The sequence below is a fragment of the Hippopotamus amphibius genome, chromosome 14 (genome assembly GCF_030028045.1).
Source record: "Hippopotamus amphibius kiboko isolate mHipAmp2 chromosome 14, mHipAmp2.hap2, whole genome shotgun sequence".
NCBI classification, from domain to species: domain Eukaryota; kingdom Metazoa; phylum Chordata; class Mammalia; order Artiodactyla; family Hippopotamidae; genus Hippopotamus; species Hippopotamus amphibius.
Window position 1 is genome coordinate 63,812,088 of NC_080199.1, and position 144,179 is coordinate 63,956,266.

The following is a 144,179-nucleotide window of genomic DNA, read 5'->3' on the forward strand; positions in this document are numbered from 1 at the left end:
GATGGGCCAGGTCTGAGTTTACAGCTGCAGATGAAGTGTTCCTTGGGAACAAAAAAAAAAAAAAAAAAAAAGAAAAGAAAAAAGAAAAGACTAAAGAAAAAGAAACCAACAGATTAGCATCAGCGTGAGTCTGGTGGAGCCAGATGGCTCTCTGTGGAAACGGAGCTTTCCCCGCTTTATTCCAGTAACCCCGACCAGCAGACAGCGAGCGTGCTAAGAGGGGAGAAAAATGATCTCATGCCTCAGCCAGGCACGTGATGCGCCTTCTTTCTCTCACACACAACTCGAGCTGAAGGAAAGCTGGAAAAGAAGAAGGGGTGAAAAAGAGAGGGCGGGGGAGTTCGGGTTGTCGTAAAGAATAAGCTGGTCAGAGCCCAGAGGAGGGTGAGACGCGAGCCCCTGGCCAGGCCCGGGCACTGGACAGCCGGGCTCAGATGCCCACGAAGGGGAGAGCCACGCCAAGGGAGGACTGGGAGGCGGGAGGCGCCCCCGGCACGTCGCTGGCCCCTCCGCCCACGTCCACCACCGTGTCCACAGAGGCTTGGTGTGGAAGAGGCTGGGAGGTGGGTTGAGGAGCCATTGCATGAAGCTCTGCGCTCCCTTGAGGGGAAGGACGGTGGATGGTGTTTTCCGATTCTTACTAGTGAAAATATCCGCCTCTCTCCGTGGGCTGGAGGCCAGAGGGTTTGTAATAGTCCTTGGCCGGCTGGACCAGGTCGGAAGCCGGACCAGCCATCTGTTTGGATCCCGTTCTGCTGTGCCCCTGGCCTGTGCCCTGGGGAAGGGGCTGGAGCCAGACAGGGTAACTGGGGAAAAGGAACCTAACAGGTGGTGGGGGTGGGAGGGGACCTCCAAGGACCTAGAGGCTGGGAGGAGGCTCATCTGGAGTCACTCCGCCTTCCCTGCTGGGTAGAGTATTTGCTGCTCATAAAAGTCTGTTACCTAGAGTGACAGCCAGACCTTGGACGGATGGACCTGGGGCGGACCACCAGATGTGGGTGTCGGCGCACAGCGCTGGTGGAGGCCGGCAGGGTGCAGGCGTCCCACGAGCTGATCCGCCCTCTGAGTGAGTGTGCACACACCCCTGCTTGGCACCAAGGCTCCCGAGGGCTCCAGCCCGGAGAGGTGCGACCCCAGAAGGAATGCTCTCTCGGGAGTGCCAGGGCCTCACAGAGCACGTTGCCAGCCTGGCTCGGTTTCCCCAGGCACCTGATGTTTGTCTCTACCAGTGTTTACTCCAAAGAATAAACAGTAGGCTCCAGGGGGGGATGCCAAATGCAGGATGCAGTCATTCCCTTACAGCTGGAAAAGATTATTTTGATCATAATAAACATGGAACAGAATCCTCTCCATTTTCAACCAGGGCTGGGGCACCTGCTCCGCCATTTCTGGCATCTTCGGGAGAGCTGAGCATTAAACTGGCATATTCCATCAGGGCCAAGGAAGCAAAGCAAGCTGCCAGCTGGGAGCCGGGGCCGCAGGCTTCTGCTTTTCTCCTTCCAAAAACAAAACAAAAAGCCACTACTCTACCAAGCAACCGTTTTGCTCTGCATCTCTCGGGCAGTGCTACCACCTAACAGTGTTCCTAATTTGGGGTTGGCTTCTCTCCCTCACAACTGAGCTGAAGGATTTTGAAAAGAAAGCATACAGGGAAAGTAACAGGAGTCTTGAGCTGGATCATCTTTCCTTGGCCGCACTTTAGCAGGAAGACCACTTAACAGGAGCATAAAAAAAAAAAAATAGCATTCACAGAGGGATTACTAAGTGTCAGTAACTCTTCTAAGCGCTTTGTGTATATGTCACAGAACCCTCATGACACCGCTACGAGGCAAGTCCTCTGATTTTCCCCATTTTACAGAAGGACCAATCAGGCACAGAGATGTTAAGCAACTTTCCCCAACACACACAGCTGCCACCAAATGGTAGAGCCAGGATTCAAACCGGGCTCTACCTGGCTCCAGGGTCCACATGTCCAGGGTATGCTGCCTTTTTTGGTGTTATGTTGACCTTGAACAGCGTGTGTTCTGCTTAGGCTATTCGCCAGCACCAGCAATATGATCTTGGGCTACTGAATCTTTTTGAGTTTGTTTCCTCATCTGTCAATTAGGGACTGGAAACGATGTCTTACTATGGGGTTGTTGCCAAGAGCAGAAGTAACGTGTCATATATGCAAGGCCAGTGCCTGGGATTTGGTCGATGATTTATAAATGTTAGTAGTTACTGTTATTGGAAATATCAAGGGCATCTTTGTGTGCTTGTATTTCACTGTGAGGTCAGTGGGGCAGCTGTCACTAACACCATTTCAGAGGTGGTGAAACTGAGATACCCAGACATCGAGCACTAGGGTCTGGCCAAGAACCCACACCTCTGGAGACTGCATTCAGCCTAATCCTGGCTTGTTCTGGCCCTTCTGAACTATGGGCCACACCACCTATTTCTAGACACAAGACACAGTTGTCATCCAGAAGGACGGCACAGCAAGGAACTCAGCTCTGGTCACCTTCCCTTCCCCTCCTGCTCCGGGGATAGGGTGCCGCCGACAGAGTTAAGTCTGCCCTCCTGGGAATTGCTGAAGACGGTTAACGCCTCTCGGGGCAAGTAAGGTCCTAGCCAGAATGAATCACAGAATCATGTGTGCCCTTCAGATCGTCTTTCTCACGTAGGTTAAAAAAATACGTAGTTTTCACCATCACCAAGTGCAGGTGCTTGCCCACGAGACCACCTCTCTGCCTCCCCTTGCCTCCGACCCCAGGCCTTGGGGAGCGTTTCCAGCACTCGGCACCCCCCAGGTGTCGCCATGCCCACAGCGAGAAGCAGTGGAGGAGCCTTCTGAGTGTGAAGGCAGTCGGCCAGGGGACCTGGCGGCTGGCGGCACTCTGCCTCATTTCCCCATCTTTCCTAACTCTGCCCTTCCGGCGATTTTCACATTTTCTCCTCCATTTTACTTTCAGAAAAATCTCTGGGGGAAGCAGCTTTTGTTCTACCACTTCACGTAATTCCCAGGGCTGGGAATGAAAATGATTTCCTTTCACAACCCCTGGCCGAATGCCTTTCATATCCTGGCTGTGTTCTGGGGTGATTTATAAACTGCGGGGTCTGGGGCTCTTTCCTCCGCCTCCTCCCTCCCATCATCATTTAGAACAAGACATTGCGCGCGACCAGTTCTGAGGTCAGGGTGTCCTCTGAAGTCGGCCACTGGGGCTTTTGCTCCGAGCCAGAGTCAGTGGAACCACCGTGATGAGAGCAGGAGAGCCGTTCATTCCTGTTAGAAGAAAACAGAAGGAGGCCCCAGAGCCTAACGTCTCAACCGCAAGAACAAACAAGACCCAAAGTCTCCAAGTGTCGGGGTTGGCTTTGAACTGAGACTGTGAAAGCACATTTTCCAAACTTGTCAGGATTGTGTTTCATTTCTAGACCTTTATTCTCAAAGGGACGATGAGGAAGAAATGCAGCTTAAGAAGTCTTGAGCTGAGAAATGAAGTTACTTTTCTTTGCCGCCATTAAACGGAGCAGGGGAAAAATTAACCCGAGAGGTTCAGGTTTCCCCGTCACAACAGAGCACAGAACCCAGATGACAGCGTGTCATTAGGAAAGCGATGCGTCTTTGCCTGAGCTGAAGACCGCTGTTCGTCAGCCGCCACCTCCACGGATTCCTGCCCCTCCACTGGACTCCCTTTCGGTACCAATTGATCAGAAGCTGAAACAAGACAGAGGGGTGTGCTGAACAGTCAGGCCTCAGACTGGTCCCCGGTCAGGGGATCTTTCTGAGCCTAGCCATGGGGAACAGAGTGGACACCATGGGCTTACTTTGCTGCCTCCTAAGCAGGAGAACATCTTGACAGCTGAGGCCAGAAAGGTCCATTCAGACCTCTGCCTTGTTGCTATATTACATCTTTCGTCCAACGCTGTGTCATCTTGTTGGTCACTTAACAAATCTTTACTCCTGCATAACTCACAATAGCATTGAGTCTCCAGACCTGCTGCCCTGTGACCCTCTACAAGGTCTGAGCACCAGTGCACACAGGGTTCAGACCCAGTGCTGCAACGGTTCATCACTAACCTCTCTGGGCCTCATTTGTCCTCATCTGAAAAGTGGGGAAATAATGATTATGCCCTCCTCCCAGGGTTGTTGTGATTAAATTAGACGCCTTCTATAAAGTGAGTACACAATGCCCTACACAGAGCACAAACTCAAAGATGCCAATTCTTATTTCTAAGTGTGGGAAGGAGCCCATGGAGGAGGCACTGGAAAAGAACCTGGGTCTGTGAGCCACAGCAAGGAGGGAGGGAGCGGGACTTGGAAGGAATGGAAACAAGGTGGCAGGGTGGAGACACATCTCCTGCTTGCCCTGCACTTTCACTTGGAGATGTCAGCATCAAAGATTTTAAAGTAGTCTATATTCCCACTTCTCTCTCTCTCTCAATCATTGTTCCAGAGACACTCAAGTTCAGAGAGGCTCCTGTATTTGATTTGAGGCCCTGATGTTCTAAAAATCAGGAAATGCAGGTGAGGCTTCGTCTCCAAGTTTCTGTCCCCAAATGAATGAATGACTTCCTTCGCCATTAGGGGCTGTTAGCCCCTGCCTCCCTCCTGAACGTGGATCCGTGATTACCTCTGTTTTAAGATCCTAAAAGCAATGGGTAATTTTCAGCACAGACGGAGGCACGTTCAGTTTGCTAATGGACTGGTCACTAAAGAACATAAGTGACACAAACATGTAGAAAGACATGGGCTACTGGACCCGTCCCCAGTCCCTTCCAGGCTCGGCTCAGGATGAGGTGAGAATCTGGCAGATCTAGAACCATGTCACTGGGGCAGCTCTTGGGTGATGCTTCACACGGAATAGTCAGCTCATGCAGAAGTCAGGGCTAAACCGACAAGGTTCGTTAACCCCTCAGATGTGGCATTTGTATAAGGCATGGCTTTAGGCCAGAGTGGGCCAAGTGGAAATGTCATTAACTACAGGTCCATGTGGGTGTCGTGGCCCATCCCACCCCACCCCCACCCACATGCGAAAGACTGACTCCTGCTCAGCAATATTTTATGCTCTTTGGAAATAAATTATTCCAATATGGGGTGGGATTTGGGGTTTGTTTTTCGCTAATTCTCTACTAGTCTCATTATTCCCAATACCCGTTATCCCTTTCACTTTGAATTAGAGTTTATCGCGGGATTGTTTTTCTTTGAGATGTAAGCCCTATGATAATTTAAAAAGGAATTGAATTTTTCAAAGATGGAAACATTCTGGAAAAATGATAAGGACAGTGTGTCTGAAAAGTCTGAGTTCAGTTTTGTTTTGGCATCCTCACAAATAAAGGAAAAAGGAACTGATTACAGATAGAAATGTAATTTTTTTTTTCCCACTGAGACAGAGTAGTATCTGCCTCCAGCTTGCCCAGCAGCACCTGAAAGGGCTGAATGTTCCCTGTCTAGCATCTCCCTGTGCCTCAGCTTCTCCAGGTGTAACAGGATACTAGACCATACATCGGTCTCCTACTCAACTCATAGAAATTTATAAGAACCCATGAGAGAAAATCTCCACAAAATAGTACTGTGATCACAGAACTTGTTTTGTGTCTTTGTAATTGTACCCAAAGTGGGGGTTACCCTAACAAAAATAAAACCTGAACCAGAATGAGTTGGAGTTGCTTTAAAAAACCAAAAATAAAAAGAGGGAATATAGCAGAGAAAACTGTCTCTTTACCCACCGACCGTCAGGCTCTGTTTCTGATGTGCTCCTGCTTCCAGAGGGCACCAAGGTTTCTTTGTAACCAAGATGAATCATCTATTTTCTGGCTTAACCTCTCACAAAAAATTCTGGAAGTAAAAACACTAGGAAATAATATTTCACAAGTCTCTTCGTCTCCCCTTTATGCAGCACCTTTTCATGTTTTTCTTCTAATTTCTCTTCTCAAAAATTTTTCAACTTAGCTTTTCACTGCTGATTCCCTTCTCTCGCACCAATAGCACAGTTTTCTCTCTTCTAATCCAGCCATGTCTCGCTTTCTCACTCGTGTCTTAGCTGTGGTCTTCCTCCTCCTCCATTTCGACTCCCATTTCCCTTGCACATCTATGAAACTCTCCCCTTTCTCTCCTTGAGTAAAAATACCCTGGTCAACAGTGAGAAAAAGACAACCAGCTAGGACTGATGGCCTATTGAAAGCTGGACAGGCCAAATTTGAATGGACGCTACCTGACAATTCAATCGAGGCTTGGTCTGCAGAGAATCGCAAGACTCTCTTGGAATTTCTACATATATATATTTGACATTTTACCCCACTCCAATTCCGCAATCCAGATGGTGGAAGAATTTCCTTGTTTACTTCAGATAAATTCTCATCCATCATCTTTTGCTCCCAGGAGACCATTGCTCACAGCCCCCGAGGACCATTTATTAGCATCATTTTGCTAGTTTCGTGCTCACTGCACAGCAGCTTTAGGAAATGTAGCATTCTAGTGAATTATGTGTTCTGACTAATGGAGAATTACAATGTACATCTTCCGTGGATTACTAATATCTAGACACCAGGAATAATCTAAATGCCAAAGCTACACTGAACTAGGTTAACCCTTCTTGGAAAATTCAAAGGCAGCTTCAGGACTCACAGAATGTCAGGGTCCTCACATATGTGTTGCGAATGTGCAGAAGTACAAGATAATTGGGGTTTCCATTCGATACAAAGTAAATGTGCCTTTTGGTGTGTAGCACCATTGGAAATAAGCGTACCATTTCGAGTACATTATTTTTTTTTTATAAAATTGGAAATGTGTTTTGAAATGTTTTAAATGTTCAAAGGAAAGAAATTCATGACTTGCCAATTTACCAAACAGTATGTGTGATAATCACAATCCTGCAAGAAAAAGTATATATGTACACACACGTATACCCTCACACACTCAAGTCTGGGAAGATAGGCACCAAAATTTTAACGATAGTCTCTCTGGGTGATGGAATTTCTTCTTTCGGTTTATCTGCGCTTTCTGGTTATAAAAAATAATAATCAAATATTCCTTCTATAACATAAATGAATAAACAACTAATCCGTAGTTGAGCAAACTAACACAGCCCAATAAATAATTAAAAACAGCACAGAAACCCACTTCAGTGTAGATTAAGAATGGATTAAATGAAAAGAGCAGTAGCAAAAGAAATGTTCCCCTGCCTGGAAAACAGCCATCACACAAGCCGTGTTGTCAAATGTGAGCCTGGCGGGGGGAGGGCGCTGCAGAAGTGACAGCGAGGTAGAGTTTGGGAGAATGCTGCTGCCTTGGGGGATGGACGTGGCATTTGGGTCACCACCTGGACGTTACAGGCAGGGCTCCGTGAGTCACGAAGAATATGATTTGAACCATAAACAAGACTAGAAGGCAACCCTCAGAATGGGAAAGAATAGTTGCCTACGCAACAACGGACAAAGGATTAATCTCCAAAATATACAAGCAGCTCAATACCAAAAAAGCAAAGGACCCAATCCACAAATGGGCGGAAGACCTAAATAGACATTTCTCCAAAGCAGACATACAGATGGCCAACAAACACATGAAAAAGATGCTCAACATCACTCATCATCAGAGAAATGCAAGTCAAAGCCACAGTGAGGTATCACCTCACACTGATCAGAATGGCCATCATCACAAAATCTGGAAACAACAAATGTTGGAGAGGGTGTGGAGAAAAGGGAACTCTCCTGCACTGTTGGTGGGAATGTAAGTTGGTACAGTCACTATGGAAAACAGTTTGGAGGTTCCTTAAAAAACTACAAATAGAACTACCATATAATCCAGTAATCCCACTCCTGGGCATATACCCAAAGAAAACCATAATCCGAAAAGAAACTTGTACCATAATGTTTATTGCAGCACTATTTACAATAGCCAGGACATGGAAGCAACCTAAATGCCCATCAACAGATGAATGGATAAAGAAGATGTGGCATATATATACAATGAAATATTACTCAGCTATAAAAAGGGATGAGATGGAGCTATATGTAATGAGGTGGATAGACCTAGAGTCTGTCATACAGAGTGAAGTAAGTCAGAAAGAGAAAGACAAATATTGTATGCTAACTCATATATATGGAATCTAAAAATGGTACCGATGAACTCAGTGACAAGACAAGAACAAGGACGCAGATGCAGAGAATGGACTGGAGAACTCGAGGTTTGGGGGGGCGGGGGGTGAAGGGGAAGCTGAGACGAAGTGAGAGAGTAGCACAGACATATATATACTCCCAACTGTAAAATAGATAACCAGTGCGAAGTTGTTGTATAACAAAGGAAGTTCAACTCGAGGATGGATGATGCCTTAGAGGACTGGGACGGGGAGGGTGGGGGGGAGTTGAGGGAAGGAGGGAATATGGGGATATGTGTATAAAAACAGATGATTGAACTTGGTGTACCCCCCCCCAAAAAAATAAATAAAAAGAAACTACCACAGGAAAAAAAATAAAAGAATATGATTTGGGGTTACAAGAAGGGATTCTTACATTTGCAATTAAAGTAATTCCTTGTCTGCATTTCTACATCTGTTTCTAACCTCCTAGGTAGAATCAGATATGGGAAACCACATCTTGGTTTCACTACTGATTCTCCCTCCTAGGAAAGGGGTTTGAGTAGAGCCTGAAGTCAGATTCTGTCAGGTCTCCCCAGTACCTCACCCTGGTCCTTCCCAGCACAGGGGCCGTTGCTGCCTTTCCGTCCCACCCCACCCGTAACTCCCACCCTGCCCCGCCCCAGCCTTTACTCTGCCCCATGTGTCTGGAGCACCTTCTCTCCTCCTGCTTGGTTCCAGCGGGATTAATTTTCCAATAATCCGACCTGTTCTAGGGGGAGGGCAGGCTGACCACACCATAGTATCCATGGGTGTGAACAGAGAAAAGAGCCATGGATTCTAGAAATACTTGCGGAGGGAGACACCATCAGTGAGAGAATTTTATCCTGGTGATGAAGAGGGTTCAGTGGAATCTCCACACTTGGGGGAGGGATTGCCATTCTAGGATCACCCACCCCCTTGCTTCCTATTTCTGTCAATGGGAAAAGAGGCCAGACCCTGGAGGAACTAGGTCTACAGCTTCCAGAAGCCCCTGCATTCTCCAGGGATCAGAGCAGAGGCCACATCCTTGCTATGCCCATCCCTGCCATCACCTGCACCTTCTCTAAGAGGCTTTCAAGTCCTCAGTGTGTCTGCAGCCTCACCCGTGCTCCCTGTCAGCCCTGTAGCACCCTGCGTGAGGCTGCGGTCCCGACTCCCGTGGGGCTGTCTTCCTGCCTGCTGATCTAAAGCTCCCTGTGCACAGATCAGTCTTATTTTTTTAACCCCTGTTGTACCTCTTACAGTTTTGTGCCAAGACTCATATTTGCTAAGTGAAGGAATTCTCAACAATAGGGTCCCTAAGTGATTAAGCGGTTGGCATACCTGACCTGTCTTCAGCACTTTGCAGCTTTCAGATGATACACAGTCTCTCATACAGTCCTCAAGGTGACCTCACAAAGCAGGCACTCTATCACCATGCTTTTGGGATGAGGAAAAGGAAGTGAAGAGGCTGAGGTTCGTGCCCATAGGGACGCAGCTGGTTACCGGGTGTCGGGACCTGGATGTAGGCTCAGGAATTCTGATGAAGGGCTAATGCTTTTTCCACTGTGACAGTGGTTCCTGAAGCCAGTGGCTCCTCCGAGGTGGTTGACGAACCAGAGTGGAACAAACCCGCTCTGGACCCGCTGAGTCACTCTCGGCGTGAGGCCTGGCCACCTGTATTGTCAACCACAGGTGATTTGGACGCCCCCACGCCCACAGCTCGGACGCTACATCCCGGTCAATGGTACCAAAGCTGACAACCAGTGACTTTAGTAACCTCCTTATTTGTGAAGAGTCCATTTACACCTCCCAGGATCTTCCTTCTAGAGACCATTGCTGGGTTAACAGGTCAACTTCTAGAAAGCCTGAGGTTAAAAATGGCTATGCATTCATCAACCCCAAGTAGAAGAGGTCGGGAGAGTCGGACAGCCATGCTTATGAAGCCCTCAGAAAAGCCGCTGAAAAGCTTTGGAGCCGAGGATAAGGGCCCAGGTCCCTTAGCCTGGCTCCATACCAGCTGGCCCTCAGCTCACTGGACACGTCTGGGAAAGGCACCTGTATTGTTGAGGCTCTGTAAAGCCAGGGGCAAGGACCCTGGCAATTCAGTGACCACAAACCCATCCAAGAATTACCCATGTGGAGTGGGGGGTTTGCACACTGTGGGAAAGTGCTTCCCATCGGGAAGAGCGAGGTAAATGTGGGGGACTCGGCAGGTTCTGCTGCAGGCAGGCTGCTTAAACTCCATCGGCAGAGAGACCCTCAGCACTAAACTCCTCCAGGACAATCCGGAATGGGTGTAAGAAGTCCGCCGAGCTGATTTAACCTGCCGTGAACCCCAGCAATCGGACACCCTGGGCCTGTGATTTATGCGGAAGGGTCACCTCCAGAGAGGAGCCTGGGCCGCCTGCCTCAGCGCCGTATGCGGGTCAGCCTGGAACCCATTATGAAAATCGTCGCGAGAATCAGCTTGGAGACAAGTTGAAGCAAGCTGAAATTTGAAAAACACATTAACAGGGGTCTGAAGAGATGCCAGAAGAGCCTGCCAGCAGGGACAGCTGGAAGGCCAATTTTTTAGTCAATACTGAAAGGTGGTTGCTTAAATATCCGAGTCAAACACACATGATTTCTCTCCGGCTCAATACTCCCGTTTAATTGCACGGGGGAGTCTCTGCACGGACACATCTAACACCCAAATGCAGAGGGGAGTGAAAGAAGAGTGTGTTATTGAAGTGCAAATGAGGTCCTGGGTGCAGCCTGCGGGCCTGGGTCCTGCTAGAGTGTCTCCTGCCCGCGCAGCAGGAGCTGCCTGGGCCTCCTGGCTGGTCACCGAGGCCCCCCCACCCCACCCCACGCCCCCCCCCCACCCCGTAGAGAGGGCTGAGGAATGAGGGTGGACATCACATCTCAACTGCCCTCAGAGAAGGCTCTGCGGCTTGGGGGGCTGTCCAGGCCCTGAGAGAGTCTTCAGGAGCCAGAGTTCTCACAGGGGAGAGGGAGTCGGGGGCCTGGAGCCCCGTCAGAGGGAGATGCAAGCCCCTGGAGAGCCGTCACATGCTTGGCAAGCAGGTGACAGCCTGATGAGGCTGATCGGTGAGGAGAGCCTTGATTGGCATCCTGGCATTGGGAAGCAGGCAGGTGTCTGACGTAGTGAGACCCAGCAGCCAGACCTTCCGGAGGGAATCCAGATAGACGGGTGGTTCCTAATGGGAGCCTTTTCCCGTGATGACACCCACAGGGGGGCCCTGGGGCTGGAGGAGAGGGTCGGGGCAGTCCTCACCTACCTCAGAGCTAAGCAGGACTTTAGCAGATGTAGCTGGGAACCCAGAAGAACTGGGACCTCAACCAGGATGAACTGGAAAAGGCAGGCCCTAGGGCAGGTGACACGAATCCCTCCAGGCAGACTCCTTTGTCTCCTGCCAACCATCAGTGATGAGGAAGAAGCCTGGTGAACTTGAACTCGGGGCACCTGTGGAAGCTGTTAAAGCACTTCCTGATTCAGTAGGTCTGGGTTTGGGTGGCTCACATGAGGCCCACGACCCCAGCTGGCATTTTCCTCAGTTCTCCGAGCCTCCGGCTCACACGGCACAGTTTCCCATTCACCCACAACATGTGAGCTATTTCTTGTTCACACCTCCACTAATCACACCCAACAATCAGAAAGCTGTTCAGGTGGGGCCCGGAGGACCTGACAGAAACATGGCTGGGCCATCGGGAAGCCAAGAAGTCCAGGTGCAGCTGCCTGCGCTTGGGGAAACCATAAAATCGATCTGGTCTGCTCCTGAAGGAGGGCTCCTGTGGACGTGGTCTGCCCCAGACAGACAGACTGAGGAGTGTTACGATGCAAATAGAAGTGATTGTTCTTTTTCCTCTTGAGAGCAAGGAAAACAAAGAGAACATCGAACAGGCCAGAGGAGAAAGATAACCTGGCCTGAAAGAGTTAAACAATCTTGTTTATTCTTTAGCTGTTTCTACTAACAAACACGTGTAGCTAGACTCGTCCTTCACAAAGCCGATTACTCTCTGACTCCATACGAATTACACTTTGTACCTGGCATTTCTTCCCCTGCTACGTTCCTTTGTAGCACTCTTCATCTCAGAAAGAAGGTCATGGGCTGATAACTTCAGGGACACCAGACCCGGTTGCTGTGCTGCCTGACTGCCACCTTTGGCCATGGATATGCAGAAGAAAAGAATGCAAGGTCCTCCCCACCTGAACTCTTACCGTTTACCCGGACTTTGAGCTCCACGTATCAAACCTTCCCCGACTCCCGAGGAGCGGGGGGCACAGTTCTTGAGGCACTAGACTGCTGTGTCTTCCCTCCTGCCTGGCAGAAAAACAAAGCCATCTCCCTCTTCCTCTGAAACCTCTGTCTCCGTATTTCTATTTGGCCTGGGTGCACAGGGTAGCCATTATTACAGCAACAGAAGCAAGTCCTGCTTCTTCCACTTGCTGGTTGTGGGACCTTATATAAATTATATGACCTTTCTGAACTTGGTTTCCTACCTCTCCTTTGAGAATAGTCATGCAACTGATGTATCACATGACTTGTATCAAATACGATCATGTGGGTAAAACGCCCAGCACAACAAATATCAGTTCTCTAGCCTTCCAGTTTCCCCCATCCCCCCAAACTGAGGTGGCCTCAGTTTCCCCTTCTCTTGTCATCGGTGTTAGTTTTTGTCCAGGGAAGCAACAGTTTGAAGAGGTAATGCATCAGATCAGGGGCCCGGTTGAAAAACTTGTCTCTTGAGCTGTTTACGGAGCAGCCGTTGAGGAATACCAACGGCAGAGGTCTCCTCCCCTTGGGCGTCCCCACAGAGACCCAGCGGCTCCTAGCTTGCCCTGCGGGTACTTCACACTCACACTTCTTGTGTGTGGACAGGGAAGCCCAAGGCCAGACCGTCCACAGCTCTGCCCACCTCCACAACCTCATCCCCTCCTGCTCGCTTCCTCTCCCACCCCTCTCTAGACACGCTGGCCTTCTTAGCATCCTTTGAACTTGCCAAGCTTGTGTCTGCCTTAGGGCGCGGCGCTGCCCGGAAGCCCCCACCTGGAGAGCCGAGTGCCTCTTTCTCCTTATGCTTGTTTCAATTTAAATGCTGCTCCCGCCAAGATACCTTCTTGGCCCTCTTCTCCGTCACTCAGTTTTATTTTCTTCTTAACGCTTATCACTACCTGAAATGATATCATTTATTTTGTTACCTGCTGGCTGTCTCCCTCTGCTAAAACCCAAGCTGTGTGAAGGCAGGGACCGCATGCGTTTAGTTCAAGGAACATCACAGATCCCACACAGAGCCTGGCCTCCATCCTCTGCATTCCTGGGGCATCAAGAAACGTTGTTGAACGAATCTATGAATGTTACATTATTCCAAAAAGTAATAGCATTGGGCGACTACTCAGGGCTTGAACACTTTCAGAAACATGTAACTGTAAGAAGGTAGGGGGTGGGGAGGGGAGGAAAACACTTCTGGGTGATGGCGGGAAGTCTGCTCTGAGCTTCTTGTGCTCCAGAATCCAAGATTCCACCTGCACCCAGGTCAGAGCAAGGGAAGTTTTACTCTGTCTCCTCCCACTGGAACTGAACAGAAGGGTCATCCCCTTAACCTCATATTCTGGGGTCAAACTAGAGGGAAGTCTGCAGGCACCGGGGCAGTGCCCAACACCAAGGGTTCAAGGGACACTCGACCTAAGAGATGCTGTCTCTAAAAATAACGTTAGCTGACTCTTTACGTGGATTGTCAAGCTGTTCTAAGTCTTTAGGTGGATTGTCTCATTTGTCTCATGAAATCGTCTCAGCGACCAGAGATGGTTTTTGAAAAATTCCTGGGACGCGATCCTCTGTAACAGACACACTGCTGCTTTGCCTCGAAAGCTTAACTCTACCTGGATCACCGAACCCTAAATGGGGTTTCCGGAAAGGGAGAGGGTAGCAGCGGCTGCACAGAGCCAGAAAGGAGAGGGGGGCGTCGCTGCTGCTACAGTGGTTCGTTCTGCGAGCCCGTCCCTGGTCCTTCAGCACTCCTTTGGCACTGCACACTCAAGACCCCCTGTGTCCGTCCCGAGAAGGGCTCCTGAGGAAGCTGGAGAGCTCACCAGCGCAGTCGAGAGTAAGCACGAATTGAGAGAAACCCCCACGCCCACTGCCTTCAGGGACGAAGCAGAGAAGAGGGTCCCTGGGCCATGCTTTGCGGTGACGTCCCTGCTCTGAGGTGTCTAGGGAGCACCAGGTGGCGGGTAGCTGGTGGGGCGGGGGGCAGGGGGCGCGTCTCCAGCACGTGACTCAGGGCACCATGTCCGGAGAAACTTCATTTTGTGGCTTCATGGGAGCCAATAAGTTTTTCTGCAGGTTCTTTTGGAGGGGGGCAGAGAGGGCCCGTTCAGCATGAGGGACGCCTTGGGACGCTTGGTGTGGGAAGGTGGGTACGTGGAGGGGACCCTTAAAAAAAAAAAGCTGACTCAAAACACAGACAGCAACCGCCAGAAGCATCCTGCCCCGGGGCCCCAAACTCCACCTGAGCTGCCCCTCGCTGGCCCTTTCCCAGCCCCCAGCAGCCGGGCCTCTGAGCCCCCCGCAGCACTGGGAGTCTCTGTAACCGTCTGGGGTACTCACCACGGGCTGTGTCACCCTTGGGGAGCAGCTGCCAGCTGTCTGCGTACCTCAGGACGGCCAGAGTTCTGCTGTCTCGACTTCCCTGAGCACTTCCTTCTGCAAAAACAGCATGAGGGGAAGGCCTGTGAGCAGCTCTTTCTTCCATGCCTCTGAAGGCAGCAGCTCCGGGGGGGTCTCCCCCGCGGGGCCCGGGGTGGGGGTGGGGGCGTGGCACGAGGACGCTGCCCAGGCCGCTCCCCCACTGCACGCTGGAATCACCTCACGTTCAACCCCTCAGCCTCCCTCCCGGCCTCCTGGAGTCACCCACAGAGCCCGCGTGTGTCCCCTGGAGGTGACCCCAGGGAAGAGGCAGCTTGGGGGGAGCACTGGTGCGCATGGCATTGTTTCTCTTCCCCTTCTCCATGTCCGGCTCTGCAAAGCTGATCTGGCCGCTTGGGGGAGAGTCCCGTGGGCCCTGGAGTTTCAGGGGTCACAGTCTCCAGCCCCGTGGACGCTGCGGGAGCAGTGTCAGCACAGGGTCTCCCCTGAGGGATCCCGGCCTTTCTTGCTCCTGCTGGAGCCGTATCCCGGTGGGGACGTGGCAGGGGCATGGCAGACATCCCCTTCCCCAGAGACTGACAGCCAAGGCTCAACGTCGGAAATCCTAGGCTGATGGGGAAAAGGTGAGGGAAATACAGAGAAGCATGAAAATTTTAAAAAAAGAGGTGTAGATCCCCACTTGTGGGTTCCACACACAGGGTTGTGTTTCTCTGCACAGAGATAGCTGGCCAAGGGCTCAGGCTGGGGGGCTGGTATCTGTCCACCCAGAGGAAAGGTGACTTTCCTCTATTATAACCTACCCCCAAAGAGTGTTTTTTCCAATTTTGCACCATGCACTGTTTGGAGTCTGGTAGGGGCTGTCCCCTCCCCTCTTTTCACATCCTCTCTCTCTCTCTTTCTCAGGGTCCATCTTGAGATCGTTAACCAAGGCACTCTTACTTATTTCTGTTTTGTTTTGTTTCCAAATCAGAACTGAACATGGTTAGATTCTACTGACCCAGGTCATATTCTAGAATCCTGTTTCTCAAATTTCCAGTTTGAGAGCCCCCCGCGGGGGGACATGGGAGGAAGTGGTCTCGGGTTTGAGCTAGACACACCTAGTGTGTTTATCCTGTACAGCCGACCGTCTTGTGGGGAGGACCTTCTGGTGAGCAGGACAGGTGATGTCAGTGGGTAAGGCACCCAGAGCCTAGAAATTCAGAAACTCTTATGAGGGTGGCTCCTGGTCTTTATTAGCCAAAGCTATTTCTACCTTTTAATTTAGATCTTTCTATCTCAAGTGTCTGCAGCAATAAAATGTGGCCAAAACCAATCACAGCTCACAGGCATACTAATATGAGCTGGTATTAGAATGACAGCGCCACCAAAACCATTTATAAAGGTTTCAAATGTCCATCTCTTCATTGGTCTAGCCCCACTTTTAAAAGCAGTGACCATAAGTCATGTGTCCCAAAGAGACATCCGGCATAAATTAGCTACGCGAACGAGGAACGTCTGGATTTAGTGGTTTTTCTCCGCAGGTCCCAGGAGCAGCTCAAGATCAGCTCCTGTCAGAATGAATCCATTCCCTTCACCAGTTTGCTTCAGAGGTTCGGGAAGGTTTGCCTTCTGCTACTGGGTCTCCCCTTCAGGTCAGCATTTCCAGTACTAACCAGGGCGGCTGTTAAGGAACCCCGACCGTTGAGGGGACCGGCTCCTCCTTGCAGCTGAAGGAGGCTTCCTTGGTGGATTCCAGCAGCTGCCTTTTTTTTTTTTTTTTTTTTTTTGATTACCATGAGCCAAATGGTGATCCCTGGGCTGGCTTAGCACTGGGTTGTTTTAACCTAAACTCACTCTGCTGTCATTCCTAGAGCCGGGTGAGTCACAGATTTGGTCTTTTTTCCCAGTTTTGGAAGCCAACAGACAATGAGGAAGGTGGAAGTTTCCAGTGTGTGAAGAAAGCCTGTTTGGAGCCTCCCCCGAGGCTGGGGAGCAGAAATCCTCCCCCAGCCGCAGGAGAGGCTGAGGGAAAAGCCCCTTTCTTAGGGAAGAACCTTGAAAACGAATGTGTGAGGGACCATCAGCTGAGTCCACCAGCCTAAAGGAACATCCTAACATCCAGGATGCAAGGGAAGAGCGTTCAGGGCAAACAGGGAGCACGGATCCTCCCCGGCTGTTACAGAATGGAAGATCGCAGAGTGGGGATGGGTGGGGATGGTACCCACTGTGGCCCTCAACCCCAAGGACCTCACTAAACACAGCTGAAGTTGTTCGTGGGGGGAAAATCAGCACAAATGACGAGGCTTCTCTTTTTCCCTTACCCTCGGGATCAGGCTGAATTTGAGGTCTCCCCATGATCTCATCCTCTGAGGCATTCAAGTTCCGGATCAGAAAGTATGTAGTCATTTTCCCTTTCCCTTTCACTTCGATTTCACCCCTCTCAATTATTTCAAACCCTTGATTTTCCAGGGCTCTGCATAGAGAAAAGAAAAAATGCCCCAGATATCAAAGATCGCAGGTCTGTAACTTGTGAGTCGGCTGCAGTGGGAAAGGTGATGTGAGAGGAGGAGCCTGGGATCCAAGAAGAAGAGCACAGGGAGGGGCCCTCGCAAAGGAGCAGCGTTGCGGGGTAACTACGAACCGTGGACTTGTTTATGTATTCACTGGCCACTGAGAGATGTTGGAGACAAGCCACAGATCAGTGAAGACCAGCAACGTTTCAGATTCATGGTCAGCCGCCTCAGCCCGGGCTCAGCACTCGTCAACCTTCCCTTGTCCTTGGCCAGTTTCGTGGAGATTTCGGACCTGCACCACGCTCCTCACATTGCCGCGTTCAGCACCCGCCCTTCTCACAGCTGCTGACCATGCCTCCTACTGCGTGAGCTGATCCGTCCACAAATCCACAACCCGTAGAGCGGAGACCCTGCACCTTCTCATCCCGCTGACCACACCCAACCTGTCCCTCAGAGGATGTCTTGCTCAAGGGCGCTCCACCCATGCCCCCTCCTTCCTCAACGCCTGGCCCCCTCTTCCCTTATCTTCAGCCCCCTCTCCAGTTGGCTCCTCCCCTCCACCTACCAGCATGCGAAGGTCTCTTCCATCCTAAATAGAAGTAAAAACCTTCTCACCTGATTATCTTCTACTTTAATCCCATACAAACGCTCTCTTCATTTTATTCTTCCACCCACAATCCAATGTCTACCCCCCCGCCCTCCCATTCTACCACATCCACTTCTGATAATGTCCCCAAACCTCCGGTGAATATTTTTCACTCCTTGTCACTATATTTGACATTTTTGTTCAATTCTTCCTCCATAAAAATATCCACGAGGGTTCTTCTCATCTTGAATTCTCTATTTCTCCCACCTCTTCCATGAGTCCCTCTTCCTCCATCTGCCACTTAAATGTCAATTCTTTCCACTGTTGTTCTCACACTGCGTCCCTCCCCAAGTGATCTCATCAACCACCACGTAGAGGTGGTTTAATTATCACCTTTGTGTTATTATTCCAAGTCTAGATCCCCAACCAACAACTTGACTGCAAATCTCACCCATTCATACAGTGGCATCTCTCCCTAAATGCTCCCCAGTTCCTTAGAATTCAACACTTCCAAGCTTGAACTCATCGTCTGCCCCTCTGAACTGGAATCCCTCTCCCTTGTCCCATCTCAGATGATGAGATTCAGGCCCTAGTCACTTGTGACCGGAGGCCAGTGATGAACCTTTCTACGGTGACTTTTTTTTTCTCATCTGTAGATGAGAACAATAACAGTATATCTTCATAGAGTTGTTCTTGCAATGGTAAATGGACTAAAATGGGTTGACAAACTTAGAAGAGAATGTGGCCTTTTCCAAGTTCTCAGCAAACCATAAGTATTGTTTCATGCATATCTTGACCACTGTACTTATCACACTTTATTATCTGTGAATATTTCTTCTCCCACTAGACCAAGGGTAAGCAAATTTTCTTTGGTAAAAGACCACATAGGAAATATTTTTAGCTTTGGGGGCCACAGTCGCTGTCACAACGACTCAGCTCTGCTGCTGTATCAATAGCATGAATGCAGCCATGGATAATATGGAAATAAAGATCCTGGCTGTGTTTCAATAAAATTTTATTTGTAAAAACAAGCAGCAGCTGAGATATAGCCTGTGGGTATAGTTTGCCAGTTCCTGAACTGGGCCATATCCTTCTTGAGAGCAAAAACTATTTTGTAGTAGAGGCTCAACAATATTAACTGTCTGCCACAGTGTCCTCTGTAAGCGTGTCATGTAAAGAAAAACACAGGCTTCCTCCACTACCCCACCCAGTGCCTGCTAGGCACTGTGTACCTTCTGGAAGAAAAAGGGACAAAGAGAGGCATGAATAAGTGAATAGTTACCTGTAGGCCGTGGGGCTGAGATGCACTTTGTTGGGAAGCCCGTGACTTTCCATCCTAGAGGCTGTGTTCACAGTGTCACCAAACAAGCAGTACCGTGGCATCTTGTCCCCCACGACACCTGCCAAGACTGGTCCCGTGTGGATCCCCACTCTGATCTGCATCAAGAGAACCTCACTGAAAAGGGACCATCAAAGACTCTTGCTTTTATTTTTAAATTGAGGTATAATTTACATAAAATAAGACATTTTTTATTTAAAAGTTTAAAGTATTTAGCACCACAAATTTGGCAAATATCCCCATAGCTACCAACCAAAATAAAATAAAGACTAGCTCCATCACCTTTGCAAAATTATCTTGTGCCTCCTTCCAGTTAAGTTCCATCCCTCCTTGCAGAGGTCACCACTTTCTTATTTTTTCTCCCAAAGACGAATTTGCCTGTTCTCCAACTTCACATAAATTCTGTTCTGTATCAGGCTCCATTTATCCAAATCAGTGTTTTTGAGATTCACCCATACTGTTACATATGTCAGTAGTTCATTCTTTTATTTCTAAATACTATTTTATTGTAAGAATATATCACAATTTATTTGTCCCGTCTTCTCTTCATGAACATTTAGGTTATTTCCCATTTGGAGCTGTTATGAACATTCTTGTACAGACCTTTTTGTGGACATACATTTTTCATTTTCCTCAGGAAAATACCTGGAAGTGGAATTCCTGGATCACAAGGCAGATGTATACATGTATTACAAATATTTTTCCCATTCTGTGATTTTCTGTAATAAGCAGAAATTTTTAATTTTGATGAATGTACTAGTTTGCTAGGGCTAACAAAACACCACAGACTGAGTGGTTTAAACAACAGAAATTTACTTTCTCACAGTTCTGGGGTCTGGAAGTCCAAGATCAAGGTGTTGGCAGGTTTGTTTTCTCCTGAGGTCTCGCTCCGTGGCTTGCTGACGGCCGCCTTCTTGCTGTGTCCCCACATGGCCTTTTCTCTGTGCACACACATCCTTGGGGTGTCTCTTCATGCATCTAAATTTCTCTTCTCATAAGGACACCAGTTAGATTGGATTAGAGCCCACCCTAACAACCTGATTTTGACTTGTTCACCTCTTTAAAGGCCCTATCTCCCAATACAGTCACATTTTGAGGCACTGGGGGTTAAAGCTCAGCATAAGAATTTCAAAAGGAACACAATTTGGCCTAGAACAACCACTTTTTTTCTTTCATAGTTATTGCTTTTTGAAGCACTAAGAAATCATCCCTTACTTCAAAGTCATGAAGCTCTTCTCCATATTTCCTTCAAGAAGATTTGTGGTTCTAGCATTTATGTTTAGGTCTGTAATATATATCACATTAATTTTTATTAATGGAGTGAAGTAGGATTGAGGTTCATGTTTCTTCCCATATGTATATTCAATTGTAACAGACCCACTTCTTAAGAAGAGATGCCTTCTCCACTCAATTGATCTGGTACCTTGGTCAAAAATCCATTGTCCTTAAATATGTAGTCAATTACTGGGCACTATATACTGTACTAATGATCTATTTGTCTATACTTTTGCCAATTCCATTGTCTTTATTACTAGCTTTAAAATGTCTTGAAATTAGGTAGTGTAAGTTCTCCAATTTTGTTATTTTTCAAGATTTAAAACTAAAGAGTCTGTTTTTATTTTCCAATTTTTTATCCTTAGTATATAGAAATTCAACTAATTTTTGTACTGCTCTTATATCCCATCATCTTGGTAAACTTACTAGATCTAGTAGTTTGCTGCAGTTTGTGTAGGATTTTCTAGGTGCACCATTATTTGATCTATGAATAACGATAATTTTTTTTCTTCCAATACTTACATCTTATTTTTCTTTTTCTTGCCTTACTGCACTGGGGTGGGGCTTTTGGTATATTTGACTAGAAGTGCTTGTCTTTATATTAATCCAGTTTGGGTTTCTTTAGCTCTTGAATCTGTGGGTTGATATCCTTCATCAGTATTGGGAAATTCTCAACCATTTTCTCTTCAAATATTTCTTCGGACCCATTCTCACTCCATTCACCTTTCCAGGACACCAGTGCACATATGGTAGCCCATTTGATATTATCCTACATATCTAGGATTCCACTTTTTTCACCCTGTTTTCTTCTTTATGTTTCAGTTTGAATAATTTCTATTGCGCTGTCTTCAAAAATCCCTGATCCTCTCCTTTACTGTGTTTAGTCTTTTAAGCCCATAAATTGAATTCTTCTGATTTCTGACATCATGGTTTTAATGTCCAAGGGATGGATAGATAAGTAGTGTGTGTGTTTCTCATCAGTTCAAATGTGTTGTTCCCCTTTTCCAGTAGCTTCTTTAAAATATTTATCAAAGTTATTTCAAAGACTGTCTGATAATTCCAACATCTGGCCGTCTCTGGATCTGCTTCTATTGACTACTTCCTCTCTTGGCTACACACCACACCACCATTTTCTTGTTTCTTCTTACATCTCATATTTTTAACAACTTAATTGTATAAAAGTACAGTGGAGACTGAAGTAGGTAATATTTACCCCTCAGAAAAGTTTATACCCCTTCTTCTGGCAGACTGCTAAAGTGGAGACTGAGTGAATTGAATCTGTATTTTAGTTAAGTCTGGGTTTTCTCCAGATCTGTTGCTAGATTCCAAGCAGCACTGGTTTCAGATGTTAGGAAGGCTGAATCAGGACTTTCTCTCCAGCAGGACATAGAATCTGAGCACCACCAAGGCTCTGAGGACTTCCTTATACTAACCAGCCAAGCTTCCAGCTTTTTTAATTGTGGGAGATCTCTTACTGCTTTACATCCCAGTGGTGAGGTTTTTGGGTGTCTCCTTGTTCTTTAGTCCCACCCTGACTCTCTGCACCTTGGCAGATTTCTCTCTACCATTCTTCTCTGCCCCCAGACTTCAAAGGGTCATTGTAGTGTACTAGGTGAGGGCCAAGTGTACCTCAGAGCAATTTGTCTTAGTCCTCTTACTCTAACATTACCCTTCCATAGGCCACTGCCTTGCATTTGGGGAAGGCTCACACACCTCTGGAACTGGTGATCTCTCTCAGGTCTCCTCCCCTATCCCTAGCCTTTGACCAAACAAACCTATGCATTTGGTGAAGACCTGTGGGGGAAAGTTGATAAATGGGTGCAGACTCTGTGGCTAGAACTTATCAAAGACAGGCTCTTTAGGATTCTAACCCATCATTCCAGCTCCAAGGTGGCCCTTAAAAGTTCACTAAACTTGAGACTGGTTTCTTCTCACCCTCACCTCTGGTAGATTACTTCTCCTGCTGCTCTGTAGGGATGAATGCAATGATGGGTGTCCTCCTCGAAAAGGTTTGCCACTTTATGGAATTTGGTTCATTTATATTTCTTTGCTATGTGATTTGTTTTTAAACTACTAGTATGGAAACAGAATTCTCTTTTAGCTTTCTATATCCCAATCAGACTTGATTTTCTTTTCCCTAAAATAAGATTATAAATTCCTTTAGGGAAAAGTCTGCCATACATTTCTCTGAATCCTTCAAAGCACCTAGCACTCAAGCATAGTGTGACCTCAGCAAATGTGTATTAAAGGCTTTACGAATGAAAGAATAAAAGATCTCAATGAGTATTATTTGAAAACTGTTCAAGTAACAGCACAATTCTCTTAAGAGAGAGGATGTTTCCAGCCCTCTTCCCTACTTCCTTAAATAAACCCTCATGATATACAATTTCTGGTGGATATTTAATGATGCTCTTAATTATGTCCCTATTCTTATCTTAGAATTGATAACATCTTTTCCTGTTTTTTCTTGGTAAATCCACTATGCAAGTTTCCAGGAATTCATTGTTTAATTTCATTCTTATTGGTGTAGTACTATTATCTCTGTTGCCACACCTCTTTCACAGACAGACACCCATATTCTCTATTTACGCAACAGTATATTTTCAGTTATTCTTCAGTGGCTTACATTAGAATTCTTTAACTGAAACACTTATCTCCTATCCGACCTTCTTATCTCTTCTCCCTCATTACCACCCATTTTGATTTTTTATTAATCACATTGGGAGGTTTATACAACAGCTGTATCTGTGTGTTTGCACTGGGCCGGTATCATGGTACATTTTCAGAATCTCCTACATAGGGATTATCATTTGCAAAATTCCTACTCCATCTTATCATTGGCTTTATTTATTTTTAGTTGGCTGTTTATTTTGCAGACAGGAGCAGAAAAGGGATCTAGATTTTAAAGGACAGAGATACTGCTTTAAGGCACCTCAGGGCAGTTAGGATCAGCAGAGCAGACAGAAGACATTTACTTTTCATCACCAAATGTGTCCAACTTTTATAGTGCGAACAAACTTCCGTACTTGGAAGAGTGGCTTCCTGTGTTCCTGTGAGAAAGGCGAGCAGATGTCTCGTTCATGGCCACGTGGCGAAGGGAAAGCTATTCTGAATATCTTACCGCTCCACGATGTCTGGCCTGCTGGCTGGAGGCACTTTCACACCTCAGCCTGAGTTCTGAACCTGTCAGACGGCATGTTGGATACACAATTTCCCTAAGCAAAGAAAAGTTGGCTGTTTAATAAACCTGAACCACTTGTTGAAATGCTCAGACAAAAAAGGCAGGAATTAGAAATGAGCTGGCTTCCTGCGGATCAAGCCATACAAAGTCAGTGAGGAGATGTGCTTGGCGCTGTCCTCAGTCATGGACAAAGGAAGGCTATGTGAACCACGTCACAATCTCCAGCTCCGCAGCCTCTTCTCAAATTCGAGAGAACATCCTGACTAATATATCTCTATTACTTCGTCACATATGCAAGAGAAGAGTTGGGAGAAATGACCCATTTTAATTACCGTCACATACCCAGTGACTATCTGAGCAGACTAATAAACAGAATTCTAATTTCTGTGTGTGAGGTGGTTGGTATTAAGCAAAGAACACAGTTGCTCTCTACCTGGATGGGTTCTCCAGTCACAGGATTCATCACTTCTTTTGCAGAAATTCTCATCCCCAAGGCAAAGTTAGCTATTCTTTGAGCGTGACTTCCAATAGGCACCGGTACACCCCCAACCACCATATAAGCATCTCCTATTGTTTCCACCTGTAGGGGGGGTAGGGGATGAGGGAGGATTTAGAGGGTTTTCTTTTTTTTCCTTAAAGAACTTTTACTGAGATACAATTGACATACAATACACTGCATATATTTAAAGTGTACAATTTGATTTTTTTTTCTTATTAGTAATGTATATATGGCAATCACAATCTCCCAATTCATTCCCCTCCAATCCCCCCCCCCCCACTTTCCCCACTTGGTGTCCATATGTTTGTTCTCTACATCTGTGTTTAGAGGGTTTTCTTAACACACTAAGTATAACACTAAATATTTTTGTCATTTTCCATATATCGACAGAAGGACCATATTAAAACTGGTGGTTATTTTCTAGGGGCGTGAGGAGCGTGAGGAGGGAGAGGAGAAGAAAAATGACTCAGGAAACAGCCATGAGGCAGCCAAAAGGGCTTTCTGCTTTTGGTGGAGACAAGTCCCAGAGAAGACAAAGCTCCAGGGGTCATCATATGATGCTGTATATTAGATCCACATTATTTAGGTTAGACTTGCTGTTGAAATGGAGGAGTAGTATTCTCTGGGAACACAGTATGCCCCTCAAAGGCAATCTTAGCATTGGGAAGTATAAAAGGATTTTTTAAAAATTAAAATCCTAAAATACCTCCAATTCCTTTTTAGTTCTTCCTCCCAACCCCACTTCCTCCCATCCACACCAAACCCCAGACCAGTGAGGGGGAGAGGAGGACCCACCACCAGGTACATGCCCTGCCTAGGCACACAGGGACATGCACCCCAGAGCACCACACACTTACTTTGTAGACCTCGTGGACGCTGGTTAACCTGTCGAACTTGGAGTACATTGAATTCAGCATATTCACTATCTGGATAGGTTCACAGGCAGCACAGATGTTTGTAAATGTCACCACATCGCTGAACAGAACTGTGCAGGTTTTAAATTCTCCTGCAACATAAACCGGGTGTCAATGATAGCCAAGGATGGAGAATAACAATTGTACTCATTCTGCATTCAAGTGCCCTTTGGGAACCAAATCTGACTGTGCCTTGGAGAAAAGGAGTCAGAGGCCCATCACCATTCACCATCCACCCACCAGACATTTATTGTCTGTTATGAGCTGGTCATCATGCTGGAGAATCATATACTATGAAGCAGACGGGGTCCCTGCCCATAAGGAGCTCCTAGTCTAGCGAGGAGACAGAATGCAAACAAACAATAAGATGTGCAGAGCGCCGGGGGATGACAGGATGGATTGGGTGGGCACTGGTTTACAGACAAGCCCCTGGGAGGTGGGCCAAGGCAGGGCCTGAACTATGGGGGACTCGAAGGGGAGATTATTACCAGAAGTATACCTGCCCCGCCTCAGCAGGCACAACCTCGTCATGTACCCCCATGTTCTAGGGACAACACCCTGCAGTATTGACCTTCGTGGTGCCTCACCTTGGCTCTTGCTGTGCCTTTCTCCTGAAATGCCTTTCCTTTCTTGTTTCGCTGAAATTCAGCCTCAAGGCCCAGCTCAAGTGGCACAGCCTTCACACCCACACCCATCCCTGTCTCTTTCTCTTCTGACATTTATAGATTATTAATTTCCATGTTATTTAAGTTTCCACAGTAACTTAAGTGGTGGAAAAAGTATGAATTTTGGAGTTAAATGGTCTTCTGATTGGTTTCCAGCTCGTTTACTCATAAAGGAGGGAATCTGCTCAGCTGTTATGGCTAATAACACCTCCCTCACAGAAATGTTCAGAAAACAAAATGAGAAAGCATCCATAAAATGTCTAACAGGGATCCTGGCACAATAATTTCTCCTTAACCCCCATCAATGTATTCTGTATGTATCTGTCAAACCCACAAGATTATGAGTGTCTTTGGGTCCCCAGGACCCAGGACAGCACCCTGGCAGGTTCTCCTGCTTGTCTGGTGAATGAACACTCACTGGTGACAAATGGAAAGTGAGTCTGGAGTAAAGGTGGCATTCTTCCTCGAGAAACAGCTTGTTCTCCCAGAATGGTCCTTAGGGGAACCCCATGATTTATTTAATGTGTGAGTATATCATCTTCAGTTGTAGTGAAGAACCCTATCCATGGTCACTGTATGATTTTTATTATTCTCAATGTAGAGAAAAGAAAACTAGGCTATGCAGTTTAAGTACTTAGACCAAGACCACCTTGCTAACAAGTAATCAAGCCAGAATCCAAGCCCAGTTCCGTCTGGTTTCAGAGCCGGTGCCCCTAACCACCAAGGCGCACTGAGGCGGGAAGGGCGCGCCTCACCTGCGGCCACCTTTCTGCCCTCCTTCAGCTGGTTGGCCACGTGCTCAGGCAGCATGGCGTACAGCAAAGTCTCCGTTTTCTTCTTTTCGACAGCCAGGTGCTTGGAGAGGACCCTCAGCTCCTCCTTCTTCCTCTCCAGCTGGTTGGACAGCTCAATCTCCGCCAGGCGCTGCTGGTTCAGGAGGATGAGGTCCCTGGTGGTGTCGTGCGGGGCGATGTCGGAAAGGTGCATCTGGCACTCCTCCAGCTCGTGCAGGCTGCGGAGCTTGGGGGAGCACACGTACATCACGCACCGCAAGGACTCCATCCAGATCATCTGGCCTTCCCCCCACGGAGAGAAACGGGGAAACACAGCACGTCACCCGCAGGGGATGGCACAGCGCACCAGACCGCCACCCGCACAACACGCCCTTCTCTCCACGGCGCAGTCCCACTCCTTTCCTTTTAGCCAAAAGTCACGAAACTTATCAGTACTTTCTGTCTCCACGAGCTCCTCTCCCCCTCTCTCCGCAACGGCTCCCTCGGCGCTGCTTTTTTACCGTAAGGTGACTCCCATCCATGGCCTCCAAACGACCTGCCCCAGCACACATCTGTCATCTTTTGCTCACTTGGCTCTTCCGCTGTTTGAGGGTGCCAAGGGAACCCTCCTTCCTGGAATCTCCATTCTGGGGACTTCCCTGACACTTTCCCTCAGAGGTCCCCCACCTCTTGCAGTTTCTCCTTTGGGACTTGCATTCATTCCTTAGATGCTGCGGTTGTCTTTTCATATTCCCCACCTGCAGCCCCTACCGTGCTGACGGTGAATCTGAATTTACAGAGAAACCTTGCTTCCTGGACTCGAGATGCTGATCACTACTAACAATAGGTGTTTATCGTCTTATGATGAAAGCAGTAGACACTGACTGCAGAAAATGAAAACAGTGGGAGAAAATAATAAAAATCACCCATAATCACATCACAGATGATTATGGTTAATATTGGAGGGTGTTATCTTTTTACTACCAAAAAAATGGGATTATCAGCCATCTTCTTTTTATAATCTCAATTTTTCACTTAAATTATATAATAGGTATTCTTCCGTAGCATCAAATATGGATAGGTATTATTTTTCGCTGGGTGCATTGATTATAAACTTAAACAATATGCTAACATTGATTATATTATGTCTATTTTATCATTCCATAAACAACACTGTGCAATGAACAAGTTTGAGGTACATCGTTGTGCATAATTGCGGCTGTTTTGTTAAAGGATATATTCTTAGACAAAAATCTGCTCATTTTTAAGATTTTTGATACATATTGCCAAATTGCCCTCTATATTGTGACAATTTACACTCCAAGCAATGATTTTTTAAAATTATTGTATTACTGTTAGGTATTTATACATGGATGTCTGCAACTGAACTCACCTTCAATCCCCACTGCTAATCTTCTCTTTTTTCTTACTTCTTTTATCAGAGACATTTTTATTTCCTACCATGAGCCAGGCACACTCTTTTAGGTGTGGAAGAGGGTACAGCAGAGACTCAAACTGACAAAGCTGCCCTCAAGGTGTTTACAGCGTATCTTTTCTTAATCACACATTTATAACCCAATTACCTAAGCAAGAAAGCTAATAATTACCCCAATAGTCTCTCTTTCTCAACCTCTACACCCAGTCACCAATTTCTGCATTAAAGCTGTTCCCCCATTATCACCCCAGAGCCACTGCCTGACTGCATTCAGCACTCAAAGCTTCTCACTTGCTCTCCAGGGGCAGCCTCCCTCTGGCCTCCCAGACTCCAACTTCTCAACACTCTGGTCCATCCTTCACATGGCTCCAGAGTGAAGATTCTAAATCTCAAATCTGATCATGGTAGACATTTAAGAATGTTTCCAACTATACGATTGAGCTCAAGTCCTCATCTCACCAGCCTTCTCTCCCCTCACTCACTCTACGACTCACTCAGGGCTCCCAGAACATTTCATTTTCCTCTTGGATGTCTCTATGGCTCTGCCTGTGTTTATGCCTAGAATACCTAATAGTCAGTACAATAGAAAGCTCAAAATATGTGCCCCCTTATATCATATACAAAAATTAACTCAAAATGGATTAAAGACCAAATGTAAGAGCTAAAACTATAAAACTATTAGAAGAAAACATAGGAGAAAAGCTTCATGACATTGGATTTGGCAATACTTTCTGGGATGTGACACCAAACCACAGGCAACAAAAGGAAAAATAGGTGAATTGGACCACATAAAAAGTAAAAAAAGCTTCTGTGCATCAAATGACACAATCAACAGAATGAAAAGGCAACCCACAGGGTGGGAGAAAATATTTGCAAATCATAAAGGGTTAATATCCAGAATATATGAACTCCTACAACACAACAATAAAAAACCAATCCGATTTAAAAACGGACAAATAATTTGAATAGACATTTCTCCAAAGAAGATATACAAATGGCCAATAAGCACATGAAAAATGCTCAACATCACTAATCATTAGGGAAATGCACTGTGAGATACCATGTCATACCCATTAAGATACCTATTATAAAAAAACAAAAGCAAAAACAAACAATAGCAGTGAATAACAAGTGTCCATGAGGATGTGGAAAAATTGGAACTTGTGAACTACTGATGGGAATATGAAATGGTGCAGCAGCTATGGAAAATAGCATGGCCGTTCCTCAATAAATTAAAAATAGAGTTACCATATGATCCAGCAATTCCACTTTTGGATATATACTAAAAGGAATTGAAAGTAGGGACTTGATGAAACATTTGTACACCCATGTTCATAGCCGCATTATTCATCATTCAAAAAGTAGAAGCAACCCAACTATCCATGGACAGATAAATTGATAAGCAAAATGTAGTCTCTACATGTGGGAATAATACAATAATTCAGCCTTAAAAAGGAAGGAAATTCTGACACCTGCTACAACATGGATGAAACTTGAAGGCATTATGCTAAGTGAAAAAGACAGTCACAATAGGACAAATACTATATGATTCCACTTATATGAGGCACATAATTTAGTCAAATTCATAGAGACAGAAAGTAGAGTTGTGGTTGCCAGGTGCAGGGGGAGGAGAAAATGAGGAGTTGGTATTTAAAGGAGTTTCAATTCTGCAAGATGATAAAGTTCTGGAGATGGATGGTGGTGATGGTTACATAACACTGTGAATGTACTTACCACTACCCAGCTGTACACTCAAAAATTGTTAAAATGGTAAACTTTGTGTTATGTTATGTTCACCGCAATTGAAACAAAACCAAAAACAAAATGTGCGCCCTATTAATAGTAGGTCAGATGATCACGTTGCTATATAAAGGACAGACCATTTCATGAGTACAAATACTACACCTGCATCCTAAACACTTTGGTAACAGAGACCAGAATTTTATAGTTATATATAAATATAATTAGAGTTCATTTATGTCTAAATTAGACATGGTTTAGGAAATGAAATGTATTGTTAACTATAGATTAACCCAAATGGGAAAAAAATATACTGCTTTCAATGTAGTTCCCCACTTTTGATCCAACTTTTTTGAGGAAATTAGAAAACTCCTTCCCCTTCTGTCTGGTCTCCCAGAGCAGAGAGCAACGGGGAGGAGCGCGTTACTACCTCGGAGTTTGAGTGCGGGCTGACTTCTCCACGCTGCAGGCATCATCTCCCTTCGCGCTTTCAGGACAAATTGGCTGTTGATAAATCTGCAGATGCTGGAAATGTTGAAGGTAACCTGGGGATGGACGATGGAGAAGTACTCATCTAATCGAATCTTCTGGGTTTGGAGTCCTGGGATGTACTTCTGAATGTTCACTCCAGCTTGTCTGACTCGCAGCTATCCACAGAGACACATGTGAGACCGTGGAAGAGATGGCAACCTGTGTGTAAACTTTCCCCTAGAAATAGCATCTGCCCATGCTTTGCAACTCGCTAGGGAGAAAGGGGCCAGTAATGGAATAAATACCATGAAAGTATTTTAAAAAGCAAATCTGCAGCTAATCTCTGAAAGAGCAAAGAGTAATAGCATGGGAGTGCCCAAAAGCACAGCTTTTCTCTGACTAACAAGAAAGTGGTTAAAGCTGTTAATGGGGGACTTCCCTGGGGGTCCAGTGGTTAGGACTCTGAGCTTCCACTGCAGGGGGCACCGGTTCCATCCCTGTTTGAGGAACTAAAAAAAAAAAGCTATCAAGGGGGATAACAGGTCTTCCCTTGCTTTAGTCCTGTCTTTCTGTCTTTGTCTCTGTCTCTTTGAAATTAACTAATAAACTAGAAAATTCTGTAGCTTGGACCTGAAGCCCAGGTCTGGGTGAAGGTAGGAATCCATCATGGAGTTGGGGAGACGCCTTTCACTGCCATCTCTAGGGAACACACGGAAGGAAAAAACAAAACGAGCACCCTTTACGTAAAAAGTCCAATGCTAGCCCAGGTTATCCAGGAATAGTTTAATTTCACTCTGTCAGGTTGTAAAAACCAACCTAGCCTTATGGAATAAGTGTCATTAAATTTTCTGTTTCTATGCCTAAAACTTAAAAAGAAAGTTTTAAAAGTAGATCAGAATCTTGTGTTACTAGTAATAAAAATAATAATATCCTCATGGCATTGGGAGAAAAGCCACATTACAGAGCTTTATAATTCCCTAGTGGTTTCATATAGGGGTGTTTGATTTCCTTAGATCATAAATTCTCTGCAGTCAGAGATGGCCCTCAAGTGAATAAACATAGAACCTGTATCCAGCATCCACTGGTAGGTGATGATTTGACATATAAATGCATTCACATAAATATCAGAGGAAATCAAAATGGCTGTAGGCATTTCAACTGATAATTTTGGGGCCAAATTTATTTTGCCTAATTGCCCTTTAAATGAGTGCATAATCAATTCAATTTGATCAATCAATTTTATCCAAGAAAACTGGTCATGACACTTAAATGGTCACTGTCTGCCGGACCTCCCCCAGAACAGTGGCGTGAGTGGGCTCAGGCCTCTCCTCCACCTTCAAGGTGCAGAAAGAGAAGCTGGGTGGAATTGAGCCATCCACGGTGGCCGCAAGGACGGGGAGTGGTCACACTCAGAATCCCACCCTGCCATTGCCTCTGTGTTCTTTTGTTTCTTGGTGCAGTGGTTTCAGTGTCATCTCCTTTTTCTTTAATAGTGAACTTGCTCGTACACTCGCTAGTTCTAACCCCTTGGCACTACTCCCTTCCGTGTCTATCAGGAAGATGCTGCCTTCTGGTTTCTGGAGGATGCTACCATGAAAATGAAGGCAGTGGTCCTGCCAGGCTAAATCCTAGCCTCCCAAACCCTGGCTACTCCTCATGGGCTTGAAAGTCCCCCCGAGCCGTAAAAGACTACACAACTTACTCCCCTCCCAGCTTATCCCGGATTCAAGAGGAAAAGGGCCTCTTACTGATTCATCAAATACCACGTGGAAGGGAAAAGCATTGCAGAATGTCTTCGCTTCAATCCAGAGCCGCTCAGGATAAATCGGTTCAAAGGTGTCCCTGAGATGCCCTGGACGGAGAAAAAGAATCCCATTCACAGGTAGCTCAGGCCACCAACCCAAGAGAGTATCTCAAATGTTTCCTGGGCAAAGCACAGTCCCACTGCTCAGCACGAGTTCCCTCAGCGTCTCCAGATGGCCACAGCAATTCGGCTTCCAAATTAAAACAAACAGAAAACTTGCTACCAGGTTGAGAAGCCCCCCCACCCCCTGCCAAGTTTCTGCCCGCCACTCAAGGGTTCCTGGGCCAATTGAGTGTGTCTCGCCATGAAAACAGGGCCGGCATTGAAACGCTGACAGCCAGACAATGAGCTCGCAGAGCAGAGCGTGTGCGCCCGGCCCACGTCAGGGACATTTGCCATGGAGCTTTGGAGACTGACAGTTTTGGGTGGCACATGAAAATTTAACCAACAGCCCTATTTGGCAGGGGGTAGAGATTCGAAATGGAGCCTTTTTGATATGAAAATCTCCTAGACAAAGGTTGTCAACCGCATGTTTGACTCGCTTGCCATGGCTTGAGGGACTCAAAATGCAGTCCTTTGAGCCCTGCAGACCTTCTCCCAGATGCATGTCATCACGACCCATGGGGCACGACCAGGCGTCTCCAGCTCTCTGCTGCCAGTGGGCTGGAGCCCCTGCTCTGACTCGGATCTTAGGCGCTGACCATGAGACCAGCTCAGTGCCAACGGGGGCAACTTTGAAAGCCTAATGCCTTCATTTTGCAGGTGGAAGATGGAGGACTTAGGTTGCCCAGGGAGACAGCCAGAAAATCTGCTATCCTGGCTCTCGATCCAGTGTCCTTCGCACTCCAGGACACCCTGATTCTTATCTACAGACTTCCAGGCCAGAAATGCACCCTAGTCCCGAAGTCCTGAGTTGCTGTGGAAAACAGCGTCCTTGATAATATGTCAGCACTCATCCTCCTCCTTTTCAGCACAGTCACCAACGGGGGCTGAGTCTGATCCCCCCTCGGGCAACTCCCCTGATCATAGGCGAGACTGTGCCTCCGAGTCACCCCCTGCACAAATAAAAGGGGCAAAGGAAGGCAAGTGAGAGTCTGATGTTTTAAAGTTAGAAACCACGCCTGCCAGATCCAAGCTCTGCAGAAATCAGTGGCCTCCTGATAATAGAGGACTGTGCCCATCTGCGTGCAGGAAGCAATCATTCTGCTCTGACAGCCAAGGTCGGGAGAAGAGCCTACTCACCTTTTCCAAACATGACTATGCTTCTCACAACTTCCCAGCGGGACTTTTTCACAGGACAAACAGAGACCCTCAAATACTTCTCTTTCATCCTAAGGAAAGCTGCCTCCAGGGCCTGCAGATGGCAGGGAGAGAAGCATACAGCTCTGGTCATGTGACTGGTCATGTGACAGGAGATGCAGGAGCCCCGTTTGCTATGATGGGGCCAGAGGAAGAGTGAGGCCACAGGAGGTCAGATTCAGCAAGACTTCATCAGCCCCAAGACTGTTATCCAATTACTCCTCATGCTGTTTCTCTACCAAAGGCAGCAAGACCTTTTTACAAAATCTCAAGCGGTGCGGTGCTGGCAGGAAAATCACACAGGAACTTCTCTTCCTGTGGTTTTGCAGTGAACAGACCCTGGTGGGGGGGGGGCGGTCTTAGAATACTCTAAGATTTTGCAGTGAACAGACCCTGGGGCAGTGGGGGGGGGGGGGTGTCTTTGAATTCTCTAAGATGTAAACATTGTGTGCTCCAGGAATTGCAGACTTCTCTGAATATTCGTATGAGCTCTGTGGACACAGAGAGCCGTGCACCTCATAGATGTGGTGCCTAAACAGATAACAGTCATGCCGCAAGCTGCAACTGGGGCAGCCGAACAGGCCCATGAGTTGACTCCAGACCCCCGACTGGCCCCAGCTATGGAAGAGGGCACTCAGGGCTTGAAAGGTCAATTTACACCCATGAGAATTGCAAAATAAGCCCCCGGATCCAAATTTCAAGGTCTTTACATTGGTATTTTTTTAATAGCTAAAAACATTCCAGGCTAAGGCCCCAGAGAGCCTCCCACTTTTTTATCCAAATGACCTTAACCCAGCAGTTCTCAACCGATGGTGGCTTTGTCCCCTGCCTTGGGGACACTTGGCAATGCCTGGAGACATTTTTGATGGCCACAACCTGGGATGGCGGGGTCAGCTGGGTGCTACTAGCATCTAGTGAGTAGACTGGGGACGCTGCTAAACATGCACAGGACAGCCCATCATAACAAAGATTATCTGGTCCAAAATGTAAACAGTGCTGAGACCGAGAAACCCTGCCCGAAATCCACAATTAGGAGGTCTAGTTGATTCTGTTCTTTGCATAGACCATTCCAAGACTGGCTGCTCCACCAGGAGAAACTGTGCTTTCTGAAGACACAGCACACTGGTACCTCTTGGTCTCTCTGGCTGTCCTGAGTGTCTTGTGATCCCTTTGGCTTTGCCCTTCTCACCTGTCTGTGCGACTTCTGCACAATCAGAAACACAACGTGCTCCTTCTTCCCTGTCCTCTCCTCCTCTTGATTCACGTCAAGGATATCCATGGTCACGTCAATGTTGAAGAAGTCTTTGGCCACAGACTCAATGATACCTGCAGCAGAAGCACACCTATTGGTGAGGGATGGCTGAAGGCAGTTGTGTCAACAAAAATCATAAAATAATCAAGTTATATAACTTTTGATAAATATTCCAGAGTTCACCAAGTCCAGGCCCTGCAGCAAGGCAGGCAGCATATGACAGATAAATAAATTAAAAAACAATAACTTAAAGACAGAGATTTATGTGACTGGATACTAAATATATCCCTACTACTCTGATTTCTAGTTTAGCATCTATTCATTCGTATTTTTCCAGGAAGGCATTCAACTCAAACAAATTCTGGAGAAAATGTAAGCAAAATTCAATTGTAAAAGCATCAAGGAACATGTTTTTAAAAGTGTTCCTCTGGGGATCTATGCCAGAGTTCTAGTATAAAACATGGGGGAAATGCATGAAGGTATCCATCACAGCACTGTTTGCAATAGAAAAAGAGCAGTATCAACTAAAAGCTCAACAATAGGGGACTCATTAATTACTCCGTGAAATATGATTCAGGCCTTGAGGACCATGGTTTTAAAGACTGTGAAAACATAAAAGGATCCTTTTTCTATAACTTTTTATGACTACATAAAAAATACAAAATAATATGCAGAATTATCAAAACTATGTATAAAAACTCACATAATGAAACTGCTGAAATAATGAAAATCATTCCTTCTTTTGGTACTTGGAAACTTATTTTAAGGCTCAACTTTGGGAGTCATGGTCAAGAGAACAAAGAGTCAGACTACACGAGATGTGGAACTTTAACTTCCGATCCACAGCCGGCTGTTACTCATCCTTGGGGATTTATGGGGAAAGACATCCTTACTCCGGAGACCTCATAGCTCTGGGTCTGGTTAAGCCATCCCCATACCTGGTACAATGTGGCACAGACCGCTTCTATCCGAGTAGTAATGGAGAAGCATCTTCCCGTCTGCTCCTCTCTCCACACGAAATGATGGTGCCTTCATCTCCTAATTAGAAGACACAACACATTTTTTCCAGTGGATACAAGTTGTCTAAATTATGTTTTGAGACTTTGTGAAACAATAGTACTTACTCATTACACCAGGCAGAACTGTATCCCCAAACCCCCTCCAATCACATAAAAATAAACCCTGGTTTCAGTCCCTAAAAGTCAGGAATTTCATATCATACCTAATCACATAACCACCTCTATATGCAAGCATCAGCTCTATTGTAAAGAGGAGAAAACTGAGGCTCAGGGAAGTTAAGGTCAGATTCACTGTAGAACAACATTTTGACCTCCAAATGAGCCTTTCTGCCATGCCATGGTGCCTCTACCTACACGCCAAAAGGTGGCTGGCTGCCGTGCTCGGCCTGTGACCAAGTGGCCATGAGCATCTTCACTGTGAAAGATCAGGGGCTTGGAGGAATTGGCAAGTGGAGAAAAGTTCATCTCTTGTTCTGAAAGAATAATGCCATCTGTGGTATAAAGTTGCACATCTGGAAAATTAAGGATACATCAGAAGAGATCATCTTTCTCCAGGAATAAATGTTAACATCCAAGTATACGTACCACCTCATGGTGGATTATGTCAGGACATAAGGATAAAGGCTTTGCCTGGCAGAATCCCTGCAAGAAACAATTTTCTCTCCCATTTGATTAGTAAGCAGCTCAGCACCCTGGCTCACAGCTTTCGGTCTGAGTGAGGGAGGAGATTAAGGAAGTGGATTCCTTCTGAGAATATTTGTTCTCTTCCAAAGTGGTTGGGGGTGGGGGTGGGGGGCTGGTCAGGGAAAGGAGTAGGGAGGAGGCAGGGAGGGAGTTTCTCCCAAGTATTTATCTTTCCAAAAGCATATACAAAGAGAAAGTATGTATTTGTGTGTTTACATTTGGACTGAGTCTAAAGAAGATTTGAGGCAGCACATATAAAAAGCATATGACAAAACAGAAAATTAAAAGTTATTTCAAAAAATCATATCCAAAGCCTACATAGTGAAAACAAAACAGCGGAGTACAAAAGGGCTGAAATTAAAATCCACAAGCTTTTGCTACCATTTCCACCCTCACTTCTCACCCTAGCCTAGGCCACTTCCTACACATACTTCTTGAAGTTTGTGTTTTTAATCTTCTGGTCAATGTCTCCAACTCTCTAAATAATAAGATTATACTTTTATTTCTTTTAATTGAAATGGGTTTTATAAAAGTGGAGAATCAGAGCAGTGGGAAAATAATGAGAAGGCCAGAGCATGATCTTTGGAGGCAGACACACCTGGGGTTGGGTCTTAGCTCAGCCACCACAACCTGGCAATTTGGGACAGTTACTTGACCTTTCTGGACCTCAGTTTTCTCATCTGTATAATAGGAAAAATAAGAGTACCTAATCTTAGGGGTAAGAGAATAATTCAATGTTTATGCATTACGTAGCCCAACATGTCTCATAATTGGCATTCAAATGAGAGTTAGCTAAAAAATAACAAGGTTAAAGGCACCGTTAAAACCAGAAACCAGAAATGTAAGGTACTGACAAATTACTAGAGACAGACATAAAGGAAAAGTCAGCTTTATCTTATCGTATTTTTGCCTAAAAAGATAATCTATAACTTTTTTCGCAGTAGAAAGCACTGTGCAACTACCAGGTATTATTGCATGTATTTTATTTCAGCTTATAAATTTTAACATTTATATATTTTATTTATCTCATTATGTGCAAAATGTCCTCACTGACCCCAGAGGAGTTCCAGTCTATGTCTTCTCTAGCACTGCTTTAGCAAATGAAGGAATGACTATCAGAGGAAGGGTAGCAGGAGTAGGTATAAAAACAACGGACCTGGGATTTCAGAACCTCCATTCCTTTCATCTTTATTCCTAAAAATGACAGTAATATGGTGAGAACAATATCTGGAACATAAAAGATATTCCATAATATTTTTATTTAATGAATAAAAGGATATTCTTCTCCAGAACTGTGACTTAAAATATTAGCCCAATTTTCACATGAAAGATGCTACATTTAAAATACTATGGAAAATCATTTATGGGTCTTAATTGTATTTCTTTCCATACTAATTGTAGTGCTTTAGTGAAGAAATTTAAAAGGAAGTTGCCATATGAATTATTGTAGTTTTAAAACTGGCCATACAGAAAAGAGAGTAAAAAAACATAATGGAAGGAAGTTATTAATTATAGAATGCCTTTTCTGGACTGATTACAATGCTAGAGACTTTTACATGTTATCTCTTGTAATCCATACATCACTATGGAGCACATCTTTTTTCCTATTTATTCCTTTTTATTTCTCTGTGTGTCCAATGCCTAAAAAGCACTTGGCACATAGTAGGTACTCAATACATATTTATTAAATAAGTGAAAAAATTGAAGACCAGAGAGGGCAAGTAACTTGCCCAAGATGACACAGCTAGGAAGTTGCAGAGCTGGTCAGACAGCATGGTAGGCTCATGTGATTCCATAGCCAGGGCTCTCTCCACTCCCTCTCTTCCTGAGTAGTTCATATGATAACAACAGGACAGATGCTACTTGAAGTCAATTAAGTCTCCAAGCCTCTTATTCCTTTCCTGAAAATGGAGAAAATAACCGTTTTCCCATTTAACACCTATGAGGGTACATTGTGGTTGATGAGGCAATTTCACATCCATAATCCCACTTTCTACTCATGACAACCCGTTAAGGGTAGTTATGAGCATTCAAAATAGAAATGGTGAAGAACGAGCCTAGAAAACTCTAAAGGGCTCTACAAACAAATATGAACCATTTTATATGAAATGCCACTTTGCCTTTTCAATAAAGCATTTTCTTTTGTCAAAAAGAAAAGGGAGTCTGGCCATTTAAATTTCCAATGATCTCTACAAACAAGAAAACCGAGGACTGAACTCCAGAAGGACAGATCCCAGTAGGGAAATTAGTTTAGCACCTCAGGCAGTCCCGACGCGGGTTAATCAGAGTTGGATGGTTTCCGATTCCGACTCTTGGCCCTGTCAAGTCTTTCCTTCTAATACATGAATAAATGAATCTGGCTGCACAAGTTATTTATCAGCTCCTTCCAGGCCAGGAAACCTGAGGAGAGATTTTGCAAATCCACTGAAACCTGCCTGGCTCCCAGCCTTTGTTCCTGTTGTGATCAATCTTCTGGATTCCGTGTCAACCCCCAGTAGCTGCCATCAGAATAGGCCATCCCCCAGCACAAAGCTGACCTCTCCAGCTTGCCCTTCTTTGATCGTTGCCAGCCAGTTTATAAAGTGGCCAACAGGTTTTCATTTTCCATTCCTTCCCCCAGAGAATTCAGCCCACCGATGCCACGTACCAAGGTATTCCACAGGCCCCTGGCAACTGCACACTCTTGGGGGAGATGGTGAGATGGCCCAGAACTGCTAGAGGCACCTGCTTCCTCTCAGGGCCACCAGGATCAGACCCAGATAAGCTTACCTGATAAGAGAGGGCCAGGTAACTGTGGAGGGCATCTAGGTTTTCAATAAACTCCGTGAGATTTCCTCCCAGTGTCCGTAACATCCTGTCATAGCCAGACATCTTGCAGAATTTAAAGAAGTATTCCCCAAAGAGTTTCAGAATGGCTTCCATGGAGACACCTGTGGAACCCAAAATAAAAGCACCGGCCAGGCGTTTATTCTCATTTGCACAGTCTTCATTAGCCTCCAGAGGGTTGCCTCCTCGGCTGTGTGATACGTTCCTGAATTCTCTCTATAGCTTCCCTTTCCTCCTCAGTAAATGCCAATAATACCATCGATGTCACGGGGCCACCGTGAGAAGCTCCACGCAGCCCTGGCATCTAGTAGGTGCTCATTAAATTGGTGAGTCCCCCAGTCATACCCTGGTCTTGGCTCCCATGGCAGAAATTTCTCTAGAATCCAGAAGGGTGTTCAAAGCCGTCAGATTCCTGTGACAATCTCTCCTGCCACCTTTAGATATCGTTGAACCACTCTGGTCATTCAGTGGACTAAAAAGCTACGTTTGAGAAATAATTAATACTGCAACTAAACAACAATACCAACAAATTCATATCATATCGACTGATCCAAAGGAGGATGTCAAATGTTTGTGGCAGCTTCCCCTTTCTCTCTCATCTCCTCAGCATCCTAGTCTCCTTCTCAGGGGTGGTTTTTGCATCACATCCTCCAAAGATTTCTCTGACTATCCCATGTGACACTGACTTCTCTCTTCCTAAGTGTGGCGTTTTGCCTTTCTCCCTAACTGTATGATAATTCTGAAGGGCACTGACCTCACACTACATGTTTTCTGAGCTGGACACAAAGTGGATGCTTGATAAATCCTTGGGGGTAGATTTGTGGCGTGAGGGGGACTGTTGCCCCATCTGCTCTGCTGGACTAGACCATGTGCCATTGTTTGCTTTATGGAGGGGCAGTGAGTGTTTTTAAAGAATATTTTATAGTTCCTGCAACACTCATTAATCAGTGCTATTTTACTCAGTGCTTGCCAAAACCTTGTAAGAGAGATCATCATATTAACATGTCCCCTTTTTCTCAGGTGAGCCCACAAAGGCTGAGAGTCATCTATGTGAATTAACCCAAATCACCTACAGTGGTAGAGGCTCTAATTCTAAATGTGGTGCTTTCTGTGTCATATCCCACAGCCTCTGGAGCAGCAGTTAGAGAGACAAGGGGTCTCCCCCAAGGTAGGGGCTGCTTATGGGTTTTCATTATTGATACAGAAGCCAGTACATCCACTCACTGTGAGAGAACACTCTCTGATTTAGGGTGGTGTGGCAAATCACGATTGATCCTGAGGGCTGGGAGAAAGTCTGTAGTACCAAGACTGATGGGAGACCTGCCTGATCCACCAGAATCCTTGGCTGGACTGGTGAAGGGTCTATGACGCTCTGCCTGGGTCTGGAATTCACCACAAGTGGCTTTCCAGGTCTCTTGCACTATTCAGGACCAGTCCTTACGGGAGTGGCAAGGGATCCAAGGAGGTCTGGGCACTTTGCAGCCTCTACTTGCTTCCTAAGATGGTCTGAGCAGCAGCCTCCCTACAGCGCATTGTCCACAGCCAGACTATCGGACAGATAATTGTCCTGGAATCTGAGCAGAACAGAGTCCTCCCTGAGTTGCTCTGGTCTCATCAGAGATGAATTATTTACACGTCCCCAAAAAGGATTAGCTAGCTCCTCTGAACCCAGACAAAGCTTGGGACCGTAGGGTGGGAGGTGGTACATGGCTTATGTTCATTGCCTCTGCCAGGTTCTCTGCTTGTGGGTCCATCCCTAGCTGGATGCAGGTGGGTTTGTCTATAACAGCAATCAAGAGCCACCTGCTAACCCCCAAGGGAACGAAATAATAGATTCCACTCCTGTCTTTTTCAATGCTGATGAGCCCCTGGGAAGAGAACTCCTGCAAAGTACATGGACATGTGTAGAATTGTTCCTTCCTCTGTCCTCCTTCCACCCCTCCTTTCCTGCTAAATCTAGCTTGTTCAAGCTGAGAAAATAAACAGCTGTGTTGCACATCCCCTGGGCTGCAGTTCTGAGCAGGTGCATCCTGTAACCTGCCAGGAAAGCACAATCCCAGAGGCCTCCCCATCCCAGGGATCTCTCTCAGGAGGACTGGGCTGTCTGCAAGCCACACGCAGTTGTATTAAAGTGGCAGCGGCAGCCTTGTGTAGAAAAACTGTCTGCGTGATTTTTAGGTCTGTAAACATACACAAGTCCATGAAGTTGCTTGTTGCGGACACTGGTTATTTTGTTTCTGGGCACCCAGCTCTTCTCATGGGAAAGGACATCTGGCTGAGCAGCTGACTGTTCCTTGAACAAGCATCTTGGGGTTGGGTGTGGTCTTTTCCATCCATGGGTTTGGGGTTTCCTCTAGGACTTGTAGTTGAGAATACTTGTCAACATTCTCAGAGGACAGGTGTCACTTTTCAAAACCAACCCCTGGATTGTGTAGTTGCAGAGTTTCCCCTCAGTGAACTTAGGATTCCACAAGTTTTCTAAGTCACAGGGGGTCAGGAACACATAGGAAATGACAAGAAAATGCAAGAGAGGATGAAACACAAGTCGTAGAAGCCTTAGCATAGGAGAGTCTATATTATGCTTAGTATTCTATCATTTGGGTAGCAAATAAGGGGAAATAAGGAAATATGCATCTCTGTGCTTATTTGTGCAAAATAAACACCAGAGACTACTGAGATTCGTTATCTACGGGGCACTGGGAATGGGTGGGAATGGGTAGAAATATTAGAATGGTTGTGGAGTGTTTGTGTGCAGGGGTGGGGCACTTTGAGCATAAATTTTTGCAAGTTCTGGTTTGCAGAATCATGTTAATGATTCATATGTTCAAAATAAAGAAAATAAGATCAATAAGGAAAGGGAAAACTAAGATGGAATACAAACAGAAACATAATTAACAAAACAGTATTTCCACAGAACAGTTCTGAGTAATCTAATTGCCCTGGAAAAAAAATAACCCAGTAAAATTTGAACATAGTATTTAGACTTTCTCCTTAGGCTAAAGACAAAACGGACTTTAAACAAATATTTGACTGTAGTGAGTAGGCTTCCTTCCCACAGCAGTGTGGGTCAGCTGTTCTGAAGTGGCTTTCTGAACACTCGAGGATGAAACCTGCAAGTAAGTATGTGGAAGATGATGGGAACCAGGTTTCTCATTGTGTGAGAAAGAAGAAGAGTAGGATGAAGCCTGTGGCATAGATTAGGAAATCTACCCTAAGAAGACCGCAAAACCCATCACAGTTTCAGACAGATGGAAAGAAAAGAAAGAAAAAGGAAGAGAGGGAGGGAGGGAAGAAGGGAGGAGGGAGGAAGACAGATAGGTGGATGATGTGTGCGTGTGCGTGTGTGTGCGTGTGTGCGTGTGTGCATGTGTGTGTGTGTGTGTTCAGGCTTCCTTGGAGAAATGTCAGATTTCAGGGCTGGGGCAGGAAATGAAGAGTTTATAACATCTCGTCATGCCAGAAAGTAAAAGAAGCGATCAAAGAATGATGGGGACATGTCAAAAGGACACAAGGACCAGCTTGGAAGGGCTCTCACCGGCTAGATCTTGGAGAATTTCAGCATCAAAATAATGAAAGTAAAGGATTATAACCTACAAAAAAAATGAGTCAAGAGTTCACAATGGGATGGATGAATAGATAGATAGGTGATAGATATAGATAGATGATAGATAGGTAGATAGATGATAGATATAGATAGATAAATAGATGATAGATAGATGATAGGGAAAATTCTTCCTTACAGTAGAAATTCAACTAATAAATATAAAAGGAATGCTATGCTTAGAAAAATCACCATTTGGCCACTCTCCTAATTATTAATTCAGATAAGACCAATGAACACTAAAATCGAGGAAGGAGGAGTCTGAGAAGCAACAAGAAATACACACAGTCTGAAAGTGCCTTCTCACAAGGTACTAATTTCAAAGGGAAAAAATAATAACTTTGGAGAAACCCGGCAGATTCCATGTTAACCAAGTGATCAAAGTTAACACCAATAATGGGACAAATCGACATAAGATGCCTCCTGATACGATGAACTGGGAAGGACAAAACATCACTCTGTGGTCTTTCCACCAAGAAAGCATAGCCTGAATTGAATCACGAGAAGATATCAGATAATCCTGAATTGAGGGGCATGCTACAAAATAGCTGACCAGAACTTTCCGAAGATGTCAATGTTATAAGACATAAAGAAAGACTTAGGGACTGTTCCAGACCACCAAAAGCCAAAGAAATGTGACAACTGACATGAGCCAGGGTTTTCTTCTATCCTACAGGACATTATTGGGAAAGTTGGAAAAATCTCGATCAAATCTGTAAATTAGATAATAGCACCATATCAATGTTCATTTCCTGAGTTTGATAGTTGTACTGTAGTCACGTAAGACAACTTTTAAGGAAAAAGAGACATCATTTTCTTAACATACCAACGATTCAGGAAAAAGTATAGATATAGATATAGAGGGAAGGATAGAGCCAACATGGTAAAATGTTAACATTTGGGGAATATGGATGAAGTCTATGGCAATTCTTTGTACTATTCTTACAAACCTTCTGTGAGTTTGAAATTATGTCAAAGTAAAAAAGGTTTTCCTGATTGTCCTGAAAAGACCTTAGGAAATCTAATATAAGAAGACCACAGTTATCCACAGCCAGCTGAGATACAGCTGGATCCTGGGCCTCTGTAATATTCTGAATTTTGCTAGGTATAATCAGGGTATTATGATTATGCTTTAAAATGTCTTTATCTTGCTGAAAAGTCACACTGAAATATTTATGGGTACAATTATGGGAAACCTGAGACTCCCTTTAAGGCATTCCAGCAAAAACAAAACCAGAAAAAAGGGTGGAGGAACCAGAGAGATGAAACGAGATTGGAAAAGTGGGAATAATGATTGAAGCTGGGTGAAGGGCATGTGGGTTTGTTGTACAATTCTCTGGACTTCTGTGTATGTGTGAAAAAAATCTATTAAAAAGTGGTTTGTTTGTTTTTTTTATAATAGAAGACTTCTTTGATGGCCGGAAAATAACTGCCACAAAATGTCTCTGCTTGGCCTCCCAGGAGAACTGTAGAGCCTTCTAGGAAGCTTTTCAACTGGAATGAGGTATAAACTCAAACTTTCTGACTTAAGCTTAGCTCTTTAGCATCAGCAGCAACTGTTTACTTTTTGCTGGGCGACAGCTCAAGGGACTGGAAAGAGCAGAGGCAGGCTGTGCAGGACAGTGGAGGGGGTTCAACTGCTAAGGCTCAGTAAGGGTCCCAGAGCCACCACCGCCCACGCTGGGCCTTCTGGGCAAAGGGCTGCTCAGGGCTGGACTGCTCACGACCGCTGCCTACCTCCCATCACCCAGAAACAGGCAACAAGAGCTATTTCTCATGGTGACCCACCTGAAGTACCCAGAAAAGCATGTGCTCTTCCACAAGTCAGGGAAGTGATTGCCACACATTTTCGAGAGTTTTCCATTGAAAATGGGTATTTTTCCCCCAAAGCCTTAGTTTCCAAAGGAATAAGCTTCAGGTATCTGGAAAGAACCATTGTCTAACATACTCTCCTTCTCAAATAATATATCGCTTCAGCCAGGCACAAGATAACCAGTGGGTAAACCTTCTGTGAGTAGATAGAGGCCTTTAAGAAAAGGAGAGGGGGACTTCCCTGGTCATTCAGTCGTTAAGACTCCAGGCTTCCACTGCAGAGGGGCAAGGGTTTGATCCCTGGTCAGGGAACTGAGATCCCACATGCCACACAGAGGGACCAAAAAAAAAAAAAAAAAAAAGGAGAGGAACAGCTGCCCGTGTTGGTACCATAGATTGCAAGAAGGAAACGGACTCTAGGAACTTCCTATGTGGCTCAGTGGTTAAGAATCCAGCTGCCAATGCAGGGGACATGGGTTCGATCCCTGCGCCAGGAAGGTACCACATGCCGTGGAGCAACTAAGCCTGTGTGCCACAACTATTGAGCCTGTGATCTAGAGCCCATGAGCCACGACTATTGAGCCCATGTGCTGCAACTACTGAAGCCCATGTGCCTAGAGCCTGTGCTCCGCAACAAGAGAAGCCACCACAGTGAGGAGCCTGCGCACCGCAGTGAAGAGTAGCCCCTGCTCACTGCAACTAGAGAAAGCCTGTGTGCAGCAACAAAGACCCAAACATAGCCAATAAAAAATAATTAAATAAAGAAATATAAAAACCAAACAAACAAAAAAAAGAAGGAAACAGACTCTAAATTGGGAGAGTTGGGTTCCAGGGGCAGCTATATGTTTACCAGGCAACAGAGACAAAGGAGCTGGGAAATGGATGCAGGCAGCCCAGGTGGGTGGCCCTCTGCAACCAGGGTGCAATTTCACTCACGCCTGGTATAAGCTGCCAGCTTCCCAGTGAGCTTTGGAGCAGAGAGGTCAGCCCAAGCAGGGGTCCACTGGGTGGGCTCAGTGGTCCTGCTTTGCTGGACTTCATCTTTAGCATAACCGTCCGCGGTAGGTGCTGTAGGTACCAGTGATGTTTACCGATGGGGAATTTGCCCCAGGTTACCTTATTAGGAGACAATACAGCCAGGGGGGCTCCCCCAGGGCTGTCTGATTCCCAAGCCCTCATCAGAGATCTCACGTTCACCCAGCCAACTACTCCTCCCCCCCACGGGCTGCAGTGCTGGCCTCGGAGTCAGGACACCTGAGTTCCAGCCCCATTTTTGGCTGGTTGCAGGGTCTGGTTTGCTTATCCCACCTCAGAGGCTCCCGGTAAAGATCAGATATGATAAAGCCTGATTGCAGGACTTTGTAAAATGTTATGTTGTTCCTCTTCTTTTTGCAGAGGTAGGTGCAGAGAAGGCTTGCTGGAATTTGCTGATGGCTAACTGCTGAAATGCGTTTCACTACTAGTTTCTTAGTGAGTGAAGGCTAGACGGGCACAGCTGTGCCAAATAGCTGTTGTGTGTTGTTTTGCATTTTGTCACTTCAGATCACTAATAACCCACTTACACACTAAGTAGGCGCTTATTCAGATACAGAACAATTCTTATGCAAGGCTCAACCTGCCATCTGGTCCCATCCTGAATTATGCTAATTAGAAAGCACAGAGCTATGCAGTGGCAGAGTGGTCTGGAAAAGTCCCAACAATTGCTTAAAGGTAGAGAAATGGCATTCTGGAGCCCACTTGGAAGGCAAAGCACTAACTAGTGGTAACAGAGCATGCTTTTTCTTTGTCTAAGGGAAGAGTGTGTCTCAATTGATGAGTGTCTTAATAAACAGTGAAATGCCCTTCCTGCAGACTTCTCTCCTCCGGCAGGGCCTTGCTCTCTCTGATTCATGGGAGATAGATGTTAGATATAGATACGTAGAAGATAGACGATAGATAGATAGATAGATGATAGATAGATAGGTGATGATAAATAGGTAGGTAGGTAGATAGATAGGTGATAGATAGATATAGATAGATAGATGATAGATATAGATATAGATAGATGATAGATAAATAGATAATAGACAGATAGATATACAGCCAGGACACTTACCTAGGTCTATCTGATTCCAAAGCCTTTGCTAGAGACCTAGTATCCACCCAGTCAATCTCTATATCTGTATTTATATATTTATATCTATATCTATATATCTATATGTACATCTATATCTATACCTATATCTATATCTATCTATAGCTAATCTATCAATAAATAGATGTAGAGAGAGAGCAACCACACAACCCATGCTTCCCAGGGCCATCCTGATTCCAGGTCTCATGCACGTGTTTACTCAGATTTGAATCTCAAATTTTTATTTGAAAAATGCGCTTACCATACTTATACACCCTTTCGGGGATAGGCCAACAGGTGTTACTGAGAGAAACAAGAAGAACCCACCCTTCTGATTTTCAAAGCTAGACAGAGAGAAATCACAGCAATAGACTTTGGCCTTTGGTAGAAAGGCCATGTGAGTCCGACCACACATTGGTCTATAAACTTGTTGCTGCCTCCGAATGTATTGGTTGGCTTGCAACCGCGAATGCACGGGGGCAGGTATGTGACGGAATCTCTCTGCTAAAGGTACCACTACACCACATGGTGTCCACAATCACACATAGTTACAAAATGGCCTGGGCATGAAATTAGATGTGTGTAGTATCGCTTTCTGGACATACACAAGCTTATTAGGATTCCTGTTCTGGTCTGTTAGGGCTGCCTTAAAAACATACTAGAGACTGTGGGTGTCCTAAACAACAGAGATTTATTTTTTTCACAGTTCTGGAGGCTAGAAGTTCAAGATTAAGGTGCCAGTATGGTGGGGTTCTAGTGAGAGCTCTCCTCCTGGCTTCTCCCTCTGTTTTGACAGTGTGTGTGTGTGTGTGTGTGTGTGTGTGTGTGTGTGTGTGTGTGTGTGTGTGTGTGGTGTGTGTAGGGAGAGAGGCAGAGACAGACAGACAGACAGACAGACATAGAGAACGAGCTCTCTCTGGTGTCTCTCCTATAAGGGCACTAAATGCCATCACAAGAGTCCCATGGTCACAACCTCATCTAAACCTAATTATCTCCCCAAAGGCCCCACCTGCAAATACCATCACATTGAGGGGTTAGGGCTTCAACATAGTAGTTCTGCAGTAAAAAGAGATTTTAAAAATCTTCAAAAATATCTGTTTCTGATAGACCCATTCTCCAGATTATGAGATGACTCAACTTTTCCTGTAAAGGGCAAATAGTAAATATTTTCAGTCTTGCAGGTCATGTGGTCTGTGGGGTAGTTCGTGTTAGAAAAAAGAGGGGGTGCGCCTGCGTGCTTTGAAAAAACATATTCAACATCATAGTCACATATTTAAAAATACTAAAAAGCAATGTTTAGGAAAAGGAACGCTCAAAATCTCTTTGGCAGATGTGTTCAATGAGAAGACGGAGAGGCAGCACCTGGGGCGGGCGTGTTGCTGCGCCTTGGACAGGAAGGCTGCTTCTAAGGAGCAGAGCTGAGTCTGGAAGCTGGGTCCTCGGGCTCCCAGCCCAGGGGCGGCCCAGCGCCCACCCCGGGGTCAGACTCCTGCAGGAAATCCTCACTCCGCCTGCCTTTTGACAGCCCCAAGCCTCCCATAAACCTCCCCTGGCATCAGCTGTGGGGCTGACAAAGGGGTCTGGGAGGCCCCCCGACAGGCAGGACAGGGTAGGTGCGGGGTTTAGGGGTGGCACTGGTCTGCTCTCTCTAGACACTCCCACTGTGAGCCCCTTTGGAGAGGGGGGTGGGCGGGGGGATGCCCAGCTGTGACCACGGGGAGGCCACAAGAGCCCTGACTGCCGACCGCCTGCATCCTCTCTCAAAGGGTCACTGTCAAGGGAGGCTGGGCATTGGTCGTGGGAGGTGTCCGGAGATATGGCTGATCTTGGAGCCCAGATTCAAGGATCTGAAGGATCCAATGGACATTTCGCACCCTGCACCTTATTTCCAGTGTCAGAAACAACCTTATCAAGTTCTGTTAGGAGATGCAGGTGACAAGTGACTAGGAGCTAACAAACATATGATGGGACCCGTTGGTGCCCTGGATTCCTCCTCCCTCCAATCCCCATCGTCCTGCCAGCCCTCATTGGCACCTCTGGCCCCTGCTTGGCTCAGACAAACAGCCTGATGAGCCAGGGCAGCAGGTAGCCCAGAGTGGCGGGGGCAGCAGGTGACCACCCCTGGCTGGGGCGGGTCTGCTCACCACACACCTCAGCTCCCTGAGCCTCAAAGACTCCCCCTGAGGCTTTGCAGACCCTCCCGGCTCCTCCCAGATGCAGATGCCCGGAAGGTTTTGTGCATCAAGGAGACGTGAGAAAGAGACACAGATGTCAGTCAAATCACCATGTGAAAATCCAGGGAAGAGCCCTCTTTTCTATCGTATCCAGGTGCATGAGGTTAAGTCTGGTGTATTTGTTTATTTTGTAATCAGAGATTTCTTCTGAGATTCAAAGAAGGAGAAATAAATACAAGCCTCACCCAACACAGGCACATGGCACACCACTGCCGCATTCTGGAGGAGCCCCCTGTCCCTGGCGGGCTGCCTAGGTGTGTTCTCAAGCACACCTGCTGGGCTGGTTATGCTGTGCCTGGTAGGGCTGGCTTTAACATGTAACCGCCTCAGGAAGAGGTCCCGAGGACAGCAGGCCAGTTGGCTGGGCCCTCAGAGGCACCATGAAACCAGCTAGAAACCGCACCCTTGCCTCCTGACCCTCTGGGGGCTGCACAGGAACCAGCTTGAAGGCTCTGAGCTCCCGGGCCTCACCCACATTTCCAACAATTCTGCCCCAGTGTCTCAGGTGTCAGGTGCGGATGCTGACCCGGTGTCCACCTGCAATAATTCCTAAACGCCATCTTAGCATGACGCAAAGCCACACTGCCTGTTGAGGAACGGACAAGGGAAATTTTACTGGGACTTAAAGAGGGATGTTATCAAAGAGCCTGGAAGTGCTGGGGGGCTTCCTCTGCTTCTTGCATGCAGCCCCTAGAAGCTAGGGCAGGGGAGACCGCCTGCCTCTCTTCCTCTCCAGCCCAAGCTCATTGTGTGCTCAGTGCAGGTGAGAAAGAAGGATAAAGAAAAAGAGGGTGGGCCAGGTTAGTGACCCCCCCCAAAATCTATGTCCACCTGGAACCTCCAAATGTCACCTTCTTTGGAAGTGGGGTCTTTGCAGATATAACTAGTTAAATGAAGATGAGCCCATATTGGATGAGGATGGGTCCCCAATCCAGTGATGTGTCCTTATAAGAAGGTGTGTGAAGACACACCGGGAAGAAGGCCACGTGACGATGAAGGCTGAGATTGGAGTGATGCAGCTACAAGCCCAGGGCAGCTGGCAGCCAGCAGAAGCTAGGAGAGAGGCATGGGGACCTGTCCTCCCTCAGAGCCTCCAGAAAGAATTAACTCTGCTGACAGCTTGATCTTGGACTTCTGGCTCCCACAACTATGGGAGAATAAACTTCTGTTGTTTGAAGCCACCCAATTTGTGGTACTTTGGTATGGCAACCCTAGGAAATTAATACAAAGGGAAGGAAGGGAGGAAATTATTTTTGAGAACTTATCATATACCAGGTACCACATTTGGTATATTCCACATACATTACCTCACTTAATCCTCAAAACAACTCTGAAGGGTAGATCTTGTAATTATTCTCATTTGAACAGTGAGAAAACTATGACTGAATGAGTAAGTTGTCCTGGGTCCTTAAACTAGAAATGATAGAGCAAACTTCTCTCTGTCCTGCAGCTCTACCCCTTAGAGCCTGGGGAGTGAGAAAGTTAATGTAATAAACCATCCCTTGCTGACAGATCTGTTCTGGGAGTACGTGTGCCTTGTAAGCGGGACCATCCACATGTGGTCCCCCCAATTATGACCGTGTCAATTGTATTCTAATGTCTGGGCAGGTGGGAAGATGTCCCACGGCAGAGCAGATGAGGGAGAAGGGCCCTCGGCACCCCACAAAGCATGCTATGTCCATTTCCAGATAAACACGATGGGATTCTCAGTGCTGCTCCTCCTAACACCCAAAAGTCATCGTGACAATCTATTTCAAAGGTATAACAACATCTGTCAGGGCCAACACCAAGGCCAAATTTGACAGTGGTGTTGTACATGGTGAAACTCAGCGTTGCTCAAAATTTTTGTCCATAAGAGACCTAAGGTTACTCAAGCGGAAAGGTTGGGTTACCAGATTAGGGTGGGTCTGAAATCCACTATGACTGCAGTCCTTATGGGAAGAGGGAAATTTGGACACAGAGACATAGACACACAAGGGAAAGGTGGTCATATGAAGATGGAAGCAGAGGTTGGAGTTATGATGTCACAAGGAACACTTGGGATCACCAGTCCCTATGACTCCCTAGAGACTTCAGAGGGAGCACAGCCCTGCTGGCAACTTGATTTCACACTTCTGGCCCTTGAACTAGGATAGAATAGAATCCCATTGTTTTAAACCACCCAGGCTGCAGGACAGTTGATCCTCATTATTTGTAGATTATCTGTATTTGCAAATTTACCTACTCCCTAAAGCGTACTTGTAACCCCCAAATCAACACTCACAGAGATTTTGTGGTCATTTGTGGACGTGTACAGAGCAGGGGCAAAAATTGAGTCACCCAACGTGCGTGTTTCTGGCTAAGGTCACAGGAGGCAATGCTCTGCGTTCTGCACCCGGTTCTCAGACTATAAACAGGTACCCCCTTAGCAATCTATTTAGTGCTACATTTTTGCATTTTTGTTGTTTCTGTTGGTTCTGCTGTTTAAAATGCTCCAAAGCGTGGTGTGGAAGTACTGTCCAGTGTCCTCAGCACCGGAAGGCTGTGATGTGACTTACAGAGAAAATGCATGCCTTAGATAAGCTTCATTCAAGCATGAGTTACCATGCTGTTGGCCATGAGTTCCATGTGAATGAATCAACAATACATATGGAAAAAGGTGTCTTTAAACCAGAAGCACACACAGAGTAAGGTTATGTATTTATGAATTATGAAAATGAAAATGGTTGTGGCCAGAGGCTCTCAGGAATCTAACCCTATCTTTTCTATGGAAGCAATGGCTCAGTATTTGCTAATTCAGTGTTTGCAAACTTTATAGACCAGAGCTACCATGAGTAATAAGAACTGATCATACTTTGCTATGGCAGCCCCAGGAAACCAAAAAGGCCCTATTCCGACTTACCGAGCACCTTGCAGGCCTCTTTGATAAGCTTAATGGTGATGACGTCATCATACACTGTGTAAGTCATGAAGGCATCTTGCACTTCTGCAGAAGCTCTGAAAGATAAATCAAAGTGCAATGGAAACCCAGTAACTGGAGCTTTGCCCCAGGAACATATCCACCAACTCAGCAAGATATAGCAAGAACACTGCTGAGCATAAGGAATGAGAAGCATTGGTATGTTTGGGTATCAGCTCTCCAAAGACACCCTCCCTGACCCCAGTTTGAGCCAAGAGCTCCCTTCTCAAGTACCCACACACAGTAGGCTATGTGTTTCACCAACTTCTATCAAGAATATTGGTCTCACCCTCTAGACTGGGATCCTTGATCATGACTTATTGTGACACCTTTGAAGCGCCTGCAAATGGCACTATGCTTGGCACGTGTTAAGAACCTAATACATGGTAGTGAACTTGGAACTCAGTAGTCATGGAGCCTAGTTCTCAGAAGCAGGTAGAGCAGCTCATGGTTTTGCACTGTGCTTGGCTGGGTAGTAGGAGTTACTGCGGGACTTTGGTCTCGCAACAGCTAACCGGACTTGGTGAAGAGAGCCTTAACCTGGGAGTCAGAAAGCTTGCACTCTTGGCTTGGCTCTTGTGTGAATCACTAGAGTGTAGTTAGTAATTCAGTCAATTTAGGGGGAAGGAGGCAGGTCAGGGAATGCTTCCCTGAGAAACGGAGCTTTCATTGAAACTGAGGAATGGGTAGGCAAAGAGGAGCATTCTGGACAGAGAGTAGGCTTTGAGGCAGCAGAGAGCATGTTTGAAGAATTGAGAAGAGTACAGAACGTTTGAGCTTATCCCAGAACACATCATAGAGTCTTGGAATTGGGAGAGATGAGAAATTTCCTAATTATCTAATTTCCCACCCTATACAACTCAGTTTCTTCCTAACAAGGATCTCATTCCCCAGCAAGGCAATACATTCCAGCACAGACTGCTCTCTCTGATAGAAGGCTCTGTCTTAAGTTGAGCTGAAACCTACTTCTGAGCACTATTAATAACTTCTATTTGTTGAGCATCTTGCTTTCGGCCACAGATGACAGATTATTTCTAATCGTCCCCTTGTACCACTGAGGAAACTGATGCTCAGAGAGGTTAGTGTCTCACCAGCGTCAGCCGGTTGACAAATGAAGGATCTGGGCTCTGAGCTCTGAAGCCCATGTAGCTTCTGCCTTTTGCTGCTGCAACTGGCCTCAGTTCTGCCCTTTGGGGAAAGGCAGACTGGACGGGTCCCACCTCCAGATATCTAGCCCTCTGTACTTGAAGATCCTTACTTTAAATGTTCTGGGCTAAACAGTCCTTTATCTTTCCAGAATTCATCTTCTTCACTGCAAAATGGGGTAATGAGACCTGTCCCACATTTCTGACAGGCGTGTGGGTGAGAATAACATAGGATGAACAAAGGGAAAGAGCTTGGAGAAAACGAGATGCACCATCTCAGGTGCCCGGAGGAGCTGCAACAGTACTGAGGACATGAAGGTGGTCTGGAAAACCGGGGGGCAGGAGACTGTCCCAGGCCCATCCTGACACACATTATCTCTATGAGCCTCGTTTTCCTTATCTGTAAAATAAAGGTGGTGGTCAGTGAAATCGGTGCTCCTCAACCTTTTTTTCAATCCATGTTCCTCCTCTTCACACACACACACTCACTGGGGATCTCAGACAGCCCCGGGGACCCTGTCCCCACAGTCACACATCACTGAACTAGAAGCTCCCTCAGTTTCCCTTCGTTTGTAAGTTTTCCTGCTCAGCCCCATGTCTGTACAGTGGTCCCTAAGCATCAGCAGATGCAGCTCTTCTGAGAAGCTGGATTTGGGGCCCTGGGCAGATGGGGGATCTAAACCACCACCTCTCCCTTAAGCGGGGTGCTCTCTGCCACATGGCCATCACCCTCCACCTGCACCCCGGGGCCTGTGGGCCTTTGTGAAAACATGTGCCCTGCTTCTGTGTCTATGTGCAAAATAGAAACGTGATGGGCAAGACCCATATATAAACTTGACCTGTGGCCATCATTTTTTCCGAAGGCCCTGGAAGGATTATGTCATCTCTGGGACCCTTGGAAGTGGAACAAACTCTGTGGCATCCCCAAGCCTTTGGTGGGACCACCCATTCATCCCTGGCTAGGTCTGGCAGCCTCTTCTTTCCTGTAGGCTGAGCTCATAGCACTTTAGTGTCAAAGATGGATGTGGTTTGTATATATGCTGCATGTTTCTGGAATGCCAGATATGCCCATGACCTTGCGCCTAACACTTCCCACGGAATCGGAGCACACTTGCATACAGAGTCATTCGAATCGCTTTAGTGGAACAATAAGTTCACCAAGAATTAAAAAAATAAATAAGCCAATGGATAGCTTTCTAATGAGATGGCAAAGCCTCTGGTAAGAAGAAGAGAAGGAGAGAAAAATAGCTATCAGAAAACACGTTAAAGAGATTGGGGACTGGAAAATCCATGAATGCGGGAAACGAAGTAAGAGGTCAATGTTTCCAACTCAAAAAAAGAGAATATTTCATGTAACATGAGAAATGCCAGCCACGTAGGTGGTCACGTAGACATATATTCAGGAGATCCGGCAAGTCAATATTGAACTAAAATAGCCAGCCATTAAATGTACGTTCCTCTTTAGTTGGTTCCAGTTAGTGATACCCAAAATATCTGGGCAGGAAACCAGGGCCAGGCTGCCTGTTCCAGGACAACTTGGGGAGCAAAATAAATGTACAGATTCCTGGGCCCTGGAGGTGGTGTCTGGAAAATCATATTTTTTTAAACCACTTGTCTCTGATGACTCTCCAGGCTTGGACACCACTGCTCAGAAACACTTTCTAGGATTCAATCTGGCAAGGCGAAGGATTACAAATTATAGATCTTACATTGTTCGACTTGACTAAACTGATGTAATGGTTTCTAAGAGTCTGCTGTGAGCTGTAAAGCCCACAGGAAAAATAAATAGCACTTTGTAGCAAGTTTCAGGCCAAGAAAATGGGATTGATTCTAATGCATGGGAAATTGTTCCTTCAAGAGCTCCCTTATGGCAGGTGGGGAATTCATATAGCAAATTCGTGTTACCATGTGACCCAAGGTACAGCTAGGGAAGGGGAGGCTCTGAGAATGGGGGCGGGGAGGGAGGTGTCCTGGCATCATGGCCATCTGGTATTTGGAAGAAGCACCGGCCTGTCACCCAGCCAGTCCCCCAGCTGGTGTCCACAGCTCCCCAGGCTTTCATGACAAGTCCAGGCTTCCTGGGTTGACTCGGTCCTCCGTGACTCAACCCCTGGACCACCCCCCTTCGCTCCTCCAGACTCTTCCCTCCCCCTTCCTCCCGCTACTCAGGCCGAGCCCGTTCTTCCTCCCTCCCTTCCCACAGACTCTCCCTCCGTGGGAAGGGCCCTCACTCCCTCTTATCTGGCTAACTCCTGTTCCTCCTTCCCAGCTCAGCCTGAGACTCGCCCACCCTGGTGGCTGTGAGCGGCAGTCAGATGCAGGCGTCCCTCCTCGGAGCCCAGAGCCTCCCCGTGGTCACCTGTCCTAACACTGGGTGCATGTGGAGGTTTGGATTTACCTGTCCACGTGCTCCCTGGACCACAGAGTCCCAAAGGGCAGGGAAATGTCATTTGACTTCCTACCTTCAACACCCGCTATTGTACCCGGCACACAACAGGACCCGATGGATATTTAGAACAGAGTTGAGGAGATGAGCGACACCTAACTGGACGGAGGCTCACACATTCACTGCGTGTGAGTCAGGAGGCCTGGGAGCGAATCCCGGTTCTGCCACGACACAGCTGGGTAACTCGGAACAAGTCTCACTGGGCCTCTGTATTTCTTCATCTTTACAATGACAGTATGGGGTTAAGTCAATGTTTCCATGGAGATTTTGAGGTCCATCCCTCCCCTCCCCTGCCCTCCACTCTCCACAGCCAACACCTGACGTGATTCACTGAGAAAGACTCTGATGCTTCAACCAGCAGTTCTCAAACAGCGTTCCATGGAACACGAGTGGGTCCCTAAGATGCTTTTAGGGGTCCATGAGGTCAAAACGATTTTCATAATAAAATCAAGACATTATTTGCCCTTTTCACAGGTTGCTATTTGCACTAATGGTACAAAAGCATTGGTGGGTAAACTAATGGTGCCTTCACATAATCAACAGTGGCATTCATCTCTCCTAAGTAGTCACGGCCATACATTCATGGTTTAAAAAAGAAAAAGAGAAAAGGCCAGCTTTCCTTCAGATCACCTGTTATGACGCAGTAAAAAAAATATCAGTTTTATTAAATCTTGGCCTTGAGTACACATCTTCTGATCATTCTGCGTGACAAAGTGAGAAGCACAGGTCCCCACAGAAGTGTATACAGAAGTGTAGAGGGTCATCTCAGGGCAAAGCACGTCCACAATTGTTTTTGTGAGCTGAATTAGCCATGTTTTTCACAGAACATCATTTCTACTTGAAAGAACCACTGACAGACAAATAACAGTTACTCAGACTTGGATATTTGGCAGACATTTTCTTAAAAAAAAAAAAAGAACAAAGTTAGCTTGTCATTTCAAGGAAAATAACTGACAGAATTTGTTGCCGATGATCAAACTCATGCTTTCAAGTGAAAATTGGAATTCTGGAAAACTTACATCTGCTACTGTGAGCTCATTAGCTCCCCAATTCTAAGAGGCTTTGGTGAGATGGCCGTGATATTGACAAATGTGATTTTGATGTTGTATAATGTACTGTATCATGTCAGCATTCATAAGCTCTGCATAACTCAGGCAGCCAGTATTTTCCAAATGACTAATGCATGACAGCTCAAGACGATGGTAAATATTTATTTCAGAGAGTAACACAGGCCACGGGACTTTCACATAATGGAGTACAGAAAAGGCCATTGGTGTGGTTTCACACTCTGTATTGTAACTGATCTTTGAGAAACGACCACTTGTGGAGCTTTGATGGGGTTTAAACAAATCTCCACAATTATCTAAAAAAAAAAGCATTAAAGTACTTCGTCCTATGTTTTCTTCATATGCTTCCACCAAAACCACAGATCACAACAAACAGGGTATGGAAGAGAATATCCAACTATCTTTTAGCAATTCAAATGTTAAAGTGATTTGCAAAAATCTGAAAAGAGTGACATTTCACTTTTCTCCCTAATTTTCTTTTTTGAATAATGCAGTTATTTTTCATAAACATAATGTTATTTATGCTGACATATAATAGGTTTATTATTGTTATTTTTAGATCAGTTAATAAATGGCTATTTTTTAAAGTTCCTCAGTTTAAGTTTCTAATATGGTAAATGCCAATGAATGAACAAAAGTTCTTAGGGTTTTCAATAATTTTTATGAGTAAAAAGACTACCTAAGACCAAAATGTTTTAGAATTTCCCATTTACACCCAGAGTGAATCAGATTTAACTTTGGAAGCCAATGAGGCTGAAGCTTCTGGGAAGGACTCAACCCTGCCCAGCCTCCTCTACCTTGGGGCCATCCCCAGCCTGGAGGGGGGAACACCGTGTGCCCTGATGGTGGTCCTGGGTCCTGTGGGAGGGACTGCTGGCCACCCAGCCCCCAAGGCCACCTCCCCTGGAAGACTCAACAAGCATCCTGACCTGACTATGACCCCAAAAAAGGGCATCCAAAGGAAAGACCACAATTCCTGAACTGCGGACCACCTCATCACAGAGGACTTGATAGAAGGTGGGGGGAGGGGGGGAGACAGGTAGAGATCAAGGGCTGGCATTCTCCTGGGACTTGTCACCAGGAAAGAAGCAAGCCTTTGTAAGAAACTGCTGAGGAAGTTATAGATGTACAGAGAGAAATTTGTCTAAGCTATCAATAAAAATAAAATACAATAAAAACAATTTTCAGCCAGCCATGTCAGTGGAATATTCACTGTATCCTCTTTATGGAAAATGATCTTCTCAAATCATTGTCACATGAACTGGCAAACCAAAAGCAGCCAACGATGTGGGTAAAAATATTCCAAAAGTGGGTCAGTAGTTCATTAATGATAGTAATAATATATAAACATTACCTTTGGGGCCTTTGACGTGTTATGTCAGCTTTTCATTTTTTTCTTATTCTAAATAAGTACTCACTTCTGTAACTAAATTTTTCCTTGTAATTTTATATTCTTTTTGTAAAGGAGGTGCTTCAAATTATAGAGGCTTCAAGACTTATAATATCTATTTTCACCCCTGCTAAATTTATCTTCTATATCTTCCCACCGAACAAAAATATTTCTCAAGTTTTACTTTCAATGGTCTTTACGAGAAAAACAATTTCTATTATATAATATCATAATATTAGATATGTATTTTTAAATTTTCCAAGCCCTTGAATATTCTGATATGATCTTTGGGGAATAAGTCCCCCAGTTGCGATATCCTAACCAAACTGATTTCTCAGGGCCCTTCTAGTTCTGATGACCTAAGATTTCAGACAGCCAGACAGACCAGCAAACACATTCATGGCCAGAAATGGAGGACGAGTTATAAAAGTTAAAAAATAGAAACTCTCGTCTTTTGACTATTTTTAAACTAGACTTTATTTACAGGAAAAGTAGGGAACTTGGAAGGAGTGGTTCCTGGGCCCCTAAGGAAGGGGTGAGAGGCGTGGAAAGTCAGTGGAACAGAGGAAGTAAAGGAGAAGGCTCACAAATGGGAGCCGTCCTGATTGTTTCTGACTCAGATAGTTTTTCAGTGTATTTGAAGGGATGCTTTTCAAGCTGTCAGAAGGCGAAGAGCATTTCTTAGTAAGAATAAATTCCAGGAATGTATAGGCAGGGAACCTTGAACTTTTTAGGTCATACAGCTCTTGGAGATTCTGACGAATACCATGCACCCTCTGCCCAGAAAATACACATAGACACACGTACACATTTTCATAGGTGATTTCAGAGGTCCTCAGACCCTCCCAAGCCCATTCAAAAACTTTTGGTTAAGAAGCCCTGACCCTGAGAGAAGCCATGTAACCCCACCCTCCTCTCCCTAAGTGGATTGGCTTGGGCTTGGTAGTCATCGCCCATCTACCATTCATTTATCCACCTCCCCTTCATACACGCATAAATCATCCCTTCTCCACGCATTGTTTACATAGTGGAGGAGACACGCCAATTATGGTGGCTGTACTTATAACCTCTTCCTAGGGACCCTCCCCTCCAAAGTACACCTGATTGGGCTTGGTGTGGGCACCTGACCAAAGCTGGCCCATCAGATCCTGCCTCGGAGTATCTGGAATTGAGACACTGAGAAGCTGAGTCAATCAGATGATGGTGACCTCTTGAATCAAAGGGGCATATAGAAAAGTTTGCAAGAAATAGAAATTAAGAGACTTGCAGAGAGAGCCAAGAGAAGAGAGTGAATATGAAGAGAGACACAGAAATGGAGCAAGTCCTTCTGATTTTCTATTTCCTCTGAAGTCTCTCTGTACTTCCTGCAATGGAACTGTGTGAGTCCCCTGAAACCTTCAACTAACTCCTTTAAACTTCAGCTCACATAGTGAATCACTGATCCTTGCAAGCAAAATCCTGGGCTAAGTTCTGCAACCAAAGTGCCAGACAATTCACCTATGTTAGTCATCTCAATCCTCATAAGTGCATAAGTGAGTCCCATTCTTATCCCCATTCACAAGTGAGGACACTGAGGCTCAGGGATCTTGGTCACTCGCTGCAATTAGAATAAAATTTCAACTCCTTTCTATCTCCTAGTCACCTATAGGCTGATCCTTAGTGACTTCTCCCCTTTCATCTTCTACCAGACTCTCACTTCAGTCCCATTGAATTTCCTTCTGGGTCTCAAATTCACCAAACTCAGTCTGACCTCAGGACCTTTGCACTTGCTGTTCTCTTTGCCTGGAACACATGAACCTCCCTGTCTCAAAGCTGGCTCCTTCCTGCCTTTCAGCTCAAATATTACCTTTGCAGAGAAGCCTTTTCTGATCACTTCAGGGAAACTGGCATCTTCTCTCCCTGGTCACTATCAAGTACCCTCTACTTTTATAGCACTTAGCACAACTTGAAAGATTTTCATTTATTTATTTTTTATTTACTTGTTTATAGTCTGCCACCCCATGCTGGAGTACACATTCCCAGAGAACAGAGCCCTCATCCATTTCCTTCATCACTGTTCCCAGGGCCGGGAATTCTGGTTGGCACATACTGGGAGCTAAATAAATACTTGTTGAGTAAATAAACTTGCCCAAGTCAAACAACTAGTAAAAGATCCAGGCAAACAGTAAAAGTTTATCTGACTCCAGGGGCCTTACTCCTCTCAATCTATTAGTTGCTTCTCACTGTTAAGTCTTGATGAAGTTTTTAGCCAGGAGGTTATAAAAGAATGGTTCATAATGAGAAATCTATAAATCTAGGGTATATGAGAGGGAAATAAACAATGCAGACAAAGGAGGAGAAACATCTGTTTCTGATTATTTTACATAAAATAAAATTTATGTCATAAAGTCTGGAGACATACTTCATTTTACCTAATTGTTTCTTCTTAAAATTTGTGTAGGAATTGATGGGGTTTTCTTTTTTTTAGCTAAAATTCTATTTTAAAAGCACCAGGGAACTTGTTATTTAAATGTAGCCTGAAGGAGATCTTTGCACATAAATAATCTTGCCTTAATTTGCGTTTTATAAGTTGAGTTTTCTGCACTACAGGGTTGTTTTTTTTTTTTCAGTGAGTTCTAATATGATGCAATTTTTGTAGCTGGTTGAGCTTGTTAGGTAGGCTTTTTGCTTTTGGTTTAAAGATGAATTTCCAATGTGATCACATAGGTGTCTAGTGATCTATATACAAACACATCCTTTGAGACTCAATTAAGCAGAAAATGGGTACTTCAAGATTAAAGAGGTGAAATCTAGTGACACAAACTCAGGACATAGCCCTGCTGGGTTCTCTGTCCCTGGACATGTTCCTCTGATTCCCTGGCACCTTTCTGCACCCCTTATTCAAGTGTCCTGATCACCTTGGGATACTGTGGATACCAGGGCTGGCTGGCTGTTTGTTTGGGGATGATGTGAGAAGTTCCTTCTGGGGCAGGAAGAGAAAATATACCATTTTCAGTGAGGTCACACCAAAGATCCAAAATGGAAAAAGCTTCTTCCATCTACTTACATATGGGAAGCTGGATTTGCAAACATACATTGAATATCTCAACGAATCAAGGTCCTCATAGCTGGTGATGCTACACCCACTCCACAAGTAGGGGAAGAAAAGAAGCCGCCTCTCAATAAGGTGACTCAGCTGCCTGTCATAGGCAGACAACACCTTGTTGTTTTACCTCCACTGATGTCTAATTGCTCCAGCTATTTCTCGTTATTTTCACTGATTTCCAGAGGCCTGGCCTCTCTCCTGGTCAGAACAGACTATTCTGGGCCACCAGCCCAGATGGTACAAGACTCATCAGTCAAAAATCAATCAACAAAAACCTATCCTTCCCTCCCTCTCTTGGGCTGTCACTGGTGTTTATGGGCGTCCTCCAGGCAGGTCTGGACAATGGCTGTCAGGGAGATGGGTCCAAAAAGAGGAGCAGAGGCCACACCATCTACCAAATGATGCTAATTTTAGGAGCCACGTCTCCTCTGGGCAAAGCGGACATCCTACAGGAACATCTGCCTCTTCAAGATGGAAGCCAGGGTTATCTGACAAGCAGCAAAGTGGTACCTATTAATGCCAAACATAATCTAATCCCAGAGCTGCAGCTGGATATAGGTGGGGGAATGACACTTACTGGGTACCTACTATGTACTTTGAGGTACCCTAGGACAGCCTAGAACACAGGGTCTTCGCCTTTCCTCAATGAGGAAACCGAGCATCAGAGAGGTGAAATGACCTGTTCCAAGCAGCAGAGCCAGGACTCAAGTCCAGTCCAGTGGGATGCAAACCCTACCGCCCCTCGCCCTCTCCCCTACCTGCCAGGGCACCAGCATCTGGGAAACAGTGAGCTTCGGCTTCAGTCACACACCGTACATTTGTTCAGTGCTCGCCACTGACCAAGCATTTTTTTTCTGTGTCTTGTTTGTATTATCTCATTCAACATGTGAAACAACCCCTACGAGGTTACCTCCTTTTATTATTTTTTTTATATTGAAACACCCAGGTCACATCTGGGTGTATCTGGGCTTCAACTCCAAGCGTTGTGGCTCCAGGGCTCCTGCTGAAACCGACCTTGATGTCCCAGGGACATGCAGCTGTACCTGGTGACTTCTGAGGGTGCAAATCCCCCATTCCCCAAGTTGGTTCCCACCCACCGTACCCGGCAATGTCCACCCTACGGCCTCTGCACTCACCACCTCTCCTCCTTCTCTCGTCCTAAGACTGACGGCACCCTGGTGGGGGCAGCTACCCCCTGGCAGGCAGAGGGGTCTGGGTTGTGGCGGATCTACTCCTGTCCGGTTTGCGGCAGAGCAAATGATGCCAGTTTCCCATCTGCCATGGGCCTTTGGCACTAGTCCCTATGCTTGAGGTGTATAGGCAATGTTTCTACAGATTACAAAACCATCCAGGCCAAGTGGCTTATTTGATTCGTTAATCCTCCAGTGCTTTTCGCAGAACCAGGCATCCTACAGGAGCTCAGGAAATCCAAGTTTAAAAGAATGCCCCTCGCTTTTCACCCAGACACTCGGTATGGAAGTTCCTTGTGTTGCCAGTCACTCTTCCTTCCTCTAGGCAGTGAGGCCTGTTAGAAAGAGGAGCCTTTGCAATCACAGGCCTGGGTTCGAGTCCCAACCCTGGTACTTAACCTTGTGGCCTTCAGCAAGCTTCCTTCTGGGTAAAACGAGACAGAAACCTGCCTTGCAGTGTTCTTATTGGGCTTCATAAGATCATTACGGAAGGGGTCTGGCCCAAAGCAAGCGCTTAATCTAAGACTGTTCTTTTCCTTCCCCTTCTTACTGTGTTCACCCTTTACAATGTAATAGCCATTAAAAAACATAGTCTCAGAGTCTTCAAATGCTTCTGTTCCCAAGGCAGCATAGGGGGCTGAAAAGGAGCACTTCAAGATGCTGATATTGCATCCCGGCCCTGTTGTCCACTTGCTGTGCAGTCTTGGGCAAGTCCGCTAACCTCTCTGGGCCTTAGTTTTCTCACCTGTAAAAACGAGGAGCTCTGGGCTGGCTGATCTTTCAAGCACCCGCTAATTCAAGCATTCCCTGATCAATTACACAGCGTTCCTCCCTGAAATACTTGGAACTGAGTAGTCTTTGCCTATAGGGGCCACAGCTCCTTTTTCCCACCCAAGCTTGCATCACACTAAGCGAATTACCCCAGGGATGCTGTGGGAGTGGCCTGGGCTACCTTTCCCTAGACGAGGGGGTCAGGGCACACTCGGGTGAACAGGGGCTGCCGTGACGTGGGCAGAGGGCCCAAGGCTGTGGGGCTCACCTGGCTCCTCCTCAAATTCAGTTTCCTGCTTACAAGTCTCCTGAACTCTCAGCTCTAATGATTTCACGTGTAAAATACGGGTGGGGTGAGGAAAGTTTGCCCTAAGCATTCTGAATTGTTTTTACATTTCAATAGCAATGAAAAAATACAGGTATTAGAAAAAAAAGTCAGTCATCCAGCATTTTATCTTTCTAATTCAATGACTATGAATAATTATTTTGGTCTTTCTCTTTTTTCATTTGTGTAGTTTACTCAGTGGCTATGTGAGTTGGTGCCTTGTTTAGGGAGGTTTTTTTTTTGTTTATTTGTTGCTTTTTTTACTTACATTGTAAAATTTTACAGGTTGCTTCATGACCTTTGCAATCGTTGGAATAATGGTGCATGTTTTTCTACCCTTCCATTTGTTTGTTGGTTTGTTTTTGAACATGTAAAGAATTTTTTCTCTTATTATTTACAAATGTAAGGCTGTGTTACAAATACACGCACACACACACACATATATATGTTGTATATAAGTATGTGTGTTTCTAAGGGAATCAATTCTCAAGAATGAAATTATTACTTCAAAAGATTTCATCAGTTTCATAGTTTTGGTACATGTTGTCAGACTGCTTTCCAAAAGGGCTGCATTAATTTAACATGCCATCGGCAATTACCCATTTTGCTGCATCTTAACCAGAATGGGTTATTATCATTTAAATTTTTTGAAGATTTAACAGGCAAAGCAGTGCCTAATTGTTTCCATTTGCATGTCTTTGATTAACTAAGGAAGCTAATCATTTTTCCATATTTTCCAGTTCCTCCCTCTTCATAGGACCAGGAGATTTCTGAAACCCCTTCCACCCCATCCCCTAACATTTCAAGGCTGGGAGCCTCCAAGAAAGCAGAGGGACAGCGTAAGATTACATGAATCAGACCAGAGACTCTATGGAGATGTAAATAACAGTGTCAAGGGTTTAACAGAGGGAGGCAGAGAGGAAATCTATAACAGTTAGCTAAAGAAAATCTAAGGAGGGATTCTGGCTAAACTTAAAAGGGGTATCCGCTCTTCTGTGGGATTTTGGCAGCTCCATTTCTGTGCCATGGAAATAATGAAGTTGCTTTCTCTTCTGTGATTAAAAAGAGCAAATAAGAACTATTCACAAAATAAAAGGTAACATGATATTGGTATTATTCACATGAGAGCCCTGCTTTAAGGCTGGTCTGGGGAACCGAGACAGAAACCTTCCTTACAGACAGATGTGCTATATCAGGCTTCTTCTGTATTTGCTTGGTGTGGCCAAGGAATCTGAACTGATCTCCCTAGTAACAACTCATTGGTTTAATCAAAAAGGTCAGTGAAAACCTTGTAACCTTCAAAACACTGGAGCTCACCAATTGTACCAGAGGGTTTTCATTTTTCCTTTAATATACTTACTTCAGTTTTTCCCATGTCTCGTCACCAAATTTCTCTATCACAAGAGATTGCAGACAGGTGTTGATGAATCCATACTAGAGCAGAAAACAAAGGAGAAATATGGACAGCGAAGCATGGAACCCCCAGTTGCAGACCTCTGAAGGGTCGCTTTTAGGAAACGTGCAAGGGCATCCTCACGGGGAAAGGAATCATACCTTTTCCCTGTCTCTCGTGAGTTTACTGTGCTCATTCCCAACTTAGAGAAAAGTCATTGCCATAGAGAAAACATGTGAGCTAAATTTGAAATCGGATTAGAACTAGAAGAGGTGCATTGTAACCACCTCTGAAATAGGAAAGCCTTTGGTTAGAGCAAAGAGTTCAGAAACACAACGGTGGCAAAGGGAATGTCCAGAGGGACGAGGACTGGCACTCACCTCCGGCAATGTCAAAAAGGCAGTGAAAGGACAGTTCTCTTTTCTTTATAAAAATGAATCTTGGGATGGGTGTGATTGTGGAGGAAGACACAAAAAGTGAGGAAAATAAAGGGAGACAGACACCAACAAGAGCAAGCACTGGAATTAACCAGAAGAATTTTCTACTGGGTTTGCTTTCATCTGTGATCTTCCTTCCTTCTTCCTTCAGATTTAAAAAAATGTATATTTTTTTAATTAAAAAAGAGGGCCCATGACTGCCTCTGCTGAGTGATGGGGAGTGCAACCCACACAGGCCTCCCCACGGTCCGCAACACGGGCTCCTAACCAGGGGGCTTGCGCACGAGTGGATTCTGTTTAAAAGCACCAAGGGGGCTCAGCTTTAAAAAGATATCTTTGTAGAGTGAAGAATCCCCTCCTGTCTCACACATATCAGCCTCAAGCTTTATCTTGTAAGTTTGGATTTTCATCTAGGGGGGATGTCTCTTCCTGCCACCAGGAAAGAGAGGGCTCTAAACCCCAGCAGCTCTTTTCTGGGAACAGAACGTATGTCCTGCTTGGCTGTGTCTCCAGCTCCCCTTCGATGCAGCCTTGTCCCCTTTCTTCATCTTTTCCTGGCTCTCCCTGCCCCACCGTGTGTGACCCAGTTGCAAGACCACACCCTGGCCTGGCATTCAAAGCACCCTCTAGAACTGTCTTAATTTATGTTCCAGTATTGCCTATTCCTATGGGCTTAGGCTCAACCCAATTGCCTCCCGCCCTTCCCCGAACAGACGGCACTTCTCTGATCATCTTTTCCCCCTTTTGTTCAGTCACCGTGGCAAGTCTTGGCTCCTTTGCCATCTTGTCTCTAAGACAGTTCCTTCTGCCTGCACTGGACACTGGCTGACCTTCCCTGTGTCCCAGGCTCACCCCTCGACCCCTCTGTGTCGTCACCGTGGGATTGTCTTGTTAAAATATCACATGTGCACACACACACACATTTCCTATCTATCTGTCTATCATCTATCTATCTATCATCAACACACACCATATACACACACAACACATAAAATGTAGGTATTATATGTATATATATTTTCCCCTCTCCTTTGCTCCTTGGGATCAGGAAGTAGATATAATGTATCTATATTTCAACTAAAGTGCCAAGACAGTCCCTGACACATAAGAAGTATTTAATAGATACTTATTGACTAAATAAGTACTGAATTGAAGCCTCAAGTCTGATCTCAGGAATATTGTTAAATATCTTTTAAAGGCATTTAAAATCACTGCAACATTAACAAAGACAGCAACTGTTCATCCCAGGAAGCCTAGCAAAAAGAATGCCGAGTCCAATGAAAACATCATGCCTAAGCCTCCCAGTGTGTGACAAAGGAATCCAGGCACAGGGGAATCCAGCCGTCAGCTGCTGGGTTATAACCCCATGGGGTAACGTAACTTGGTTTGATGACAGGGTCCGTCCAGTACTTGACATTCAGTGGCCCCCGAAGCTGGCGGCATAACAAATCACTGGGGGCCCTGAGCGTATAGTTCGGAGAGCATCCGCCTGACCCTCTGCTGATTATAAATATGCCTCTCTCCTGCGCACTGAAATCAGGGGACTTCCTCTGTCCCCAGAGAGAGCAAAAAAAAAAGGCTGGTCCTGCATGATTTGTCCAATGTATGTCTTAGGTCTTTTGTGTTTTCTTCTCACATACCAGGTTCCAGGGATTTTCCCTAAGACACACTCCTTATACATTGGAGGGCCTAAGTGAAATGGGTAAGGATGAAAAACAGCACCCCAGTTCTCTACTACATGGGAACTAGCTCTGATAAACAAGTTCTGTCATCAAGCAGGTAGGCACTCTCATTGGCTGGTGGCATCCACATCTTTCGGGGGCTACTTGAGTAGTAGCCATGTCACCTCTGAGAAGCATCAGTGTTCAAAAGAAGCAATTTGTTTCTTTTTATTTAAAGTCCAAAGAGGTTGAGGTTCTGCTAAATCTCCTGGGCGATGACTTTGCACAGCCCACATCCATTCCTGCTAACTGTGCCTCCATCGGTTGGCTGGGGGATGGGGTGCTATAAAGTGACACAGCCGGAGACAAGGGGTGTGGCTTACAGAAAATAGCTTGGGCTCTGGAGCCAGAGGGGTTTCTGTCTCTGTGTCCTACGGCTGTGTGGCTTTGGATAAATTACCTAACCTCTCTGAATCCAATCTATTCACAAGGTAAGTTGGAAATCGGAGTGCTTCCTCTTTTGGAGGGCTGCCATTGGGGTTATAGAGTAATAGGTCTGGAGCCAGACTGCAGGGGTTGATTGCTCATTCCTTGTCTTACCAGCTGTTTGACCCCAGCCCTTCACCAAACTTTACTGGTCTTTAGTTGTTTCGTATGGAAAATAGGGATGAGAATGGTCCCCTCCTCACAGGGTTGTAGTAAGGATTAAACAGGATAGTAGGTAAGAGGCACTTGGCACTTCGCAAGCGCTCAGGAAAGGACAGTCTGTCTTCTCAGGTAATAAGCGTTATGACTAACAGCTGCTGGACAGATGGGAGCTGAGGGGAAGGCAGGGCAGAGAATGCTGAGAGCTGCTTACCATGTCGCGGCTGCTGCGTCTTCAGGCCCAGTGATCGCGACTGTCCTGGTGCCCCCAGAGTTCAGGAGAATCCAGGGCATCTGTGGAAGCCTGTCTTGTAGAGGTCGGGTGCCCCCACCCACACCTCGGGGAAATCAGAGCTGATCCCCAGCCTCCAGGCCAGGCGCAAGGGTGGGGCCCTTATTCTCTGAGGGAGTAAAAAGTAAGGCGGCCCCCGCACCCTGGGTGAGCGCACGAGACCTGCTGCCAGGCTCCCGCACGCACAACCGCAAGGCTGACCCTGAACTTCTCCCCTAGGGGCCCGGCAGACGCCAAAGCTGCAGCCTTCTGCCAGCTGGAGCCGAGCACCAGGGAGGTGGCCCCCACTGATCGCTGCCCTCGGTGGGAGAAGGCTTGGAGGACGAGCTCATCCTGATCACGCCGGACCCTGGGGCTCATGGTCGCTTCCCACTCAATCTTGCTGCAAATTCAGAAACTCACTTTCCTTCCTCCCTGGTCAATTCCTCCTCAGCGAGGTCAGCACTGACTCTCTATGAAGCCTCGTTCCCGGATTGGCTGAAGTGGGAGGTCAGGATTCCTGAACCACCCTGAGGTTTTTGCAGTCATTCCTCCTCTCATTGGTCAGATTGTTGGTCACCTACCTGGTGAGGCCACCATGATGGTGAGCAGCGGGGGGGTTGGTTGGGGCTGCGCTCTCAGGTGGCCAGTCATGGCCTCAGCGCATGCCCAGAACCTGAACTTGACTTTGAGGATGCCCCTCCGGGATCCTGCTGGAAGACTGCCTCCTGGATGAGATTGCCCACTGAGAGGTCTTTTTAGTTCTTCTTTAATTAAACCTCCTTGGATGTGGTCCAGGGAAGGCTTGCCTTGACCTGAACTTGACTCTATAGTGTTATAATGTGAAATTCCATGGTGCCTTAAAGCTTTATCCCCCTCAACCCCCTGCATTGTTGCTCCATTTCAGGCTTGGGTAGCCTATGTGCTAGAGGTCTATTTCCTGAGTATTGTGATCAGAGGCAAGAAAACCAGGCACTAACCATGTCAGTGAATGTTGCCTGCAGCAGTTCCAACAGACATGCCAGCTTCGATGTCAAACCAAGAGTAAAAATAAACAATTATAATAAAATCAAGGAGTTAGGTAAGCCCTCCAGGCTGCCAGTGCTCTGTGAAGGTACAGGACAGTCAGCCCATGGTCAAGGCAGCATCTCGTGAACCCAGTAATGCCAGAGACAGAGCCACTCCCCTGAAATGAATTCCCAGGCATCCGATATGCCCTCCTTAAAGTACAAAGCACCTTAATCTTTGTAACCTCAACACCCAACATTTACAGTAAAATTCCAAACAATGCTGAAAGAGCTCTCCCTTCTCACTGTGCACCCCATCACCACTTTCCCTCCGCCCTCGGATCCCTCTCCCATCTTGCCTGCCCTGCTCCTGCATCTCCCCTTAGAAAGCCCTCCTTGCCTTCCCATCCATGAAGCCTTTTTGGCTCCCTTGTCTGTTTCCCTCCTGTCTTACTTGCACTACCCTCTCCCCAGAGAGACCTAATACTCAGAGGGGCTGGTGCTTGAGTAAGCTCCCTCTTCTTCCTTTCTGAAACAGAGACTGTGCTTATTCTCCAAAGCTGGCATCTCTATGGGCTTTTCCTATGTGGAAGGAACATGTGGTCAGGAGGAGGAAAAAAAGGCTCTGGAATAGGTGATTTCCATAATTATGCTTCCCAAGCCTTTGCCACCATTCAGCTGACAGTCTTCTTTCTTCCCCGCCAAGTGGGCTTGCCCCAGCTTGATCTTATGCACCCCCCCTCAAACCCAGCCCCCACCCCTGCTTTTTCAAACCCACCAGCACTCTCACATTTCATAATAAGTAAATGGTTAAAGAAAAAGAATCTCCATTTTCTTTCTCATGCAGCAGATGGCAGGTCTTAGGAACTTGGTGGAAATGAGGCTTTCTGATTTTCTAATAAATTTCAGCATCTCACACAAAAAGCACAAGCTCATTTTGATTCTGATGTTAAGTACCATATGGCATATCACTCTCGAGCTGCGGCGGCTTCATCCGCAGTGTAACAAGGAAGGGGCGATCTTTCCTAGAACAACGAGATGGAGCTGGTCGGGACCAATTGGACGCCTCGGTGAATACCATTTGATAATACTATCGAATATGACAGTGAAGCAATTATCTCTCTTTTATGGTATGTGTTAATCTTCGCTGCCCGTTTTCCTAATTACAACCGCCACCCAAAGGACTACTTTCTGTAAATACTCGGTAAACATCTGAAAAGACATAGGCCGTGTGAGCACCAAGACAAACGTCCTTGGATTTTGAAACTGTCTGGAAAACTGTTGGCTGACGTTTTATGTGTTTTTCCACCGCGTAGGCTGGCTGGTGAGAACTTGCAGTACGTGGAAGCTCCCTCTCTTCCATGACATAAGGGGCCTCCTGCCCCTACCGTCACCGTGGTTCTAAGAGCCGCTTCTCACTGCTTCCTCTGTTGACCTTTGGTGTGCAGTTCCATGAACTCTGACAAATGTCTACATCCGTGTCACTCACACACTGATAAGAAGCTAGAACATCTCCATCATGACAGAAAGCTCCCTCGTGCCCCTTCCCAGCCAGCCTCACCACCCCCAACCCCTGCTCTTCTGAGAACCCTCTCCATAGATTAGTTTTGCTTGCTCTTGAACTTCGTATGAATTGAATCACAGAGCATGTTTCTCTTCTGTGTCTGGATTCTTAACGCTTAACTTGTGTTTGATGCATTGAGGTGTTCAAACCTCATTCCCCACATTAAGCATAAGTCTGTAAACATGCAGCCTCCTTGGATACATAATCAATGGTGTGTAATGAGATCCTACAAGACACCTGCTCATCTCTGTGGTCTGTGTCCAATGTGCGGTGAGAAACACAAACCTTTCCTTTTTCATATGACAAGCAGCCGGGGGTGTGGGTCGGGGTGGAGTGTGAGCTAACAGAGGGAGGTTCCTGGGGTAAACCTCTGTCGATCGAAGAAAGAAATGAGAAGGAAAGTGCGAGGAAAGAGGATCTGGGAAGAAAACTTTCTCTGATAAAATAGAACCACTATCTGGTTTTATGTGCTTGTTGAATCCCTGGGACCGTAGCAGCCGCATTCTTAGTGGGGACCGCCAGTCCACCTCCAGCTCCCTCCTAGGGCCGAATGCAGCAGGACGACAAAGTAGGATGTGGGCAAACTCCTGGGCTCCCAGAGCCCCTTCTGATCAAAAATATCACCCCCTCCCACGGGCCTGCCCCAGGCAACTGAAATTCTCACCGCTTTTGGCTACAGCTTTGAAAACTCTGCCAAAAGGAAAATAGTATCTGTTCTTTGGCCTAATGAGATCAGCGAGTATTCACCAGGCTTGCTAAGAGGGAGTGAGACAGAGAATAGAGAAACTCTGATGTGTGTACATCAGAGAGATAAGTCTCAATGCCAGTTCCAGGCATCGAGTATCCTCTCGGAGAGGCGAGCTCTGCAGGAGACAGCAAAGGGGGCCCTGGACCCACAGGAGATGAGAGTTCAGCTTTACTCAGAGAACAGGTGGTACCGTGCCAGCCTTGATCTCGACCTGGCATGGGACTAATATCTCGCTCAAAGAAGGCTTTAGTTAGAAATGGCTTGGCTACAGGCATACTGTGATACATAGATTTCTTTCGGGCATATTTTCGTATTTGGAACCCTAATCCATGGAAACAACAGGGTCCCCTACTAGTAAGAATGCTTAGGAAAAAATTTCCAGAAGACAAAGCAGCTTATTTTCTAAACGTTCATAGTAAGAGCTTGTTGCACTCTTATGCTAGCTGTGATAATAACAGCTCACTTCCACCAAGTCTCACTGTGGACTTGGCACAAGGCACTGAAGGATGAACCACTTGAAACTGCTACTCTTGTGGGTCAAAGACTGTTGGATATTGGCACTTCCATTTGATTCCACTTACTATTAATGCATCCTTGCCACGATCCTATAAAGTAGGACAGAGACTTTTCCTTAGTTATTGAACCCATCTCACCCACACTCCCTAACAGCCCCTTGCTTGCTCGCAATGGTATCTGTGTTGTTCTGAGAAAGGACACACCTCCTCCACCCTCCGTTTGAATTTCAAACTTTCCGGGACACGGAAAAAGAGAAGAAGCAGAATTGTTAGGCGTGAAGCGCCACTGTGTGGCCAAATGACCACATAACATCAGGCCGCTGTGTAATTAATTCCTCCATCAAAGGGAAGGCCACCGCTTTGTGGCTTTGAATGCCCCAAATCCTGATCAGGTGGAGGAACACAGCCCAGAGGACTGGAATCAGGTTTGCGTCCACTCTCCAGGACCCATTAATCATGGAAAAATGATTCAGTCTACCCCAACTGGCCGATCTTCAGGGTGGTAGTCCCGGAACTGCAAAGTGGATACACATTTGCCTTTGCACGTTACGTAGAGAAACCAGGCAAGACTGGCGATGAGGAGGCAAACAATGGCTTGGCCCTCCTCTTAAGGCTCTGTAAAGACCAAATTCAGCAACCTTCAAATCCAACCTAATCTATACTTTCATTAATTCTGGGAAAGGCTGCAAATGCATCAGGTGATCAAGGGGCCACATGTAGAGACGGCATGGCAACAAGGGATTCTCACATTGTAATCAATCTAACATATATATTAATATATTTCGAGAGCCCATAATAACATTGGTTGCACTATTTACTGGGTGCTTGCTAAGTGCCAGACACTGAGCTGAACGCTCTACATGAATTACAGTGTTAGATGCTCTTAACACCCCATGAAATGGACACTCGTGCAATACCTCCGGCCTTCGCGTGGGCGCCTTCCTTTCCTTTTCCTGTGCGTCCCTTGTCTTCGCTTAATCCTCACTCACGGGTCTCTGTTCAAGCATCACCTTCTCTGAGAGGCTTTCCTGACTAAGCGCCCCCTCCTGCCCCTCCACTCCCTAGTGCTTTCTCTGTTTTACTTCACCATTATCTGACACTTTATTATACGTAGATATATATACATATAATATACAATTGTTTATTGGCTGTACACCTCTCCTCCTGAATGCATAGACTCTGAAGGCTGGGATCTCGTCCTGCTGTTCTGCTCTCAGGGCCTGGAAGAGTTCCGGGCACGTGTGGGTGCTCAGTAATACCTGAGGAATAAATTAATGACGTCTTTGAATTCCCTCAAACGCGCCTTGCTCCCTCCACCTTGAATTTGCCCATGACATTTCCTCATCCTGAATCTCTCTCTGCAGCCCCATCCCTTTAGGTACCGACGCCTCGTGTTCCCCTACAGATCTCAGCTCCTTGTCACTTCATTCATTTATGCAAACTGTCAATCAGTCGTTCAATCAACAAACACTTGGTGTGCGCACCGTTCTCAGTGCTGGGGCTAGAACACTAACAGAATAGACCACACGACTGCCCTTCTGGGCTCACGGTCTAATGGGGTGTAGTCGTGTGTGTGTGTAAGTGTGTGTAGGTGCTCACGTGTTAGATCACGGTACACGCAGTGCGGCCAGCTTACGCACGGTGGAGATTAAGAGCAGTGATGGTTGAGATAGGGTGGTCTGGTAGGCCTCTCTGAGGAGGTGACACTCAAGTGTTTGAGTGTGACAAATGAAGCCACTCGGGATTTAGAAAGTCCTCGCTAGCCGCCCTGCCCTGACTAGCTCAGATCCCCCTCTTACAAGTTCCCCAGGACCCTGAGGGCCTCCCGTACAGCACTTGCCACGGCTCACATGAAGTGCTGTAATCCTCAGACTCCCGTCTGTCTCTCCCAGCAGCCTGAAAGCTCCGTGAGAGGCTCTGTCTATATGATTTCCCCAGACGAAGGACTGGGACATGGTACATGCTCACAGTCTTTGTCAGATGACAAGTAAGCAGATAAACCATCACAGACAATTCCCCGGAGAGGATGTCCAGCGGGCTTCGGCATCCTCTGTTGCCTGTGAGGTCAACCATAATGGCCACGTGAACTGATTTACAAAGTAGGTCTGCCCAAACCCTCCCCTCACGGCCACCACACACCTCCTGTTGCCCAGACCCAGGGCACTGGTGGAGAACTAGGGGGTCCAGGGCACCCCGTGTTTGATGCCTGGAACAGCTGGAAGCAGGTATCACCTGAGGGTGCACGTGAGCCACGTGGGGACCCTGGGCAGGATCCACCACAAAAGTTAGATCTGGGGCTTCAGAGCCTGTTCCAGAGGACTTGGGAAGCTTCGATTGGTTTCATCCAATAACATTTCAGGGTCCAGCCTCGGGGCTCCCCCCACCCCCCGCAACTATACTGCCTCTTCTGAGGGCTCTGCTCTCCCTTCTTCAGCTCAAGATGGGATAACAATTTTTTTTTAACCTTTTTTAAATTGAACTATAGTTGAGTTACAATATTGTGTTAATTTCAGGTGTACAGAATAGCGATTCAATTACATATATATTTTCAGGTTATTTTCTGTTACAGGTTATTACAATTTAACCCTTGTTGCTTATCTATTTTACTGTGTAGTCGTTGGTATCTGTTACTCTCATACTCCTAATTTATCCCTCCCCCCTTTCCCCTTTGGTAACCTTGTTTGTTTTCTATGCTGTGAGTCGGTTTCTGTTTTGTACGTAGATTGACTTGTATTATTTTTTAGATTCCACATATAAGTGATATCATATAATATTTGTCTCTGCCTTACTTCACTAAGCATGATACTCTGTAGGTTGTTGCTACAAATGGCAATATTTCATTCTTCTTTATGGCTGAGTCGTATTCCATTGTATATGCACACCCCATCCTCTTAAGCCAATCATCTGTTGACGGGCACTGGGGTTGTTGCCGTGTCTTAGCTATTGCAAACGGTGCTGCTGTGAGCACGCGGGCACATCTCTCTTTTCAAATTAGAGTTTTCTGAGTGCTTGATTCTTGATCCCCATTTGATCAACTCTACACGCCTCTTTTGACTTCCCCCAAGCTATCCAATCTAACTTTCCATGCCTGCTCTATAGAAATCTTGCCCCTCGGTCAAGGGTATCCCCTTACTGTCTACTTTCTGTGACCGTCCTGATGACTGTCCTTTGCACGCCGTTCCCCCCACCCTGGAATGCCAGCCTTCCCCAGCGCTCAGTGAAGCAGTAGGGGCTCAGCACTGTTTTATCTGAGTGTGTCCTATCGTTCCTCTTTTGAATGCCAATTGCCCAAGGGCAGAAAGTGGGGCTTATGTTATTTGGCTTGGTGCATAGCAGTTGCTTGATCAAGACTTGATAAATAGAATGAAGGCAAACGTTGGTCTTGACCAGCAGTGATGTCTATATAGAACTGTTACCAGTTCCTCATCCTTACAGGGTTGAAGTGCTATGTTTTTCTGCTTGGGAAATTTGTACAATTCAGCCTTCCTGAAATAGGAACCTGTCAGACAGGACAGAATTTCACTTTAACAAAATGACAGGGTAGCTGCTAGAACCACAGGAATTTGGAAATGTAAGCTAAGTCAGAGTTTGCCATAGATATTGCCCTGTTATAATCAAGCTTAAAAGAAAGTTGGGCCAAATTAATAAGATGAGCCAGAACATCTTGTGATACTATGTGTAGCAGGCTGAATAATAGCCTCCCAAAGACGTCTCCATCCTAATCCTCAGGACCTGCGAGTATTACCTCACTGGGCAAAAGAGACTTTGCAGATCTGATGAAGTTAAGGGTCTGGCGATGGGGAGGGGATCGTGGATTATCCAGGTGGGAGTGACGTAAACACAAAGGTCCTTATGAGAGGGAAGCAGGAAATCAGAGTGAGTAGTTGGAGACGTGACGACAGAAGCAAAAGGGTTGGGGTGATGCGAGGAAGGGGTCACAGCCAAGGGATGCAGGCAGCCTCTGGAAGCAGAAAAAGGCAAGGATGTGGATTCTTCCCTCAAAACCTCCAGAAGGAACCGACTTCGCCACACCTTGATTTATCTCAGTGAGAAGGATTTTGGTTCTTCTGACCTCCAGACTGTAAGAGAATACACTGGTGGTGTTTTAAGCCCCTAAGTTTGTACTAATACGTTACAGCAGCAACAGGAAACTAATGCACCATGCAAAGGCCATCAGTGATGAGGGGACTGCGGTTTCCTGTTAGAACCACTCTGGGTGCTAGGAGTAAGTACCGGGAAGCTCTGTCCTGGCAGCCATGTTCTCAGTTGCCTAGCAACCAACCAACCAGCTGGATGTATATGATTCAAACTAAAGGCTCCCATGTCTCTTCCTCCACAGAGGAGAGGACATTTTGGGGTGGGAGCTAGAAATAAGGGCTAAAGAACAAGCCAGATGCCTGGGACTCACATTCTTCATTTGTACATTCTGTCTAGGGATAGGTAGATTTTCATAGATCAAAACAGAGACAGTCCTGGGAAAGCTAGGGCCACTAACATTGTACCCCAACAATGAGCTGATTGAATAACTAGTCAATTCAAGGGGGAAAAAAGAATCAATCACATCAGCTGATTTTACTGAAATGACTTTTATTGTCTCAAGTGTTATTGATTTCAATAACATGTGATGGCAGATGCCATCTCAGGATCTCCCAGGCAGAGTCCAGATCCTGGGGTTTATTACCAATTTCAAAGACCTAAAATCATCCCCAAGACAAGCCAGTCTTATGTTTCTGAATCATGGAACTTTTCAGGTAGTCTGTGTATAGTCTCATTAAAGACAAAAAAATATACAAAACATGAAGCAAAAGAGAAAAGCACAGCTTCATGTCACATAAGCAATAAATGCTAAAAAAAAAAAAAAAAAAATTCAAGACTCCAAACATCCTATATGTCCTGCTGTTTATTTCTTCTTATCTATACAAGCACAATATATATGAGTACAATATCTTCACCACACAATGTCAGGGTTGATCTATGATAAACTGTAGTTTGATAAAAAGTAGAGTAAAGGGACCTTTATTCTGAGTCTGTCCTGAGCAGTGAACTCTCATTTGTGGGGCTTCAAAACAAGGCCACGTTTCGGGGAAAAGAAAGATAAACGGTGATGTAACTTGGTGTGCATTAATTCAGTTTATAAAACAAATCTGCCAAACATTTATTCTTCAGTCAAGCTTCTGGCGCTAGTGGGCTTAGTATGAACAACGAAAAGAAAGAAGACTCCCAAACACTGACATTGGCACTCAACAAATAATAAAGGCAAGGATTAAAACATTGCCAATATATTTTCAATCTAAAAATGTGTTGATATAAAGTTCCTTGCCCCGCCCCCCCCCCATGTTTTCATCTTTCAACACACAAACCTCTAAGTCATGAAGTCTCAAAGTATAGACCCCAGACCAGCAGAATCAGCATCACCTGGGAACTTTTTAAAAAAAATTTATTTAAGCCAGAAAAAAAGAAAATTTAAGAATGTCACATAATTATTAGGGTTTTTTTTTTTCCTCACAGGAGTTACAAATACTTAGATTCAGAGAGTCAGGTCCACATAAATAAAAGCTTCTTTCTAAAAACACCTGAATGATAAGAACATCATCACATGAGCTTGGCAGTTCTCAGAGGGACCTTAGCCTAAAGCAACCTTGGCTTAATTTGGATTATTGGTTTTTCCTAGTCTGTCTTCCTCCCTTGTCACCATTAACACTCCTGCACTGCTCCCCCACCCCCTCATCCAGGTGACTTCTTTTTTTTACAAAAAAAAAAAAAAAGCCATAAGACATAGGTGAGGATAGGCAAAGTGCATGTAGTCTCCTAACTGGTGGTTCTCAACCTTGAGTGGTCAAACTACATGCAAACGTGCAAAAAGTACATGAGAAGTGCAGAGAATATGTTAAATATGTAATTCTGATTCAGACAGTTATGGAAATCAGAAATCCCTTCTACTTCAAAAGGTTCTGATTGTCCTCGTAGGTGGGGGAAATGAGGGACGCAGCCTTCATACAATGGCTGCATGGGTATCTGTTAGGATTTGGGGGGTGAGAATTAGGAAAAAAATATCACTCCATCTCCTTCCTTCCTTCCCCAGCCAACTGTCCGTAGGAAGCAGAGCTGAGTTTTGGGGTTGGGGGAGATAGCGTGGTCCCCAGGCAGGGCCCTGACACACCTCTTCCCCCATCCCACTGCCAGGCGCTGGCCTCATCTGCAGCCTAACCCAGCAGAAGTTTCCAGAACACTGTGAAAAGGGTTAGGGTGGAAAAAAGCTGTTTCCTGAACTGCATTCTGCACAAAAGAAGGCAATCTCAGTACACGACCATAGGGTTTCTGAGCCCTATGGAGCGAGGAGCTGCTTCTTTGAAAACTTTGGCCCAGAAATCCACGATGGGCACATTTCCTGGTTTCCTGTACCAAGTGGGATGCTGGCAGCCACCTGGACAGATTTATGCGGAGCCAGGGACAGGCCAGGGGAGGCCGGGAGTGAGCCTGGACCTTCCGTTCCTTTTGCTCTTGAAGAACAGCAGGGCTGTAATGACCGGCCAGCCCATCCATGCAGGGAAAGCCAGGCTCCAGAAGTCCCCTAAGGCAGGCCCTCCGGAAAGCCGTGGGGGTGTTTGGCACTGGCCAGGCACCAGCAGGCAGAATGCTCATGGGCCTGACTGTGACAATTTCCATTTTTAACGCTACCAGACACCTCCTTCTGTGCTGAAAGCAGACACCTTCTGGGGCACCCAGCCTGAGCCAGGGTGCAGGGCCAAGGTCGTCAGGGCACCGTCCGCTCCCAGAGTCGCTCCCGAAGCAGCCACTGCCCTCTGGGGTTCTCTGCCTCGTAGTGGTCCTCCCCTGGGGAGGCCAGGGTCTCCGGTGCAAAGAGCTCCAAGCCCCAGTCTGTGTCTTCTCCTGAGAAGTTGAAGAGGATCTGTCTGGAGCTCCCCAGGCTGGAAGGGGGGAATGAGGCAGAGGGTTTAAGTTTGGCTTGGCCGGCCACACAGAGAAAGGATGCTCTGATTTACCATCCTGATGGAGACCATCAGATGCACCCCTAGTGCTGGGCCTCGTGGGGGACACAGCAGTATCGTCATGGGGGCTGCGGGTGGACTTCAGCTGGACCTCAGCCTGGCCTTGGAGGGGAAGGATGCGTGATGAGGGCTGAGTCCTGGTTTTAATATGTTCCGTATGCAGTCCATTATTATGGGAAGAAAATGCCATTTAGAAAACCTCTGAATCCATCAGAGTTGGATGGTTCTTATAGAAACAAAGGAAGACAGGTGGGCAAGCCTAGACAGGACCTTGTGTGGTGAGAGGCAAGCTCCCTGCAGTGTGGGCTGGGGTGGCCAGAGCAAGAGTTCACACACTTCTCTGAAGGAGTAAGGATTTGGGGTTTATGGTGGTGAATCATCTTGGGAGAGGAGGATCTGTTGGGAGAGAGGCCAGAGGTGGTGGCAGGAGGACCAGGAGGGGCCCGGCCAGCGAGATGTTCTCCATCTGAGCCTGGCAATACCTTTCTACAGCAAGGCCATCTGACTGGCTCAGTGTTGCCTCTCTCATGGTGCTATGCTCTCCTCAATCCCAAAGTCTCATTAAAAATCTGCAGCACACAGTGTATCACTGGCACTTGGGGGAAACAGCGAAAGAGGATGGACAAAGCACGAGGGCTAAATGGGCCAGAAAGAAAGGGAGGCAGATCCAGAGCTCAAGGGACAGTTAGCAGCGGGGACAGCGGTGAACCAAGCTAGAACATGAATACAGACTATCAAAAAAAAAAAAAAACCACAAAAAACACCCATTTTTAAACTAAGCCCTCCCTTGCCCCAAATACACAAGAATAATTTTTCCAAGCAGGATGGGGGGTCAGGGCATCTAAGAAGCACCCCAAGAGTCTGGTGCACATGAGAGCATCTTGGTTATGCTACATGACCCAAGCACTCACTCTTTTTTGCAGGCTCTGGGCTTAAATTTCAAAGTGCTGAAGGCCCCTTCCACAGCCTTGGGCAAGTAAATGGGGTGCCTCTCGAGCCTCCTCTGAGTGCCAATGGTCCTGCGCTCCGTGCTCCTCCGGAACTGGCCGGCTGTCACGTGCCCGGTGTGCCCAGCGACATCCTCGGAGCCCCGGCGGGGCGCCCGCAGGATCCAGTTGGAGTGCAGGCTGTGCTCCCGGGAGCTGGTGGCCACTGGAAGAGCGAAGCAGGGCCTCCAGGAAAGGAGGAGTCACCATGGGGAGGGGAGAGCAGATGCCCACAGAGAGGGCATCCGCTGAGAACTCACAATACATACATACATGAAACAGGGAATTCTTGGGAAGCCCCAGAGGGCCAAATAAAGGGGGTGATTCAACTCTGCAATTATGGTTTGGGGAGACAATGGACTAGCGTGTGTCCATCAAAGATAAGCACGTAGATCTATGTTTACTGACTTGGAAAGATGCCCGTGATGTATTGTAAATTGTTAAGTGAAAAGAGTGGATGAAAAAATAGCAAAGATCTTATTTTTGTTTAAAAAGAATAATAAAGTGAGTCTGTGTGTTTAAAACCTTTTTGAAAGGACATACACCAAAACATTAACAATGATTGTTACCTGTGGGTGGTAGAATTACAGGCCAAATTCTTTACTTTCTTCCTTATACTTTGGTGTGTTGTTGGATTCATTTGATTTACAGTAAACATATGTTACTGTTGTTATCAGAGAAAAAACATGAAGTCATTTTCATTAAAAAGTTGTAACTGTGAGGATGACACGTCTGTCCTCAGTAGATTTCATTGTCCTTTCCCCAACATCCTGGATTCACAGGGTACAGTAAGCTTGGGGAGTGGGAATCTATTTCCATGAAATTCCACAGAACCCAGTGAGAAGTGAAATCTCACAGATGCATGTCCAGCAGGGCTAGAAAACCAACAACACACCACAAGAATGTAGTCTTTGAGCATTAAATAAAATACTCAAGAATTATTCAGTATTGGTACCAAAAGCTGTTTCCTTGATAACCAGGGGCCAGTAACCTCTAAATTAAATCATCAATTACACCATGAGGGGCAAGTTCAAAGACTAAAGAAACTGATGGTTGAGTAATGGAATTTAAAAGTGCGCTCAATTCATGAATGTGGGTATTTGCTCTCCATCAGGAGACACCCAGCGATACACCTTGGCAAGGAGAAAAGCATCACCCTCAGCCCTCACCGCACTCTCTCTCCAGCAATCCAGACTGAGCTTGAGCAAGCACCCTGGCCCTCTCCTGCCCTACACATCCTCACAGAGCAGTGTGGGCCCCGTGAGGACCCCGTGAGGGGGAGGGACGCAAAAGGGTGACAAAGTGGGTGAAAGGTCAGAGTCGGTCCAGCAGACAGTGCTGCCCCAGGCCAAGCTAGCTCAGGTAGGGTCACCGGCCCGATTTTTAAATACAAGTTGTCTATTCCCTTTCCTTCTTCTTTTTTCAATTCTGGTAAAAGACACATCACATAGAACTTACCATCTTAGCCATCTTGTGGTGTACAGTTCCATAGTGTTGAGTATATTCACATCACTGTGTGACAGATCTCCAGAACTTTTTCATCTTGCAAAACTGAAACTCTATACCCATTTAACACTCCCATCTCATCCCTTTCTTTAACTGTTGCCATATTGCTTTCCAACCTGGAGCCTTACAAAACTCCACCCCACCTCAGCAGTGGAAAATGGACCACAGGGAAGGAGTTTGTGTTCAGATATGTCCCTGAGGATTGAAGGGGTAGCTTGGTGGCAGCAGCAGGGACAACCAAAGCCAGGGCCCCAACGAGCAGAGCGAGCTCAGGGCCAGGCTCTGGCTTGCAGATGTGAGTTTCCCTTTAATCAGAGAAAGTCCCCTCCAGAGACCCCACCCCAGCCACCTCCTGCCACCGGAGAGGGCACTCACCATCGAAGTCCACATCTTCGTTCTGCGGGTCGACCTCAGCAGCCCGCGGCCGCTTCTCCGTATCAAGCTCTGCGATGATGGAGTCAAAGAAGGCGATGGCCTCTGCCACATCCGCGCTGAACTGCGAGTACTTCTTGGGCGTTGCTTTCTGCTAGAGGTGAAGGGCAGAGGAGAGGAGGCAGAGCTGTCTGAGCCAGCCTCGGATTGCACGTGCACACAGGTGACACAGAAAAGGACGTGTTGCTGAAACTAGGCATATGTGAAGCTACGAATTTGCACGTAAATGTGAATAAGTGCCCTTGAAAGGAAGGTAGCTACTCCAGATCTGCAATTGCTGTAGGTCAATGGATTTTCAGTTATCTCAAGGAGGGGGAGTGAAAGGGTGAGTAGATCTGCCTCTGTCTTGGCCAGGGACGGTTATCGACCATTGGGCAGAATAATTTGTCTTTCTTTGGCCTGTTCCCTGCAGATAAACCCAATTAGGAGCTTGTACAGTTCCTTAGGTAGGCGATGAGACGCTCACAGCAGGAAAGAGGGGACGAGATATGTTGAAAATAAAATACTCCAGATGGGTTGTCAGTACCTAAAGTGGCCAAATTTGGATTCAATCGTGGAATAAATTGGAGACAAATTGGTATCATTATTTGAACAGTGTAAGGAATAATAGTGGGCTGGCCAAAAAGTTTGTTCGGGTTTTTCCATAATATATTTAAAGTAGTTTCTTAAAAAACCTACTGAAGGCCTAACTCGGTTCCAGGTTCTGTCCTGACTCATTCCCCTTCATGATGTTATCATCACCATCATCTTCACAACAGCCCATAGTCAATCACCAGTAATCGGCATCATGGAAGTTCAAGCACCATGGTGGACTTCCCTGGAGAACTCATGATATAGGCACAGAATCAGTATGTAAACTAATAAAATGCTCCCTGAAGAATTTAGGAAATGAGAGAACTCAGGGAGAGAAAAGAACGACAATATGTGTTAACCTGGGGTATTTGGACGAAATATAGCATTCTTTTATTTTGTGTGTGTGCAATTTGAAAGTGGGATGGTATTAAAAATGAAAGTGATTTAATTACAGATTTGTGTGTTAGGAAACTAAAGGATGACATCTTTATATATGCATAAGATTTTCATAAAATGTATGCATTTTGTACCCCTGGGAAACAGTTGTACCACTAGGAAGCCACGTGGCTTGCGGGACCTCAGTTCCCCGACCAGGGATCGAACCCGTGCCCCTAGAAGTGGAAGCACAGAGTCCTAACCACTGGACCACCAGGAAATTCCCAGGAAACATTTTTAAATTAGGGATTTTTTCCTTTTATATTTGTAAGGAGCATTCTTGGAGAAAAAAGTTGGAGAACTACAACACATACTGAACATTTCCTGTTAAAAGTGGAAAACTATTCACATGCAGTTATCCTGCCCCCTTCAAAGAGCCCACTAAAATGAAAGCGAGGGAGGGGCAGGAGTTGAAATCCAATGACAAAGAGAACAAGAGAGAGGTCATCAGTGATAGAGATTTCCAAGAGCTCCTGGCAAATGCAAAGCAGTTGAAGAGAGGGAACTGATGTAACAGAGCAGATGGAAGGGCCTCCCAGGGAACCATGGGTGGGGGAAGCAGCTCGGAAGCAGGACAGTTTGACCCTCAGAGCCAGAAATGCTCCAGACTTGACAACACCAGGTACACCAAGGGTTGGGATGAAAGACTACGGGGCCGGTTGAAAGTCTGTAAGAGCACAGAAGGCGGAGACACCAGCATCCTTCCCACAGGCAGATGACAGGAAGGCTCATATCTGGAGGCGGGTCCATACTCTTTTATCCTCCCTGTGTTTTCTCTTGCTGTCCCTCTGCCTTGAATGCCTTATCTGACCGACTCCTATCCAACCATCAAGATGTGGCTGAGACAGCTCTTTCCCCAGGAAGACTACCCTCTCCTGGGCTGTTTCCGTCCTCCAGGCTCCGTGGTCCTCAGTACCTAATCTAAATCTTTGACTACACATATCCATTTTAGAGATTTCTTGTGACGTGGAAGAGAGAGAAACAAAGAATTGAGAAAGCCACACGATCTGGACTGAGCCCCAAAGGAAGGGTGAATATCATTTAATAGGAATGGAAGGTCTGTAGGTTTTCCCATCTCAAAAACCAACTCCACGTGGAAGGGATATCGCTAAGTCTCTAGTAGCAACTGGCATCAGTGTTTGGCTGAATGCAAGAGTCTCAGCCTTGCTCGTGGGCACCATATCCTTTTCCTTCTGGGTCACCCTACAATTTGATCTAAGCTGTTCATTCCTTAGTGTCCCCAGGAAGTAGACTTTGGCCAGAAGCTCAGAGCAGCCTGGATCAGTTACTTTCATTTATTAAAAGGCTTAAAAGAGAGTCAACTTTGGTGTCTTAACTATGAAAGGCTAAGGAGACAGCAATGAGCATGCCGGCAGTAGCTAGGTTAACACAAGCCCTTGACTGTAGCCTCTTGTGAATCTCCCCAATCTCAAGAATTATGCTCCGAGGATAACATTTACCAAATAAAAAAATAAACAAATTATCAGCATACACATCGCCACCTCAGCCACTATACTCTCTGTCCATCAAAACTAGTGGACAGAATCCCTTTCGGCTACACCCTTGTTGCTTATTCCAAACATTCAAGCATGTTTCCTGCTTGCCAAATTTCAAGTTTGGGGATTCAAGACGCCCCCCCGCCCACACACACCTCACCCTTTCTGCTGTGCTGAGCAGTGACTGCTTTCCTGGGCTCACCACAGACACTGACACATAAGCTCCTTGGCCAGCACTTAAGGGTCTGCTCTTTGGGGTCTCGTATCCGGGGCTCTGCTGGACCATTCAGTACATTATCAGCATTATAAAGCTTGTTTCTGTTAAAAGAGCTTTTGCATCCTGGCGTAGCTGGAGAGTGAGACTTTGGTGACATTTTTTGTGGCTGACCCTCAGGTACCCATGACCATCCCCAAAAAGAGCTTTCCCAAAATTACCTTCACCAGTTCCCCCCAAACCCTTTGTGGAATGAGGGAGGAACCTAAATAAATGAAAATGAATAAACAATTGTTTTCCTTCCTTCCTTAGCTCTGCTTCCTTCCCTGCAAATGAAAGCACCACCCCTTGAAGGAATCTGAGGACGCGGTCAGGAGGAATAATGGTTACGACTCCCCCTCATCCCTGTCCTGGTTCTCACAGTGGAGCCCAGTCCCAGCTGGATGCTGGACCCTCCTGGGTTGCGGTTAAAGAATCTCTGCACTGGCCCTTTCCCAGATCAATTACTTCAGATAATCAGGTGATCCTAACACACAGCAGTTGAGACCCTCTGCTCTCTAAGGACCTGGGCATGGGGGAGGGAGCAGGACGGCCCACGTTCCCCACCTTGGGGTCTGGTGTAGGATGAAAACCTTAAATACCAGTCTCATGCCCTGAATTTGCAAGATCAGACAGGAGTGTCTCCATGAAGGCAAGGACACAAGGGATAGGACACAAGTTATTGATAAAAGAGAACAAAGTGCCTGTCCCTGTGTATGTCCCAGCACGCAGAGACCAGGTAAAGGACCTCACCCACCCTCTGCCCCTATCCCCTTACTAGCTACAGCTACGAGGGCGTCCCACTCAGAGGCATGCACCCAACATCTACCTTTCCCACCCGGTCCCCAAACGTCACCTAGATCACCTCCTGGGGTGGGGGTGGGGCACATTTCCTCTGCTTGTATTCATGCAATTTTGTTTGCCTCCTGGGTTTAATGTTTGGAATTCATCTCTGCTAGTCTTCATTTTGGCTAGACATCAAGTTTTTTGTTTCTCTCGCCATCATTTCTTGTTGAAAATATAAGCAAATGTATATTAACCCACTCCTTGAAAAAAACAAAGGGTAGCATGCAATATCCACCTGTGAATGGCTTGTTTCACTCAGCGTATCCCAAGGATAACTTTACAGCAGTAAATAGAAATCCTCCTCTTCCCTTTGAAGAGCTTTGCAGTTCTCCACTGTACAGACACATTGTAGGAACAAACTACAGTCCCCTATTGTTAGATCTTTGGGTTGTTTGCCATCTTTTGCTGTTACAATTAGTGCTTACACATACATACAGCATTTTGCATTTTGCTAATAATACACTAATACAGGCTTCTAATTGTGAATATTCAGCTTGACATGCGTATGCTTTACAGAGAGAATGGTAAGAAGCATCGAGTGATCTGGCAGGTCAGTTAAGTAAGATTTCATTAACAAAGCTTCTATTGTACCTTATAAAGTATACTTTAAATGTGTCCAAATGAATTTTGTGATGATTTTTCTGAGTACCAATGAAACCGCGGGTAATCTGTGGGTAATCACCAGTGAAATCCATTTTGCCTGTAACCTGTCTTCACGCATCAAGGTTGTTTTAATTGTTGCTACAAAAGACTTGCATATCCTCCAAGAAGCATGGAGCCTCAACAAGATGTTTGTCCTAGTTGTTTTCCGGAAACTTGGCATCACCTGCATCTAGTTGGAGCGGAGCCAGTTAAGGCTGCTAGGACCACTGACCCTCCAACCCAGCATGCGCGAGTGTCCTTGAGGTGACCTTTTGAGGTCAGAGGGCTGAGAACTCCACCCTCATATTAGGCCAAGTTCCTACGTTTTTTGAATGTGCAGAGGCCTGTAGCCTACTTACACCTGCACAGAATGTCAATTACCCCCACCATTTCCTTATTTCCAATCACCTTTCCCCATGCTCCCCACGCCCCAGACTGCCCTGCTGCTTGATTCTCTACCCCATAAATCCCTGCGCCCCTTGCCTTCAGGGAGACAAATCTGAGGCCTCTTTGCCCGGTTGCCTCTCTTTGCTGCAAAGCTCGGTGTCTCAGCGTTTTGGCTTGCTGAGCATCAGGGAAATGAGCCTGGTTGGGCCACAAATCTATACAGGCTTCAAGATATCTATATGCTCTGAAAAATGAATCTCCATCCTATTGCTTTTCTCTAAAAGATTTTCAAAATTAGCTGCTTTTCATCTTTCCCCACACTCCCCACGCCTGCTTCTTTATCCCATAAATCCCTGAGCCCCTTGCCTTCCGGGAGGCGTGTTTGAGTTTGTTCTCAGGTCTCCTGGTTTGGCTGCCTTGTGAATAAACCCTCTCTTTGCTGCAAACCTTGGCGTCTCAGCGTTCGGGCTTGCCTGTGAAACAGGCAAACAGGCTAACCTATGAGTCCAGGCTCCCTGGGCCTTTTCAAGTCCTAGTTGAAGTTCAGGCCGATTCTGGCTTTTCCTGCCTTTCCCTGCCTTTCCCTCAGCTTCCACGGGCCTTTCTGGCCTCTACCCCGATATTCTCTTGGTCTCCAGCCGAGACCACTAGCACAAAAGCTGTGTCAGCCGAAACTCAGGCTCAGGCTAATATCACAGAAAATCTACTTTTCAAATCGGTGGTTGCACAAAATGGAACTTCCGTCATCAGCACCCCTGGGTGAGACCCCTAATGGCCCACCCTCTCTGAACTCAGAACTCTAAAAGTGGACTGCTTTCCTCCCAATTTTGACATTTTCCCTAGCCCAGAATTTTTAGCTACTTCTTTGGAAAAGTTGCATGTCATGCAGGCTGCTTCCTGTGGCCCCTGCTCAGGCCTGGGTTTCACAGGGCTCGTGTTCCTTCGCCAGCAGCCCCAGGGGAAGGCGCTTTCTCCGAAGGCATCTGTATTGCGTTACCGACTCCACTCAAGTTTGCCTTTCACATTTAACCTTTGGTGGCCTTAAGGTTATCATTTTCCAGGCCTCCGGGTCCCACTCCCCTCACAACAGGCCTAGGTCTCAGATTACTTTCCCCAGATGGAACCCCTGCGTCTATCCAAACTGAACTCCGCTGTATTTCTCATTTTAATTTTTAAATCCCCCAAGGCAGTTTCTTTTTCTGCATTTCATATCAACTCCCATCCTGCCTGGTTTCACCTGCCCTTTGGGCACTTGAGCTTCTCCAGTCTGTTTACTTTCTTCTGGGATCTGTCAGTATTTGTCTGCAAGAGATCTGGATGCTACAAAATGAACTTCCGGTTGTAAACAGCAAATATTTTGTCAGAAGTTAGGGTAGAGGGACGTTCTAAACCCACCCAAAGCCAAGAGGACCACCACTAAACATCTAGCCTCCTCCTCCCCTCTCCTTCCTGGCACCCGCCCCCTTACCTCCTCAGAGGGCCGGCTCCCATGGCACCTCCTCTCTGAAGCTTTCACTCACTGCCGCAGACAGACCCACACACATCTGTCCTATGCTCATGTTCTATCTTGTGTGGACAGCATCGTTGTAGTATACCCTCAGAGCCCCACACTAGGCCTGTGATCCTTAACCTCTTCCATGAAATAGCTTTGGCAAGTAACACTCACAGATAAGACTGTCTTTGGATAGACACTCACTGCCAGCCACTACCTACATGAGACAGGCTGTAGTACATACTCAACTCTCAAAATTCTTGTGGTAATTCTACCTGTTTCTTTTCCAACACACCAGTGTGGTTCAGGCAAAAGGCTGAGAGTTGCAGCTTCAGATTATGGGCAGCATCGGGGCTGTCTTTCCATCTATGAATGTGAAATACCTCTTTCAGTGCCTGATGGAGTAATTTGTTGAATGAATGAATGTATGCTATATACACACCATTTTCTAATGTTTATATTCTCCAATCAGTCTGCATGTTGCTAATGTATACTTCTGGATTTAACTTGGCAAGTTTTGAGAACTCTGTACTCCTTATTTTTATGGAGTGCTGATAATACTGCCTTGAGCTAATAACACCTGGAAATCAAAATATCAATACATTGTGATAAAATTTCCAGGATCAAATGGGGAACTGGTCTGGATTGGAGAGATCGCTTTCCCTTGGCTCATTCAGCTGGACAAAATGAAATGCAAAACAGCTCAAATTTATCCACAAGCAATTTAATTTCCTCAAAAGAAGCTCTTCAGATGAACTCGATGATGAGTGATGCCTTAGAGGGCCAGGACAGGGAAGGTGGGAGGGAGTCGCGGGAGGGAAGGGATATGGGGATATATGTATAAATACAGCTGAGTCACTTTGGTGTACCTCAAAAACTGGTACAAGAGTGTAAAGCAATTATATTCCAATAAAGAGCTTAAAAAAAAAAAAGAAGACGCTCTTCAGAATAAACCTTAAAGCTCTAATACATCCTCTTTGCTTCTGCCATCCTTGGAATGGCTATTTAAGAACAAGTGCAAAATTATACTTATCCCTTTTATATTACAATACCTAAGGGAATGTGTACCCATCATTGAACAGAGGTTTGTGATAAAGAGAATGGGAGTTAAAAAAAAAAACAGAACTGTAGATCTGAGAAACAAACAACTTGGAAAAAGGTATAATCACTGAAATTTAAATACATATGTAAATATACCCACACTCCAATTTTCAATAGATAAGCTAATGGTAGACTTGTCAGAGCTGAAGAAAATAAATAGTCATGTAGACAATAGAGCTGAGAAAATCAGCCCAAAGAGATAAAAAGAAGGGCCGAAGTTTGTCACAAACTGTAGTGTAACTAGACTTGGGAATTGCCTCTCATAGCTAAACATTGGTCATTTTGGAAGCATCGCTGCACGTCTTCTGTCTTTGGTATTAGAGGTTGCAGACTCACAGTCTGAGAGGCTTAGTCTTTCTTCTCCAGCTTTATAATCTTAAGGCCATTATTTCCTTTTTTTAGTACCTGGTAACTCCCACCCTTAAATGTCAACTAAATGATCATTTCACGTTAGCAAAACCCTAAGTGAAAGTTTTTTGCTGACACTTCTCAGACTGTTTGAAGCCCAACTAATAGAACTGAACTAATATCCTGAAACACAGTATAAAAATCTTCACACACAAGTGAAACATCAAAATCCAATGAGAGAAGGGATGGATTTGTCAATAAATGGGGTTGAAACTTTGCTATTTGGCAAAATTTCAAATTGGAGTCTCACATCCCACTACATGTAAAAATAAAGTGCTAACAAATAAGAGGGTTGGGTTTTTTTAAATGGAACTATAAAAAAAGGAGAAAAATGGCAAATATGCAACTGACTTGAGACATAGAAGGACTTTCTAAGCATAAATCAAAGAAGTATCAAAGACAAAAACTAACATATTTGACTACATGAAAATCAATAGTATTTGTAACAATAAAATTGTACTGTCAAGTAAAATGAAAAGATACATAACTTTGAGAAAATATTTTTAACCCATGCGGCAATATGCTCACATCCTTTATATGAGGAGTCCATATAAATAAAAATATTTAATACAGCCAAAAAATGTATAAAGACAAGAACGGGCAATCCATTAAACAAGACATGCAGATTGGTTTGATAAAAAGCATCATTCTTTGTTTGGGCAATAATCCAAAAAAAGTACATAAAATAATTCAGTTCATCTATTAAATCAGTAAACTTTGAAAATTAATGACACTAGTTGGTGCTGATAAAATGCAATAAGAAGGGCTTTCTAACTCACTGTTGAAAGTATAAATTATAAAATACTTCTGTTAAAGAATATGTAGAACTTTGAAAGTGAATGACCTTTAACCTTTGACCCATTAGTCACACTTTTAGGAATCACTGCTAAAAAATGCCTTGTAGACAGAGTAAAATGGATTTAGAATGTTTAACAAGTGTTTAAAGTGCTGTGAGTTGTTAAATTTTTTGCCGTTAAATCGTTAGTTTTCAAAAACTAGTTAATGAGATAGAAAAGAACACACAATATAAAAAAAGTATATGGTATGAGCCAAATTTAGTAAATTTATACATATACATAATTAGGGTTGCCAAATTAGCAAATAAAAATACAGAATGGCAGCTAAATTTCAATTTTACATAAACAATGAATAAATTTTTAGTATAAATGTCTACCAAATATTGTATGGACATAATCATACTAAAAAAAATCCATTGTTTATCTGAAATCCAAATTTAAATAGGCATCCTTTATTTTATCTGGCAACCCTAATATACATACCTGCAACTATACAAGAGACAAATGATTGAAAGAAAATACACTTAAACATTTTATAGTGATTCTCTCTGGATGATAGGGTTCTAGGTTATTTTTATTTTCTTCCTTATACTTTTCTGTGTTTTATAAATTTTATTTAGTGAGCCAATATAAGTTAATAATCAGAAAAAAATATTCACTTAAGAAAGTGTCCTGATGGTAATTTCTGATCCATTACACACAGGCTGTTTTCATTATTAGGATATCATTCCATATGAATATACCCAAACTATATTCTAGTCCATTAGAAAACAACATAATTTCCCACTTACTGAAAACTACAGATCTATTTTCCAGATCTTCCATCAAACTTTTTGTTTTCTTACTATATGCCTCGAGCTGCACTACAAGTTGGAGACATTAACAAAAAGATAAATAAGACACGGTGCCCCCACTCAGTGAGCTTATGGCCAGTAGCAGACACAGCAAATGAACAGACAATTATGGTGCTGTGTGCTGAGCACTGGGTGCTGGGTGCTGAGATAAAGGTCAGACCCAGGGAAGGGGGAAATCTACTGCCTTAGACTGTGGACATGAGAAATGGCGTCCTGGGGCAGTGCTTTCTCTGCTGTCTTAAAAGGCAAGAAGTTAGCCAGGTGGGTGGGGTGTGGTGGAGAGGAAAAGAGGGAGGAGGAAGGACTGTATTGTTTCTAGGCTGCGCAAACAGCACGCCTAGAAGATAGATTGGGGAATATAATTACCCGTCTGTGGTCTGACTGAGAGGGGCTACAGGAATTGGATGCTCTATTATTGATCTTTATTTTGCTGTCTGCCATCTTCTGGGGAGCCCTGCCAAGCATAATAGAATATTCTTTGCAGCTCATACTGAATGTTCACTGCCCTTCAACTCTGCCAGCCAGATACAGGCCAAGTGATAGAGATCTCCAGTAACTGATGCTCACAGAAAACCTGCATTTTAATATCACTGTGTTTACAAAATGTTCCCCCAACAGATCTAAAAAATAATTCCCAGTGGTATAGAACAGATCCAGAACCTGCTTCCCATTGCATATGCAGTTTATATGTGGATGATTTGGAAATCTTCTTAGATGAATTGGATTCAGATCTTTCTACCATAGAGGAGGAAAAAAATCTATTTGCTGTTGACATGGTCTTATTTCATGAACCAGGATTGAATGGCCAATGATAGAAAATTGATTCTGAAAGCTAACTATTATCAGAACAAAACTACTTTAAACAAAAATCAATCACTTTTGGCAGGCATTCTCCAGAATTCCACTGGTTCTGTCTAAATCATTCTTGTAGCAAGTGAATTTCTTTAGTTGAGGCAGGTGGGAGGGGGGTGCATTTTGCAGCTGGTTCAACCAGGCAGATATATCGGGAGTCGAAGCTGCTCAGAACTAGATGATCCAAAGGAGAATTAATGAAATTTCTTCTGGCTGTGGTGGGTGACCAGGAACCCTGGCTTTGCAAAATGTCATCCCAAACCTTCAGGACAGAGTTCCTTGGGGGCACTGCAGCCAACCCCAAAATGTCTCCCAGCAGCACAGACACTGGGGTCCACCCTGGTTCACTTAGGTGGCTCACTTCTCACGGAGGGATGCTGGTTTTTACCTGTTTATCTGGCCCTAAAAGTGTGGGGAACTATCCTTAGAATCCCAAATACTGATGAGCACTCTGGACAAAGAGCATAATCTCAAACTTTTCCTCCTTACCTCCCATCAAAACCCAAGCTCATGGACCATTAAAAGGAAGGAAGTTCTGACACAGGCTACAACACAGATGAACCTTGAAAATGTTATGCTAAGAGAAAGAATCCAGTCACAGAAGGACAAATACTGTATGATTCCAATTATATGAGGTTCCTAGAACAGGCAAATTCATAGAGACAGAAAGTAGAATACAGGGTACCAGAAGTGGGGGGAAGGGAAAATGGGGAGTCACTGTTTTCTGCCTAGGATGATGAAAAAGTTCTGGGAGTGGAGAGTGGTGAGCTACAGAACATTGTCCTTAAGGTCAGTGAACTGTACACTTAAAAATGGTTCAAATGGTAAATTTTAAATTTTACAAGTATTTTACTTAAAGAGGCATTTATATTTTAAGAAACAAAACATTCTCCTGATTCCTAAATGAAGTATTTTTAGAGCCTCTGTGACCTCTTAAGGAATTCATTTTCTAGTGTTTTACTAATATACTTTTGAAAAGTGTTCTAAAAGTGTATTAATTAGGGCTTAATAGACTTTTGGATGAATTGTTATGGGTTTATATAAATGATCATTTGGAAGCGCTCACAGAAAGCTCTGATGTGAAGAACTCCGATTATTGTCTAGCAATAAGCGATTTGAAAAGTGTCCAGAATTATGCATTTTTCTTTCAAAGAAATGTATATAATATCAAAGAAAAGCATTTAATTTCTTAATTCATTACCCATAATCTGGGGACACTTAAAAGCATTCATTTAAGGTACTATGAAGTGCCAGGGTGAAAATGGTAAATTCTATATTACGTTTATTTTACCACCAAAAAAAAAAAAAAGTCAAGCAGATAGAAGTGGTGTTTGTGAAGAGGAGTGAAAAGAGAGAAATGAAACAATCCAGAGCCCCCACCCCCAACCCCAGCAGCATGAAGAAATTACTATGGGAACAAGCTGAGGGGAGAAACCCAGCAAGCCTGAGGCCAGCCATGTCCCAGACGAGACCCCAAAGCAGGTTGCAGGAGAGCAATTTGCTTTCCAAGATGCTGGGATGAGGGAGAAAATATTGATAGCACGAAACACAGCAGGACAGCTCTTTGACTTCTCACAGGCTTTTTTCTGAGTGTGTGCCACATCTTCAGAGGACTTTCACAAAGATCTTAGGAAGGGTGTGTGGTCCCTCCGTGCCTCTGGCATCTGAATCCTCCGCTGGATCCAGGAGGGACCTGCAGGAGTTACGTAGCCAGGAGCCAGTCCCTAGGCCCTCACTAGGATGCAGGCAGTGTGCACCCTTGGTTGTCACTTCAGGGGCTCTGAGAAATGGCCTCCAGAAATCTGCGTAATAGGTTACTGCCTGGCTTTCCCACGAGAGTCATCACCCTTTTCTCCTAGAGAAAACTACACTTAGTGAAATAAGTTGAAGAAAAACAAATACTATATGCTATCACTTATATGTGGAATCCAAAAAATAATACAAATGAGTGGATTATATGCTAAACAGAAACAGACTCACAGATATAGAAGACAAACTTGTGGTTACCAAAGGGAAGAGGGAAGAAGAGAGGGACAAATTAGGGATATGGGATTAACAGATACCAACTACTATATATAAAACAGATAAGCAACAAGGATTTACTATATAGCACAGGGAATTATACTCATTATCTTGTGATAACCTATAATGGAATATAATATGGAAAAATACTGAATCACTGTGCTGTACACCTGAAACTAACACAATATTGTAAATCAACTATACTTCAACGAAAAACAAACAAAAAACCTCTCTCCTGGTTACATTACGGTAAAAGGCATCTCCTGAGGAAATCCACACTCTGCATGCTGCCTGGGCCCTCTTCACAGCCATCCCTACGGGGCCAGAGCTGCTGTGCTGCCTCTAACCCCTCCCTCTGTCTTCAGATGCGGAACTAGGAAGGCAGCTGGGAGGAAGAGCACTAGGTTCTGCCAGAGAGGACTCTATTTTGCAGGAAAATGTAGTGCCAGGTGGGAATCTAACCAGAGCTAAGAACCCCAGGATACTCAAGCTGGAAGGGAGTCCAGAAGCCAAGGCAACCCCTCTGTTGCTGAAGGTAGCCCTGAAGGACAGGTGGCTGGCCCACGCATCCACAGCTGGCTAGCCTCAGGGTCAGTACTGGGACCTAGGAGAAGGACACTTTTTATCGACCCCAACACTGCCCTACTTTTGGAGTTAAAATGGTTATTTAACCTGCTCCTACCTAGGATAAAATGCAGATAGTTGAAACCAGTTGGGTAAGGCCAAGCCCTAGAGATCTGATAACAGGCCAGTGGGTCATTCAGTATAAATGGGACTTGCAGGCCTGCAGGACACTCCGGGGAGGCAGCCAGCATGGGGGGTGGGGGGGGACACACAGGCATGCTCTGAACACCTTACAGCCCAGTCATCAGGAGAACAGTTGATAGGAATTTAAAACAGCCTCAGACTTCAGACATTTTTTTTTTTAATTGAGGAAACGAAGGAATAAGTAAATTGGGGGTCTTACCAAAATCAAGTCCCTGAGCATCAGCTTGCTCTTTTGCAATACAGGGGGACTTTCTTCCCTCTTCTCTTCTGGCATTATTGGAATCATCTCAAAGAAAAGTAATGTGTACAAACACTGTGATAAGCTACGAGATAAATGCAAGTTCTTTCTTTTACTCATTTCCTGCTTGGGCTGCCTGGGCTGGAAGCCTCCAGTGCCCAGCAAAGCTGTCATTCCATCTAACTTTGAGTCACAGACACTCTGCGAGGCTGTGCCCAACTCCCCCAAATACCTGGGCTCTTGGAAAAGACAGAGCAAATCCTCCCACTGTTCACTTTTCAGTGGGAATTTTAGATGTGACTGTAATAAAAAAAAAAAAAAAACAACAAAAACTTGTTGGGAAGGATGTGCTCTCACCCAAATGCCATACAAGCGTTCTCCCACCCAGGAAGTGCGCAGTAAGTGACAGACGTGCGCAAACCGTCTGCCTGACACCAAGCCCTCAGCACAGGCTGCTCTGTGGGTGCCAGAGACTGCTCCTTTCCGTGGTCTCCAGGTGAAAACTCACCTGGGACCAGTCACCCTTCCCAGGCTGGGGAGATGGCAAGTGGAGAGTCTCTGAGGTCGATGGAGCTCTTGCCCAGAATGTGTAGATCAATGAAGCTGTGCGTGAACGAGCCAGGGTTCCAACCCGCGTCAGAGCCTCTCGGAAAAACACTCTTGTCAGTTGCACCTCTCGGAGGCACTTACCTTTATTTCTTTGGAGGCGGACTTCTTTCCTCCCCGGGAGGATTTCGAGGAGGTGGAGGAGATGCCCGGGTCGCGGCTGGGGTTCAGGTCACTGAGGCTGCTCAGATACTTTTTGCGCAAAGCCAGCAGCTCCTGTAAGTACTGCAGGCAGTCTTGGGTGCGCGAGTACATCCACGCCCGGTCCCCCTCGTGCTGCAGGTAGTACAGGCTGGTGTCCATGCTGCCGGCGCTTTTGTATTTCTTTAAGGACTCGCTGAACTTCTCCCCATGGTCCCCGACCACGTACATGGAGCTGCTGCGAATCAGCCTCACCGCGGGGCTGACGCCGTCGTAGTAGGGACTCTCCGCCACCTCCGCCTTCCTCTGCGGGCCGGAGTGGAAGATGGAGTGGAGCTTCCGGAGCATGGTGCTGGGTTTCTCTCTGTGGGCGCCTTCCAGCTGCCTGCGCTGCGCCACTCGATCTAGCTGGGGGCCCGGGAGCCGACGTGCGGGCCTCCCGCCATCTGCCTTCCCCGAGGCCTCTGATTCCTGGAATCCCAGAGAGTGTGGGCTCGGTCAGGCGGGAGACCTGGGCATCTCTCATGGGGGGCACCTTTACATCCAATAACCAAGATGCCATAAACCACCTGAGGACGTGAGGGAGTGCACTGTGAGCTTAAAAGCAAGCTCCCTGGCTGGCTCTACGCACCATTTGGGGGCACATACCTTCCGCGCTGTTCCATCGAAGGCCCCAGCTGGATGGGGAATGCTCGACGTTGCGCTTCCTCCTCCTCTATTTTCTTTCCTTTTCCTTTTTCATTTCTGAACGTGGTCTCACTCAGTTTGACTGGATCTTGGGCCTCGGCTGAGCTGGCCCTGGTCCTGAACTCCTCGTCTCCAAAATGAAATTCTGCTTTGCAGAGACACCACTAAGCCAAAAATAGCGTGTTGCTTGAAGTAAGATCCAGTCCCCGGAGATGGGCGCGGGTGGACACAGCCAGGGCCTTTGGCAGGAGGCTCTCAGATGGCCGATAAGCTGGGTTCTGAGTAGCATCAGAGCGTCCGGGAGGCGCCTCACCCTTCGGTAACGAGACCTCGCCGCCGTTACCGGATAGCAGCCCATTGTGGAGACCGGAGGATTCAGATATCGGACCGCAACTTTCTGCACAAAAGCCTCCATGAGCTGAGGGCGGCCACATATATGGGGTAGATCTCATTCTTCTCTTGAGCACATTTTCATTTAAACAGACTCGTTATAATCAGACACGAACTAATTTTTCAAGAGCATCGCTGGAGTACATTAGCATCTCAGGGATGTTCCCTCTAGAATTCTTCCCAGGCAAATGCTACACATCATTGTTGAATTCATTTTTCTACACAGTCTATTTCTCTCCCAAACCTGAGAGAGCTGAAGCCTGATCATCTCCAGCACGGGCATTTTCTTAAGCTGAGATGGGTGTCAGAGGAAACTATGAGCCCCCAGAAATTGTAGTAAAATGTTTTGAAATTTATGTACTATCATGGTTAATGTTTGCTGGGGGTTTTGTTTTTTCCTTTTTGAGAAAGAAGTTGTTCATGGTTTTATCAGATGTTCAAAGAGATCTGTGATACAAAAAAATTTTTAATGTTTATATCCTGCTCTAGAAAAATAACTGTGCCTTTTAAAATGTAACTGTAAAAGGACATTATAAATGTATTCTTCTTGAATGCATCCTCTGCATGTGACATTCTCCCAGGCACTCTGGTGAGATGGTCCCGAATACATAGACCCATTTATGCTTTACATCTGCAGGGTGCTCTAGGACTGATGAAGCAGTTCCACAGATGTTCATTTATTGAATCCTTCTGGCTTCCTTGAAAGAGAAGCATCATTTAAACCATCATCATCATTGGTCCTCAATTCACAAATGAGAAGCTGAGCCTGGAGAGGTTAAGAGACTTAGCTAAGATCTAATTGGCCGAGTGAGACACTAGTCCTCAGACCCAGCACTCCAGCTTCGAGCCTGGTATGTTGGTCTCACTGCCCCTTGGTGCCAGAGGCCATAAAGTCACACACCCCGAGGTCTCCTGGGGGCGTCTCTATCCAGCTCATTTCTCTGGCTTCACACAGTATTAAAGCACCCAGGATGGATGGGAGCTGATAGAATTTCTTCTCTGAGGAATCCAGGGTCTGTGACCACACAGCCTTGCTCGGTAGCTTGAGCCAGTGAGCTTATGGTGATACTTATTCCACATGGATTGAGGAAAAGTTTAAATAGATAAAAAATGAAGTCTAACCTCCACCACATCCAGAATGTCACAAGAACCTAGCCTCTACCTCCATGTATATTCTCCTCCTCTCTACCCATACCTCCCAGGTAGATTCTTCCTGAGGGCCAGACTTAGGAGGAAAATTGAGGGAAAATCCTAGCGACATCACTTGCTGAGCACTTCTTGAATACTAAGGGGCGGGGTGGAAGCGGCAGCCGCGACCCAGCCAGCTGACTCTCCCACCTCCTGTCCCAGACCAGCCCCTGAAGCCACCCTCTTACTGGACTTCCCACTGAGGGGGCCAAGGGGAGGGAGTGCTCTCTCCCTGCAAAAGTGCTTGTCATCTCTGCTCAAGAAAATTCATCCCAAGTGGCAACTGCTTTTATACCACATTAGATTTTCTTATGGCCTCACTAGAAAGAATGAGTGGAAAATTGCCCTGTGATCTTATAAAGTGTGTTGCGAGGATACTGCAAATGCCCATCAAATCCCAAATTAGGCACCATGGACTTGACTCTTCCTTTGCATCATGGAGAACACTAGGCAAGCACCTAGGCAGGGAAGAGGGAAGGGCCTGCATCCTCGCCCGGAGCCAACCCCTCCACACCAGCCCTGCTGTGGACCAGGAAAGAGCCTGCAGCTCTTAGAGACCAAACTTGCTCTTTGGGTAGCTAGCAAGAGCCTGAAAGCTTGACCAGGACCCCAGACTCAGTGTAAGGTGAATCGGTATAATAAAATCATGCTTTATTCCAGAATTTCTCACACCAGAAGGGCAGAATCCCAGGACAGGGCAGAGCAGTCTAGAGGATCTGCTCTGTAGCAGTGCTGGGAGACGGCAGCTGTGGGCAGGAAGCGTGGAGAAGGGTGATCGAGCTTCTGTCTGCTGCCAGGTGAGCCTCATCTGTGCTGCTGGAGCTGCAGTGATGCTCACGGCCTGGTGGGCAGGGCAGGGGGACAGGAAAGGATTCGAGCATAGGCCTCACTCAGATTGGGGTTTGAGGACCAGGTCCACCTCCTACCAGTGTGGGGAAGTTACTTAAACTCTGGGCTTCAGTGCTCTCATCTTCACAGGTAGACATTACCTAATTCATGGAGTTGTCATGATTAAAGGAGGTAATACAGACGAGCACTGAACAGGTCATATTTGCTCAAGCAAAAGTAGCCATTATTACCTTTATAATAATATACAAATATTATGACTACTACTTCTATTTTGCAGCTCCCATTTGTCAAACTGTTGTCCCATGGCAAATATTCTGCATTCAGGCTTCTCATCCTTCAGTGTTTGTAGATGTCAAAGGCTCAGATGGACCAGCCTTAATAACAATGAGCTTAGAAATCACTAGTGTAGCCCTGAATAATGCTGAGCTTCCCTGAGAGGCTAGCTGTCCTGAGCTGCCCACCTGCTGAGAGGGCACAAGGCCAGGCATTCCATCTCCTACCTAATCCCTTCCCTCCCCTTGTGGGGGGGAGGGGGGTTGGGGGGTTGGGAGGGGGCGACTTCTTGACTATTGATGAGGTATAACCAGGGATGCTTCCAGTGGGATGCACATCAAGGTAGTTGCTCCTTCAGCCCTGCCAGGCTGCAACTGCGATTTCAGCAGTCAAAGAAAATCTGTTACTCACCCCATGTCTAGAAATCCCCTTGGCTGTGTCCCTGACAGGAAAGTGACTCTGAATGGGCATTTCCCAGGAGACAGACTTAAAAAAAGAAGTGGAGAGGAGGCACAAAGGGGGAGGGGATGTAGAGGAAGAAGGGAGAAGCTGAGAAAAGGAAGAGATCGAATCATCTGTGCTGAATATTTAATGGAGGGTAAGATTACAAAGTTCGACAACGTATATCCCATGTCATGCTCGTCCATTTGCACAGCCTACTGGAACATTCTGCTTTCTGGTTGTGCTGTGAATTGTGAGGAAAAGAATTTCCCCAGGAGACCAGCTTCTCCGGCTCAGATGCAGTGCCCTGTGCTTCTGGACCTCTATTCAATGGTGCACAGCCCTCCCAGGCAGGGCCACTCGTGTGCCCCTGGGCTTGGCTCTCCATGTATGGAGACAGAAACAGAATAACAACAGATGGCTTTGCAGCCCCTTCTTACTTTAACATGCTTGGAAATCCTTAAAAAGTGCACCTGTAAGTAAACATCAGCTCCTCTGAGGTTTGCAAGACTAAAAGCATCCTGAAGCCTGAGGACACGGAGGGTTGGTGGCTGCACTTGTGTCCTCCCCTGGAAGGCACAGCCCCAGTTTGGGAACTGCTATTGATGGAAGGCAGAATGGGCATGTCTGAGGGTGGGGGTAGAGGGGCTTTGCTGGGCTAAGACCACAGGTGAGTAATGAGAGACTGGGTTGGAGAAAGTTGGAGTGGGGAGTGAAGGTGGCATCAGGCAGTTAAAGGAGGTTGGGAGGACCGGTCAACAACTTTGGATTCGATTCAACTGAATATTCTTTGTCAGAGGCATCTTCACGTGATTTAGAAAGACTGCCCTCTCTAGACCAGGCAAGTAGTCCTCACTGGCTTCCTTGGCAGGGTCCCCTGGTGCAGTGCACTACCCATATAACTGTACATGACAACCCTGGTTAAGAACTTAGAGCAGAAGATGGTGTGGCAAATGGGATTGTGAGAAAATTCCATTTAGAAACCTTAAATAGGAGCTCTGTGGGATTTAGGGAAATTTAGTGCTTCATTTATGTTGCTATGTATAAGCCATGCCAACCCAGCAATTATTTTATTTGTTCACAATTCTGCAATTTAGCTGGACTTGTGATGGGCATGTCGGTGGTATAGGCTGGGGCTGGACTCAGCCAGGGAGCTGGGACACACAGCCTCTCCTTCTCCACGTGGTCCGTCCAGCGGGGTAGCCAGAATTCTGCCATCGCTGCTCAGGGCTTCCAATAATGCAAAGGCAGAAATTGCCAAGCTTTAAGGCTTAAGATGGGAAAGAGCACCATGTTCTTAATTCTACTGATTAAGTCAAATCACAGGACAAGCTCAGATTAAGGGGAGGGGACTCCAAAGGGTATGAGTACCAGAAGGCACTGTTCATCAGGGCCACCAGTGTACTAGACTGCCACAGTCTGTTGGGGAGCTATGGTGACCAGCCAGGTAGAAGGATGAGGACCTCATTGGGGGGCAGCCAGTGAATACTTTCTCTTCTTAAGAATAATCCCCAAATCATTTGTATTTGACTTGGGGTGTATTACATATCCCAATCAGTTTATCTTACTAAGTACATTCAGCTAAGATTAATGGCAAAGTAGATTACATTAGCCAAAATCAAGCATCATAAATCACTATAGGAATAGGTCTCATTTTTTGCAAAATATAAAAGGAATGTGGATAATTAGGAGTGAATTATATAATGCTTGGAAAGATAAATTTAGGCACACGTTTTATTCTTAATTATTTTCATGGTGACATACGGCACATATATCAGGACTCAGAAAAAAGATAGTCTTCTCACGAAGGCTTGTGTTTCTTTATCCAACACACATGACTAGCAACAGAAAAATTGGGTGTGATTTTCCAAAGCCCAAGTGGAAGGCTAAGCCTGACAGTGCTTTGGGGGTTGGAGTGGGATGAAATATGTGCCTGTCCAGTTTTTTCCATCTTCTCCTGTACCTCACCTCCTTCTACCGTCTTCCTTCCCCACACTCGCCTCTTTCCTCTCATTTTTCCTTCTTCCCTTTTGTTTCCAGTTGGAGGGTATTATTCTAGAGTATCAGTTTGGCTTCCATCACAGAGGTAAAATGTCCCCATTTCCTTCTCTCCTGTGTATCATGTGGAGGAAGGTAACCTGACAGATGCCTCTGCTCCATGTGACCATTCAGGGACCCAGGTTCCTCCCATCTTGTCACTCCTCATCCCCCAGGATTGTCGCTCCTGTCTGCATTGGTGAAGATGACTCAGGGAGTAAGATGTCTTTGTTTTCGCCAACAGAAAAGTGGGAAAGAAAAGGATGTGCACATCTTTTCACTTTTATTCACCTCCCATCGACCAGAATTTGCTCCCGTGGCTGGCTGTAGCTGCACAGGAAGCTGAGCCATGTGGTTCTTCACTCAGTGGACTTGCATCCAGCTCCAACTTCTATTGTTACAGCAGCTGTAGGGGGACACCCAGTAATCTCTGTGTGAATGGCTTGGTTTCATTCACGGTGTTAGGAAAGGAGAAGAGAACATGAAGAAGAAAATTTCTCCTTCCAGGACTTGAGTAGAGAAGTAGAGAGAAAAACTACTTTCCAGGTTTTGGCAGGAAGATGAAAGAATTTCTGATTTTTGCTTCCCCGACAAGGAACTGGCCTCTAACTGCCTCTCCTGCAATGACCCTGCAGAGGAAGCCAGGAGAGCATGCAGGAGCACGCCCCCATGCTTCCTCGCTGCTCCCTACCTCCTCCCATCCCAGGAGTGATTGCTTCCTGGGGCTCCCAGAGTTAGGCCAGCAGGCATTCACTGTTAGATGAGCCTCGGTGATTCTCTCCTAGAAGCAGCAAGGAGCCAAGACAAGGACAAAACACTGCAGCTGCCCTAATGGAGCATTCAAGGTGGTGATTCAAGGCAGCCTTTGTGATGTGCGTGCATTGATTAGAAGTGGGGACCCTCTCCTTAAGGCAGCAGCAGTAACTCAGAAAATAATTAGGTGACCATATATCTAGTTTGGCTATCACTTGTCTCTGGCATAATATAAATAGCACCCAGTGGAGAGAGTCTTGTAGCCTCTGTAAAACCACTGCAGAGCCTAGGGTACCAGAGCTGCTGTTGGCAGCCCTTTGATTCTCAGGCCCAAACATAGCACATGTCCCACAACTCCCACGTGTGGAGGGCAGAGCCTCCAGCCATCAAGGGGCAGGTGAAGCAGTTCTCAGGGCCATTTCCATCAGTAGCCTTGGTGCGCACTGGGAGAGGATTGTCAGACGGGAATTAAGTGCCCTTCACTCAACCTGCTGAATTACTCCATTCACGGGTGAGGTCAACAGGTGCAAAATGCTCAAAAAGAATCTAAATGAATGATTCAACCATTTTGTTGTCATCCAAAATCTAAATTGCTTGCCCTAGCACAGCACAGCCAGAAACGAACTCTCTGCTGCTGCCGTGGTGTGTGCAGTCGGAGGGAAACAGCCGAAAGCTGGAAACAACCCAAACGTCCATCAACAGATACTGGAAAGACAAAATGGTACATAAATGCAATGGAATATTATTAAATTTAAAAAGAAATGATCTGACACGTGTTACAACATGGATGAGCACAGAGGACACTATGCTAAGTGAGATAAGCCTGTCACAAAAAGACAAATATTGTAGGCTTCCACTTATGTGAAGTACCTAAAATAGCCAAATTCGGAGTGACAGAAAGTAGGATGATGGTGGCCAGGGGTTGGGGGAAAGGGAACCAGGAGTTTGTGTTTAATGGGTACCAAGTTCCTATTTGGGAAGATGAAAATGTTCTCGGGATGGTGGTGATGGTTGAACAGCAATGTGAATGTGCTTAATGTCACAGACTGTACACTCGGAAGTGGTTACAACAGTAAATTTTATGTATATTTTACTTTTCACATTTTAAAAATAGATTCTCAAGGCTCTCTTGGGGGAAATACTGATTCGGAGAGATTGGGGAATCTGGAAATTTTATTTTCTTGAGAGGCCTCTCAGAAGATTATTATCATCAGGCAAGTTTAGGAAACACTGCTGCTTCATCATGAGATACCAGATGGAAGGCATCCACGTCCACACTTGACGGACAGCTGCTCAATAAATGCTCGCTCTGTCATCATAGCTAGTATTACTAACAATGTAAATGGTTTCGTGTGAAAATTACAATAATTATCATAGTTAACATTTGCCAGCACTGACTAGGTATGCTGGGCTTTTACATGTGTTATCTCATTTATTCCTCACAACCTTACCTATTAGGTAAGATTATTATCCGCATGGTAGAGATAAGGATATTTTGGAACAGGCAGTTTAGTAATGTGCCCAACATTCTGAATCCATTACATGATGGAGCTGAGATTTGGACCCCAGAGGCCAGGTTACCAGCAACTAGGATATTCGTGAAATGATAAGTTACAGGAGGGTGGGAATTTTGTCTCTCCTGCTCATGGTTTGAGCCACACTGGCACATAGTAGGTGCTCAATAAATGTGTTGAATGAATAATTCAACCTTTTTTTTTTGTCATCCAAAGTCACTCTCTGAGTATTTGTCCAAGGAGAACAGTCTTGAGGCCAGTAGAATTTTTTTTTTTTTTTTATTTGGGGGTGAGACGCCGAGCTCCTAGGTCTGATGTCCTGTTTCCACCATCCCAAAGTCCCCTTTCATTTCTCTCTGATTTAAGCAACCCTGAAAAATCACCAGACATGGATGGAGACTGAAAGTCAGGGTTCTACTTTCAGATCTGTCAATGATTTCTCTGTGACCTTGGGAAGGCCTTTGGTCCTTTCAATAAAATGCCAAACATAACACACTCTGTTCTCTCCCACCCTGTAGAGGGAAGTTTTAAGGATTCCTGTGCCTCACAGGCTGTGGCAGTTGGTAGCTGAGCTCAGGGTTGAGGGTGAGATAAGAAGTCACCCACATGCTCGCAAAAGGGTCCAGAAATGTCCTGAGGGACACAGTGAAGGATTCAGGCAAATCCAGAGCCCTGACACCTTGAACGGTGCAATGGGAAGAATGGGATTATTCCAAATTGCATACCTCCCCAGGGATCTAGCATATTTAAATTAAGATAACATTTATCACTTGTTGGTAAAGACTTTGAGAAAAATTCTACCTAGTGTTTTGAGGGTGGGAAAATTGAAGGGGGAAAAAAAAGATACTCTAATACCCTATTAGTAAAGGTACACATTGGAATAACTTTTTATCAGGGTAGTTTAGAAATTCACATAAAAATCCTTAAAGTTGTGCATTCACTTTGCAGGCTTTGTTCTGAAGTCCGTGGTGTCCCCTGCTGTACCTTCTTCACTGATCAGTTCTCTTTGCTCTGTCTCCACCTGAGGTGAATGATCAGCCAGTGTATCAGGCAACCCAGGTGAGAATCCCTCTCCCTCCTTCCGAACGCTCGTGGGCTCCTTACACAGATTTTGCCCTCAATCACATTGCAAGTCCATCAAGGGTTGGCTGGGGTCTTCTGTTAGAAGACAGAAGTTCCATCTAAACAGGTTTCCCATGGTGAAAGGTGCATCATTCTGAACCCTTCCAGAGCAAGTTACACGCTTCCCTTCTGTTCTCACTTCACGGACCAAAGCGAATTGCACCTTTTCTAAGCCGCGGAGCAAGTATAATCCTAGCATGTTCCTGGAGGAGAGCTGGACCACTTGTGAGCAGCTGAATAACTTCTGTGCATCCTCACGGTTTGTTCATACCTCCAGCCTCCCCTTTTAGTACAATGGGAGAAAGCATCAGTTCTCCTACACAGTTAAAGTTGTCTCCAGCCCCTAACTCAGCGCCTGGCACGTAGAAAGTATGGCTGTTAATCGAATGAATGAATGAATAACTTGTCTCACATGATGAGGAAGTAAATCTAGGAATTCAGGGGTTTTAGGCTTGTGTTGTGCTGTCGGTTGTCAACTTTGTGACACCACTGTCACTTCTTAGTGGGCCTTCCTTTCCTGGAATCCCCTTCCTTGTATGGTCCAGGCTTAGTTTTTCAATGGGAGGAAGTTGCCCAAGCTTAGGTGGATGTGAGGCGATGCCCTGGGGGCCCAGCCAGACACAAGGTTCACAGTGGTTTCTAGGCTTCTTGGCACCAGATTTGGTGGGCGATTTCCCAGAGATTCTTGAGAACGATAGCAGTTTCCCACCAAACTCTAGAGAAGCACCCACTTAGGGGTTTCAGGCTGCCCTTCCAGCTCTTTCCATGACCTCCCAGCTGCTTACAGTCCCCCAATTTCTTTTCACTTCATGTAAACCCTAATCCCTATATTCAAGCTCTGTTCCTCTGAATAGGGCCTTCCTTTCTTTTTCCTAAGAATTAAATGGGAATTTTTCCTTTTAATCATACTCCAGAGAAACCTGTTACTTTTGCTCATAGGAAAACCCTCGATGTAGGTTTGCTATTTTTTTCCTCCTCAAGTCCTGGCCGGAAAGGGGATGAAGAATTGCCTCGGACTCTGAAGAGGGCCTGCTAGTGACAGCCTCTCTCCGGGGCAGAGGTGCCAGTCTTCTTTGTGACAAGTAAATTAGGAACAGGTGTAGCTAGAGGCAGTCAGTCTTTCAAGGTTTACAAGAAGATGGGCAAACGTGCCAGGGACCTGTCCATCCTAACCTATAATTGTATTATCTTCCGACTAAATGCTCAGCTCCCCGGCCTGCCCCTTCCAACAAAGCACGTTATTTGCCTCTGCTTGGAAACGGAGGAAAACTGCTACTCTGCATTAAATATTGATGCCTGGTTGCATTGAGGTACCCCGGGCAGAGATTGCACTGTTCAAGAATGCATATTTCACCTCCAAACCCTTTAACTCGCTTGGAGTGGGAAATGGCTGGCTATCCAACGCTGTAACTCAAAGAGCTGATGGAGAGGCGCCTCGCACCTCTGCCACAGGGCTGGGTGGATTAAGCGATTACTGGAAGTGAATATTGAAAAATGTCCAGATTCAGCAGGATTCTCGGTGCTCGTGTGCAATTAGGTCACCTCGGCTGCCGGCACTGAACCCCACCCCGCACTATCTACATACAGCCTTCGGGCTTATCTTTTAAATCAATCAACAAATATTTACTGGAGGCTACTCGGTACTCATCAGTGTCCTAGGCTCCATGGGGGTTTTCCGGTGGCTGCTCCTTCTCAGTCTCCTTCATAATTTCCTCTTCCTCTGTCAGTCATTAAATAAACACAACCACAGCACGACTAGCTAATATTTACCGAGCTCTTAAAAGGTCGTGATGTGGTTTCTTTCATTCAGCTGAGCATGCAAGTCTTAAAACTTCCACCAGAGGACAGCACCTGCACACATTCACCCCCAGCTCTGGGCAGTGTGGACCGCAAAGCAAGAATGATTCACGCTGATGTAATCAAGGTGAGCTTAAATTGCACGGAAAGGAAACCTGTTCGAACTGTGTCCAAATTTCATGTCTGTGCCTGTGTGTGTATGTGTATGAATGTATGGAGCTACACACATATATTTACACCTTATAAATTGCAGTAAAGGCATAGTCACTCTTGAGCATCTACCATATGCCAGAAATTGTGCTTCTTGCTTTAATTTTTTTCTTTTAATAAGGAATAACTTGTACCCAGTACTTTACATGAAGACCAAATGCCAACAAAATGCATTTGTCTTAACACATAAATAAGCATTTCCCTCTAATCTTATTGACCCCCCCTTAATTGGCCTATAAAACATCTTTTCTGTTAAAAATAGCATTTAAAAATAGAGTAATTGCATTCAGGGAAAAAACCCTACTTTAATAATCTGGTGATGAGAGGGGGATGCAGGAAAGAATATTCAAACTATTTATTGAAGTTAAGGCATTTCTGAATTGAGCTATAAATTTAAAAAACATTAGCTTCTGATCCATTTGTTAAAATTTCCACCTGCGCCCAGGATTCTGTGATGCTTTATTTGTAAACAGCAATATATTTGCACATTGGTGGGGGGGGGGGCGGTATGCAAAAAGGAAGCCCTTCAAAAGGTCTAAAATAGAGACATGTGAGAGTGTTGGCTTCATTTTCCTGGCCTGGGAAGTGGCCTCCAGGGTACAGAGGGCCAGGGAGGAGAGGAAGGGATTGCCAAGGGAGTTCTGGCCCAAGACTGGGTTTGGTGGTTGCTGGGGTTTTTGATAGACAAAGAGCAAGGCCAGATCGTTGTTGCAAAGAGGAATCTGGTTCGGGTGAAGTGCTAGGTGCCTGGGGGATTTTACAAGATGAGAGGGGAAGGGAAAAGGAGAGGGCAGGGAAATTGTAGACATCTCTTGAAGGAATGACAACCAACAGCTACAGAGTTCTACCCACGTGCCAGGCATCGGTCTAGGCAATGCATTGACTCATTCGATCCTGATGACAGCAGTGAGGTAGATCGGAACTCCTTAAAATGCCACCAGAGGCCTCCAGGATTTGGCCTCCACCTGCTTTTCCAGCCTGGTAACTCAGGCAGGAAACCACCCACCTTCCGTCCTGGCCCTTGGCCCCCAGGGCAGCGAGAGCTGATGAAGTGATGGGGAGTGGGGTGGGCCGGAAGGGGATGTCAGCCCCAGGTCCACACTGGCTACTTCTCCACAGTAAAACGCAGGCTGAGCCGGCTCCTCCGGGCCTGCGAGGGAGGGGGAGGGAAAGCGCTGCTGGCCTCGCCCACCTCCCGCCTCCACCCGTCAAAGGTCCCCCCCACCCCCTCCGCCGACTGTCCTTCAGAAGCTGGATTCCTTTTCCAAGCGCAGGGACTGCATCCCGGGCTGCAAGAGACGGGGACAGCGCATCCCTGGCGGCGTGCATCTCCTCCACCTCTGGCATCGGGCATCGGGACCGTGGACCCTGGAGGCTGACGGTGCAAGCTGCCCGACTTAGGCTGAGAGCAACTGAGAGTCTGGAGAGAGCCTGGAGGGAGAGTGGGTCTCATTCATACCTCCGCGGCAGCCTCAGCCTCCTCCTCATTTGCAAACCTCCAAGCTGTCCTTCCTAGAATCCTTCCCTCTCTGCTTGGCAAGATCCTCAGGGGTGTGGGGAGCATCTGCCTAAATTTCCCTCCCCAGCCAAGCCTAGGTCAGTTCACTGCCTCTCACTCCTTTCATTCTATAGCATGTCAGGATCTAACAAAAACATAAGAACTACTCATACATTTAAAACAGAGGGACTTTAACACAGGGAACTGGTTACCCATTTGATGGAAGAGTCAAGAAGGCAAGCACGCGACTCCAGGGCAAACCAGAGATGAGCTTTAGTGGAGATGCCTCCACTCCCAGGCTGGAGGGATGGAGAGGCCTGGGCCAGGGTCACCGGACAAGCTGGAGGAGCTGTGGCCCCCGGCAAACATCCAGCTTCTCCTCAACCTACCCAGTGGTCTCCCAAGGCTCCCACTGGCCCACCCCAGATGGCAGTGTCAACCCCCACCCTACAACCAGTTCACACCCCTGGGCACTTTTCTTCCATCTCCTGTGATCCTCACAACCACCCTGGGGTGCATTATTTTCCTTCTACTGATGGGGAGACATAGATAACACTGCATCCCTCTCCCAAATAAGAGGCGAGGTGAACCCAGATGAATTTAGACCCAGAGCTCGAGCTGGGTGTGTGCTCCAGGGAATCCAGCTGCTTGCCACTCATCTTTGTACTCGCGGACCCAGAACCCTGGACTCGATAAATAGTTACTGAACTAATCAGATTCTGAGTCATTAGGTCCTGGGAGTAAAGGATTTGGTCAGTTCTCTTTCTAAGAGCTGTCAAATAAAGCACAACAGTGAAACGCTGCTTCCCAGAGGGGCAGCCTGCTGCAGACGCTGGTGATAGAGCAGGTTACAGGGCTTCACCCTTGGCTGTTTGACAAGCTCCCCAAGTGAGCCTGAGGCATCCTAGAGTTGGTACCCACTAGGGAAGAGGACCACCTAGAGGGGAAAGGGCTCACAGAGACAGACCTCCCCACGGGCCCTGGGGGAGGGACGATGGTGCCGGGGGGTGTGAGCCCAGGGGCCAAGAGCCAGCCAGCCATGCTGCACTGCATTCATGCTGTCTTCCTTCACCCGGAAAACACGAACAAGCACCCACTGTCTAGTTCCTTGCTGCTTCTACTCCTCCTTTGAGGGCTGCCTGGTGGCAAGGGGACCCCTCAGGGACCAGGTGAGATGGCTGGAGGGGAAGCGGGGTGGCGTGGGGGCAACGGGAGTCAGGCACCAGGCCCCATAAGAGAGGAGAGATGTGTGTGTGTCCGTGTGCATGTAATACAGCCATTTACATGTGTGACCCTTGGTTATCCTGAAAACTAAAGGGAGTGCATGTGAAAATTAAATCCATCATGCAAGCTATTTAATAATAAATCATAAATGGTATATATGTTTATACAGATTAATGAAGCAAAAGTATGTCCTGTGCTAAACGTCTAAGCAGTGTCCCATCAGTAATAACTGAAATTTTATTATTTATTACTATTTATTTCTTTAGGCTGCGCTGGGTCTTTGTTGTGGCGCGCAGGCTCTCCGTTGCGGTGTGTGGGCTTAGTTGGGGCATGTGGGATCTTAGTTCCCTGACCAGGGATGGAACCCGGGCCCCCTGCCTTGGGAGCGCGGAGTCTCAACCACTGGACCACCAGGGAAGTCCCATTACTGAAGTTTTAGGTCCTCAGCAAAGGAATCAAAGCCTGAACAGCCCTCTGGGATGTGGGGAACTTGCAGCTTCCCTGGATGCTCAGCAGGTCACTTGCAGGCTGCACGCGTGAGTCCCAGGGTCCTGCCACTCCTGAACAGGGCTGGGACCAGGCCACCAGGAGCACAGACTGTGTCTAGGCCTCACCTCACTAGTGGGAGGGGAAGAGGACAGACGCTCCTGAGGCTTGTATGTCCCCTGGGTACCCTGGGCTGGCCTCTCTGTCCCTCTCTGTCTCCTGCTTCTCGGTGCTCTTGGACAGAAGGACACCCAACCAACCAAGCACAAAAGGAGGGGTGGGCTCCTCTCTCCCTCCTCCCACCTTCCCTTCCCCCTCCTTCCCTACTTTCATCCTTTCTTTCATATTAGTATTTTAAAATAGCATAAATATTTTTGTCTGATGACAAAGGTAACATATAATCATTATGGAAACTCTAGAAAATTTGGAAAAGCACGACAGGGAAATATACCATCAGTGTCTGCTCCTGTGTTCTGGCCCGTCTGCGCCTTCTGCAGCAGCAGGCCCTCAGGCTGCATGTATAGTCTGGAAGCCTGTTTGTTACTTAACATTAGTCCATGGACACTACCTTTTCTCAGATCACTGAATATTTTTCTTCGACTTCACTTTTAATAGTTCCATAGTATTCCATGGCCCTGAAGTATCAGGCTTTATGTAGTCAACACTGTCCCCGGCCCCTCGCACCCCCAGCTCCCCCTCCTCCCTGCTTTCTGTCCCCCACTTTTATAGAATGTGAGTAAGCTGAGGGCAGGCCCTGGAAAGGAGCAGGAGCAGGGACACTGACTCAAGCGTCACATTCACAAAGGGTCTCAGAAAAAAGACAGTTGGTAGGATTCCCAAATGCTTGTGATACACCCAGTGCTCTAGACTGAACTGTGTTTCCCCAAAATTCATATGCTGAAACCCTAACCCGCATTGTGATGGTATTTGGAGATGGAGCCTTTGGGAGGCAATTAGGTCAGAAGGCTGGAGCCCTCAAGATGGGATTAGCGTCCTCATAAGATGAGACACCAGAGGTCTATGTCTCTCTCCACCATGTGGGGACTCAAGTCTGCAAGCCAGGAAGAGAGCTCTCATCAGGAACCAAATTAGCCAGCACTTTGATCTCAGATTTCCAGACTCCGGAACTTTGAGAATTAACTGTCTATTGTTCAAGTCACTCGGTCAGTGTTGTTTTGTCATAGCAGCTAAGATGCCCAGTGATAGAGTGACAGCTACACAAACAAAGATGCTCACTACTCAACCTGAAACTTGTGGCCCGTTGTCAGCCCACAGCACCTGCAGGGTATTATGATTCCATACTTTGATCAACCCTATGATTATCTCGTAAACAGCACAATCCTCCTGCGTTGCACATTTTGGTGCATGTTTAAAAGCATTTGTTAAATGCAAACATGTAAAATGCACCCTGATTGGTTCATTTGTTTTAGAATTTCTAAATTGTTTATATAATAGAAGTTTCTCCTTTGACACCCAGAGCTTCTGATAAGTAGGCATCTGCAGAGGCAAGACCTTTGAGACAACCCAGGACCCTGACATTCATTGAAGGACTTCCCACCCCTTTTACATCCATGAGCTATGTTCCATCAGAACAAAACAAGCCTCCTCTGTGCCCTCAAACATAAACTGAAGTGCCCCTTGCCAAGGGATCTGAATTTCTCCTTAACCTCAGTGTACATCTGGCTGTAACCATCACCTGACCAGATTTTTCCACCTGCAGTGGTCCACTCTGACCCTCTGCCCAGTGTGAAAGCTCATGGCATTTCCCTGACTTATATCCATCTCAGAATGCCCTCACTGGAAGCAGTGAAACAGCGGTAGCTGCAACAGGTGGGGGAGGCCCCTGAGGAGCTTTGTCAACAGGCCCAGGGCCTGGGAAGAGGCTGCTCCGCAGGGCAGTTTCAGGGACGGACCGCCTGTCCCCATCCGAGGTGCTGCACCAGCTCCTTCTCCATGTCTGTGTGACACCCACACACTGCTCTGCACCCTTCAACTGGGTGTGGCATGGACACCCTTTCTTCTAAATCCAAGAGACTGGCCCATCAGCCTCAGTCCTGCTATGGGGTGTCTGTAGCCCAGCTTCCACCCTGTGCACCGTGAGAGGGAACAAGGCTGCGAGGCTGGTGCCCTCGGGAACATCACTATCGTTATCCTCCCGGCCTCTGCTTACTCATCTGTAAGCACGGGGTGGGGCCCAGCAGGGTCCCCAGCCTCGGGTGCACAGTGGCGCCACCTAGAGAGCTGTTTCCTACCTGTGCCTGCGCCTCCTCTCGGACTAATTAGATCACAATCTCTGGGCCACAGCCACAAGCTGCTCGGTTGGTTCTAACAGGCAGACAGGCTCAAGGGCCCCCATCACTGACGACGGTGATCCCTGTGTGGCCCTGGGCTCTGGGAGATGCTGGGTCCTCCTCCACCTCACGCCTCTTCTCTCCTAATAAAGGGATCCAGGGAAGCAGATGCACTTACGATAAATGGAACCAAGCAAATGGAAATAAAGAGCACTTGATAGCGCTTTGCATTTGCAGAGCACTTTGGCCCCCTGTGATCTCCTTAACCACCCGTGGTTAAGATTGCAGGGGGTGTCACTGGTTGTCACGACTCCTAGTGGGGAGGCAGGAAACACACCAGGGGCCCACAGAGAGCCGTCTTCACCGGCCCTTTCCACCACCCACCTCCCAGCTCTTGGGCTCAGGCCTCTCCCTCCTTGATGCAAAGGCGGGAGCTCTTCCTCTATAGCGAGCACTGCACCAGACACAGATCCTGCCCAGCAGGGAGACGACAAACACGGAAACCTGCTGAATTGTGGCACGTGTGCTAAGCACTGCGAAGCAAGCCTATAGGGCGCAGGCAGAGAACAACGGGGCTGGCAGGAGGTAAAGGCTTCTGAAGACCGCAGTGCAAGTCCCCCCCAGGGGAGGTGACATTTAAGCTGAGAGCCAGAAGCTAAGAGGGAGGCAGGCCTGTGAAGAGCCGGGAGACTCACACATGGACAACGGGATGCGTGGATTCACCAGGGGACCCGCTAGGGTGTGAGATGACTGCCCAGGGACTAGGTCTATGCTGTATGAGAAGGAAAGAAAGATTTCTCTCTACCATCTGGCTGGGCTTCTGGCTTATTGACAAGAATCCACTCCCTCGGGGTGGGGGTGGGGGGTGGCTGCCTTAGAAAACAGGGAGAGTAAAACCCCTTCACCGCCGAGGTCATTAATTCCCAGTAGACCTCAGGCACTAGGGCTCCGTTTAAGTGGACTGCTTCCTGGGGACTCTGGCCAGACTGTCTCTGACGGCCATGCTGTACCTGCCCAAGGCTGAGGTTCCTGGGTTTCTGGAGTCTTCCAGGCTCCTCTGCAGGCTGACTGCTCCTGACTCCCTTTAATCGGGAGAGGGCAAAGGGAGCATCTTATGCCCCACAGAGGAAGCCTCTTTTCCTTCCCTTGACAAAGCATTTTCTGACTGCCCACTCCTGCCCCCACACTTACAGAGAAAGGCTGAGAGCTTTGAGCTTTAGAATTCAGGCCTCCTTGGGCTCCGCGGGAAGAGCTGGGCAGGAATTTCAACCATCCTACAAATGTCATTCGGTGACTGCAGTGGCAGCTGCCTAGTTTCCCACTAGGTGGAGTCCTTGATCTCTACAGCTCAGAGTTACAGTGATTTAATTCGGCTCTGAAGCCTGCTCAGAATTTTGTTTTTTCAAAGCAGAGAGAGATCTTCTTTTATAGGATGTGGCCATGGGCTAAAATCGGAGAAGCCCTTGGAAAACTGATTTCATCTGTATCTTCCTTAAATTTAGTAAGTGTGATAAGGGCGAAGCTGTTTGTAAAAGAAAGCTAGCAATCTGAAGTAGGGATACAAATGGAGGGGGCCAGAAAGTGATTCCTATAAATACAGAGCCATTTTGGAAAATGCTCCTGTTGGCTCTGCCCCTTGAGACAGGCCAGAGGCTTCAACTCTAGACAATCCGGCTGAAAAACATCCTTTGGGCAGGTCATCGTCCTCCTTCTGCTTGGTTAAGGCAGCCTGCTTCCGGTTGCTCAAGCCCAAGTCCCAGACACACAAATCAAGAAGACCGGAGGAAGAACGAGGTGGGGAAGCCTTCTCGGGCATTTTTGGGCGTAGTTGAAATAGCATGAGGAGTGACAAGAACGAAAGGAGTCTACGCTTTAGCACAAGAGATAGAACTCTCCAGAACACAGTGCAAGGTAGACATTTTTACATCATTTTAGAACTTTGCGTGCGTGAGCAGAGTCCTCCAGAAGCCAGCTCAAAATGTTGAAGGGTAAAGTTTTCACAGATACAAAACCTTTTTAAAGAAACCTCTCTTTGCAATGCTTTTATAGAATGCCACAAGAGATGTCGTCAGCATGCTTTGAAGATGACTGAGACAAAAGCACGTGATAAACTTTCACTGTTCACATTGTCATTTGCTGGAAACCTGTTTGCAGGGACCCCACACTTCCCCAGGATGAGGGGTATTTTTGACCAGTGGCCTTTGGGTGCTTGGGCATTGTGCAGACAAACTCTTGGGGTACTTGGTCATCGTACTTCACCATTTTCACTCAAATTTACAGCCACAGGAATCACCTACTGGGAAAATTGAGGGAACACATATGGGCTTTGTTTTCATTACATGCTGGGAACAAGCTCAAGTAGTTTCTTAGGAATTAAAATCAGAACTTCAATCGTTTTGGAAGGTAGACTTTAAGTAATGTGCTTCCCTGAGAGACCTGGAGACAGATGGTGGTCATGGTTGCAGGACCATGTGAATGTGCTTAATGCCACTGAACTGTACATTGCAAAATGCTTAAGATGGTAAATGTTATGTTGTGTGTATTTGACCACAACTAAAACTTTTAAATTAAATTTTTAAAGATGTGCTTCCTTTAACACATTTCTCTGTTCTGGTCATAAACATATATCAGCTCAAATCTGGCATAAATTCTGTGTAAATTGCATACAGTGTCAGCAGTGGTACAAACATCTTCTAAGAAGACTATGTAATGGAAACTTTGGTCCTCCAGAAAGCTGCCTTGGCCATCCTAGTCGATGAAATGGACTGACCCAGATGAGCCTGTTGCTTGCCTAGTGATCACTCTTCGTGCCACCAGAAAGATGCTCACAATAAACCCTGTGACAGTAAGCATCCTTCCATCCCAGCGCTTGGCCTAGAATGTAAACCAAAATTCAACAAATCCTTGCTGAAGAGGACTGAATTCTTTGGTTTTGTGTAGACCTTGCCTATACGTATATTCCTGGAATCAAGAAGTTACCAACATCTTCTGAGATGTCAGCCGTCAGACATAATTCTGGCCAAATGAAAAACACCAGAAGTGTCACAACAGGGGCCATAGGAAGTCCAGAGCTGTAGAATCCTCAGCTTTTCAGAAACTCTCCGCTCTGAACTGTGCCCAAAGAGTCAAGCATTGCCATATACAGAATAATGACGCCCACCTCCAAAAAGGTATCCGCGTCCTAATCCCCAGAACTCATGAATATGTTACCCTACCTGGCAAAGAGGAATTAAGGTTGCAGATGGCATTAAGATGGCCATGGGTCACTGTCCCTGCCTTCCATGGGCTTTTAGGCCAGAGCAGGACTTTCCAAAGTGGTACATGAGATGATTTCAGGTGGTACATAAGCGTCTTTTATTTTAAATAGATGCACATTCAGTTTAATATATGTTTAAAAATACATATCTAGCACATCCAACCTTCAATTCTTAAACATTTCTTAGGGGGAAGCTCAGTTTGAAAAAAAAGAAAATCATGTAAACATAAATAAATGTAAACTAAATCTAAATATTTAAAATATAAACAGATAATGCAGGAACTACATGGATGAGACAAAAATCTGGAGATCAGAGATGATTGCATTTTGGAAGCTTAAGGATTTTACAGACAAATATGTGTTTAATGTGATTTAAACTTTAAGAAGACAAGTGGCTTGGGCTAAGACAAGCTATATCCATGGTACAAGGGAAATATCAAGTGGAGAGGGGCTTCTCACTCAGTTTAGGGGATTCAGGAAAGGCCTCTTAGAGAAATTCATGAAATGAACTGTATTCCCTCCTAATTATTCAGCCCAGGTGTATTTGCTTGGACTCTTCGGGAACGAGTGGTAGGCACCCACCATGGAGAAAGAGGGGTCATCTATAGATGAGATGCTCCGTGGACTGCGGTGGTCTCAGGTCTCGGAGTGACAAGCCTTTCTCCGTTTCTGCCCCGTGTCTGTCCTTCCCTCTCGCTCTTGCTGTGCACTTCCTGACTCAGTGGTTTTCCAAGACAACGTGGAAAGTGGCTGTCTACATGCTTCAGCCCATCGCTCTTCCATTCAAAAGACCAGCTAGATTGGCATTAACATTTCTTACTTCCAAACCCTGACGTCCGGGGAAGTGACTCTGTTGGGCCAGTAAGAGCTGACCTCCGGGGGTGGAGGGGATCCTGCTTACACAAGGTCCACAGTCGCCATGTGGCTCCGGGAGGGGGCAGTTCCCAGAATGAGGGTGGGAATGGGGTCGGAGATCCAGGCAGACAACCTCATGGCACAAACTGGGAAAATCTTTGTTCCATCAGCTTCCAGACTCCTTTGTGCCCGACCTGAACGTCAGAACTACCTTCAGGCCTGGAACCACATTTTCCCTTAGGTCACCTTGAGGATAATGGTGGCATGATCAGAGAGCTGACATAACGACGGACCCCAACCCCACCACCTGGCCATGACCCAGGAGTTCTCCACCATGAGCCTGCCAGATGCTGAGGGTGTCTTGCTGTTTATCCTATAGGAGGAGAGGTAGAGAACAAACATGGTTTAGCCAGGCCTGAACATTTTGCTTTACATCTCAGAAAATCACCGGATTTGGCCCTTCCAGTTTTGAGAGAGTTTTGTCATTCAGTAGAAAACTTGCTAGCACTCTTACTAAGTGCTGTACGTAGACTAACTCACAACAACCCCATGATGTAGAGCTGCTGTTATTATCCCCGTTTCCGCAGATGAGGAATTTCGGCACAGAGAGATCAAGGAACTCCCCCAAGATTACACAGCTAGGAAATGCAGAGCAGGGACTTGCAACCCAGTCATTCTGTCTGCAGAGCTTTTGCTCCTTAACCAAACAGGCAGACAGACCAAGGTTAAAAATCTTACTTCACTACTTACTGTTATAAGATCCCTCTAAACTACAAATTCAGTGGTAAAATGGAACAAAAAATACGTACGAGGTGGTCAGAAAAACTAGAGAAAAAAATGTATGTGTCTATACTTACTTCAGAATAGGTACTTGATCAAAGGTAGTTATCACATCTGCTCAGGAACAAGAGTGAACCTGAAAGGCATTCAGCTCCCCTGTACGTCTGGTGATGGGGTGTGTTCCCATTTTCCACAATGTCATTACCTCCCTGGGCCTGCTCCCATTTAGGCCGGTTCACTCGGCTCTGAAGGGATAATCAATCTAACTGTTACCTGGTGCACTGGCGGGTGAATGCAGTTTCCTGCTTCCTGCTTATTGAAAGCACGTGCGGTGCCTTCTGTATGATTAAGATGGCAATTCTCCCTAATTGAGGTGGAGCACAGGTACAGTACAGGCATACCTGCAGCTCGAATGTTACATGTGCAAATGTCCAGGTCTGGGTAGAGAACGTTTCCAGCACCCCAAAGACTCTCACTGCTCCTTCACCATCATTTCCACCCCCCCCGCCCCACCCCCACCCCACACACACACGGAGGTAGCCACTGGTCTGACTTCCGCCGTCTTAGGGTTAGTTTTTTGCCTGTTCTTGAACTTCACAGAAATGGGGTGTCTGGGTTTTCACGGCCAGCATTTTCATGGCTGCTCCTTGCCTTCTCCAGGCAGGTGAATGAGCAACACATGGACATTTTTAAAATGTTGAACGAATAAAGCAGGCTTAGCAGAAGCCTCAGTGTGTCATATACTAATAAACGTTCACTAAAATTCAGAGGTAGGCAACTAAATATTGACACCTGTATTATGCCCCTCACAGAGACCTTGCCAAGGATCTGTAGGTGGCAAGGACAAGGAAAGAGGAAGACTTGTAGCCATAATAGAAAGCTAAGAAATCTCATGTCGCTGCTGTTACTGATATTACTCAGAATAATGGTTAAGGAAAAAATCCAGCCTTTTCCACATTTATAATATCTCAGTCCTAATATCTCAGTCCTAATATCTCAGTCCTTATACAATGGATTTGGTATATACATTGCTTCAATGAATAGATATTATATCCATTTTGCAGATGGGAAAACAGAAAATTATGTAAATTTCGCAAGGTCCCACAGTAAGTGCAAGGGCCAGGATTTGAACCCCTCTCTACCAGATTCCAGAACCTGTGTTCTCAACCACCAGGCTATGCATAGATGAGAGGCAGATGGGATCCTGAAAAGGATGTCAGCTTCGCCAATGGACAGAGGTGGGTTCGAATCCTGCCTCTGCCTCTCACCGCCAGCTAACCAAGTAAAGGACTTCTCTAAGAGCCTCAAGCAAGAAAAAAGCAGGGAGGGGTGACGCCTCCTACCTTGCTGGTTTGTTAAAAGGTAAATAATAGCAAGGCACTCAGCAAAGGTGGCTGTTAAGACAAGTCACCATCGTGCTCCCCAGAGGCAAGCCACCGTGATGACGCCCATGGCTGCACGTGGCTGTAGGGTCAGCCCCGTCAAAGAAGCCCCCCGCTGGCCATGGTGAGCCTGCATCCTCTGTCTGTCACCTTGCACTCTGCAGGCCTTGCAGCAGGGCCTGCCTTGGCCTGAAGTTCCCATACGACACTTTGCAGGCGTGGCAGCAACCGAGCACACAAGCCAACAGACGGATCCGGAGGGCTTGCAGCAACCCGTCAATTCAATGAAACAACTGTTATTGATTTCTGGGTTTCTTTCCTCCCCACTGGTTGTTTAACTGAATTGATGCATGTTGGGTGGAATTGATTGCACTGGCCAGTCCTTTTAGTGTGTGGAGACAACATGATCGTGTTCCCCAGAAAATGAATGAATCTGCTCGTTAAAGAAACGCTCAAGCAAATGATTTATTTTCCCCTGTGACAGTGACTGTCCTCCGCGGCTCCTTCTGCACTGGGAATTAGGAAGCATTTAAGAGGGCCCTCCTTGCATGTCAGTCTGCTGATAAGCTGGCTCCCTTTCCATTTTCTTTCTAGTCCCAGGGACTGGTTAGATGCCAGAATGAATCCACCAATCTCTCTCTCCACACACACAGACTTCTGCCAGTTCTGAGTCACTGAAACCCTTGTGTTTTATAAATCCCACCCCCACCCCTACCCCGAATCATACACATAAAAGCTGATTTGCAGCATTAAATGAAAAAATATGGGCTCTTGTGCAAGTCAACAGTGTGCCCACTCTTGGCGGTGATGATTCACGCACCTGTGATTGATATTTTCTTCCCCGGAGGTTGCTCTTTGGCGGTTTCAGACAGCACCATGCTTGTTTTCGCTGACAGTGATGAAAAAAACAGATGTCAGGACGAGGACTGGAAGGGCGATGGGGGTGGGCTTAGAGGGTGTAGAATGACAAGTGTCGAAAGAGAGCTGTGTCCAGAGAATTCTGAAACCTTTCTTTGAGTCGCTGAGCTCTTAAGCTTCCTCCAGCCGCAGGGAGGGACCAGCTAGGTGACCCCCTTTCAGGAAATAGATTATAGTTGAATTTTTATTGGCTTTAAAAAAAAAAAATCAATCGCTCTCTGAGTCTTTACTGCTGTCATTAATCCCATTGTGGTGCCGGGATCCAGGGCGATTGTAATTAGCGGCACGACTGAAATTCTCACAAACGATAAAAGAGAAAAAGACCCTGAGGACCTGGGGTCTCACTCACCAACCAGCTCCGTAAGTCAGCTTGGAATACGCAATGTATATTTTGCATTTTTATGGACTTTATACAGCGCGGATGTCTCATTCCAGGTACCTCATACTAATACAGTGTGACATGAAGCCTGGCTCAACACAATGCCAATTTTTAAGAATTTTATTTGCTCCTCCATATTGACATACTTTATGGTGCACAAAAGATAAGGCAAGAAATGAGACCCCCTCACTGAAAACTAACAAGGAATTGTGAATTCAACTATGAGACACTGGAAAGCAGATGATTTCTCAGAAGTGTTAGAAGAACATCTCTCAAAATGGCAGGTGTAAAATGAGTCAGAATACCTATAAGTGATTTAAAAACAAAACAAAAAAAACCCTCTTCACAAACTAGAAACAGAAAATTCCTTAACCTGATTTTTAAAAGTACCTACTAAAACCCCACACAGAATGATATTTGTGCTGGTAATCACCAAAGGCACTCTCTCTGAAATAAGGCACAGGGCAGGGAAGGCTGTGGGCAACACTCCTCCTTCAACATCATGTTGAAAATCTTGCCAGCAGAGTAAGAAAAAGAGAAGAACGCCTGCAAGGGTTGGGAACAAAGAAACAAACTGGCGGTTTTCACAGTTGATATGCTTGTCCAAAAAGAAAACTCGAGATAACTTGTAAGTAAGTAGACTTCATAAGCAAGTTCCACACTGCTATTCAATACCAATATCATTTAGCATCCTATATCCAATTCATGGAGCCAACAGATACTTATTGAGCACGTACTACGTGCCCCAGTTGCATGAATAAAACAGGTGAAGAGCCCCACCTTTCGAGCTCACCAGCTAGAGCCACTTAAACAATGTAATTGAAATGAAGTGAGTGGGAACAGGAAGACTAGGTGGTCAGCAAAGCTGGGGGGTGGAGAGCCTCATAAATATCAGGGTTCTGAGCCCTGGTGGTTCCCAACAGAGTATGATTTATCAAGATGTGCCTCTGCTCTTGGATTGTCAAAGACCAGCTGGAGTAGACAGAGCCCAGATCAGCTCAACAAGAAGCCAAGTGTGGCCTTTGTCTAGCAGACAAAATGTTTTGTTAAAAAATCACACCCCTAAAACTTAAGGTAGTCTCAATAGCATCAACTATAAAGCAATTCACATTTAAATTTCCCTAAATGCTCTAAAAAAGTTCTTTTTAGCTGCTTTTAAAAAATCTAGGATCCCATTAATGCTCACACAGTCATTTGTTTATCATATTGTCTTAGTTTCCCTTAATCTAGAACAATCCTCCCACCTGTCCTCCCAAGCTTATCACAGGTGGTGACTCCCCTCAGTCAGCTCCCTTTCTGGATTCTAGTAACCACTCCTGCTTCTTGCCCCTCAGGATCCCTGCTGTTTCTAACTCCAGGATACTGGATTATTGATTGTTGATGTTCCCAAAACTGTGTTCACATCTTAATAAAAAGTCTCATTATTAAATGCTCCTCAAATTACCAAGATTTTTCCTGTCTGAACCCTGATTAAGGAGAGAATACAGATAGAGAAGAGACCCAAGCACTGGGACCTGGGACCTCGGATGGTCAACTTAGTAAGTTGGGAAGAAGAAAAGAAACAAGCAAAGAAGACGGAGAAATAAAAACCAGTGAGGTGGGAGAAAACTCTAGAAAGTGTGGGCGTCCTGGACACCCAGTGAAGACAGCGTTTTAGGAGGAAAGACCAACTGTGGTGATGGTGTGGATAAGTCAGGTGAAGCGAGCACTGACTGAGGATGCACATTGGTTGAACAGCATGGAGGTCATTGGTCGCCTTGGCAAGAGCAAGTTCACAGGAACGCGGATGGAATGCCTCCACCCAGTGTGGCCACAGATGGGAAAGAGGGCAGAGGCTGCTCATCTCTTCCCAATGGTGATAAGTAATCATGGTTTCTGAAAAATCAGATACAAAACTACATTTAAGCCATGTTTTAATTAGCACATCACTATGCAAATGTAGAGACTCCCAAATAGTAATGACTAAGAGAAGGTCACCATTAAACAAATGCTAGGGGCTATACTCAGGGCCAGGTTTTTATTGTCATTTCATCTTCATTATAATCCCATGAGACAGAATTATTATTCCCAATTAACTGATTCACCCAACAGATATTGATTGAAAACATACTGTGGACCAAGTACTATTCTAACCGATGGGGATACATCAGCAATCAAAAGAGGAAAACATGTCTGCTTTAATAGAACTCACATTCTGGTACAGAATTCAAGTGAGGGGTTGTGACACAGAGAAGTTACTTCATTTTTCCAAGTTTAGAAAGCCAGGAAGTAGAGGAGCTGGATTTTCTTTTTAATTATTCTTTCCAGCACACATTTTGACTTCAAAATAGCAATCAATTTACAATTTAAAAAAATAAGCGTGACTTTAAACGTTCTACATGATAAGCCACAGCAAGCCTCAATTCTATATTCAAATATGAAACTTCAGTTGTCCAGTATTTGCCAATGTTTAAGACAAAAAGCTCAAATATCAAGTAATTCTCTCCAAGAAACATACCACAAGTTTGCTGCATTTGAACTCCAATGGTAGTACAAACACACACAGACACACACACTCAAACACACACACTCTCTCTCTCTTACACTGCTTTCACATACACCTCTCTGGGAGGCTGGGAGAGACACACACCTCAGCATTAAGTGACCCTGGACAAGTCAGAGGAAGGAGTGGATTTCTAGAAGAAAGTGTATGAAACCACCTGCTAAAGCTGAAAGCCCTGTTTAGATATTTGGTCTAGTGGCAATAGTTATAAAACCCATGACTCTAGGATTCCCCAAATCTCTCCCTGAAACAGTGTAAGGAGTGAGCAACTGAAGCCCTCACCTTCCCTTCCAGCAAGCGTAGGGGGCCCTGCTTTCTGGACACGATGGAGGAATAAATAGACTTGCCCATGAGGACTGCAAGTCTCTTTGTGACACAAAATGACAGGAAAGTGAAACTGGCCTTTAAATTCTATTTTCACAATTAGAAAAGTCTCAGTGCTTCATTTACCTATTTTTAATCTTCTGGGTGGATGTCTCTTTTATATACGCATAAATGCCTGATTGGGCCTCAACTAATCAATCAACTCTAGGGGTTTCTGATTCTACCTAGGTATGCTGGATGAAAATGTACTTTTTCTAACTTGATTACTAGGCTTTGGATGTACTGTACATCCTGCTGCCTTATGGCTTTTATGTTTTATCTCTGTGAGCTCTGTATGCTCAGAGAGAAGCTTTGAAAATCATTTATCTTAAGCTCTGCAGCTGCTGCCTCTCAGTATGTGCATCCAGCCAGAAGATGAAATTCCTATGAACAAATCAAATCTGGGTCCTAAACCTTCACCTGGCTCTACAGTACAGCCTTCCTAATAGAATTTCCAGAGTTTTGTACTTTCTAGAAACAGGAAAAAGGGACCCTTCATTGTTGGCCACCTACTATGTACCAGATACTCTAACAAATATCTTATAAACATGAATCCCCATTTGTTATCTCTATTTTATAAACAGGAAAACATATCTGTGGGAGGTCCAGTTAGTAAGAGGCAAAGATAAGATGTGTTTAGATTATCAGTTATTTAGATCAGATGAGCAGTTTCTCAATGACTGTAAAGTTTTACATGCCAGAGATTGCTAGTTATTCCCCAGTAACTATTCTCCTTTCTCTATCAATTTTAGCTGAACAAATGGTTTCCCAAAATCAAGGTTACATTTCCCAGCCTTCCTTACAACACAGTGTAGCCATGTAAAAAAATTCTAATGAATGGGAAGTAAGTGAAAGTGGTATGAGCTTCTTCCAGGTTGCTCCATTAAAAGAAAAGGGCTTTCCATTGGTCTATAGATCTGTCTTTATTTCAGTACCATACTGTTTGGGTTACTGTAACTTTATAATATATTTTAAAATCAAGTAGTGTGATGCCTCCAGGTTTGTTCTTCTTTCTTAGGATTGGTTTGGTTCTTTATGGTCTTTTGTGGTTCCATATGAATTGTAGAATTCTTTTTCTGTTTCTGTTAAAAAAAAAAAGCTTTGGAATTTTTGTGGGAATTGCATTGAATCTGTAGATAGCTTTGGGTAGTATGAACATTTTCACATTAGTAAGTCTCCATGAACACAAGGTGGCTTTCCATTTGTTGCTCTTGTTTACTTTTTTTTAATCAATGTTTTATAGTGTTTAGTATATAAATTTTTACCTCCTTAGTTAATTTTATTCTCATGGAACAAAATATAGAGCCCAGAAATAAACCCACATGTGTATGGTCAACTAATTTTCAACAAGAGAACCAAGAATGCACAATGGGGAAAGGGTAGTCTCTTCAGTAAATGGTGTTGGACAAACTGGATATCCACATGCAACAAAGTGAAATTGGACCCATATCTTACATGATACACAAAAATCAACTTAAAATTGTTTAAAGACTTAAGTGTGAGACCTGAAACTGTGAAACTCCTGAAAGAAAATATGGGAAGAAATTTCCATGACATTGGTCTTGGCAATGATTTCATGGATATGACACCAAGAGCACAGGCAACAAACAAAAATAAACAAGTGGGACTACATTAGGCTCAAAACTTTAGCACAGCAAAGGAAATAATCCACAGAGTAAAAAGGCAACCTACAGAATGGGAGAAAATATTTGCAAATCATATACCAGATAGGAGTTAATATCCAAAATACATAGAGAATTTATACAACTCAATAGCAAAATAAAAACAAGCAATCCAATTTAAAAATTATTCCCATCACGAATCCATATCTCTTTATGCTCTTATCCTGAATTTTGACCAGGCTCTACCCTTTCGCACCCTCAAAATTCTAGAACTCCCACAAAATGACAGTCACTGGCCTTGATGTCTTAGTTAACTTCCAAGTGATAAGCTGAGTAACAGTGATTTCCTTCAGTCCACTGCTTGCTCCCTTGCTGAAAGCAAACAATGAAAGTGTAGTCACAGGGACTGAAGCTCTTCAGTGCTCGTTGAAAGAGACAAAACATTTAGGAGAATGTTCCCTCTGATCTAAGGAATCTATTTTAATCTCTCTTTGTCCTGACCACTCTTTGTGGTGTAATCAGAATTCTCCAAGATATCTCTAGGTAGAAATTTATACTTTTGGGGGGATAGTCAGGCTTCTGATGCAGCCTTTGATTTACTGAGTTTCCCCACCTGGCCAAGCAGCACACAGACCATAGATCCTATCTAAGGGCCTCCTACAGGTTCATTAAAATACAATGGACCCACATCAGGAATAACATAATAAGACACACATCAACATCCTGAAATCACACAGTTACGTGTTGTGTCTGAAGGCGAGTTGTCTTCTCCGTCACTTCTCCAAATGTTCCCTTCACAAGCTGTGAAATTCAGCCCCTAGAATTGAATTCCCATGCCTTGAATGATGCTGGGATTTCAAAATTCCTTGCACTCTCTGCCTCCACAAGGCCAACCATCTGTCTTGGCTGATAAATTCTGTGTTCACAAGGGATACATTAAGCTGAAGGCATTCCATTTCCAGGGACATATGCTACATTCTTTCTTTTTCTTTTGTATAAATTTTCCTAGATAAAGTCCACATTTAATTCCAGCTCCATCTGAAAGGTCAGGAAACTCTGAGCTCACTTCTTTTCTTCATACCCAAGAAGGTCCTGGGCCCTAGAAGTCAGTGTGGCTTGGTGGGAATAAATGGGTCTTGAAGCTCACACATGTGGGGCTGAATCCTTCTCCCAATTAGCTGTGTGACTTTGGGCAAATTATTAATCCCTCCTGAGCCTTTGTTTCACCATCTGTAAGATGGGGATGGTGGTAATACTACTTTGCAAATTAGTAACAATGCACATATAGTATCTCATATGTGATATTAACTCAATAAATAGAGGCTAGTATTATTTATCCTGACAGAATACAGAAGTGTTTAAAAACCTGAGCTTTTGTGTCAGACAGACTTAGCATAGTATTCACAACAGTACGATGATTTGGGAAAATGTGTTTAACTTCCTAAATTTGTTTCTATGTCTAGAAAGTATTAGTAAAAATGAATGTACTTCTTGTTAAGAGGATTAGGGGTGATTTTTGTAAAGCACTCAGCACTTGGAATGTGCTTAATAAATGGTAACAGGAGACTCAAGAGGGAGGGGATATGGGGACATATGTATAAACACAGCTGATTCGCTTTGTTGTGCAGCAGAAACTGACACAACAGTGTAAAGCAATTATACTCTAATAAAAATAAATAAATAAATGGTAACTCTTACCGTCCTTGGTGTTGCTGTTATTACTATTGGGCACCTTCCCAAATACTGGCTCAGAATGGTCTTTTTTTTTTTTTTTAAGGGATTTTGCAGATGTAATTGTTAAGGATCTTTTATATATATATATATATATTTATTTATTTATTTTCTGGCTGCATTGAGTCTTTGTTGCTGTGCGCAGGCTTCCTCTAGTTGCCGCTAGTGCGGGCTACTCTTCATTGCAGTGCAAGGGCTTCTCATTGCAGTGGCTTCTCTTGTTGTGGAGCATGGGCTCTAGGTGCACGGGCTTCCGTAGTCACAGCGTATGGGCTCAGTAGTTGAGGCTTATGGGCTCTAGAGCTCAGGCGCAGTAGTTGTGGTGCACAGGCTTAGTTGCTCCACTGCATGTGGGATCTTCCCGGACCAGGGATGGAACCCATGTCCCCTGCATTGGCAGGGGGATTCTTAGCCACTGCACCACCAAGGAAGTCCTGAGAATGATCTTTCTCTTAGCAGAATTATCTACCAAGTCAGCTAGAGAGACGACTTCATGCCTTGGAGCTCCTGTTTCCATTTTGCCCACCCTGCAACTGAGTCCTGGGTATGAGGACAAGAAAGGGTTTTCATTTCTTGATTTTTGTGGTCTCTGAAAAATGTTTTGGTTAGCATACCCAGTCTCCAAGGTGACTAAGAAAGCTGTCAGCTCGATGATTTCCCCTTCACAGGTGGGAGAGCGGCCCACAAAACTTTGAGCCTGAGGTTATGGAGGCTTCTAGGGCTGAAAGCCCCGAAAAAAATTCAACGCTATCTGCTTCTAAGGGAACCATTAAAGGTTATCATTGTTCCTCAGGCAATGAGGTCTCTGCCACACAGTGCCTGCTACCTTTGAAGTTTCCCTAAATTTTCACTTACTGATCTTCATTTGAAGCCCCAAGTAATGTTCAGATTGTTGTGTAAAGCCCTAAATCATTTTCCAAAAGAATGTTGTGCCAAGCCCATCTATCTGAGTCCTTGCTACTGAACCGCTCATCTTCTTGCACAAAGGCAGTCCTTCAATCAGTTCCTCTGGCATGCTTACTAAAAGAAGAACAGTTGACAGAGTTTGAAAGCTCAGACCTAAGCAGGATGAGCAGAGGGAGAGTTATCCACAAAAATATCCAATCAACTGGCTTTGATTCACTTGAAATATGGGAGATTCTGAAAGGCATTTTTCATGAAAAAGAGACTGGAAAAGACTACACTCAGTTACATTTCCAGGACCACTCATGACAAAAATCAACTCTATATCCAGCTGAAATGAGTGTAAATAGGGAGAAATTGCACTAAAAGGATTGAAAATTAAATTACTGCGTGGGAAACATGCACCTTGTATTGAAACAGAATTTTATGACTGTTCTATATTTGACCATTATTCAGTACAATTTTAAATATTTGTGATCATATCTCAAGAACCTTAAGTGTTGGCATTTCTGTAGCACGTATAAGAAAGAGATAAAAACAAAAACAAAACCATAAACAAGCAGATGGTTCCCTGGCATGGCCACGTATATGGTAATGAGAAAGGAGGGGAACCTCCCAAAAGGTATCCAGGATTTGAGGACTAATGTCCCAGGGGTGACTGTGAGATTGTGACTGTGATAACTAGTTCACAATATCCATACTCATGAATGGTGAATCTATAAACTAGAATAATAATCATATATATATGCTGTACATATACATGATAATATATATTCTGTATTATACACATATACATGTATTATATGATATACACATACACATAATAATCATATGATAATTATATAATGTATACATAATGATATGTATATAGTATGTATGCATACACATACCATTTAATATATATGTATACATAATTACATATATAATCACTATTGTGCATAATAGCCTTATACGTATATGGCTGTCATGTGCAGTAGTGAGGCCAGGCAAATTCCTCTTAGTGCTGACATTCCTGGCAACCTAATTAATAATCTGTACAATAAAGTTGTGATTTCGTACGCCGTGTCTATTTCACTCTCCAAACTTGAATATCTGCTAAAATACACTTAAAAGGCCAATGCTGGGAACATTTGTTATTAATTTTTAATTTAATACATAATACATTGAGTTTATATTATATGTATCTATATATACATCATATATATGAATCCATCTTTTAAAATTCCTTGCTTTAACTGTCAGAAACTGAATGTGGCATCTAGCAATTTCCGACTCCAGCATTCCATCCTTAGCTAACCCCATCTCACTCCCATCAGCCAAAACGAATCTACAGGTCTTCAATATTCTCAATTAAGCTTCACAGCAAAAAATAAATCTGATCAAGTCATCCTGTAATGGCAGTTGCTAAAGAGGCTTACAATGAATTGGCAGAAGAATTTTGAGAAAAAAAAAAAAATCATCACTCTGAATACCTCTGAAGAATGCACATGAAACATGTTTGAAAACTGAGCATATTGCAGGCCATATAGTAAATTACAATAAATTTCTCAGTAAGTTTTGGTGGCACTGGGGCCCAGTTGCCTTTGGGGTAGTCAACTGGCTAGGGCAGCCTTATATTGGATTTTCCTTGTTCAGTCCATCAGTGGCACTCTCCTCCTCCCTGGAATCCATCCCAAATAAACCACAAGTGTTTTCTTTTGCACCGATTGTCTCCATCCTGCTCAATTTGGATTCCACACCCAGCAGTTTCTCCTCAGAACACAGATTTGTCCTGCAAGGGAGCTGTAGTTTGTTAGTTTTGAGAATTCACAGATCCAATCCACACTAGCAGTCACCGATAAATTGAAGATGGCGAAATGTTCTTCAAGTTTTTCTGTTCTCAGACCAGCCGATTGCAGTTTGCTGTGAAAATGTGGGAGCAATTTTGAGGGTTTTGGCTCCCAGAACTGTCAGAAAACCCTTTGATTTCCCTTTGTGAGATTGTGACTGTGATAACTAGTCAAACCACCTGAGTAGTTGCTGATCTCAAGCAGGTGTCATTACTGTACCTCATTCATGACAACTCATTTGTATTTGGGGATTCACGTGAATACTTTCTCACCTGGCTTTTATTGTAGATGTTGTCTGCTTATTTGGCTTTGTTCTCCTACTGGCATTCCATTCCATTCCCCTCTACTCCACTCCACTCCATTCCACTCCACTCCATTCCATTCCATTCTATTCCATTCCACTCCACTCCATTCCATTCCATTCTATTCCATTCCACTCCACTCCATTCCATTCCATTCTATTCCATTCCATTCCACTCCATTCCATTCTATTCCATTCCATTCCACTCCATTCCATTCCCACACAGTGTGGGATGGAATATACTTAGTAAATGATCTGCACAATTGGTGATTGAAAAAAAATAGTGGTCATCACTCTACAAGACATACTCAAATAAGTTGTAGATGAATTGAGATGAATGTTAAAATGTAAACATAATGAGAAGAAATAGGTAATGATGTATCATGTTTGTTAAGAGAAAATTGGTTTTCTAAGATTAAAACTCTAGAATACAAAGAAAAAAATGTGACAGATACATTTATATAAACTTTCAAAACCTGATATAAAAGAATGACAAACAAATTAAACAATAAATAACAAACGAGAAAAATACTGACAGTTCATATGGCAGGCAAAGCATTAATAATTTTAATATATAAATACTACAGAATAAATCAATATGGATGATACGAAAACCTATATGGAAAAATCAGCATAAAGCACGAACATGTAGTTTTTTGCAAAAGAAATACAAAGACTAATAAACACATGAGTAATTGTTAAGCTCTCTAGTAAGAAAAAAAAAGCAAATTGAAACAACAGTATAATATCTTTTTCTCCCAGATTGCCAACATTTAAAACCCAGGTAATGTCTTTTCCTAGAAAGGATGCTGAAGAACTGCAAGGACTGCTACTGCGAATTAAATTGGAGCAATATTTCTGGAAGGCAATTTGTATTAAAAGGGGGGGTAATCATTTTGCAAGATGTAAGTGTATCGCATCAACACATTGTACACCGTACACTTGCACAATGTGAAATGTCAATTATATGTCAATAACCTGGGGGGGTGGGGGAAAAAGAGCACTAGCACCCCATAGTCTTTTTTGTTTTTAAAGATTGTTTTTGATGTGGACTATTTTTAAAGTCTTAATTGAATTTGTTACAATACTGCTTCTGTTTTATGTTTTGGTGTTTTGCCCACGAGGCATGTGGGATCTTAGCTCCCTGACCAGGGATCAAACCCGAACCCTCTACATTGGAAGGCAAAATCTTAACCACTGGACTGCCAGGGAAGTCCCACCACCACATAGTCTTGCCAAAAGGATTAAATGTGTGTCTGATCAAGACTTTGGGTCCAACTGCCAGTTTGCAGGACATACAAAAGACAGTGGAGCATGTTGACTTGAGTCAGTATGCAGTTTTTTCTACTTCTAGCATTCCCTTTCCTCCCTCCAGCACCCAGGTTAAACATGAGTATGCTCATGTTTACATATGATCCGTAAAACTGTAGGAGCCATAAAACTGCAGGCACCTTGTATTTGGGGCTCCCTCAACAGTGAGACCGCCCCTAGGTCTGCACTGAACCACTTGAACCTGCCGGGCATGCACTCCATGGGGAAAAGTGGAATGGGGCGGGGGAGGGGCGTCAGGCTTTCTCAGGGTTTGGCTTCTTGCTTATACTATCGCAGTAAGTGATGAAAGGCTTCACTGTTACTTTCATTTTGGCTTGTTGCTTTAGTCACTACTCTAACACCTGACAGCTCAGCCGATCTCCTGACAAAACACACAATCGTGCTAATCATGCTTTAAAGATATTTGGGGTTAATTTTAGATCCAAGATCCCACATCATTATGAACTATTTCTGCACTTAATAATAATTGCTTTCATGCTTGTTAAATCTCCTAAGACCACCCACTGCAGCCAGATAATTTTATCTTTATACTAAGAATATCTTTATAGTCTAATACAGGTCATTGTAGCCTTGATAGCTTGTCTGAAGTCCACTAGCAAGAGATATAAATCTTACTATACAAACATATGTGTTGATTTGAGACTCCTCAGTTGTTTATACATCTTATCCATTAAACTTTCCTGTATCCTTGCCAAATACTTCTCTTCCTGTCCTCAACAGCACCCCCACAAGTCTCGTCTTACCTACCATTCAAACTAGACCTGTAATGGACTGGAAATACATTATCAATCTGTCTATTACCCCTTCCTTCAGAGAAACATCCTTCTTACATTCATGGTTGTCAAAGTGGGAACAATACCGGCCACACTTTAGTCCCAGAGATGGGCATGTGACCCAAGTTTGGCCAGTAGAGGGCTCCAGCCCTATGGTCATAATGATGGTTTCAGAGATGGGTTTGGAAGCCAGGCTGAATCACAATCTTCCCAAGGAAATTTTTTTTTTTGCCAGGATTATGGGGAAAGATTCTTTTTTTTCTTCTGGAATCTTGAGTCATAAAGTCTATAAGTTCAAGCTGCATTGAGACACTTTCCTTGACTGGAAAAAACTGTCTGCTACAGGAATGAATATAGCCAACACTCAAAAGAAACGGAAGAAGAAAATAAAGAGATTGAAAAAACTGACTCTTTGGGTCCAATTATACCTAAAATGTACCTCAAATTTTATAGTTACATGAATCAATAAGTTCATTTTCCTTTGTTTTAAATCAGTGTGATTTCAGTTTGTCACTTGCAAACACAAAAATTCTGATTAATACATACAGTACATCACAGTTGTGTGTTTATTTAACATAATGCTTTCCTGGATAATTGTGTTAATGAGACAAGATCTGAAATTCAAACTGTAAATTGAAGATAATAGCATTAAATTAATTCTGTCACATAGTCATTTATTCTATTGTCATTATGGAGGGTAAGATTTGAGAGGGAGGATAAGAAATCATTTATAGCATAAAGCTCTGATATCTGGATTGCAAAATTCTAACCTCTATAAGATGAATATAATATGGCTATTTCTGCTTGAGAAATGAGTGGTTTCTGCCTAATTTTGAATTTTTGCCTTATTTTGTGCTCTGAATCAGTACTTCTATGAATGGAAAATATTAATTCTCATCAGAATCCATTTGAATTCTGACAATAGTTGTGATTTGTATTTGCATCTAATTACATTTTACTAAATGGGACAAAATTGGATGTAGCAGAGACAGAATCCTATTGAGTCTTGAAAGATACAGGAGTCCACAAAAATTAGAGGAAGAGTCTGGTGAAGCTGGAAGAGAGTAGGTGCTTGAAGAGCCCCATGTTTTCATCACCTGAATGTAATGCAAGATATGACACTCATGCTGGATGTTAGCATTCCTTGGCCCTGGCTTCCAAGTGAATACACAGACACACAGACACACACACACACACACACACTTGCATTCCTTTAAACACAACATTCACACACATACACACTTATACACATATGAGCTCATATTCTCTTTCTCTCTTTCTAGCTCCTTGAATATCTAGTAGTTACTGGCCACATTTATTATCCAAACAATTAAAAGAAAGATTAAAGAAGCTACAAGGTGTTAACATGTCTATAGATTTACTCATTTTATCTACCCTCAGTGATCCATTCCAGGCCTTCAACATCTTTAAAACAGACACTGTACGATTTATTAAAAACATACCACACCCACCCCAAATTTTTGATGGTTGCTTTAGAGCTTTTATACAAACATCTATGATATTGTTTTCCACATGTTGCTGGGGGGAAAGAAGTTTTATCTGAAGAAGCTTCGTAGTGGTCCTGATTCCTCTGTTTCTTGCATTCATTCATTTCCAACAAGTTTTTCAATAGTTTTGGTTCCAAAATCCTGCAGCATGTCAGTATTCCCCTGGGAGCTTTCTTGGGAATCTGGGTGTGGAAACCTCTGTTCTACAGCCCTGTCACTCACACTGCGGTCTGAGAACAAGCAGCACTGGCATCACCTGGAAGCATTTGAGAAATGAGGACTCTGTGGCTCCCCTGCAGACATAGCGAATCAAACTCCGCAACAAAGATCCCCACATGAGTCTATGCACATTCGTGTCCAAGAAGCATCTGCAGAACATGGTTAACGGAACTGGATCCTCTTTTCTCCATTCCTATTATCCAAAATTCTGACTTCTTCTACTTCAATAAAAACATTATAGTGTCCCTAAATTTGATTTATTCTTCATCTGTACTTTGCTCCAATGAAATTTAAATTTTGTCTTCAACTGCACGTCAGAATAAGGCTTCAAACTTGTAAAGGCCTCTTTGATGTCTCATTTTATTTTATTTTCAGAAGCATATTCCCCACAGGTCTTCACCACTAAAGTGTCCTGAGCTTTTTCCTCCTGTATTTCTGACCTTGCTTCACATGTAGGTTTTACTTCCAAGCCTATTTCATCTTAGCTGTGACTTTGCCACTCATCTCCTGCTACCTAAAATTTCAAAATCTTTCCTTTGACAGACTTCCCAGGCTCTTATCTGGGCCAGCTTTAATTTTGGGCTAACGTGTAGACTCTTTTCTATAGGTTCTCAGGCTAGATGCAATGATCTATTCCAACTTCAAATTTCATTTACAGGAAATTGTCTGCCAATATCCACTTTTGGCTGTTCCTACTTGGCTTCAAAATATCTAGAAAAAGGGGATTCATCAATCACCTGGACATTTTATCTTCCCAGTGCTGGGTGCTTGGTGTTACTCAAACCATCTTCTTGAGGATTCTCAATTTTCCACTTTCTGTCTGGATATTTCGATAGATGCAGGAAATTGAAAACACACAAAAACAGCGGTTGGCTTGTTATAATGATAGCAGTAGGGAGCAAGCCATGATAATCAGACAGTGAGGGTTGTTCCAAATGAATTCTGCCTCAGTGTCTTCACTTTCAAAGACCTGCACTGCCACACCCTTTCAGTCACCCCTCCCATGGTCAGACCCTGGACTAGGCCATCATCAGGAATTGTCCATGTTTGACAACCCCAAATGCCAATTTCCCACTGTCAGGGCAAAAATCTTTTGTCTGTCAGACCTGTATTCCCTCACCCATGCCTGTAGACCCTGATTCAGGCTGAAATCAACTAAAATATCAACTCAGCCTTTCAGCAGTTTCCACAGGAAATCAAATTGTCTAAGCATGTCATCACATCTGAGGTCATTACCGAGGATGTTCTGGAAACACAAAAAAGGTTGCATATGATAAAATATTACTGTTCTCCAAAGTCCAGACCTCCCCAGAGAGGGGTCTACCCTCCTTACTCCTAGTGCCTAACCCACAGACTCCTCTCCCTGATCCCCTCTTCTCTCCTACTCAAGACTTCACTCAAGTTCTCCCATCTCTTGTGCAAGGAAAGTCTGTTCTGCTCCCAGCTTCTACTCCCCAAAAAGCCAGAGTTTCCACTGAAACCAATGTCAAGTGTGCTGCAGAATTTGAGGAATCAAGACAGGAAAACATATTGGTAAGGGATGAGACCAGACAGTCAAGAATATAAAATCATGAAGGAGCTCCAGGGGAAAGAGTTTGAGAAAGAATCCACTAGAAATCAGTGTGCACCCTCTGTACCTCATGCTGACCTAGGTTTTTGCATCACCAGTCCTCAGTGTCTGAAAACTATATGAATTCACTACAACTGAAGTATTACTGTGGGTAGGTATCCATCCACTGAGATTTAGAATAGAAGTTAGATGCAAGGACTCTGGAATTCATCTTCTTCCTTACTAGCTCTGAACAAGTTACTTACCTCCTCCATGCCTCATCTCTAAAGTTGGGGTAATAATAGGGTTGTGGTGAGAGGTATATGACATCATCTATGCAGAGGGCTTAGCACACAGCCTGGCCTCAAGTAAGCACTAAATGCATTTCAGTTATAGTAAGGATCAGCACTGGTCATAAACCCTTCTTCTGAAGGGCTTTCAATAAAAACAGTATTTAAAATTTTTATTTATTTATTTATTCATTTATATTTTTATTAAAGTATAGTTGATTTACAAAGTTGTGTTAATTTCTGCTGTAAAGCAAAGTGATTCAGTTACATATATAGATATTCTTTTTCATATTCTTTTCCGTTATGGTTTCTCACTGTATATTAAATATACTCCCCTGTGCTATATAGTAGGACCTTGTTGTTTATCCATCCTAATTATAATAGTTTGCCTCTGCTAATCCCAAACTCCCAATCCATCCCTCCCCCACCTCCTCCTCCCCCTATTCAACCACAAGAGTCTTCTCTACGTCTGTGAGTCAAAAACAGCATTTTGCTTTGATAATTTTCTTATTTGTCTTTTATTTTGACCTAGCTTCCATGTGGGCCAAAAAGATAAAAGAAATAAAGATACAGAGTGAGGTGGAGATAGCCTGGATCATTGAATTTTAAACAAAAGCAATGAAAAGGGATAGAATTCCTCTGCCCTGATGAACTATTGCAGAAATAGACTCCAAAACTAAACCGGTATTGTCCAGGAAAATGAAAGGTCATTCACTTTACTCTCCTATCTTCACTCAGACCCACATCCATCTTATCCCCGGGAAGCAAAAATAAGTTTTATTTTCAAAGGACCTCTTGACACAGATTTGCATTCTTCCCGAGTAACCAACTCCTTTTCTTCTGACTCTGAGTCAGGAAAATGCAGGCCCTTCTATTCTAGAAATGGATGTATGTAGAGAACAAAAACTGAGTGGTGAGTGGGCATAGAATTGACAAAGGTTCCTGTTCTTATTTACAGTCTATTTCCTAACTGCTGCACATGATTTGCCATGCATAGGAAATAATTGCCCAACGTGCTGTACTTGCACTCATAGATTCTTGGCCAAAGTTTGCTATATTTCCTCAATTTGTGAAACCCTTGTCGCTGGCATAGTCCTATTCATCTAAACTGGTGAAAACGATGTTAATAAATATTAAACTAACCGGACAGTCAGCAATCACCCTTGGGTTGTAAGAGGATCGCTCTGGTCCTGATTTGGAGGAAACATGAGAAAGGCTAGAATCAGGAAGATTCTCTCTAAGGCTGTGGGGCAACACAGCTGAGAAATGTCGAGGGTGAGGTGGGGGTGGGGGGAGGGGGCAGGCTGGGATAATAGTAAGTAAGTAGGGCGACAGGACATGGTGAGAAATTCTTTCTGTCCAGATTATCTCATTTATTATATTAGTCATTAGTGAAAAAAGAGAAAAACTTTCCATCTTTATGTCTGGCAATACATCATACGTATTGAGTGCTTCAGGAGAAGGAGGGGAGAGAATTAATATTTCCTGATTGTCTGTTAGGTCTTTGGACTTCTTCTCGATCTGTATCGACTCCTTTGGTTATTTCAACTAATCTCACAATTTTAAATATATGTATACACTGAGGGCTCCAAATGTTCTCTGTCCGGCTTTAACCTCTTCCCTGAACTCCAGGTGTGTATATATATATATATATATATATATGTATATATATATATACACTCAGCTGCCTCCTCAACTTCTCCACCTGTGTGCCTATCAGGGGCCTTAACATGTCTCTAAACAAGTTCCTGTTCCTTCCTCCACCTGCTCCCTCCTCAGTCTTTCTCATCTCAGTTATTAGCATCTCCATTCTCTTTTTATTATCAAATTTTTATTTTACATTGGAGTTTAGTCGATGTACAATGTTGTGGTAGTTTCAGGTGTACAGCAAAGTGATTCAGTTGTATTGTATATATGCATGTATCTATTCTTTCTCAAGCTCTTTTCCCATATAAGTCATTACAGAGTATTGAGTAGAGTTCCCTGTGCTATACAGTATGTCCTTATTGGTTATCTATTTTACATACAGCAGTGTGTACACGTCAATCCCAAACTCCCAGTCTATCCCTCCCGCACCGCCCCACCCTCGGTTACTATAAATTCTGGCTTCTCCGTTCATAAACAATCTAGTCAAAAACCTCCCAGTCATCCTTAACTCTTCTTTCTGTTACATACCTCTTCCACTCAGTCAGAGAATCCTACTGGGTTTACCTTCAAAATATATCCAACGAGATTCCTTCTTTCAGTAACAATGGGCTATCTTATTCAAACCAACCCTAACAACAAAAAATTGTTGGACAAAACATTTCTTTTAAAAACTAAGAGCTGACAAGATAATAGGGAGTTACAAAAACTGAAGAGAAATTATAATTCAGGAATAAAAAAAGGGCAAAAAAAAAAAAGAGACATTTTTGCCCTGTGGATAAGAGCCTAAGCCAGAACATTCTTCCTGGGAATGTAAACATTATGGGGATATAACAAGAAACTCTCCCCACAATAAATTGAGACCTTAAATGGCCTACAGGCTAAGACTGGTCCAGAAATGGGTCAGTCCTCACATGGAATTATACTTGAGGTTTATTTCTGGGTCATCTGGCGAATCTCAAGCCCTGAACTTGATTTAAGTTGATCCCAAGCTGGTAGCATCCTGGTGCCTGGCAGAAGCAATGACAAATACTATCTGGATTAAGTTTTCTTAATTAATTAAGGAGTTAAATATAATTCCTACTTTTTTTTTCAAATAAAACATCTAATATCTAGTCAAAATAACTAGGCACGCAAGGAAGCTAGGAAGAACCAGCCGAAGCAACAGATAACACAGATTCACAAGGCTTAGATATGGAAATTACCAAAGAGTCTTTAAAATAATCACGCTTACTATGTTTGAATTAATAAAAGACACACCTGAGAATCTCTGAAGGGACCAAAACCATACAAAAATGATAAATCAGACAAAATAGAATTTTATAAAAATAAAAACACAATAAAATGTAAAACTATATGAATGGGTTCAATAACAGATTAGACATCGCTGAACTGCAGGATACAACATTAAAAAGCATAGCACAGAGGTAGCCAGCTTCAATGTTTCTCCCAAAGGGGTGGGAGGAGGTGAGGGCAGGTGTCACCCCTCTGCCTCGTTGTCCCCTAGCACTGCCCGAACATCACTCAGGTCACCACCACCGTGAAGATCTGGACTTCACAGCATGTCTTTACCACCCACAGGAAACTTACAACAGCTGCAAGGCAGATATACCCAAACCCTAGGAACCCAAGTATGGTTGGTGTTGATGTATGGGATAGACTTATAGATCCTTCTGGAAAGTTGCACAGCCACAGACTTCTTAGCACAAAGTGGAAATTGCCTTCCATCCTAAATTCACTTACTGGTGCAGCAGGAACCAAAACATACGTGCAGTATGAAGTTGATCCTAAAAAGAAAATAATGGAACTTAAATCTATAATATTTCATGTACAAATATGGTTTCAGTAGTTGGGAAACATATACAAACCACATCCCCAAGATACAGGAAAAACTATTTTGACTCAATGACTGAAAGGAGTCGGTCTCAGAGTTATGTAGAAGGACTTGATGGCAAATACGATATCTTCAAATGCTTATCAAGGCTGAGATGCAGTGGAATGGGTAATGTATAAATTAAATGCCGAGACTGAAGGGTTGATGACTTCAGTAAGAGAAAGGACACCCATGGTAGCGGCAGCATTTGTAGAGGAATGATAATGAAAAATGGTACACAGCATCGGGTCCCCCAGGTGTCTTTAAGCTTGCAGTGTCTTTGTTATTTTAAAAGTACAACTACATCTTAGATAGAATTTTTTAAAATAACCGAAAGAAAGGCTATGTGACTTCTGACAAAAACAAAGAGGTGCAGGCCTTTTATATAAAAGGGATTATCCAAAGTTAGTGTAGCTCAAAATATTCATCTAATTTTGTGGGTTCCAGTAGCATGTGAAAATGTAACAATTTTTTTTTAATGTAACAATTTTTGAAAAAGTATTTTGAAATTGATATTGGCATATTTAATCTCCTTGAGGCAGGATTTTAAAGCTTTTCCCACACTGGCATTGTATCTTGCTTGGGACCGACCTCAGAACAAAGCAGAACCACCTCTTAGGTGCACACAATTGCTCTACTGTGGTTACCTTCAACAGCCTGCTTGAAGGAACTCACTTTAAAAGGAGAAATTTTATAGTTTTAAAGGCATATTAATTTGTATAAAATAACCTGCTCTGCTATAAACCACCATTAAAAACCATAATATTTTGATTTGGTACTTAGATGATATTTTTGGCATGAAAATTATGATTAAATATGATTTTATTGTATCCACAAGCACTGTATTAATTTGCCAAAGTTTTGTAACCTAGTAAAGTTATTACCTTTCTTCAATTTGTACTTCCAAAAGTCTTTATGATTTAGCCTGCTGTACTGTGGGCTGGTTACATTCACTGAAAATACAGTTATTACCTGAAAAAAAAAAGTTCAGTATGGAAAGTAATAGAAAAGTCTATAGTAAGAAAGTCTCACATACATTAAATCAGAGTCCAAAGAAAGAAGAGTAGAAAGAGTAAGGAAGAAGCAATATTTGATGAGAGAGTGACTGTTGTCTAGAACTACAGAAGGACACCAGTCACGTACTCAGGGAGTTTTACGAATCGCAAGCAGGAAGATAAAAAGGATGCCACACCTACGCACACCATGGTGAAAATTCAGAAAACCAAAGACAAGGAGAATGTCTCAAAAGCAATTGAAGAAAAACACGCATATGATCTGTGAAGAATTGACCAACAGCAATACTTTTCAAGAACAATAAAAGAAGTCAGAATGTCTTAGTGAGTTTTTAAAAATCTAGAAGTCTATGTCTAGCTAAAATATCCATAAAGAAGGAAGTTCAATGAAGATATGTTCAAACAAAAATTGAGTTTTCCACTAACAGACCTACACTAAAGGAAATTCTGAAGAATGTAGTTCAGGAAGAAAGAAAATAATCCCAAATAGAAGGTTTGCGATGCAGGAAAAAGATGAAAAATAAAGCTATTAAAAAGGATGGGCATAACTTCAAATAAATATTAATAGTGATTATAATTTCTTACGGTCTTTCAAGTATTATAGAATTAAGATGCACAACAGCACAGGACAGCATATAAGTCAGAAGAAGTGTGAATGGATTTAAAGTATTCTAATGCCCTTATATCAGCACACAACTCTATAGAAAAAGGGAAAATGACTTGACCAGGCATCACGTCACAACATAGGAAATGCAAGTATTAAATAAATCTATGCAAAGGTTTCAATCTCATTAGTCATCAGGTAAATGCAAATTTAAACCACCCTACTACATAAGCACCAGAACAGCTAAAATATAAAAAAGTGATAACAAGTGTTGACAAAGAGTGAAACAACGGAATATTTCAAACATTGTTCATGAGAATGAAATTGGACAGCAACTTTCAAAGCAGTCTAAGAATATCTACTAAAGTTGAAAGAACTCATACTACATGATCCAGAAATGTATATACAGATAGAAAGATAGAGAGGGAGAGAGAGAGAGAGATCCAAGTGTTATATGAGGGTGAGTCAAAAATTATCCGCACTCCAGTTATATTAAAACTTCTGTTGGCTGCAATGTCTTATCAGTACTTTCTGTTCAAGGCTACGGTCTCCCCAGTCACTGCTGTGCAGGTGTGAACAGGTTTCATCAGTTCATTTGTAACTGCGGTGTGAGCAAAAATGGATGCCCCACTTGTGATTTGCACAAAAGAAGCACAGTGTGCAGTGACTCGATTTTTGAGGTCTGAGGGTGTGCATGTCTGCACATTTCTGCCCACACTGCTGCTACTCTGCAAAAACTTCATTTTGAGGTGTTAAGGCATCCTCCCTATAGTCCTGATCTTGTTCCATTGGACTTTCACCTCTTTGGTCCCCTGAAAGCAGCCCTACAAGGACAAAGATTCACTTCTGATGAAGTGGTACATTCATGGCTCACAGCTCAGCCTAAAATATTTTTTAATGAGGAAATACAAAAGCTTGTTGAGGACAGAAAAGCAAGGAGATTATGTCAAAGCAAGGAGATTATGTCAAAAATGGTGTATTTGTCTTTTCTAAAAGTTAATTAAAATAAATTCTACAGCCAGAGTGCGAATAATTTTTGACTCACCCTCGTAAATCCAACAGTAATATGAACCAAGAGTTATGTAAAAGCACGCTCACAGCAGCATTACTTGAAGTAGTTGGAAAATGGAGACAACCCCAAAATCCTCAATAGGCAATGTTTTTAATGAATTGTGATCTATTCATGCAATTTAAACTTGTACAAACATAACGTTGAACAAAAGAAGCTGGACACAAAAGAATGCACACTATATGAGTTCATCTTTTAAAAATTCAAAAAGCAGGCAAAACCAAATATCATGTTTAGATGGGAAAACTGTAAAGCAAAGCAAGACAGTGATTCCCATAAATGTCAAGAGGGTGGTTACTCTTGGGGGACATGGTGGATTTTCAAGGGAACTGATGCTTCAGCTTTGACTTGGCGAGTGCTTGTACTTACAGAATGAGCTGTTAAATCTCTGTACATGTTTCTGGATGTACATTATATTTCATATACAAATGGATTGTTAATAGTCTTTGTATAAAGTTTTAACTTGTGTAAGTTAGTTAACCTCTCTCTCTGAACTTTAGTTTTCTCATCATATGTAGAAATACATAATAATATCTGTGGTATCAGAGATATTAAGAGCTCTAAGGATTAGAGCTAAAGATGCTGACTATCATAATACCTCTGACTGTCATAATACCTCCATACAAAGTTTCTTCCAGTTTCCCCTCAACACCATCCTTTTCCTACTTGCCTTTGTCTTAGACGTGACTCACTTGGCTGGGGGCTAAAAGGAGAGGGTGGAGAGTTTTGACACAGCCTGGGGACCCATAGAGGGGTCCTTTGTGCTCATCGCTACTGCCATTGGAAGTCTCACTCCTAGTAGGTAGGAATCAAGGTTTCCTGTGCCAAGTCCTCCAGGGCAATGATAATAAATTGGCTAACCCAAGGGGGACGTATGGATGAATTTCAGCTACATTATGAACTAAGGCCTTTGGTGGCAGAAACTAACCATCGTGTTCAACATGGTTTATACAGGAAAATACTTCCCAGGTTCCAAATGTATGTGACTAACTGATAAATTCCTCTACACACTCATTTTTAAAAATTAACATAATTCACGATTGTACTCCCTAAAATTGTCAGTTAACTAAAAGCCAAGTAAAGCATACCCATGAAAAACAGCCAGAAAAACAATGACTTTAAGAGTGGATAGTAAGTGCTACCAGGCAACTGGGCTGAATTGTTTACTGTGGTTAAGGACCAGGTCTACGGCCAAGACCTCTGGCAGCTCCAGGTGATGAACTTCTCCCTTTTCCCCACAAGGCAGTGACCAGAGGAATCGGGATGAGGGGACGGGCTGGACGCCCAGGAGCCCAGGGCATCTGTAATTTCCCTAACATCTCTGGGCCTGTTTTCTTCTCTATAAAAGTGGTGGGATTGACTAGATTACAGTAAGATCCTTTTTTTTTTTTTTTATTTCTAGAATGTTGTGATTCATCCTTGATTCACTGATCAATATTTTAAAATGTCCCAGTGTATTCGGAGAAGCAATTTATTTTTCCTGGTATCGATTTGTAGGGGGATTGTGTTACCAAGTTCTTTACTTAAGGCGCATTGAGTAACTTAACTGATAATGAGCTTACTATAATTTTGCGAAGGACACAGAAATGCACATTTAGAAAGCTTTTATTCCTTCTGTAAAACTTAAGGACAAAAAAATTAAGGACTGTATTCCCTAAAGTTTGCTTCATTAGTCCTGCAAAATGCAACTTGAAAATTTTTTAAAAAGCTTTTTGGCATCAAATAAGAAGGAAAATTTATAAGGCATATTAGCTTACGAAGGCTCTGTAAAGATAATAAGGTAGTAAGGACTTTTTTAAACCTAAGTTTCTCAAAACTTTTCATTTGCTTTAAACCAATTAATACCTCATATGCAACGAACCGAATGTGTCTCCCTAAAATTCATATGTTGAAAGCCTAACCCCAGTGTCATGATATGAGAAAGCGAGGCCTTTGGGAGGTGATTAGGTCAAAGGCTGAGAATGCAGCCCCCATGACGGGATTAGTTCCCTTATAACAGGCACACCAAAGAACTCTCTCTCTCTTTCCTCCATATGAGGTCACAATGAGAAGACAGCAGCCTGCAACCTACAAGATGCTCTTACCAGAACTGCCCCCCCCCCCGCCCCATGCTGGCACCCTGATCTCAGACTTCCAGCCTCCAGAGCTGTGAGATACAAACATCTGGTTTTTACAAGGCACGCAGTCAACGGTATTTTGTTACAGCAACCTGAATGGACCAAGCCACAGTATAATTAGTGTTCTGAACAACTTGCTATAGAAAATGTTAATGCTCCATTTCTCTTTCCTTCCCTCCAACAAAAGTATTCAAGAGATACAGCCATAAATGTTGCCTCCTCTTCACCTCCCACTCCAGTGGGGCTTTCGGGTTCTCCACTCCATTAAAGGACTCTTTTCAACATCGACAATAGCCCTCTTGCTCTCAACCCCATGATCTCGTGTCTGGCCCCATCTTCCTTTGCCCATCAGCTAAATTCAGCAGACAGCTGCTCATGTGTTCTGGAGGCAATCTCTTCTATGACGTTTGTCTTATTGTGCTTTCTAGGTTTCCTCTTCCATCCCTGCCCACCTTCCCAACCTCCTCTTCTGACTGTTTCGCCCATTAGACATGCAAATGGGGGCTTCCTCTGTTCACTGGCTCTTCTCATGTCTGACTCTCTTTTCTCCCCACAGTGTGAAATGCCATCTCTGTGCTGATGGCCCCACATTGTTATCTCCACTCAGCCCTCTTGTCACGTCTTGGTCCCTTTCACACTATACTCTTAAGAACACATTTCACTCTTCCCTACCTCGAAGACTTTAGGTCTGCCGTCTCCTGTTTCTAAGATACTCAAGTCTTTTCCTATTCCTTCATTTATCATTTTAAAGTCACTTCTTCAGAAAGCCTGTCCCTCTCCAGCTTATCTAACATAAGCACCCTGCCAATCCTTCCCAGTCACATACCCTACTTATTGTCTTTTTAGCACTTGTTACAAGCTATCAATATCTTGCTCATTTATTTGTTACGTGTTATTTGTTCACCTCCTCTGTTATAACCTAAGCACTGAGAGTGCAAGGCCATACCTGTCTGTTCTCCCAAGGACCTAGCACAGTGCCTGGCACAGAGCAGGTGCTTGATAAAATTTTGTTGAATGAATGAATGAGCGTGTGGATGAATATGATTCTTTTGGTTTCTTAAGCTGATAGAGCCCCCTCACACTCTTTTCTGGTGACCAAGTATGGAACACATGGAGTCTGGAACACCTAGAGAAAATGGGTTTTAACAGAGTTCTTGGATGTCTCTCTGAAGGATCAAAGTTTCAAAGGAGGTTTGGGGAAGAGCAGGATGGGAGTCATTCCTATGGGTCTACTTCTCTGAAGAGTGTCCTAAAAGAATTCTGATATATTATCATTTCCAAAGATGGTCACAAAACACCTCCCGTCCCACACACTCTTCTTATAGTGTGATGTGGACACTCTGTCTATTGAGAGGTAGGATCTATACTCTTCCCCTTGGAAC

At 44.9% G+C, this 144,179-nt stretch overlaps 2 protein-coding genes and 1 pseudogene across 2 annotated transcripts; 1 reads left to right on the forward strand and 2 right to left on the reverse strand.

The window, feature by feature from the left end:
* Positions 1-430: 430 nt before the first annotated feature.
* LOC130835598 (guanylate cyclase soluble subunit beta-2-like) lies at positions 431-64,527 on the reverse strand. Its single transcript, XM_057707209.1, has 15 exons — positions 64,460-64,527; positions 51,624-51,718; positions 38,926-39,086; positions 35,392-35,491; positions 34,331-34,527; positions 33,145-33,256; positions 31,847-31,950; positions 30,058-30,274; positions 26,435-26,755; positions 24,958-25,106; positions 24,035-24,181; positions 19,089-19,243; positions 17,029-17,180; positions 14,690-14,785; positions 431-540 (listed from the first exon to the last, which is right to left on the reverse strand). Exons 2-15 carry the CDS (start codon positions 51,688-51,690, stop codon positions 431-433), a joined length of 2,088 nt encoding a protein of 695 aa, XP_057563192.1. The 5' UTR covers positions 51,691-51,718; positions 64,460-64,527.
* Positions 64,528-78,094: 13,567 nt separating this feature from the next.
* C14H13orf42 (chromosome 14 C13orf42 homolog) lies at positions 78,095-95,533 on the reverse strand. The gene is made up of 4 exons (XM_057707261.1): positions 95,129-95,533; positions 81,218-81,365; positions 79,262-79,502; positions 78,095-78,269 (listed from the first exon to the last, which is right to left on the reverse strand). The coding sequence occupies exons 1-4, from the start codon at positions 95,531-95,533 to the stop codon at positions 78,095-78,097; spliced, it is 969 nt and encodes a 322-aa protein (XP_057563244.1).
* Positions 95,534-135,743: 40,210 nt separating this feature from the next.
* Positions 135,744-138,216, forward strand: LOC130835599 (PRELI domain containing protein 3B-like; annotated as a pseudogene).
* The last annotated feature ends 5,963 nt before the right edge of the window (positions 138,217-144,179 follow it).

What these genes read in the sequence shown, in the direction of transcription:
- C14H13orf42 (XM_057707261.1), bottom strand. Translation starts at nt 95,533, where the DNA reads ATGCTCCGGAAGCTCCACTCCATCTTCCACTCCGGCCCGCAGAGGAAG. An exon ending in CCGCCTCCAAAGAAATAAAG is followed by an intron (nt 81,366 to 95,128) that starts GTAAGTGCCTCC and finishes CACCTCTAGCAG; the next exon opens with AAAGCAACGCCCAAGAAGTA. An exon ending in CCCAGAGCCTGCAAAAAAGA is followed by an intron (nt 78,270 to 79,261) that starts GTGAGTGCTTGG and finishes CCCCCCTTCCAG; the next exon opens with CCTGGGGAGCTCCAGACAGA.
- LOC130835598 (XM_057707209.1), bottom strand. Translation starts at nt 51,690, where the DNA reads ATGACTTACACAGTGTATGATGACGTCATCACCATTAAGCTTATCAAA. An exon ending in ACAGCCAGAGAGACCAAGAG is followed by an intron (nt 33,257 to 34,330) that starts GTACCAGTGTGC and finishes TGCCATCTGCAG; the next exon opens with GCCCTGGAGGCAGCTTTCCT. An exon ending in GGGCAGAAAGGTGGCCGCAG is followed by an intron (nt 25,107 to 26,434) that starts GTGAGGCGCGCC and finishes TTTATGTTGCAG; the next exon opens with GAGAATTTAAAACCTGCACA.